Genomic DNA, 144,179 nt, shown 5'->3' with positions numbered 1-144,179 from the left:
TTTCCTTTTCCAAATCTTGAGTTCCCCTCAATTTTGCAATTTTATTTTGCATTGCTTTGTGTGTTGATGCACCCAAAGACTAACGTAGATATGTGCTATGTTTGCTCAATTGAAAGGAATAGTGGAAGCTATTTATTATCTCGTTAATGTTTAACACATGCAACTGGGCAGTTGAAGTGCTATGCCAATGGGGAACTGAAATGTTACGACTGCATGTAGGACCAGAAAGAGCTTAGGCTTGATTTTCCACGCTCTTGTTTTATGGTGTTTTGGATGATAAAATCAGCATGTACTCCCTGCAAATGAGGTTTAATTTTGTCACTTGAATGATGGCATCTAGACACTTATTTGTAAAATTCAAATGGTTTGCTTTTTGTTTGAAACTCTTGTCATTCATCCTATTAAGCAGTTGATTTTTCTTCCACGCGTAGGCAAGGTTTCTGTATGATTAAGATCTCCCTTCCACACATATCTGTATTTGATTCATCCTGTTCTCCATTTTAACCACTCACATGTCAAGTTGACCTTTTTTTTTATCCAAATGCAAACGTGGAAAATTCATTGCATTTCCTGTAGAATCATTGCCTTTGCTTTTTGAATTATTCATGAATTTCAGATCTATACTTGTGATTTTATTGACTATTAGCTTGCAAACAGACAGAAATGGTTATTCCACCACCAGTTAAGTGGCCACCAAGAGTTACAAAATTTCTGAAACCATATGTCCTGAAGCTGCACCTCACAGACAAGTATGTGAGTGCACAAGTTATCCACTCACCCACTGCCACAATAGCATGTTCTGCAAGTTCTCAGGAGAAGGCCTTGAGGTCAAGCATGGAGAATACTCGAGATATAGCAGCTGCTGTCAAAATTGGGAAAATACTAGGGGAACGCCTGCTGCTCAAGGACATCCCTGCTATTTCTGTTTTCCTGAAAAGAGAACAGAAATATCATGGAAAGGTGAAAGCTGTGATAGATTCTGTTAAAGGAGCTGGTGTAAAACTCCTATAACTCTACTTCCAATGAATTCTACCATGTCCCGAACTGATTTCTCGGAGAAATGAAATTTTTTTCTTCTTTTGAGCTTGTTAATTAATAGCAGGAAAAATGATTGTATTTTGATGAATATTTAATTGAAAAAAACACAAAAATAAATATTATATAGTTTCATCAATTTTCACTTTAAATATATAGTTATTTTAGACTTTTGGTATTGTATTATTAGTAAATTGTAGATTTCGTAGAATTTATATTATGAAATATTATTTTAATATAAATTTAAAATAAATCACAGGTTCTGAAATAAAATTATATTATATTTTTTTTAAATAATTTTTTTCATATTTAATTTGTGAATGATTTGGTTAGACAAATAATTTTATATGCTTAATCTTACACCACAAAGCAAGCTTGACCTTGTGCTTTTGTGATGGAGACGAGAAAAAGACTAAATGACAATTGCAAAGTGAGTTAATAATTTCTCCAAACTTCCACCGGCACTAAGGTAAGTGGGGTAACCTTCGACAACAGAGCATACCTCCTTTGGTGAACTCCGAAATTTTGAATATTAATTCCAGTCAATATTAAATAAATCAAATATGCTTAATAGATAAAATAATTATATATTTTTTTATTTTATAATTTTAATATTTAATAAAATTTAATATTTTTAAAATATATAATTAAAAATTAATAAAAAATTATTTTTTTAATATATGTAAAAAAATAAACTGATAAAAAATTATTAAAAAAGGAATATATGATATTATGTTAGTGATATATTAATAAATATATTCAACATAATTATATTATTAAAGAAATAAAATACACTAATATAATACTCTCTCCATTTTATCATTGTTATTCACTTTATTTTTTATATAATTTTTTAATTATATTATTTTAAAAATATTAAATTTTAAAAAAATTTAAAAATAAAATAAAATTATAATTGTTAATTTATATATTATTATAATATAAAAAATAAAAAATTACTAATAATTTTAAAATAATAAATAAATAAATAAAAATTATGATACGAATAATATATTTTCAACAAATATCCTTTCCTTTCCTCTGTCTTTCCGCCTTCCATTTTCTTTATTCTCCATTCTCAAACCAAACAAGATTAACGTCATTATCAACAGGTGGATACATCAATCTTAAATATTATATATACTTTTTATTTAACATAAATATTATATATACTAAAAAATAAAAAAATAAAATTAAATAAGACAATAATTTTGCATTGCGATAATGGACCATACATAATTCTTTAAACTTTATTATTTAAATTTATTAATTCAATTTGCAACAAGTACTTGAACCTGAGGCACTGCTCTCATTTAAATATTGGATTCGGTTAATTTATCCATAATCTCTGATTTTGAGTTTATTTTATTTTTATATTTTAATTTAAATTTATTTAATTTTAATTTAATAAAATTAGCTTCTATATATGTATTATATGATATATGACAAATGCATAATTAATTCAAAATTATATTTTATGCAAATAATAAATGAGTTGTTTCATCATTTATTCAATGAATATTTATTACATATAATGAATATGGTATATATTCCAATTATAATATATATTTATTTTTTAAATATGGTAAAGGATATTTTTATTTTTTCCTAAACTATAAGTAATTTAGAAAATAAAATTACACGGAGGATCAATTTTTATATGCGTGTACCAATACATGAAGGCTAGATTTTTTAATTTCAAAAAAATAAAATTAAATTGTAAGTTTTACTAGAATTCAAAAAATTGTATGTTGTAATTTATTTAAAAAATTTAAATAATTAGTTATAAACGTGATATCTTAAAATTAATTTGAAAAATTTTTAGAAACATACTATTTTGAAATTATAAATTTTTATGATGTATTGATGCCACGTAATAATGTTTTAAAATAAATTAGGGTATGTCGCCCTAAGATTGAGTCACATGGCAAGAATTTACTAAGCTGATAAGTGGTCGTAGAGGTCTCACTTATAGAAAAGAAAATTAGGATTTCGTAATACTCGGTGTTTCACCAAAACCCTCTCTCTTAGCGAATCGAGTGTTCATGGAAAGTTATCATTAGTTGACGTAATTTAGTAGATCCCCACTGCACTTATAAACACGAGATCCTCGATTCACTAGTCGATACCAGTCGGATTTTTTGAAAATTCAATAACTAACTTTATCTCCTTACAATATTAAAGTAAAGCATACACAAAATTTAAGATACGCATTATTACACACTCATTCTATGCTAAAAGCAATTCATTACATTCGCTCATTTCACTAGTTGACTTACTTGAGCATTGAAGTGGTTGCCCATAGACACCAACCACTTTACAGCTTTTCTTTTACAGATTGACCAATTGCAACTAAGTTTTATTTCCAGCCATATCATTTGGTTCCATTGTCGGGATCTATTGAATTCTTCTTGTTCATTTGGATTAAATTTGATTTCCTAATCACCTCCTCTTAAAATATACTTTTTTTCTTTCCTTCTTTTCTCCAAAATGGCTGATAATTTACAAGCTGCTGCTAAATTTACTGCCAACAAGGGATTCATCGTTTCCTCCACCCCTGGTAATGGGCAAAACACACTTTCTATGGTCAATGAGGCAGACCTTAATAATATGAATAACGAGCAAATATTCTAGTATATTAAAAAACTACATGCAACTCTTGAGCAGTATAAGGCTTGGGAGGAGGCCTCCACCGAGACTCCAAAGACCCGTGATCAAGCATAATTTAGCCACATTTTTATTATATTTATTACTGTTTATTTACATATTTTTCTAGCTTAATTTGTGTTTTTGTCATGTTTTTACAGAAAAGGAAGAAATTGGAAAGTTAGAGAAAAAGTGAAGAAAAAGCTGGAAAAGTGATTGGGTCAAAGTGATTTGCCCAAATCACTCGCAGAAACTGGCCAAATCACTCGCAGAGACAAAGACAGAAACTGGACTGAACCCCAGGAAGCGATTGGGGCAAATTGAGCAAGTGATTTGCCCAAATCACTCGCAGAATCTGCCCAAATCACTTTGATAGCAGAAAATACAGCAGAGGCGGGAAAAGAGCAGAAAATCCAAATTCAAAGGAAAGAAGTCCAAACCCACTTCAAACACTACAAGATCAATCCCAAGAGCCACGCCCCTCATTTAGAGAGTTCCATTCTCAATCAAACACAAAATTCAAAGAGGAATCAAAGACTACAAAGAAGACCAAATCAAATTGAGATTACACAACCCTAATCAAATTGGACTTGGGACTCTCCAGCTATAAAAGGGCAGCATCAAAGGCATCTCAGCATCTCTTTCAGCATCTGCCATCCTCGGAAATTCTCCAGCAACACAGCAGAAACTTTCCTTCTTTCTTTTCTTCTTTATTTTTGTATTTTAGTCACCATGAGTGGCTAAATTCATTATTTTCTAGTTGAAGTTGAGAATATTCAGATTTGTGATGAATTGGGAGGTTTAATACTCCATTGTTGAACTCTTGCTTGTTTCAATATTTATGCAATCTGATCTTTTCCATAATTATTACTTTGCTTTTAGAATCAATAAGGGCCCATTGCTTTTAAATTGCTTAAGTGATAAATTGTTTGAATGATTTAGGTCCGTAATTGCTTAAATTGTTTGAACATAAATATAATCAGTTGCATAACCTAGCCTTGACCACGCGGTTGGCAAGGATAGAATTGGGTTTCTCTAAGTCTTAATGCGATCAACGGTTGTTCGATGCTAAATGCCCTAAGGACGTTCCTTGGCAACTTGTTGATCAGTGTTTGATTAGCGAACGTTTCCTAATCAAACTAGAACTAAGGAGGAATTTGGATTGTGAGAAGCGTCTTCCACAACCAAAACTGATTTATTGGAATCAAATAGGAGTCTTTAATAATCAATGATCAATTCTGAACAAACTGAATTAGACTCACACTTCAGCTAGAATCTCTTTCTCATTGAAATACCTTTTCAATTAAATTATTGTTCTCTTTTGCTTTTAGATTTTAACTCATCAAAACAAACCCCCTCTTTTACTTGTTATTACTTGCCTTAGTCATTATTAGGAAGATACTTGGTGTCAATTCCCTGTGGTTCGACCCTATTACCACTATCTGCAAATTTATTTGTTGATTGATAATAGGTTATTTTTGACGGCTTCGACAACCGCCTATCAAAAATTGGCGCCGTTGCCGGGGAATTGATTTAAACTAACGTATTTTCCTTTTGTGACCAGGGCTGATCGTAAAGAAGCTCTTCTTTACGATCCAGAAATTGAACGCACTGCCAAGACCTTACAAGCATGGCTACGGTAAGTATGTCTTTTCTCTCTTCTCAAATTTCTGAACTAACCTCTATGGTGAGAAATTATGGTATAGGTCAAGCCCAACAACTTCAACAAGCACATGCATTTGAAGGATTCTACGGACAGCCAAGACATAATCCCTACCTTGACACATACAATACAGGACGGGGAGACAATCTGAGCTATGGCTATACAAGGACAGACCACTACCATGACTACCAAAGAGATCTGCAATACAATCCATGTTGGGGGGACAATCCGAATTATGGCTATGCAAGGGCTGACTACTACCAAAACTATCAAGCCCAAGCAACACCTCAAAACTCCAATATGGAACTTGAAGAGATGGTAAGGAAATTGGAAATTTCTGGAAAAATTCTCCAACAGCAAGTGGATCAAGCGGTCAACTCAGTGGACGCATACATATTAAGAAGAGAGGAAGAGCTTCAAGATTTATGGGACGATGACGAAGGTTCTCAAGAAACAGACCGAGCTGTTGAGTCTGCTGCACAAATCACCACTACACTTGAATCTGAACCAGCTACTGCCCAAACAACACTTGTTGAAGCTTCTGCCATCCAAGAGACAGCAACTACTGTAAAAAATTTAGACTTTGCTGCTGTCCAACCTACTGCAAATAGAGACAACAGTTGCTGTCCACCTGCTGAAAATTCCACAATTACATCAGCAATTGCTGCACCTGCTGTCCAAAAATCAGCAAGTGCTGAATCTGCCACCATTACATCCCTTGTTGCTGTCCAAACACCAGCAACCTCAGAAATTGACACCACTGAACCAGAAGTTGTTGCACTCGCTGAACCAGCAACATACACCACTCAAACAGCTCCTGAACAGCCAGCAAAGAAGCAACAAGTGGGACAAATGGCTTCATCCTTGAGTAAGCTTGAATCACAAGGAAAGCTACCTTCCCAAACTAAGATAAATCCAAGGCAAAATGCTAATGCCATCACATTGAGGAGTGGAAAAGAGCTGCAAGACAGTAGGGCTGAAAAATTGCAAAAACAGGCCATGGAAAAAAATCTGCCAAAAAGTGATCAGGGTAGTGATTTGCCCAAATCACCCAGACAATTTGCCCAAATCAGTGAGCAGACAAACATGACAGAAGGTGATCTGCCCAAATCACCCAGACAATCTGCCCAAATCAGTGAGCAGACGGACACGATAGAAGGTGATCAACCCAAATCATCAATGCAAGCAGAATTCAATTTGCCCAAATCACCAATGCAGACAGACACGATAGGCAGTCGATCTGCCCAAATCATCAGCGATGATCTGCCCAAATCAATCAGCAGACAGCAGGCAGAGTCCCAGATAGCAGCTGCACCAGATCTGAAGCCCTTGCCCAGCCACCTCAAATATGCCTACTTGGAAGTTGAAAATACACTTCCAGTAATTATTTCCAACCAACTCAGCAAGGAGGAAGAAGAAAAGCTCCTTGATATGTTAAGGAAACACAAGAAAGCAATTGGGTGGACCTTGGAGGACGTAAAAGGCACCTCAAGACCCTTTGGTGGAGGCTCATCTCACCAGAATCAAGGACAGAATGCAGCATATGGAGCACTTGTTGCAGCTGCTGGTGGACCATTTTTCTGCCCACAGACCAGCCACGACAGTGATTTGGCCGAGTGATTTGCCCAAATCACTTGGCCTAATCACCCACATCTCAGGCAGTCCCTTTCCTTCTCCTTATTAATTTTTTCATATTTATGTTTAAACATTGAGGACAATGTTTGGGATAGGTGTGGGGGTATTTACTGCTAGGTTATATTTTTGCATTGTTTACATTATCTTTTTGCTTTCTTTTTTGTTTCATTTTGCATCTTTTTGCCCCATAAACACACCATAAACACACACCAAAATTTTTTCTTTTTTCACACATTTTTTTCACACACACACACAGAATTTTGACTTAGCTTTTGCTCTACTCAGCATAGATAACAAGGTTAAAAGAGCTTCCTATCTCATGACCCCATTGATTATCCAACCCTTTAAACCTAAATTGAACCATGCACAGTGTGTAGCCTTTACTTAGGAAGTTTTTCTTCTTGAATTGAGTTCTTGAAACTGCTGTGGCCAATAGGAAAGGAAAATAAAATACATGCAATAAAAGTTAGTGTAATTCTCTTTGAGTTGATTTGCCCAAATTGATATAAAAAGGAAAAAGAAAAAAGAAAAACTCAGCAAATCAAAAAGCACAACCTGTTCCTATGATCTAAGGCTATGAACTGAGCTAATAGTCACTTGGACAAGTGACCAACTGAGTAACCGGAGGTGTATTACCCATGTGCACTGTCGCGTAAAAAGGTTGGTGACTTTTCAAGCATAAAATAAAGTTTTGATGGTCTAAGATTATGAACAGAGCTAGTAGCCACTTGGACAAGTGACCAACTGAGTAACCGGGGGTGTATCACCCATATGCACCATCGCGTAAAAAGGTTGGTGATTTTTTCAGGCAAGGATAAAAAGTGCTGGTAATTAAAAATGCTTAAAATAGGGCAAGTCACTCTTAAGGGATTGCATTAAACCTAATATAAAAGAATAAGCATGATCAAATCAAAAACTTTCCCTTGGCCATGGTGAGCGATAGGAAACAAGGAAAGAAGGGGACAACCTTAGTACATGCATCCTACACTGTAGTGTTTCAATTTAGGAGTCTAGGGGGGCTGATTAAGTGGTACTTAGGCTCAAAAGAAAAAGGGGCTTGATTTACTAAGTTATTTATTGCTTGAGGACAAGCAAAAAGCTAGGTGTGGGGGTATTTGATCAAGCATAATTTAGCCACATTTTTATTATATTTATTACTGTTTATTTACACATTTTTCTAGCTTAATTTGTGTTTTTGTCATGTTTTTACAGAAAAGGAAGAAATTGGAAAGTTAGAGAAAAAGTGAAGAAAAAGCTGGAAAAGTGATTGGGTCAAAGTGATTTGCCCAAATCACTCGCAGAAACTGGCCAAATCACTCGCAGAGACAAAGACAGAAACTGGACTGAACCCCAGGAAGCGATTGGGGCAAATTGAGCAAGTGATTTGCCCAAATCACTCGCAGAATCTGCCCAAATCACTTTGATAGCAGAAAATACAGCAGAGGCGGGAAAAGAGCAGAAAATCCAAATTCAAAGGAAAGAAGTCCAAACCCACTTCAAACACTACAAGATCAATCCCAAGAGCCACGCCCCTCATTTAGAGAGTTCCATTCTCAATCAAACACAAAATTCAAAGAGGAATCAAAGACTACAAAGAAGACCAAATCAAATTGAGATTACACAACCCTAATCAAATTGGACTTGGGACTCTCCAGCTATAAAAGGGCAGCATCAAAGGCATCTCTTTCAGCATCTGCCATCCTCGAAAATTCTCCAGCAACACAGCAGAAACTTTCCTTCTTTCTTTTCTTCTTTATTTTTGTATTTTAGTCACCATGAGTGGCTAAATTCATTATTTTCTAGTTGAAGTTGAGAATATTCAGATTTGTGATGAATTGGGAGGTTTAATACTCCATTGTTGAACTCTTGCTTGTTTCAATATTTATGCAATCTGATCTTTTCCATAATTATTACTTTGCTTTTAGAATCAATAAGGGCCCATTGCTTTTAAATTGCTTAAGTGATAAATTGTTTGAATGATTTAGGTCCGTAATTGCTTAAATTGTTTGAACATAAATATAATCAGTTGCATAACCTAGCCTTGACCACGCGGTTGGCAAGGATAGAATTGGGTTTCTCTAAGTCTTAATGCGATCAACGGTTGTTCGATGCTAAATGCCCCAAGGACGTTCCTTGGCAACTTGTTGATCAGTGTTTGATTAGCGAACGTTTCCTAATCAAACTAGAACTAAGGAGGAATTTGGATTGTGAGAAGCGTCTTCCACAACCAAAACTGATTTATTGGAATTAAATAGGAGTCTTTAATAATCAATGATCAATTCTGAACAAACTGAATTAGACTCACACTTCAGCTAGAATCTCTTTCTCATTGAAATACCTTTTCAATTAAATTATTGTTCTCTTTTGCTTTTAGATTTTAACTCATCAAAACAAACCCCCTCTTTTACTTACTTGTTATTACTTGCCTTAGTCATTATTAGGAAGATACTTGGTGTCAATTCCCTGTGGTTCGACCCTATTGCCACTATCTGCAAATTTATTTGTTGATTGATAATAGGTTATTTTTTACGGCTTCGACAACCGCTTATCAACCCGAACAAAAGCGGTTCATACATAGTCCAAAGGGAGAGGATAAGGAGTCATCGGATGAGGCTTTAAAAGATATACATTAGAAGTTAGTCTGTACTATGCAAATGTACCAAAAGAAGCAAAAGGAGGATTATGACCTGGACAATACGTCGCCCTTGTCAGAGGAAATCCTAGCAGAAACCTTCCTTACCAAATTCAAGCTGCCAAGTTTGGATAAGTATGACGGAACAGTAGACCTTTGGAGTCACCTGACAATCTTCAAAACAACGATGCGGCTTCAAGACGTCAATGATTTTATGCTGTGTCGAGTGTTTCCGTCCATATTCACAGGTTTGGCTAAAAAATAGTACTAACATCTGAGCCTAAATTCTATTCAAAAAATTTTACCCAATTTGTTATTATGTATAAATCCATATTTATCATCTGTATACCTCCTAAAAAACTCTTCTCTAACTTACAGAAGATTTGCCAAGGAGAGAATGAATATTTAATAAGCTTCATTTCTCATTTCAATGCTGAATCGATACAGGTGCAAGAGCTAAATCATGAAAAAGTGGATGAGGCACTGAAAAAGGAAACTTGCAACATCAAATTCATGGATTCCTTGATAAAAAAAAAATCCTTCTACTACCTATCAGCAGCTGATGGACAAAGCTTAGAAGTATATAAGACTTGATGACAAAGTCCAGGTGCTAAAAGAAGATAAGAGGATGAGTCAAAAGTAAATGCAAGAGCCGGAGAGGCAAGGGTATGAAGGAGACCGCAGGAATTATCCAGTGTCCCAATGAGAGGATGACTAAGATAAGTATAAGAGTTATACTCAATTGAATGACTCAAAGACACACATTTTAATGTGGATCAGAAAAAATGATAAAGAGGTCAGATAGCCCTCCAAGTTCAATACTGAGAAATCCGGTAGACGAAATAGGACAAAATATTATCGTTTTCATAAAGTTCATGGGCATACAATGGAGGAAAGCCGACAACTAAAAGACGAAATTAAGAGATTAATAAGGGACGACATGCTTCAAAAATTTTTTAAAAAAGACAAAAAGGAAAGGAGACTTGAGTCTGAGGTAAGAACTCTTGAAAATACCACTAACAATAAACTCGTGAGGGTTATATACGTGATTGCAGGAGGCCTTAATGATTGAAAGGGAAAGAACAAGTCTGTCGCTAGGGTCGTCTTGTTTGTAGAGTAAGAGTCATGGGCAAAGCAAGAGATAAAATTTAGACTTACAGATAAGGCGACAGGGTTTTTTCACAATGATCTGTTAGTCATCAGTATCCGATTAAACAGGTATGACGTGAGGCGATTCTTAGTCGACACAGGTCGATCTGTCTATTTCATCACCTTATATGTTTTTAACAAGTTAGGATTATGCAAAATAACCTTGCTAAGGTCTCATACCTGTTAGCGAATTTAGAGGACAAAACTGTGGCAATACTAAGCACCATTAATCTCCCTCTTATGCTGGGTGATGAGAAGCACAAGTGGGAGCTCTATATAGAGTTTATGGTGGTGGACATTCCACTCTTCTAAAATGTAATACTTGGTTTCTCAGTCTTAAACTGTCACGGGATAGTTATTAATATGGGTGTTATGTGTCTAAAACTATCAGCTCCAAGAGGATTAGCTGTTATTCGAGGCAGCTAGAAATCAGCACAGGAACGCTACAAGCATTCCACAATGAACCTCAGAAAGGTGATGATTCCCATTAATCTGTTGGAAAAACCAGACTCCCACACGAAGCCAGAGCCAGCAAACCTGATGGAAGAAGTCCAGCTAGAAATCGACAAAAAGATATGATTTGGAACCGCGTTAAGTGATAAAGTAAAACATAATTTAATAGAATTGTTAAAACGCAGAGTGACCACTTTTGCTTGGTCTCCAAAAGATGTAACATGTGTTGACCTGACTCTTATCACCCATAAGTTGTCTATCAATGAAACAATAAAATCGGTACAATAAAAGAAAAGAAATTTTACACCAGAGAGGCAGCAGGTGATTAAGGAGGAGGTCAACAAACTCTTAAGTGCAGGGTTGATAAAGGAGGTCTAGTATCTTACATGACTCGCCAATATAGTATTAGTTAAGAAGGCAAACGGGAAGTGGAGGATGTGTGTGGCTTCACTAACTTAAACAAGGCATGTCCAAAGGACCACTATCCATTCTTGTCCATTAACAGGTTAGTAGACTCTACCTCGGGACACGTAGTGGTTTCTTTCCTTGATGCTATTTCAAGTTACCACCAGATCTTGATGGACAATGAAGATGTAGAAAAAACTGTTTTCACCACCGATGAAGGAGTTTTTTATTACACAGTGATGCTGTTTGGATTAAAGAAAGGCTAGGGCCATTCTAGATTATTATGTCATTTTGACTCAGCCATTCCAGTTTGAGGAGCTACATACTCCAATAACCGATGAAAAGGAGTCTTTTCCCATCGAGGAAGGTGAAACGTGGATGAAGATAGTGTACAAATTTCTAATTAAAGACGAATTACCAGCCGATAAACTATCTGTAACGACCCAAAAATCGGACCGCTACCGGCGCTAGGATCCAAATCGACTTAAGGTCGCCGGGACCCGTAGCAAGCCTGCTATACTCTCTGTATACATGTAAAATCCCATACATGATCATACATTTTTTGTAAAACATAAAACTGATGCTCTGAACCAAGGCTCAATCTGTGCATGCACTATCTCTGTCAACCCCTGACTAGAGCTTGCTCTAGATGGGTTCAACTCATACTCTGTTAAGCCTGGTTTTTCACATACTGATACACACATTCATAAAGAGACCATGTATAGAAAAAGGATTTACAACATGGGTCAAGCACAATACTCTACCCTAGACAATACTAAACCATGTCTTTACAATATTACATGTCCACTTCTTTACTCTTCCTGTACCCTGCTGACTTCCCTCTGACTCTGATCCTGCAAGACTGGGGTTAAAGGAGAGGGATGAGCTATACTAGCCCAGTGAGTAGAACAAATCAAACATGTCAATAAAATATGCTCACATGGAATGCATCACATCACAAGTAAATCACATCATCTCAGACGGACTGATTCAAAATTCCCTCAATCTGTGCCCGGCCTGCGAAGGAGCTCCTCAGGACTTTATTACGCACCCTAGGGTGCCCTGTGCCCGGCCCTCTCAGGGCTTCTCAGGACTTTACTACGAGGGCTAATGAATCCACTATGTCCTATCCGTACAAGCATAGAAGAATGCAATGCGTCACATTAGTGTATTCTAGTGCACTCAACCTAGTACATATCATGATGTATGAAACATGCTCAAAGCAGTTACCTCAATTGAAAACATTAAGTTTAGTTCCACTCACCTCTGGTTGACTCTGAGCTGACTCTGAATACTCTGAAGCAGTGCTCACTGCTGCTCTCTTCGGTTCCTCTGGTCCGTTCCTACACATGTGGACTCAAATGAGGGACCAAACTAGCTCAAGAACAACTCTATTAAACTCCCCAAAACCCCCTTAAAACATCCTAACACAATCACATAAAACATGCAAAAGAAGACTGGACAGGGCACTTTTGGCGGCAGGTTCGGCGGCCGAAAGTCCCTTCCAGAGACGAAACTCAAGCACTTTCGGTGGCACTTCGGCTGCCGAAAGTCCTCTCCAGAGACGAAAGTCCCTAACCTTCGGCGGCCGAAACCCTCCTCCAGAGCCAAAAGTCCAAACTTTCGGGGGCAAGCTTAGGCAGCCGAAACCACCTCCTTAACATGTTCGGTGGCCGAACCCTCTTTCGGCGACCGAAACTGGATTCTCCAGTAAGGCAGAAACATGTTCTGCTTCATGCCAAACACCACTCAAACATGCACCCAACAACTTCACAACCTGCATATACTCAAGTATAGGCACCAGGGGTCCAAAACTCACTTAAAACCCCAACAAACAACACAACTAAACACATAAGCATGCTTTGACCACAAAGTAACCAAAACCTCAACTTACCCTAAACATGCATCTCTACCCATAAACTCCATAAAACTTGCATAAAACATAAAAAGAAGTTCAGGATCTTCACTTACCTCTTCTAAACAAGAAGATAAACGATCCCAACGTGGAGATATGGAGAAACTCTCCCTCAAGTCTCCAACTTCAAACCTTTTGGTTAATTTGCTCAAAAGCTTCAAAATAACATAAAACTCATCAAAACTTTGCAAGATTTGAAGAAAACATGAAAATCACCCAAGAAAGAGCATGGTCTCACCTCTGTCTATGAATGGAAAGAAAATCTTATCCATTCACCGACCTAGGGCCTTTTATAGGTCGCTGGCCAGACCACCTTCGGCGGCCTAACGTGAAATCCAAACTCATGCATGTTCGGCGGCCGAACTTCACCTTCGGCAGCCGAACCTTGCATTTCTTCCTTGGCTCTTTTCTTTCAAAAACTCATTTCCTTTTGTACTTAAAACATTAAAATACACTAAAATCCTTTACAAAAACATCAAGCGTACCCTTCTAGCGGATTCCGACATCCGAGATGCCACTGGAAAGTAGAATTCTGATGCCGGACTCTAGCCGGGTATTACACTATCGGCCAAGCAGGTAATAAGAAAATTCTCTAAATATGCACTAATTAATGATTGATTGTACAAGAGGTCATCAACTCAAACGTGGTTCTGATGTGTATCGAAGGATTACGGTCAGTGTATCCTCAAAGATATCCATGATGGAGACTGTGGAAGCTATGAAGGAGCTCGAACGATTGCCCAGAAAGCATTCAGGTAAGGATATTACTGGCCAACGGTAATGCAAGATGCCAATAAACTCGTCCAAAAGTGTCTATGATGCCAGTTGCATGCAAGCATTCCATGAACCCCCAGTGAGATGCAAGCACCAATTGAAAGCCCTTGGCCTTTCTTTCAGTGGGGACTAGACATCCTTGGCCCATTCTCAAAAGCAATTGGGTAAAGGAAGCTCGTGATCATGGCAATGGATCATTTTAGCAAGTGGGCTGAGGCATACAAAGGTAGTAATCACTGATAACGGAACTCAATTCGCGAGTTCAAAGTTTAAATATTTCTGTAAGAAATGGGAGATTGACTTAAGATTCAGCTCCGCATACTTTCCTCAAACCAATAGCATGAGTGAGGTGATAAATAGGACAATCCTACAAGAGTTAAAGAAAAGACTTGATATAGCCAAGGGCAACTGACCCGAGGAGTTGCCCTACATTTTTTAGGCATATAGAATAACCCCGAGATTAGTCACAGGAAAAATCCCGTCTCCCTTATATATAGGGCCGAGGTAGTAATCTCCGTAGAGGTCCAAGTAAGCAGTTTTAGGACACAACACCCTGAGACTTTAGGAGACCCCGAGTAGATGCAATTCAACCTAGATCAAGCTGAGTTTTTAAGAGAACATGTTTCAATTAGAATGATAGTCTATAGGAACAAGATGGCTTGGATGTTCAACAATAGAATCAAACCATGAGTCTTTAATGTAGGGAATTTAGTCCTTAAAAGAACTGATATAACGGGCGGTAATACCTGGTCTGGTAAGTTGGGTGAAAACTGAAAAGGACCGTTTAGAGTCTCGAAAGTTATTCGCCTCAGGTCTTATAAGTTGGCCAAGTTAGATGGTCAGATTATTTTCCATTCTTAGAATATTTGTAATTTATGAAAATTCTATCAATAACATTTAATGATGTATTTTTTTCATGTACTATATTGTTCAGTTATGAGGAATGATGGTTTTTCGAAGTTAAAGATCGTTGATTAAAGAGTTTTTTCAGTACAAAGGCTACGAGATGGATATCCGCCAGGTCGATTACTGGGTGTTAGTCTTATTAATAAAATTATCCAAGGCATTTTATGCCAAGGCTACGAGGCAGGTATCTACCAGACCAATTATCAGGTATTAGTCTCGTTAACAAAATTATCGAAGGCATTTTGTGCCAAGGCCACAAGGCAGATATCTGTCAGGCCGATTACCGGGTGTTAGTTTTGTTAACAAAATTATCCAAGAAATTTTATGTCAAGGCCACGAGCGGATAACCGCTAGGCCGATTACCAAGTGTTAAGTCCTGCTAATAATTTTGCCAAGTTACTTAAGCTAAGGCTGTGAGGCAGGTGATCGCTAGGCCGTTGACCGAGCTTTAGTCTCGATTAATTATTTTTATTAGGCATTTAAGACCTATACATTAGATTGATGATTAATCTAAGTTCAGTTAGATAAGTATTCTAGTTATTTTGCCACTTGGTCGAGTATTGAGCATAAAAAATACAAAGAAATAGATAACAGAAGTAACTTTTTATTATGAAAGAAAATTACAAAGGAGGAGGAACATTTTTAGTTTTCTCCTCACGGGCCTCTATTACATTCATGTTGTCTACATCTACTATGTTTTCAATAGAGACCCGATCGATAAGGTTGTCTTCCATCTACTCCCCCTCATGCTCATCCTCCTCCTCTAGGAAGATGTCATCAATCCAAGCGAAGTCCTCAATAGGAAGGCGCTTTACTAGCTCTTTCTTGACCGAGTCCTGGCCTTCAACGAACATCTCCCTTCCTCGAGCTACCGTCTCTTGAAGTTCGACTTTTAGCTCAGCAATCCTATCAAAGGTGACCCAATACTCCTCAACTTGAGACTACGGCTCCTGGACTTGGCGTTGAAGGATAACCACTTGGTCTTTGGTGATTTTAGCCTAATCTTCAAAGGCAAGCTTTGAACTATTGGCCTTGCACAAGTCCGCTTGGAGCCTATCGACAGACTCCAAAATCTCTTTCATTGTGGCTTTTACCTCCTCTATCTCTTTTATTATGGTTTTTACCTCCTCTACCCGAGACTTCAGTCTCGAGCACTTCTTCTGCAGAAGGTTTTTGTCCATCTCTTATGCCCCAAACTCTCACCTTTGAGCCTTGTTACACTCCTTGGCCATATAATCACATAGGGCACTCTCCAACGCGGAGTGCATGATGTTGTCATAGAGGTCGTCTATCTCGACCTCGTTCAGGTGGTGGTGATCCCTAGGCCTCAGGCCAGTCTTTGCAATAAGGACCGACAATCGGGGTTGTAACAGCCCGGAAACCGAACTGCCACCGGCACTAGGATCCAGATCGACTTAAGGTCGCCGGGACCCGTAGTAAGCCTGCTATTCTGTCTGTATACCTGTGAAATCCCATACATGATCATACATTTGCTGTAAAAACATAAAACTTTTCTTCATTCCAAGGCTTAACCTGTGCATGCAATCTTTCTATTCTCTACTAATCCCTACTAGAGCTCCTCATGGCCCTAGGCGGATCAAACTCATCATGTTAAGCCTGGTTTTGCTCATAAAACATACAACAATAAAGAAACATACATAAACTGATCATGTGACGCTACAAAGGGATTACAAGTCTTATAAATCAAACACCATTCTATACATATACACTATCTCTATACAATGACATGTCCACGCTAGCTATTACAAAACTCTGTACTCTTCCTGTACCCTGCTGAGTTCTCTCTGACCTCTGAACCTGCACAACTGGAGTTAGGGGAGAGGGATGAGCTACGATAGCCCAGTGAGTAGAATAATAAAATAACAGGTGATAAAACATGCTCTCATGGAATGCAACATATAAGCACATCACCTCGGCCGGACGGATCAAAAATCCCTCTATCTAATCTGGGGTACCTAAGTACCATGTGCCTGGTCCCCGTAGGGCTGTTCCAGGTCTTTCTGTTGTGCCTGGTCCCCGTAGGGCTGTTCCAGGTCTTCCTCTGAGGGCTAATGAATCCTCACGAAGTCCGTGCCGTCTCACATAAGCAATGTACAAGGAGCAATGCCAAGTACAAGGATAAATGCAATGCATCATCTTTGTGTACACTAATGCACTCACCCTATAGCATAGTCATGATGCATGAAGCATGAGAAAATATCAGTTATCATATCATATTAAAACATTACGTTAAATTCCACTCACCTCTGGTTATCTTTGCACTGACACTGCAGGTTCTGACACTGGACTCACTGCTGATTTCCCTGATTCCTCTGGTCCGTACCTACACAGGTGGACTCAAATGAGGGACCAAACTCACTCAAGAACATCTCTAAGAAACGCCCCAAAACCCCTCTAAACAATCCTAAAACCATCACATAAAACATGCAAAAGAAAGCTGGACAGGGCACTTTCGGCGGCAGGTTCGGCGGCCGAAACCCCACTCCAGAGACGAAACTCATGCATGTTCGGCGGCACCTTCGGCGGCCGAAGGTCTCGTCCAGAGACGAAACTCACACACTTTCGGCGGCCGAACTCCCTCTTTCGGCGGCCGAAAGGCTCTTTCTAAACCGAAAGCCTTGCTTTCGGGGGCAACCTTTGGCAGCCGAACTGCCTCCACAAAGGGTTCGGCGGCCGAACCTTCCTTCGGCGGCCGAACCTGGTTTTGCCCGAAGGACAGAACCCTGCTCTGTTTCATGCAAACTTTGCCCAAAAACCTACAAACATGCATAGCAACTACTCCCAACTAGCATATACACATAGATATGCCCAAAGGGGTCTCAAACTACCCTAAAACCCCAAACAAACATAGCACATAACACTTACACATGCTGGAACACCACAAATCACCAAAACCTCACCTAAACCTAAACATGCATACTACCCATACAAACTTTATAAAACCTTGCAAAATCATCAAAGAAGCTCAGGATCTTCACTTACCTCTTACACAACGTAAGGATGAAGGGTCCTAACGTGGAGATATGAAGAAAAGCTCTTCCAAAGCTCCAAGCTTCAAAACTTGTTTCTTTTTCTCAAACCCTTCATAAATCACCAAAACTCTTAAAACTCTTGAAAGATTTGATGAAAATCATGAAAAACATGAAAGTCAACGTGGAGAGGCTGAAACTCACCTCTGGCTGCAAGTGGAGGAGAAAATACCCTCCTCTCACCGACCTTTGGCCCTTTTATAGATGGCTGGCCAGACCACCTTCGGCAGCCGAACGTGAAGCCGCAACCATGCAATGTTCGGCGGCCGAAAGTGACCTTCGGCGGCCGAACCTTTACATTTCTCCCTTGTTGCTTTTCTTTCAAAACTCAATGCTTTTCACACTTCAAAACATGAAAACAAGTGAAAATACCTTGGAAAACATATGCATTACCCTTCTCGAGGGTTCCGACACCCAAGATTCCACCGGACTACAGGAATTCCGATGCCGGACTCGAGCCGGGTATTACATTCTCCCCCCCTTAAGAACATTCGTCCCCGAATGTCCCTACCACAACATAAACACATAGAAAAGGGGAAAAACTAACCTTAAAACAGATATGGGTATTGCTGGAGCATGGACTCCCGAGTCTCCCAAGTGCACTCTTCTAGGTTGTGGTGGTTCCACAGAACTTTCACCATTGGTATCTCCTTGTTTCTCAGCTTTCTGATCTGGGTGTCAAGGATCCGCACTGGCTGCTCTACATAGGTGAGATCACTTAAGATTTCCACCTCAGGTTCACTAAGAACTTTCTCTGGATCTGACACAAACTTTCGCAACAGAGAAACATGGAATACCGGGTGAATTCTTTCCATAGAAGCCGGTAAATCTAGCTTATACGATACAGGCCCGATCCTCTGCAAGATCTCAAAGGGACCAATGTACCGTGGGGCTAGCTTACCCTTCCTTCCAAAGCGAACCACTCCCTTCATCGGAGACACCTTAAGCAATACTATATCCCCCTCCTGGAACTCTATCTGCTTCCTACGGATGTCTGCATAGCTTTTCTGTCTGCTTACAGCTGTTCTGATCCTCTCTCTGATGATAGGCACTAACTTGCTGGTTATCTCAACTAACTCTGGCCCTGCAAGAGTTTTCTCTCCTACCTCTTCCCAGCAAATAGGTGTTCGGCACTTCCTCCCATACAAAGCTTCATAAGGAGCCATCCCTATGCTAGCATGATGGCTGTTGTTGTAGGCAAACTCCACCAGAGGTAGATGCTGCCTCCAAGAACCGCCAAAGTCTAACACACACATTCTCAGCATATCTTCAATGGTCTGGATGGTCCTCTCTGACTGACCGTCTGTCTGTGGATGGAAAGCAGTGCTGAAATCCAACCTTGTGCCCATTTCGTTCTGCAGACTCCGCCAAAACCTGGAGGTGAACTGAGGTCCTCGATCTGATACTATCGACACTGGAACTCCATGCAACCTTACTATCTCGTCTACATACACCTGCGCCAACTTGTTTACAGAGTAGTTACTCCTGACTGGAATGAAGTGAGCAGATTTAGTGAGTCTATCCACAATCACCCATATGGAGTCTAGTCTGTTAGACGTCGCCGGTAACCCCACTACAAAATCCATAGCTATGTTCTCCCATTTCCATTCTGGAATGGCAGTGGGTTAAGCATTCCAGCCGGCTTCTGGTGCTCTAGCTTCACCCTTTGACATGTCTCGCAGGCTGACACAAACTGTGCCACTTCTCTCTTCCTTGCTGGCCACCAATACACCCTTCTCAGATCTTGATACATCTTGGTGGCTCCCGGGTGAATACTATACCGCGTATTATGAGCTTCCCTCATAATGTCGGCTTTCAAACTGCTATCATCTGGTACACATAACCTCTTACCGTGCCGAAGAATCCCCTCTCCGTCAAATCTAAACTCTGCACTGTTGCCTGACTGAACAGTCCTGGCAATCTTTACTAACTCGGGGTCTTCGTGCTGTTTCAGAGCCACTTGCTCTAGAAACACTGGTGTTACTCTCATCTGTGCGATCAACGCACCTGTACCAGATAACTGCAACTGTAACCCTTCTTCCACGAGCTTGTAGAAATCCTTCACCACCGGTCTTCTCTCTACTGTAATGTGGGATAAACTGCCAAGTGACTTTCGGCTTAATGCATCAGCTACAACATTAGCCTTGCCCGGATGATACTGGATTTTACAATCATAATCACTGAGCAATTCTACCCACCGTCTCTGCCTCAAGTTTAACTCTCTCTGACTTAAGATGTGCTGCAGGCTCTTATGATCCGTATAGATCTCACATTTTACCCCATAGAGGTAATGCCTCCACATCTTAAGTGCAAAGATCACAGCTGCCATCTCAAGATCGTGTGTCGGGTAATTCAGCTCGTGCTTCTTCAGCTGTCTAGAAGCATAAGCTATCACTCGGTCATTCTGCATCAACACACAACCTAATCCCACTCGGGATGCATCACAGAACACTGTGAAATCTTCATCACTGATCGGCAGAGCTAACACCGGTGCTGAAGTTAACCGTCGCTTCAACTCCGCAAAACTCTCATCACATTCCTCTGACCACACAAATTTCTGATTCTTTCTGGTCAGTCTGGTCATAGGAGCAGCTATCTTCGAGAAGTCCTGAACGAACCTCCGATAGTAGCCTGCCAAACCCAGAAAACTCTTGATCTCTGTCACTGTAGTGGGTGTAGGCCAGTTGGCTACTGCCTCTACCTTTTTGGGATCTACTGATATACCGTCCTCTGATACAACATGTCCCAAAAAGGAAATGCTCCTTAGCCAGAACTCGCACTTGGAGAACTTGGCATACAAGCCATGCTCTCTCAAGGTTTGCAGCACTATCCGCAGATGCTGGGCATGGTCCTCTGCATTCCTGGAGTACACCAAGATATCATCAATAAAGACGATCACAAAACGATCCAAGTACTCCCTGAAAACTCTGTTCATGAGATCCATGAATGCTGCAGGGGCGTTAGTCAACCCGAACGGCATCACAAGGAACTCATAATGCCCATATCTGGTTCTGAAAGCAGTCTTGGATACATCTCCTTCCCTGATCTTCAACTGGTGGTATCCAGATCTCAGATCTATTTTTGAAAAACAACCTGCTCCTGCCAGCTGGTCGAATAGATCATCGATCCTGGGTAATGGATACTTATTTTTGATAGTGACTTTGTTCAACTGTCTGTAGTCGACACAAAGTCTCAGAGGTCCATCCTTCTTTCTGACAAATAATACTGGAGCACCCCAGGGTGAGGTACTCGGGCGGATGAAACCCTTAGCTACCAAATCCTGTAACTGTTCTTTCAACTCTCGCAACTCTGCTGGTGCCATCCTATAGGGAGGAATAGAGATCGGTCTGGCATTGGGCATCAACTCAATCTCGAACTCTATTTCCCTATCCGGTGGTAGTCCTGGAAGCTCTTCAGGAAACAAATCTGGGAAGTCTCTAACAACTGGTACTGAGGATGGTTCCCTAACCTGACTGTCTAGCTCTCTCACATAAGCTAGGAACCCCTGACACCCCTTCCTTAACATTCTACGAGCCTGGAGGGCTGATATCAAACCCCTAGGTGTCCCTCTCCTGTCTCCTCTGAAGACACACTCTGACCCATCCTGGTCTCTGACACTGACTACCTTATCTCTACAGTTCAGGGTAGCATCATACGTAGATAACCAATCCATCCCTAGAATGACATCAAAATCTGTCAACTCTAGAACCACCAGGTCAGCTGGAAGGTATCTACCCTCTATGCACACGGGACTGAACCGACAGACTGACTCTGCCAAAGATGGATCACATTTGGGTCCACTGACCCATAGAGGACACTCTAACTCAGACACTATCAGACCCAACCTCTCTGCAGCTCTAGAAGAAATGAAAGAGTGAGAAGCACCGGGGTCCATTAAAGCATACACCTCGGAACACCCAATGATGAGATTACCTGACACCACCGTGTTCGACGTGTCTGCCTCCTGCTGAGTCAGGGTGAAAATCCGTGCTGGGGCTGACGGACCTGCACCTCGGGAACCCATCCCTGATGAAGAGGCTGCCCCTCTTCCTCTTCCTCTACCACTGCTTGGTGGTATGGCTGAAACTACGGGCTGGACTACACTGCCCGTACTCATCTGCTGGGATGGTGCAACCAAAGTCGCCTGAGGACATTCTCGTGCATAATGTCCCTCCTGCCCACATCTATAGCAGGCTGTGGATCCCAACTGACAAGCTCCTCTATGCTGTTTGCCACACCTCTTGCATACTGGAAACTCTGCGCCAGAACTGAAACTACTACTCATTCCCAGACCCGACTTAAGCCTGTTCCAGACCTTGCCTCTCTTTCCTCTGAATTTCTCCCATCTCTTCTTACTTGCACTTACTGTACTCTGTGAGGAGGAACCTGGTTTAACACCAGAAGACTGTGCCGTGACTACACCTTGACTTATAGCACTAGCCTCCATCTTTCTAGCAGCATCCACAATAGAGTGGAAACTTTCCTTCTCCGCATGAAGAATCAAAGAGAAATACCTGGGATGAAGCCTTGTGGCATATCTCTTTGCCTTCTTCTGATCTGTCTCATATGCCTGACCGACATATGGCAACAATTCCAGGAACTTATCTGTATATGCATCAACGCTCATCTCCTCCGTCTGTCGCAACTGCTCAAACTCCACAACCTTTAGTTCCCTAGAACTGTCAGGAAAAGCCCATCCAGCAAATTCGTTGGCGAACTCTTCCCATGTCATACTCTCAAGTCTCGGGTCCACATAGTTCTTGAACCATTCTCTTGCTTTCTTACACTTTAACGTGAACCCTGCCATCTCAATGGCTCTACCATCCTCTGCTCCCAACTCACTTGTTATCATTCTCACTGCACTGAGATACTCAAAGGGATCATCTCCTGTATTGAATTTAGGAGCATCCAACTTTAAGTACTCAGTCATCTTCACCTTACTTCCCCCTGAAGAACTGGGTTGCTGTGCTTCCACAACAGTGGCTACTGCTTCAGGAGGTGATGGTGGAGGAACTGGTTCCCTCACTTCAGGCTGTACTGGACTTGGATGAACAGGTGGGGGTGGATACATGTGATATGGTGGATAAAAGGAAGGATAGGGCATATATGGCATGTAGGGTGGATATGGAGCAAAGCTGGAGTAATCCGACGTGCCTCCCATCGGATACTCTGGGCCCTGTGGAAAGGGTGGATAGCCAACTCCTGAGGCCTGCATGCCTCCCTGGGATTCCCCCATACCTTCTTCTGACCTTCCTACACCCATGCTTACATCTCTACTCTGACCCTCTTCCATCACACCTCTTTCTTCTACTGACCTTCCCCCTCTGTTTACTCCTCTCCTGCTCTCGTCAGAAGACCTTCTAGGGTCTCGTGACGTTCCTTCCCTGCTTGACCTGTGAGATCTTGCCAAGGGCAAGGCAGGTGGACGAGCAGCTGTACCCTCACTTACAGGTGGGACTCCAGTCAATCTCGCGGATCGACGAGTTCCTCGCATCTTCACTCTCTGGCAAACAACAAATCACATAACACATCAGCAACACATCAAAAACATGCACATGCATAACTCAGGGCATGGCACATCAGCATATAGACAGGACTAACATCCTATCCTAGTGGACATGTTTTTCCTATGGTGCTTGACCTACTAAACCTCTCTATGAGCCCAACTCTCTCTCTATAGGTCCGACCATGTGAACCTAGGGCTCTGATACCAATCTGTAACAGCCCGGAAACCGAACTGCCACCGGCACTAGGATCCAGATCGACTTAAGGTCGCCGGGACCCGTAGTAAGCCTGCTATTCTGTCTGTATACCTGTGAAATCCCATACATGATCATACATTTGCTGTAAAAACATAAAACTTTTCTTCATTCCAAGGCTTAACCTGTGCATGCAATCTTTCTATTCTCTACTAATCCCTACTAGAGCTCCTCATGGCCCTAGGCGGATCAAACTCATCATGTTAAGCCTGGTTTTGCTCATAAAACATACAACAATAAAGAAACATACATAAACTGATCATGTGACGCTACAAAGGGATTACAAGTCTTATAAATCAAACACCATTCTATACATATACACTATCTCTATACAATGACATGTCCACGCTAGCTATTACAAAACTCTGTACTCTTCCTGTACCCTGCTGAGTTCTCTCTGACCTCTGAACCTGCACAACTGGAGTTAGGGGAGAGGGATGAGCTACGATAGCCCAGTGAGTAGAATAATAAAATAACAGGTGATAAAACATGCTCTCATGGAATGCAACATATAAGCACATCACCTCGGCCAGACGGATCAAAAATCCCTCTATCTAATCTGGGGTACCTAAGTACCATGTGCCTGGTCCCCGTAGGGCTGTTCCAGGTCTTTCTGTTGTGCCTGGTCCCCGTAGGGCTGTTCCAGGTCTTCCTCTGAGGGCTAATGAATCCTCACGAAGTCCGTGCCGTCTCACATAAGCAATGTACAAGGAGCAATGCCAAGTACAAGGATAAATGCAATGCATCATCTTTGTGTACACTAATGCACTCACCCTATAGCATAGTCATGATGCATGAAGCATGAGAAAATATCAGTTATCATATCATATTAAAACATTACGTTAAATTCCACTCACCTCTGGTTATCTTTGCACTGACACTGCAGGTTCTGACACTGGACTCACTGCTGATTTCCCTGATTCCTCTGGTCCGTACCTACACAGGTGGACTCAAATGAGGGACCAAACTCACTCAAGAACATCTCTAAGAAACGCCCCAAAACCCCTCTAAACAATCCTAAAACCATCACATAAAACATGCAAAAGAAAGCTGGACAGGGCACTTTCGGCGGCAGGTTCGGCGGCCGAAACCCCACTCCAGAGACGAAACTCATGCATGTTCGGCGGCACCTTCGGCGGCCGAAGGTCTCGTCCAGAGACGAAACTCACACACTTTCGGCGGCCGAACTCCCTCTTTCGGCGGCCGAAAGGCTCTTTCTAAACCGAAAGCCTTGCTTTCGGGGGCAACCTTTGGCAGCCGAACTGCCTCCACAAAGGGTTCGGCGGCCGAACCTTCCTTCGGCGGCCGAACCTGGTTTTGCCCGAAGGACAGAACCCTGCTCTGTTTCATGCAAACTTTGCCCAAAAACCTACAAACATGCATAGCAACTACTCCCAACTAGCATATACACATAGATATGCCCAAAGGGGTCTCAAACTACCCTAAAACCCCAAACAAACATAGCACATAACACTTACACATGCTGGAACACCACAAATCACCAAAACCTCACCTAAACCTAAACATGCATACTATCCATACAAACTTTATAAAACCTTGCAAAATCATCAAAGAAGCTCAGGATCTTCACTTACCTCTTACACAACGTAAGGATGAAGGGTCCTAACGTGGAGATATGAAGAAAAGCTCTTCCAAAGCTCCAAGCTTCAAAACTTGTTTCTTTTTCTCAAACCCTTCATAAATCACCAAAACTCTTAAAACTCTTGAAAGATTTGATGAAAATCATGAAAAACATGAAAGTCAACGTGGAGAGGCTGAAACTCACCTCTGGCTGCAAGTGGAGGAGAAAATACCCTCCTCTCACCGACCTTTGGCCCTTTTATAGATGGCTGGCCAGACCACCTTCGGCAGCCGAACGTGAAGCCGCAACCATGCAATGTTCGGCGGCCGAAAGTGACCTTCGGCGGCCGAACCTTTACATTTCTCCCTTGTTGCTTTTCTTTCAAAACTCAATGCTTTTCACACTTCAAAACATGAAAACAAGTGAAAATACCTTGGAAAACATATGCATTACCCTTCTCGAGGGTTCCGACACCCAAGATTCCACCGGACTACAGGAATTCCGATGCCGGACTCGAGCCGGGTATTACAGGGGTTCCTTGAGAAGCGAGGTCATCTGAGTCAATGCCAACACCAGATGTTGGATACCCCAAGGCTATAGGGCTCCAATTCTAGCCTCCTCCTGTAACGTTTCAGCTTGGAAGGGGACTGTAGTAGGAGACCTCGAGAAGAAGACTCAGGTTGAGTGGGGGCTAGTTTCTCGATTGCAGGTGGAGGAGGGGGATGAGGAAGCATAATGATCTTCTCTGCTCGACTAGCTCTTTTAGGAGGTGGACCGGTTGCTCCAGCTGTAGCATTACCTTTACAAGCAGCACATGTCGTGTCAACGAATTTATTTTTCTTTCTGGTCATGCCTGCACTGAGCAAAAAGTGAGTAAGGCAGTTTTAAAAACAAAGAAAGTTGGAAAGAAAAAAATACTCTGCTCTGAGGTGTGGAAAGTGTTTGCTTAAAGGCTTTGAAGTCTAGGCAGGTGAGGAGCCTGAACCTATTCCACCTAGAAATGGCTCTGCCAGGAAAAAATGGAGTTCCTCACCACAACATTGATATCTATCCTCTGGGTCGAGGCCATCCTCTGGAGAAAGTCCAAGGCCTCTTCCTCGTCTCGCCGTGGCTGGACCCCATCATTCTTAAGCTCCACATATACGTTCCAGCTTATGTAGAGATGATCGAAACCCCTGGATACCTTGTGGCGGAGAATGAAAAACTTGTTCTTCCAGCGCTTCAATGAGGAGGGTATCCGCTCGAAGAGAGGCTGATATTTTTTCACTCTGAAGAACTAGAACTCTTCATTTTTTTTTGGTACCCAGCTGATACAGCTGTGAGAAGAGGGCTAGGCTCAGCTCAATATTGTTGTTGAAACAGATAAAGGAAAAAGCCACTAGAATCCTCTAGTTGTTCAGGTGAAGCCGGGCAGCTCCAAGTTTTTGGAAATGAAGGACTTCGACAAAAAATAAGTCCATAGGAAATCGAGGACTCGCATTCAGTTATTCTTCATAAACTATGATTATGTCCTTCGCAGGGATTTACTCATCCGCATGAATGTGCGGGTTGGGAGCATAAACCCGAAAGAGTTCTTGGGAGATCTTTGTATAGACAGTCCATATCCTGTTCCATTAACATGGACGGAAGGTTATTCACTAGAATGCTATCGTTGTTATGGACCACCGTTAGTGAAATGATAGGAGCTGGAATATGGATGGTGCTGTTGGAAGAGGAGTCTGAAGCGGAGCTTCCACAAGAAGGAGACAACGAAGAGGGGATATTCATATTAGAAAAAGAAGCAAAAAGATATCTTAAGGAAAAATAGTAGTGAAAGCCTGAGTGGTTGAGTATTTTTCAAAGTGCTGTGATAGTTGAAGGTAAAAATAGTAATAGGAGGAGAAAAAGTGTTTTTATACTGAAATTTTGATAGCAGGTATAAATGTGACTCAAGAAATAAGGTAATTATTATTTAAGGCCAGGAACAGGCAAAACAACGCGAGCATAAAGAGTCAATCCAAATAAGCATGTATCCAAAATCGTAAAAACAACCGTAACTTTCAAATCTGAAGAATCAAAAGCCAGTAGAGAACTTCTGATGCAATATAGTAATAGCATAAGACTGGACCACGTGACAAGTATTTAATAAACTGACACGCGGTCGCAGATATCTCGCCCATATCCCGTAACACTTGGTGCTTCACCAAGACTCGCTCTCTTTTAAGTCGATCGAGTATTCATAAAAAGTTACAGTTAATGAACGTAATCTAGCAAATTTCCACTATACCTTTAAATACGGAATTCCTATCCATTAGCCGGTACCAATCGGATTTGTCGCAGATTTAATAACTAGTTTCATCTTTTTACAATATAAAAGCAACACATACACAAAATTGAAGATACACATTATTACACTCTCATTCTAAACCAAAAGCAATTCATTACATTCACCCATTTTACTAATAGATTAACTTGAGTATCAGAGTAATTATCCATAAACACCAATCGTCTTATAACTTTTATTTTGCAGATCGATCAAGCTCAACTCTATTTTCATTCGCATCCTATATTAAAATTATATTTTATTTAATATTTAATTTATTTGATAACAGTGGGATTAGACTTGTAAAATTTGTAAAGTGTTTTTCTATAAATTAAAATTGAGCTGTAGGAAATAAATTTTGAGATTAATTTTAAAAACCAAAAAGAAAATTTTTTATTTATATTTAAGTTTATTATAAATTTAAGAAAAAATACATAAATATTATTTTTATATAAATTTATCACAACTATTATATTTTGATTTTACACCGAATTTAAATCACTACAAAAATCTGTCGGAATAGTAACCGATATTAGTAATGGATTTAAATCCGTTACAAATTTGTAACGGATTAGTAACAAATTTTATATTCCGTTACTAATTTTTCTTATTTAATAACGGATTAACAAATCCGTTACTAAATCTGTTACTGCATAAATTATTTACAAATTTAATAATTGATTTTGAAATCCGTTATAAATCCGTTATAAATCCGTTACTAAATTAACTAAAAATTAGTAACAGATCTTAATCTGTTACTAAATTTATTACTAAATCGATTACTAAATAAATAAATTAAATGAATAAAATAGTAACAGATTTAATAAGGGAATGTAATCTATTATATAATTAGTAACGGATTAAATCCATTACTATTTTTTTAACAAAAAATTGACTTTTTATTTTTTGAAATTTCATATTTTCTTTTTAAGTTAGTAACTGATATAATATGTTATTAAATACGTTACTGAATCGAAAATTAGTAACGGATTCTATAATCCGTTACTAAATTTTAGAAAATAAAATACCGCGCTTTTATTTTAAAATCCCGCCTTTTTATTTTTAATTTAGTAACGAAACAAATCTATTATTGAATCCGTTACTAATCTAAAAATTAGTAACGGATTAAGAAATTCGTTATTAAAATTTGGAGAATAATACCGCCTTTTATTTTAAGTTACCCGCATTTTTTTTTAAAATTTAGTAACAGATTCAATCCATTACTAATCCGTTACTAAATCCGTTACTAATTCGCGTATTTATACTCACCCATTTTATCTCTCTTTATTTCATTCACTTTCTTTCTCCCCTTCTCTCCTCATTCCTTCATTTTCCCCTTATCTTATTTTCTTCTCTCATCTCCCTTCATTTCTTTCATTTATTCTCTCATCATTCCTTCATTTTTCCCTTATGTTATTTTCTTCTCTCAATTATTTTCTTCCATTTTCTCTTCAATTTTTTTTCAATTTTAATCTTCCTTTTATCTCTTAATTTTTGTTTCATTTTCTTTATTTTCTTTCATATTTTTTTTTTCATTTTCTTCTATTTTCTTTCATTTTCTTCCCTTTTTTTTATTTTCTCTCACTTTCTATCATTTTTCCCTTCCTTCTTCTTTCATTATTCATTCATTTACTTTCTTTTCTCTCATATATATACTCTAACTTTTTTCTTTCATTCTTTTCTATATCTTCATTTTCTATTTATTTTTCTTCATTTTTTCTTCATCTTTCTCTCATTTTCTTTTCTTTTCTCTCTTTTTTTCTTCCTTTTTTCTCATTTTCTTTAATTTCCCCCTTTTCCTTATTCTCTCTTTATTTTTATCACTATTTTCTTCTATTTTCTTTTTTTTTCTTATTTTTTCTTTTATATCTCATTTTTTTTCTATTCTCTCACACTTTTTCATTTTTTAGATTTTTCTCATGTAATTTTGTAAGAATTTTCTTATAAAATTAATAAAATTTAAAATATTAAAGTTAATATTTAATGTAAAATACAATGAAAAAATTAATAGTTTACCATAATTAAATTATTATTTAATGTAAAATATAATGAAATAAATTAATAAATTAATATAATTTTTTAAATATTTTTTAAAAATTAACTACAAATTTAATAATGAAATATAAATTTAATATATTTTTTATTTTTATTTTATTAAATTAGTAACGGATTTTTATCCGTTACTAAATTTAGTAATGGATTTAATTTATATATATTTATATATTTATATATTTTTTAAAATTTTTATTAAATTAGTAACGGATTTTGAATCCGTTACTAAATTTCATTACAAATCTGTTACTAAATCTGTTATAAAATTAGTAACGGATTACTAATCGGTTACTATTGCATTAGCAACGAGATTCAGAGTAACAGAATTTTCATTGATTAATAACGGAAAAAACCATTACTAATCCGGAAAATTCTTGTAGTGAATAATTTTCCTTTCTATAAAAAGTTGCATAATACCTTCTCTTGTAATATGCTCTCACACATTTTCTATATTTCATTCTTTCTTTTACATTGTTTCCATAAAATTATACAATCCATATTTATTTTATGTATAAGTAATATATAATAATAAATTAATATAAATAATTCGTAAGTCTGATCGTAAATGTATTTGAGTAAATCTAAACTTAATATAAGGAGATTTTAAGTTTTACTCTCTCAATTTTCGATTCTCATTTCAAAAAATAAAATAAATAAATAAATAAATAAATAAATGACCAAAAAAAATTACAATATTAAAAGGTAATTTGTGAAAATATTATGAACTTTTTGTAATTATTTTTTTATTTCTTGTATAAATATTTACATAAGTAATCGGATTAACCTATAATTATTTTTTCTTAATTTATATTTAAGAATGATAATGTATAATTGTTTTGTATAAAATAAAAAACTAATTATATAAATATATGTCCAGAAATGGTCCAATAAAATGTCCAGAATACCCCTGTAAAATTATAATTATTAAAATTGATCTTGTAATAATACATTAATTAATGTTATACCAACTTGCCACGTCATTCCAATAGCAACATATTTCGATCAACGGATCAGAAACGCATCAAGCAGGAGACTTGTTCGAAGTTTAACGCCTCAGTCTTCCTTAAATGTCTGCACCGTTTCTTGCTCACTCTTATGCTGGCTATTGAGGTTGATGTACGCTCATTTTCTGCTAAAATAGTTGCAGAATTCTAACGTGCGCCATGGGCCTTCTCGACCAGCTGTGGGACGACACCGTGGCGGGGCCTCGACCAGAGAACGGCCTCGGCAAGCTGCGGAAGCATCCCACCTTCAATTTCCGGTCAAACTCCGGCAAGGGTACGGAAGTGTTTTGCTCACTTAGGCCCATGGCGGAAGATGTATAAAACTTTAAATTTGCTAAACAATATTATTTAGAAGTGTTTATCTAAATCGGGAAACCTGAATTCACCTTAATGGGAGAACGCAGCTTCATATTTCCATTTGAGGAGTTCACTTCCCATATTATCTAGTGATTATCAGACCTTAATGATCCAATCTATTGTCCTGGATGTTTTGTTTTAACCAAGATCACTCGCAGAAGTATACTTAATTAGTTAACTATTTTGAGACTAATTAAATGGATCCTTTTGATTGAACGTCGGGTGATTTGTTTCTGCCGATCGGCAGTTCTAGATTCTAACATCTCCTTTCCTTGTGGATCAGAATCCGATGGTCGAACCACGAGATCGAGCGCTGACGAAGCATCCGAGGAGGTGATGAGAGTTACGCGCAGTATCATGATAGTAAAACCGCCTGGATACCAGAATTCTCCACCGGTTTCACCCGCTGGCTCTACTCCTCCGGTATCCCCTTTCTCTGGTATGGTTTGTCCTCGATCTATAGAATGACAATTAAGTCCCTGGTCTTTTTACCAAATGCCTAAAATGCCCTCTCCTAAGAAACTGGAGCTAGGTGTATCTAGAAATGTCTACAGTCAGTTTTGTCATTTTGGGCTGCTTGGCAATTGGGTAATGACAATTAGGTAAATTATTGCTTTGCTGCTTTGGAATTTGGATAGTGACATTTTAGCTAGGTCGTCGTTGACGTGCACTTATGCTTTGTCTATGCATGGGTTTTGGCCGGCTCAGGATAACCATACCCCTTTTAAACCAAGTATGGTTACTTGAATTGTTAATTAATTTTTTTTTTAATTATTTTTTGAAAAAAGAAAAGATTTAACCCTGTTGAAACTATATGATAATATGAAATTATCTAGATCAAATTACTTTTGAGAGTCAATTAGTTGGTTTATCCCAGTCTTCTGTAGTTTGGTACAAATGTAATCCATGGTGTTCAATGGATGAGATGACAACTTATGATGCTAATTTTTTTTTTAGTCTTAGGTACTATAATCTCGACCTAAATTGATGAAACTTGTTACAAATTGTAACCTTGTTTAAGATGATTTACTCGTCATATAGCTGATGAGCTTTTCTTTTGGTGTTTATAAAAAAAAAAGGAGGCAGAGAGTCATTTCGGTTTCGAAGAAGATCGACATCGGATGCGTACGAGAAGGCAAGCGAGGTTGGACCCAGGAGTCCTCCTCCTCCTTACAACGTGTGAAATATGAGACATCTGGATCTTTATCCGGCTTATGTAAACTTAGTGTTGTCAGTGTAGCTATGCCTGTTAATTTGGATTGTGATATGTTCATTTGCAGTAGTTTAGACTTTCTGCCTTTTTTGGGATGTTTAGCTCTAGTGTTCATGAGATGGACTGTAACTTTGTGAGCATAGATCATGTGATGGTGTGTTAATGTAGTTATTACTATATGTATATAGCTTTCCTTTGAGTATTTTCTGTTCATTGATTTGTCTGGTTTATGGGTCTTCTCCTTTAGGGAGGGCAAATGTGTTATTTGATGGTGAGGGTGGATGAGTGGTGTCTGCTAAAGCCTAAACAAAGGATCTAATTAATGGATTGGATGGGTTTGGTATGATGGAGCTATCAATTTGGTGGGCTCTCAACTGTAACCATGGAAACGGGCGCAAGTTGGATGTATATGCCTGCCTGAATTTTTCCACATTTGTGGTCATTTTCATTACTTCATGCTATATTTCGAATGCTAAAATTTAAAATAAACAATTTTGATTTATTTTTAGTTCTATAATAATTGTTATAAATAGTGAATTAACAAAACATATATGAAAATGTCTTGGAGATTAGAGTTTAATTTTTTTAATAAAACAAAAAACTGAATTGATGGTTCAAATTGTTAAAATTTGGATATTTATTTTAATACTAGAAGTCGAAAAATTGAGATAATAATTTTAAAAATATAATAAAATAAACCAGCGATAAATTTCATAACAAATAAGGATTATATTTTAAAAATAAAGAAATAATTTAAAGAATTCTCATCAAATGTTTCATTATAATCAACATTATATGCCTTAAATTTGGTTAAATATAACTTAAATTTTCAAATTTTTACATAAAAAATCATAAATAAAAAATTATAAAAAGAAATTTAGACAAAACACAATTCTAATCCATAAATTATTAAATGTCCACAGCTATACTGTTATATTAAATATACCAAACAATTTTGCTAACCTCCTGAACTAACTTTGGTCTTGCAAATCTGGGGTTAGGAGAAATAGATAAGTTATAAGAGTCTAGTGAGCATAAATATAAACAAAAGCAGTTTAATAAAACATATGATCTGTGTGAATGTATCACAATACAGACAATTCACATCAAAATGGACTTGTCACCAGTAACCCTCCATAATTCCAATAGTGCTCGGTCCACAATAGATGCTCCTCAGAACTTTCTCTTAAACGTAATATAACATATTCATAATGTTAGGGGTATAGAATGAACAACCCTGGTCTTTCCTTTACATAGTGTCAGGAGCGTAGAATGGGCAAGTCCTGGTTTTTTCATATCCATCATAACATATTATAATATACTCAAAAGCTAGTGGGCCATTCAACATTCATCTACAACAATAATAAATTATGCAATGCATCATAATCGTGTATTCTAATGCAAACAACTTAATCATATATATATGATATTCGTGATGCATGAGCATGCTCAAAATGTTTGATTACTTTAAAATAATAGTTTAGTTCAGTTATACTCACATTTAGCTGACACACGCCTAACTCTGAAGCCGTTATCTCACTGCAAGTCTCTATGCTCTTTCAAGTCCGATCCTACACAAATGGACTTAAATGAAGGTCTAAACATAACTTTATAACACTTAAAACTACCTCAAGAAATCCCTATAAATATACAAGAACACATGTAGAAAACAAGCTGAAAAAGGTTGGATAGGGGACTTATACAAGAACACATGTAGAAAACAAGTTGAAAAAGACTGGATAGAGGACTTTCGGCGGCAAGTTCGACGACCTAAAGTCTCTTTACAGATCCAAAGGTCAAACTTTCGGAGGCAGGTTAGGCGGCCAAAAGGTTGCCTCCACAGGTAGGTTCGGCGGCTGAACCTCCCGATTCTACCTTAAATCCACAGCCATCAAAACACTTCCAAACATACAAGCGGAAGCCTAAAATAACTATATACACTCAACACACATAAGGGACACTTAAAGCTAACCTAATCTCAACATGCATTAACAAAACAAGAAAGATCATCCATCATCAACTAAAAACTTAAGCTCTGAAACTTAAGAACTATCTTGCATGCCTCAACAACCCATAGCAACAACTAACGCCTCTTTTAAAAAACCTCCAACAATAGAAGAGAGGTGAGGACTAGACTTACCTCTGTCTGGAAATACCAACACAACAACAAAGAAGAGATTTCAGGAAGAGGAGGGATGAGATCTGAAGATCCCACAGCTAAAACTTGAAAAGATGACTTTGATTCTTCAAAAAAATGGTAAAGTCATGGATTAACAAAGGATTTTATAAAACTTGAAGCAAAAAATATCAAAAGGTCTCAGACTCACCTCTACCTGAAGAAGAGATGAAAACTTTTCTCAAAAAATCGGGTTCGGACCTTTTATAGTTGGGTCTGCTAGCTCATGTTCAATGGCCGAACATGAGAGGTTCGACAGCCGAATTTTGGTGACTTGAAAAACCCTTTTTTTTTAACACGTCATAAAATGCTTCAAATTCATTTTATAAAAACTATATTTTACCCTTCTAAAAATTTCAGTTTCGAGATTCTGGATTCCAATAGAGATTCATTGAAAAGTTTGAATTCTGACACCAGAGTTTAGCCGGATATTACAGGAGTCTCCATAGGCAGTCGCACAAAAAGCGTCTCTGACACGGTAAGGGGAGGTAAGGGGAGCTTGTCTACTAATGGCAGTATAGAGCTACCTCAAACTCTGCTTCCCCATGAGTCGAGAATTGCTTATACCTTGAATCAAGAGTTGACCCCCACTTCTATTGTGGAGCTTCTCCGTAATCATGTCTTTGGGTCTTCTCCTGATATCGGCGATCCTTGACTCTTGAGGACATTTTTTCATCTGGTGAAGTCCAGTGCATAGTTAGAGGCTAGCAACTCGAAGCCTATTGAGGAGCTTTTTGCTGACTCCAAAAGACAAGTCCTCCTAGTACCTTCTCTCTTTACTTATTTGGCTGACTCATGCCTTTGTTGTCGTGCTAATTGTTTGTTCATGTTTTCAGGTCCTAATGCTCTTATTGAGCTGGAGAGAAGATGAGGGGTGCTTAGGAGGTTGCTCGTGTCGAAACCAAGAGGGTTAGGTAAGAGGAGGCTGCTCGTGTTACTGCCTTACTAAAAGGGGAACACGAGACTGAGGTGAGAAAATTCAATGAGTTACTCAAGTAGAGTCATCTTTAGAATGACTAGGTTGCTCATCTGGAGAGCCAATTGGCCAAAGAGCAGTCTAAGGCGATAGCTCGGTTGTCCTAGGCCCAAGCTGATGTGAAGCTAAAAATTAAGGGTTTGCTCTTATGGACTACCCATCTCAAGGGTAAGCTTGTGAAGATGTCCGAGGATCTGAAGCAGGCTCATCATCATTTGGAAAGGTCTCGGGATGATGCTCGCACCAGTGAAGTTATGAAAAATCAGTATAAGCTGGAGGTGACCGAGCTCTCTACTCATTATAAAGAGTATGAGGTAGCTATAATGGATATGCACAAGAAGACTGAAGGCGTTGTCAGAACTATGTATCGAAAATATCTACAGTTTGATGAGCACAAGTCTAGTATTCTTAATTTTGCCATGTGTTTTTACACTAGTGGCTATAATTTGGGGGCTAAAGGCTGGTCGTGATGAACCAAGCAAATCTCTTAGTGCTCTTCGACTGACTGAGTGCGATTCTGACGGTAAGAGGTACAGTATGGCCCTGACGACTTGTCAATTGAGAAGCCTACTAAAACCCCTGTCTCTAGGGCCTCAACTTTCAAAACTCTTGTTTCCTCTTCTCGAGGTGTCCTAGAGAAAGATAGTGATTTGGCTGGTCAAATGATTGCTAATTCCACTGCTCTAGGGATCATAAATGCCCAAATTTCTCCTTTGAGAGATGTTATTATTGCAGACACGACTGTCATGATTGCTCGTACTCCCTCCTCCATTTTCGGAGTCTAGCCTACCCTCGCCGGTGAACTTACTTCCTCTAAGGAAGTTCAAGAATGATTTATTTGTAAATATGTGACAGGTTTATTTTTGTCTTGCCCTTGTTAGTACAAAAATTTTTAATTTTTTATAGTGCACGTTTTTTCATTTAATGAAATTGTTTTTATTCCTATTCTGTTTTGTCGCTCATAATAATAATAATAATTTTATCTTAAATTCAAATTAATAAGAGTAAATGAGACTAAATATATTTTTATTTTATGAAAAATTTTTCGTTGAGTTAAAATTTTGTGATAATTTGTGATATATTTATAAAATTTAATTCAGATTATATTTTATGTGTATTACATTCTAATATAAATTTATTTTCGCATGTAAAATTGTAATTGCGGACTAACAAATATCCCAACTAACAATCAATTAACTTTGCAATCAAGAATCAAGTGGCCAATTTGATCAAAACAACAAAGCAATCTTAGATTTAAGCACACAATTGCATGAATATTGAACAAATCAAAAGCAAACACTTTATGTTCAGATCTCACAACCCTTTAAACAACCTTAGTTTCAACCAAACTTCAACTAGAATAAGGGTTTCAGCCACTCATGACTGAACCAAAACAGAAAGTAAAAGAAAAGAAGAAGAAAGAGGAACCGATTTGATGGAAAAGCCTTGGAGTGTGGCTGCCCTTGCTTGGCCGAATTTGGAGAGTTGAATTGTCTCTCTTCTTGTATTCTTAAGGCCTTTAAATAAGTGTTGAGAGGCTGCCTAGGGTTTCTTGGGTGTCCATACATCTTTTAGAGATTTACCCAAAGTGCTCTTGGTCTTGTATGTGCCTTGTGTGGAGTTGCAAGGACTTTTTGGTCTTTGTTGTTGCCCAAGGTGTATTCAAAAAGTTCTTCATGCACTAAAGAGGAAGGTGGAGTCTTGTTTTGAATTTTGAATGTGCATGGCATGAAGTGGAAAACATGTGATCTTCAAGATTTGGTTTCTTGAATAAGGAAGAGACTGTTCGGGGGGACTTTCGGCCGCCTAAGCTTAGTTTCGGAGGCTGGACTTTCGGCTCTGGAGCAGACTTTCGGCTTCCGAAAGTACTTCCGAAGGTGGGTGACTTTCGGTTTCCGAAAATGCTTTCAAAAGTGCTTCCGAAGATGCTATATTACTATTATAACTTAAATTAATAAATTATAATATATTTATAAAAATTAATTTACTTTATGTTTTAATAAAAATTAAATAAATTTTCTTTATTATCCTAGGTTTTTTATTAAGTTAATTATTTATAATATTAGCAATAAATTACATTGCTAAAAATTATTAGCCACTAATATATAGTTATAACAATAAATATATTGTGACTAAACTTTATTATTATTGATGTAATTCATATGTTTTCTGAAATTGTTTAAAAAATTATGATTTTATTTTTATTTTTTAAAATCCTATTTTGAATTATAGGAAAATTTTTAATTAAATAGAGTTTAAGTATTTTAATAATTCTTTAACTAATTTAAATTTAAATAAAAATATATTTTTTAACTAATTTAATAATTAGGAATTTGTGTAATCAATTGAATTTAATATTTTTAATTATTTTGAATTATAAAAAAATTTAATTGAATAGAATTTAGGTATTTAAATAATATTTAACTAATTTAAATTTAAATATAAATCTATTTAACCAATAAATTTAATATTTTTAAACAATACTAAATATTTATATTTTTTAATCAATTAAAGAAAAGGATAAATTATAGTTATAACATATAAGTATGGGTATTTTAGGAAATGAACCTGGATCGGGCTTAAGGTTGGGCCTAGGCCCAACAACATTTCGAACGGTTCAACCCGTGGGATCCAATTTGAAGTCAATTGGGGGTCTGTTACGTCTGTAGACCATCTTTGCTTTCGCCGAGTGTGTGACAGTATTAGTAGCGCATGGGATTTCCAGAAAGAAGCTCAAGGAATTACTAAAATGAAGCGAAGGGATTTTGGATTATTGATTCTTCTGCTCCTTTTTAACTTGCATATCTCGTTTTCCTCTGGTGAAGCTTCTCTCTTTCTAATTCTTTGTTAGGGTTCTACTTTCATATGATTTTCAATTTGGTTATCCTGATTATTATTCTTAGCCCGTTTCTACTTTGATGATAGAATTCATGTGCTTAGGATAGCATATGAATGTAAATTTTCTAAAAATGAGAATGAGAAATTTTGTCATGTTTGTGAATTTGTATGTCACATCTTGATCTTGTGTTTTGGTTAACTTTACCTTTTGCCTTTGGTTGGTATTTGGGAAAATTTGGAAAGGATCATGCTTTTTGTCGTTAATTTCCAAAAAGGCAGAATTTCTATGGAGTCGTATAGTTTCACTATGAGGCTCTTATGAGTTTGTATTTTGGTGGTGATTCGGTTTAAAATTTTGGTAACTTTGGGACTTGTTTAGTTATTAAGGAAGGGCATTGGTTGAGAATATGAAGAGGGTGGACATTGCAATGAGATGCAATGTTTTGACAGTAACACTGCTTCAGCTTTATTTAAGCTTCTTCGAGATCACATGCCATATCCCATAAGCCATGTAGTTACTAGAATTGCAACTGTTTTGAAATTTATGTTGTTTATTCTGTGTTCTTTTAGCGTTGGTATTTGTCTGACAGAGTATAGAATCTCAATTGCTGGAATATGCTGAACAACGATGTAGATAACCTTGTGATATTAATTAAACGAGTCTGTAATTTTTTTCTTCATATTTGATGGTTTTCTAGTTGAGTGATTAGGGAGGCCAGAACTAATTGCTAGGTGCAAGATGGTTGTCGTGAAAATCTATGGAGTACCAACTTGTCCCTTTGTACCCATGATATTAAGTCTCTTTATGCTGCCTACGCAGGAAAACTTGATGGACAGTGTATTTCCAAAGGTGGTCGGTTTCCACCATTTTCAACTGAAGGAAAACCTCCAAAAAAGGTAAGCAAGGGCTCCAAAGATTTGACCCTCTGTAGGGTGTTTCGCCAAAAGACTTGCTGTGATGTTGCTCAGACACATCCTGCTTTGCTGTCCATTAGGAGACTGGCTTCAACTGGGGAGGCAAGCCAAGAATGCTTGCAATTATGGGAATTATTGGAATGTTCCATCTGTGACCCCAAGATTGGCGTTCAGCCTGGACTTCCTCTCATATGCACTTCTTTTTGTGATAGAGTTTATCAAGCTTGTGCTGATGCTTACTTCTCCATGGATGCAAAAACACAGGTGGGTCTATGGAAATTCATCTAAGGGCTTGGGAATGGTGCTGTAAGATTCTATCGTATCTTTATATTATGGAGATCTCTTACTTGTTACCAGATTAAATTGCCTTTCACTGTTAGTTGAAATGAAATTGTACCATTCATTTTGCAATGTAAGGTCTGAGTTATCCCAAGTCCCGTTAATGTGAGCCAGCAGCAATATATGTTTTGATAAAATAAATTAAGAAAAGACTGATTTTTTTTTTCTTTATTGCTTGATTTAATTGGTATCCTGAATGGGTTTTATCTGTCAGGTTGTAGCACCATGTGGAGTGAATGACTTTGTTTGTGGTAAAGCTTCTCAATGGGTCTCCAATGGTACAGAGCTCTGCCTTTCTGCTGGTTTCACTGTTAAATCATATGAAGCTGCAGAAGGTGGTACAGAAGAGGCATCTTGCTATGGTGGTAGAGCCAGTCTTGATTCTATTGCTGAGTCATGGAGGCCTTCTCATTCTGAGTTGCCTCAAGAAGCTGGGAACTCATGGAATTTAAAATATTTTCAGCAGCGGATACAGGAAATCTCTTTTAGTGAAAAAGTTTCTTGGGCAGTAGGGGGGATGGTTCTCACTGCAGGGTTGTTGTTTTTAAGGTAAGAAAATACGAATGCTTTCTTGTTGCGTTCTTTCTTTATCAAATTGATGGTTCTCACTTAGAAAAAGTTTTAATTTTGTTTCTTTCTGAAGTCATTAAGTTGGAGAAGTCAGTGCATTAGATTATGTCATAGTAGACCCTTTAACCAGCTTTCTGTTGGGACTAGTTACTCCATTTATCTTCTTATGGATCTTATTGAGTTACTGTAGCATTGGGTTGTCAGGCACCATTGACTTAGTGTTGATAATAAAGTATATGAATGTTGATATTTTTAATGATTATGCAGCAAAAGGAAAAGTTATAGCCAGCGCCAGAGGCTAGCAGCTATTCAACGAACAGCAAGGAAGCTGGAAGGCAAGATGAACAACAAATATTCTGATATTCAAGGGAATAGGAAAGGAAATCGAAGATGAATGCCTTTTTGAATGTAAGTCTGACAATGTTAATTTATAGGTGAATGGTAAAACTACTGTCATGAAGTGAATCAATTTGTTACTTTTCTTTTCTTTTCTTTCATATTGGAAAAAAAAAAAAAAAGCAGATTTAATTAGATTGAGAATTGCTCATCAAGGAATTGGCATCCTCGTCTAATCTTCAACTGAATTTAATCAACAATTGCTAGGATACCATATATGTAATTTTCTTCTGTGTAATAGTTCCTAATACATAGTACACATGCTACATATTTACAGCTCTAGTTCCAGACGAACAGATGTTAGTTCTGGTATCTACCAAGGTCTTCATGGCTACACAACATGTGTTGACTATCGACTCTGCTCGGGACATGGAAAAGAGAAACAAAAGGTGATGTGCATGTGGCATTGTGCAAGAATATGGTGAACATAAGAGTTTTGTATCAAAGATTTTCCTTGATGTGAGATAAAGGAGCTCTTTTCCTACCTTTTTGAAGAATTTGCTTACCTGAGCTTAGGATTTCTGATTATTTATGTTAGAAACTACATTAACTTTTTCAGTACTTTTGTCAATGTTTTATATTTGGATCAACATTGAAGTCCAATCAGTGTCACAATCCTCATCCCTCAATGGTAGGCTGCAGCTTGGTTTCGTAAGGAAATGTTGGTTGGGGTAGTGATGCTGCTGGTGAGAAAATTTGGACAACTGAAGATTTGCATGGTGTTTGCCATTTCATTATAAGTTTTTCAATCTTCAAAAACTATATATAAGGTCAATTAATATACTTTTATTTTTTGCAAAATAAGAAAATATTAATATTATTTTCTTTGAAAGTTCCCAATCATTAAATTCAAATATTTAATGTAAAAGTTGATTAAAAAGAAAAATATATAGCCTCTTTTAGGTTTGAACCACAAACATGGTTGCCCGGTTTTTATGTTATTTACATGTGCAAGAAAACTTAATCAAAAGCAAATTGCTTGAAAAGGTACAATCTGATACAATTCATGCGGCCAACAATGGACTACATATATTTTTTTAATTGGTTTAAAAAGTAAACAAGAGGCCTTGTGTGAGAAAACAACAGCTGGTACTCGTACAAGCTCAATAAAAGTCAATGCAGGCTATTCTCATTCTGCAGATAGCATATGCTAATCGGTGGAAACAGGAAGTTAGCAAATGGATTTCAACGTGAAATTTTCAGCTCCTGCCCAGGATAGCTCTTTTGATATACAGAAATTTTCTCTAGTAATCTGCATTGCAAATTGAGTCCTCTGCTCCTTTTAATAAATGGGTATATGTTTCTCATCTTGTAAGATTGAACTGTAACAGAGTTCAACTGAAGCATGAAGTGAGTTTGCTCTATCTCCTATTCAAAACCAAAAATAATGCCCTTGTCCATGTTAGACACTTCCAGTTTTAGGAGGCTGTTTGAACAGGGACAAGAAAAAGGAGGTCAGAAGGTTTCCACCATGAAAGTCTCACACAGGAAGAAAAACTTGGAAATCACATATTAAACAAGGCATATGAAACGTTAACCAAAAACATGTCAGATTGATAACCTTCCTAAGCGGCTTTGAACTGCTTGCCGGCGCAGCTGGCTTCAATATCTCAAAGGAACACACTAGAGATTCATCAACACTCAATAAAGCACCTGCATTGTCAAACTCACCCCCATAGTTTGGAGCTGAAAATATTGTGACCAATTTGCGGTTGGCAAAAAATTCATATCCATCTTCCACTACCTGCAATTTAACAGCTAAATCTTAATATGGAAATGCTGAATTTCATAGTTATAATGTTTGCAGATCCTGATAAAACAGAACATCTGTTATTTTAGCAATTTAGCTGAAGTCGTGCCATGTGCATATCAATGAAATGATGGCTGCCTATTACCAATCACCGACCGTCACAATCATTTGCTGGTTTGGTAGATTTAAGTGCTATTATAGTACAGTACTTTTTCACTTTCAAACACTCTTTATCATAAGGGAATCTTTCATTAGATTGAAAGATAAGCTTGCCAAATGAGAAAGAAAAGCAATATACAACAAAATCACAGGAGTCCAGTATAGAAAATTTTACCAAAAACATGGCACAATTATAGATTAGCCTTTTGTGACTAACATCCATAAGAGAAATCGCTCATCATGATCGACCACAAATCCACCAACAAGTACTACTTATGGCTCATTTGGCAGTCAAGGGTCCCATCCCATCTCAAATTTGGGGGATTATAACAAGCAATTGAAAGAAAAAATTGCATGGAAGCTAAGAAATTGCAATACAAATACACATCTTTTATTCTTAGTAAGCTTGCTTATGAAAAGAATTGGTCACCTGATGACCTCGGCAGATGAGATCAAGGTCATTCTTATCCAAAAACTCATCAACCCGATCAGCTCCAAAGGTACAGGAAACACCTCGATCACTGTCTGACCAGCCCTCAATCTTAGCATCAGGGTCAGACCAGAGCAGATCACAAAGAAGACCACCATCAGGAATTTCAGTAGGCCTCTGAATTTCCTTTATTTGGTCCACATTCTCCAGTTCTGGAGATAGGCCGCCATGCATACACAGTATCTTCTGTTCAATTAGTGCTGCAACAGGCAAACAATTAAAGCAGTCGGTAAATATTTTCCAAAGCCTAACATTGAATCTCCTTTTACACTCATCATAAAACCCATATATCCGGTTGATCTTTGCATCCTCATGATTTCCCCTCAAGAGAAAAATTTTGTCAGGATGTCTGATTTTGTATGCCAGAAGCAGACATATGGTCTCCAAACTTTGCTTCCCTCGATCAACATAATCTCCAAGAAATATATAATTGCATGATGGAGGATAGCCACCATATTCAAATAACCTCAGGAGGTCTTGATATTGTCCATGTATATCACCTGTAACAGACAAACAATATAAGCATAAAGGCACAGAGTGAGGATTAAGGAGATAAACAATAGATACAATTCTTCTTTCTTCTCACCTATACAAATCAGCATTATTAATCTAAATTATTCAACAAAGGAAATGGATTATTAACATGCAGTGACGAAACTAACACAATATGGCCATTAAAATTCAAAGAAAAACACGTTGCTTTCCCTTAGCATTCTGGATCTCTACATTTATGGCTGAACACAGACTCTGACAGCAACAAAGGAGTAAGAGCCAATCAATTTGATCCAACAAAATCTCAAACCAATACCTTAAATTTTTGGATTTGATTATTCCTGTAGCAGCTCTCTGAAGAGAGAATAAGACTCAAAACAATAGTAGGATACTCTCCAGCACCAAGTTTTGATTCTTCACATTGTCTCCACACAGCCAAATGCAAATGTGGGGAGGCAAAATTGAATATGCAATGACGATTATCAAGAACCACAAGTGGTACTTCCACATCAGTCTTCCCTATCAATAATCAAATAGAATATTGATCCCGACAAAACACCAAGCCACAATTACAATCCCTTCCAGAATTTAAATGCAACAACGAGATCTCAAAATAGCCAACCATGCAAATCAATATTCATTTCCATGTAAAAATCCGAACTAAGATGATTTGCTTCCTCAGTTTCACATCAAGCAAACCAAAAATCCTTAGACAAAAATAAGAATAAAAGGCACAATGGCACATACAACATCAAACTACTGCACAATAATATTAATCAATATCATGCTATTATATTAGGAGGAGGGCGGGAAGCTGACCACAGATGCGAATGGGAGCATTTATCTCAAGGAGATTAGGTTGAGAGAGGAAGATTTGGCGTGCGTTTACACATAATTGACGGATTTCTCCTTCAGATAGCTGCACCTGCTTGCCCCCTCTCCCGTCCAAAAGCCTCCTGATTATATCTTCCAATACTCCCTTATCCATCATCCCCTCCATTGTCATCATCATCATTTCAATCTCCAAATCAAACCCACAGAAAAATATAAAAGCTTATGTTTCGGTGGATAAAAAGGAAAATTCTTCAAACCTGAGGATCGATGAAGAAAACCCAGAATAACTAAAGCAACAAACTGTGAAATAAAAAGGATCAAAAAGCCAAATTTGTACAGAAAGAGAAAAAGGGCAAGTGTAAAATTGAATGAAATAAATCAAGAAAGATATTTTTTTTTCCAAAGAAGTGATAGCAGAAACAGGGAAAGAAAAAACAGAGGAATTTTAGGATTAAAATTTGAGAAAAAAAAGAAAAGGATCAGATGGGCAGCCAGCAGATAAAAATAGAAGAGAAAGGAATGTAAAGAAATAATGGATATGGGTTGTCATTTTCTTTGTGAATCTCTCTCTTTCTCTCCCTAAAAAGGATATTTTCTGTGGTACCAGCTGCCAACGCCAAGAAGATTCAACAGCAAGGTTGAAACCTTCAAATGCAAGGTAGAGAGAGAACAAAAAGAGAAAATTATGGAATGTTTTCTTGCCCTAAAAGCTGCTGTAATTTATATTTTATAAAGTTTATTTTTTTCTTTAATTATATTAAGTTTTCTTTTATTTTATAGAAAATATTTTTTGATATTTAAAAATTAAAAATATTATTAAAGAAAAATTAAATTATTTTTAAAAAAATTATTTAATCTTTTTAAAAGAAAATTTATTTATTAATACTATTTATACAAATCTATTAATTTTTTATTTTTTAAATTATAATTAAAAAATTTTGAAAAATTATTGTTAATAATATTTTTTATAAAAAAAATTGTAAACGAATTATTTTGAACGGAAAAACAGAGGGAATATGGATTCACTGGAACACTGAATAAAAGCTGGCGGTAAAGTGCACAGGCAGTTGAGCGTACAAAACCGCGTATTTTAAAAAGTCTGTTAACACGTGCATTGCACGCCATCGATGATCATTTTTATGGTACCTATCCACATTTTCCGATCAAATAATCTATTTTTCACTATTTAATTTTAATTAAAAAATAAAATTTATTAATATATTTATATATATAAATTAAAAAATAAAATTATTTTTTAGAATAATTTATTTTTTTAATTAAAAATATTTACTATTAATTAAATTTTTCTATATTTTAAACGTTAAAAAATATTTTTTTAAAACAAACATAACTTAAAATTATAATAAAGTTCCATATTAAAATTATAAAATTTTGATATATTCATGTTTTATAATTATATAAATTAAATACAATGATTTTTTTAATAAAATTATGATTTTATTTGCATTTTATAAAATATATTTAGAAAAAATTTTTATGCTTTTTAAATTTGACTCAATAATCAAACAATTATTTTAAAATTTTTTAATAAGTAAATTTTAGAAATGTACTTCCTTTGTTTCTACGGCTGCAGAATTTGAGGACAATATGGCTTTTCTTTTTTATTATTTATTGGAAATTACTCAATTAAAATCCATGGTTTTGCATTCTTAGTATTATTAGAGTTTTATTATTATTTTAAAAACCTAAGTCTTCTTTTAATTCATATTTCTAAATTATAGAAATTTATACAAGAGTGCCCATGATGGAATTCATAACAACTTAATAATAGTTATTCAATGGTTAGACTTGTATCTATCTAATAAGATCCATCAAGAGAAAAGCTGCAACTGCCCTTCTGTCAAGATCATACCCAAGAACTCCCTTGGGGAGTAGCCCTACAGGAAAGTTCTAGTCCCTGAGGATTTCATACGTTGTTGACTGCTGGTCTGCAGAAGATGAGGATAAAGATTGTGAAAAAATGAGAATCAGGCAAAGAGTGGTTGATAGATATGCCTAGATTTTGGCATAAATCTTAAACTTCTGGAGGTGGTAGTAATTTTTTTTTCTGCTTTGTTCTATATATTACAAGACAGGAAAGCAAAAATTGAACTTGAAATCGTTGAAGCGGAGCTGCTAAGGGTGGTGCTTCACTGTTAACATCGCAAGTTGGGGGCCTCATAATAATAAACAATAAAATCTAAATAATTTCTTTATAAATAATAAAATCATTAATTAAAATACATATAAAGCTATCCAATTAATATTTTATTTTATTTTTATTTAATTCGCTCCAGACTGGATTTTGAACTTAAAGCTTCTCAACTATGACTATAGTATCAATAAGTAAGTATTAAAGAAAACAAGGATATTCTCAGGGTTGATCATTATCAGGTTTCCTATTCCCAAGTTCAATATCATGAAGCCAACCAGATTGCAAATCCTGAACATTCAAAGAAAGTGTCTTCAAGATTTTCTTCAAGCTATTTTGTCTATTCACAGTTGGCTTCGGTAAGCTTTTTCCCTTATTCAGACTTCGGTTATTGATGCACATCTTATCATCTTCATCATTGTGTGTGCGCATCTCAATCCCTCCTTTGACCAAGTGAGGTGAGCCTTCTTCTTCCATGGCAGATTTTTCTGAGCCAGACTTTTTCGTATACATCGCATAAAGTATCAGTTGAGCTGAACCTAACACGAACCCTGTCGCATTGGGCACCTAAAAAAGTTAACCACATATGAGAAATACACTCATCTTTCATCAGCTCTGGTGGTTGCTTAGCCCAATATGAAAAGTGAATGATGAAAACTCACTCCAATATAGAAGTCTTTGACGAGCACTGCATAAACAGACCAAACACCTCCATTGAGGAAGAGGAAGAAGGAAAGCAAGAATGGCATATACTCCACACTCTTAGTCTTTATCACTGTTCTCTGTTGCACATGAAAAAACAGAGAAATAAATTACGTCTTGTGATACAATACAAATTACATTACAAAGTTTTTTCAAGCTCTGTTTCTTTTTGGCATTAGATTACCATGGCAGATAGAGGAGCTGCGTACATGCCTATGGTGAATGCAGCACATAGAATTCCAACAAACGTAAGCCTCAGATTCCCATGCATGGCTACGAGAGTTACTGTTATCACTACCCCAAGAAACCCCACATCTAATAAAGCCACCAACTTTGCTGCATTTACCTGGTTAATCATCACCAGAAATTTGATCCATCACTATACATGAATATTTAGGATATTGTTCTTGCAAAAGCAGAGATTTGATAAGCCACCTTCTTATCCTTGGGAGCATAGATGAGAAATAGAGTGACATAGATGAACTGGAAAACTGCACCAGCTCCATTCACTGTGACTACAAGCAAACCATCTGGGTTCAGAAGTCCATAGAAAGTCCATAAACTTGTGCTCAGTAATGTAGTTATATATGGAACCCCTTTGTAATTTTCTGTGGATTTCTTCTTCACCACTGTCCAAAATGTCTTTCTGTAAAACCAAAATAATTTTGCAGTTCAATTGATTATTCCATAGGACCTAAATAGGGCCCATCTTAATTATCTCATAATCAAATCTGAGATATTCATTTTGATTAATTTATACGGATATATCATAATCAACGGATCAAAATAGCTAGCTTTGATAATTGAAAAATTATGCGTAGGATTTCAGTATTGCTTTCAGTTCCTTTATCACAAAAGAAAAAAAAAAAAACTTTTTTAAACAATCGTATAAAGTAAGTGTTACGAAATCCACCAAATCACACAAGCTAAAGTGAGTCTTAGCCAATTTAAATTTATTAAAGGATGAAATTCTGAGAAAACCCATAAAAGAAAACAGGAAAAAATCAATGATATTTCATGGGATACTTACATAGGAGAAGCAAAAACCAGAATAGAAATTATATTACCTGCAGACAACAAATAAAATTGAGATATATCAAACAAACAGACAATGAATCATAAAAAACCCATGAGGCCATGAAGCTCAAATAGAGAGAAGCAACGAGAAGGAAAGAGGAACTGACCAATAATACCAACAATGAAGCTTAAGTCGGCCATGGATAATGGAGTATAGTACTGTGCGTGTCTACTGCAAATATGGTTGAAAGACAGAAAAAAGACACATATAAATGTGCACGTGAACCGCAAAAGCAAACGTGAGCGTGTGTGGTCTATGATTGAGAGGTTAATAATATAGAAGTCGGAAATTTATGATTCGGCTAATTTGAATTTGCTTTTTCTATCAATAGGACAATAATCTCTGGAAGGTTGCCACGTTTTCACTCAAGTGTGATGTGTATGGTTGCTCTAAGGGGCAACTGGACCCTTACCTTTATTTCAGGACATCGGTGCTTTCATATGAAATGATAAAAGGTTGGATTTTAGTTCATATATACCCTCCTGACGTGAATGATTTAGTAGCGAACTTCCGTGTACCTAACTTATTTTGATATATATGAACAATATCTTCAAAAATAATTCACATGGTTAAATTAGTTTTTATATCGTAGTAAAATAAAAGAAAATTTTAATATATATATATCTGTGTAAGTATTTACAGATTTAGTTGAGTGATAAAATTTATTTAAGTGAATTTAAAAGGTTTTAAATTCTATTTTTTAATTCTCAATTTTTATTTTAAAAAAAAATATATATCAGTGTAAATTTTATTTTTTAATTTAAATACAATTTCTAAATTTACACTTTGTTTATTTTTCGGAACAAACGGAGATTTAATTTATTGTTTCATACTTTTTCATTGAATGCAACTGTGGCCTTAATTTTAAAATGAGGATATGGATTTTGAGATTTAACTTGTATACATGGCATGTAATTTATAGGACAGGATAGACATCAATGCAAATGAGGAGGATTAAGCTAGCGACTTTGTGTCCACTTCCAAATTAAAAAGGATAATTGTTTAAAAAGGCCTCGATGTTTATACATTTTGTTTTTTAGCCCAATGGTTTTAGTTTTAGATTTATTGTCCCAACCGGGTATAGTTTTAGCCCAATTCAAAATCAAGACCTCAAGTACTTGAGATTTAGCTTCTACATAACTCATGCTATTTAAAATTGAATTTGAAATTTTTTACTTTTAAATCAAATTATTTGTGTAAATAAACCGAGCTAATTTTGAAAATATATAATTTAATTCTTTAAAATTTTTTCGAATTCAAATCGAATTTCAATTTTACTTCTTTCGAATTCGAATTGAGTTTTTATAAGCTAATTTTCGAGTTCATGTATCATTGCAGATAGAGGTCTGCATATTCAACTGTGGCCATTCCAACACATAGAAGAGTTGCTGTAATCACCGCCACAAGGGATCCAACATTTAAAGCCGCAGCCACCTTCCCCGTCTTCACCTGAATAAACACCCCCGGGAACTTCTTTTTAGAATAACTCAATTGGCAATTAATTAAAGAAAAAACTGATAGTTATATAATTAACCTTCTTATCCATGGGAGTGTACATGAGAAAGAGAGCGACATAGCCGAACTGGAAACCGGCTCCAGTTCCATTGAGTCACCACAAGCATACCGTCTGGCTTCAACAACTAGTTTCTCCGTCGATTTCTTCTTCACCACCTTCGAAAAGGTCTTTCTCTGCAGAGATCGATATTCAAAAAATTATTCTGTAGATTAATAAAAATAATGGAAGCCAAAATGCCTGATCGATTCATTTCATGCATGGTTTTACTCACATGGGAGAAGCAAAAACAAAAAGGAAATGATATTACCTGCGATTTGTATGCGTGATTAAGAGAAAAAAAAGCTAATCAATGATGCCGATGATGAATTCCAACGTAGCCATGACGACTTGATGGATGCGTATGCATGTACAGGACACTGAATTAGAAGAAGAAGATCAGAAAGACAAGCACTGCATGGGAACCAGAGCTTTTTTTTTTTTAAATCATACATTATTAAAAAATATATTTTAGATCATACAAGATCAATCACGCCAAAAATGCATCTGAAGGCGTCCGCATGGCACCTGCATGCACTTCCGTGTATTTTACTCCTCCCTCTCCCTTTCATTTTTCTCCCTCACAGCACCTCCCACTCCCTTTGATTTTCATTTTCTCTTGTCAACAACACCTGTTAAACTTTCCTCTTAAATCTTCTCTTTATTCATTAGAAATTTTCTCTCCATCAACAACAAATCTTCTATTTATTTCCTCTGCATCCATAAAAAAATTTCACTTTAAATCTTAAATTTTTTTTCTAATTTCTCTTTAATATATTCTTCTACATTTATATGGTTCTTTAATTTATTTCATCTAATTATCAGTATGTCTAAAACTCTTTCTTTCTTTCTTTTAGTTTAATATATAAAAATAAAATTTATAGTTGTATTTTGATAAAATGCAATAATAATTTTTTATATGAAAATTTTATATAATTACAATTTTATTGAAGAAATTAATTTAGTATAAATTATAATAATTTTAGGTAGAATGAATTAATAATATTTATAAAAAAAATTTATATAATTACAGAGAACAAGATAGTAATTTTTTAAAATTTATAGAAGAAAAGATAGTATAAATTAAGTTCAACATGGCCGGGCATGCACTTTTAACACATTTGAAAAAAAATTTTCAAATTGCATAATGTGAAAAATATTTTATTAATAATGCATGATTTAAAAAAGGCCGTAGGAACTGTGAGGTTGGAAAGGCCAAGACGGATGAATACTGTGAAGAAAAATGTTGATGTATGCTATAAAATCTACGAATACCTTTTTTGTTTTGTTTTTATAATCACATATATTATTCTATATGCACTCGATTTATTTGCACTCGATCTATTTACTTAGAAATAAAATATTTTCGGTGAATATTTATTTTATAAATAAAAATTTTTTTGATTTTTTGTTTTGTTTTTATATTTATATATATTATCTTATTTACACTCGGTTTGTTTACTTAGAGATAAAATATTTTTAGCGAGTATTTATTTCATGAATAAAAAATTTTTGATTTCATTTAAAAGAAAAGAATATCCTACCACTCATTTCAATATTTATTAGTATATCTTCTATATTTTAAATGCACAGACCGAAAATAAAATACATCGAAATTAAAAAGTTGTCCAATAAACAATAGCTACGCCTACCACTTAGAGTAATATCTAATTATAGGAAAAATTTACCTCCATTCATTAAGTAGATCTCTTCATAATAAAAATTAGACAGAATATATTTATTGTATTTTAAATTTACGGTGAATCGAGTTTAAATAAAAAATTTTTTTTATCTACCATTCTTTTATCTAAACAAATAAAATTCGAATGTATTTTTTTATTAGACTATTTTATATAAAAAAATTTATTAATTTAATTAGTTTGAATCATACTGAATAAGTTTATTAAAAAAAACACTCTGTTTTTAAATTTTAAATATAGTGCAAAGATACCTAAAATAACATTTTAGGTAAAATTATTGTAATATGTAAATATATTACTTTTTTTTTGTTTAATTTGATTTATGGAGATAATTAATCACCTATGCTGACGGAAAAGGATGATGGTGGTATAGTCATGGGACCAGCTTTTTTTATTAAAAAAAAAGAAAGGAAAGTTTTAATGTTTATAATGTGGCTGTAGTAAAAAAAAAAAAAAGAAAAGCTTGAATTATAGTTTGTGGTACTGTAGTTGTTGATTTGGCTAGAATTTTTCATAAAAAAAGTTAGGTTTTATTATATTTTACGTACATTTATCAATTTTTTTTCCCTAATTACATGGTGGTTGCATGATAAAAGGCTGATTTTTATCCATAATCCACTAACTTAATTTTAATTGTGATTTCAATTTAAGTTGCTTTCTTCTCTGTTTCTTTTCTATTACTTCTCTCTCTTTTTCCCTCTTTTTCAGATGTTTATTTTCCATCTTCAGAGCTTTGCATCTCTCTTTCATGGTTCCCAAAACTCCAAAACAAGAAAATATTATTATTTAGGTATTGAAGACCAAATTCTAAAAAAAAAAAAAGATACAAAATGATCTAGATCATTAAATAGATAAGCAACGAGTATAAGAAAGATTAAATGTTGTCTTCAAGTAGCTCCAACGAGTAAAACTAGTGAGAAATTTTCCACTCGAAAAGTCATGCTTTTTTTAAAAGCGTTGGTCTCTCTTTACTCGATGAAGGTCAGTTCTCCTACACTAGGAACGCTCTCGTTTCTCTGGTGAGTAGGTTTCTCTCTCCATTTTCAAATAGTTTTTCTTATTTTAATTTTCTTATTTTGATTTTTTCTTGTCTTTTTTACATATCTATAAATATTTGAAATCTGCATAGATCTAACTTTTACACATATTATTCTCTACTCGAGCGAAAGAAAGTATGTCGGTGATTTGCAAAGCAAAATTCATAAGATGTAATTAGATTATCGAAAAGTATAACCACCTTTACTAATATCACTTGATCCGTAAACATGTGGTTAACCTAAATGATAAAGATATTTGTGGCACTTCCCTTTTGACTGCATGTAGTGGTTTGTATGTGATTTGGACTTAGATTTTCTCCACGACTGCCACAGTACTAGGTACACAATTTTTCAAGCTCCATGTTTTCAAACTTTTCAAACAAACTAATGCATTCGAAAGAGGGAAAATGCATCCGAAAGAGAGAATGATGTAACAAGGGTTTCTTCTACGGATCCTCTAAGTTATTTGATGTTAGGTTTCTAGGCTTTCTCTTTGGAGTCTCATTTATTATTTTCTTGCTCTCAAGTCTAGAGGCGTATGATATTATGTATGTAGATCTTGAACTTTTATAAAGCTTAATTCTATCTTTTATCTATTCAAAAAAAAAAAGGTAAAAAATAGAAAACAACAAAAGTGTTGCACGAGGAATTAGAATTTACCTTAAAGAGCTACAGAAAAAGAAGAGAGATTGAAAAGGAAAGGACTTTATATTAGTTTTCAAGTAAACCAAGGTACAATGACACATCCTACACTGATACATAGGCAAATCACACACACACAAAAGAAAAAGAAGCACTGCCTTTATTGCTTTTCTTTCCAGAAAGCAGCACCCAAAGTACAGGGAAAAGCCCAAAAAAAAACAAAATATATAAGAATGCAACAGTAAATTGAGTAAAGTAGCAGCAGAAAATTATGCAGCATCACCAACTTATAAGCATCTGATTGGCAATCTTCCAAAATAATCTTGATTTCTTGTTCAAGTCATTGTTTAATGATATTTCTTTTTCTTTTTCTTTTCTTTTCTTTTCTTTTGATTAATTGAACTGTACTTGACATTTAAATTCATGATTTTAAAGCAAGACTTGATGTAAGTGTTTATTTTTCTCCACTAATTGGATGCTTTCCCTTTGATTTGGGTTGATGTGATTGTTCTGACTAGGTGCAGTTGATTTATTTTCTTATATCATGTAAAATAGAATAATTTTCATACGTAATTTTATAATTTTGAACATATTTTTAATTTAATCACTCAATTTTAATTTTTTTAATTTTTATAATTATCATAAAATTTTATAGTCATTAGAGATTTTATTTAGGAGATATTTTTAGCTATTACAAGTTTGATATTTCAATGTAATATTAAATTTAATCGTTATAATTTTATTATATTATCTCAACATTTTTATAACCGTTTCCTACTGCCATTCTTTTCATTATAAATAATCTCTATTTTAAAGAAAGGAAATTTCATTTTTTTCTTTATTCTCTTTTCATTGGGTTATAAATTAAAGATAATTAAATTTTTATTGTCCTAATTCTGAAAATTAGATCTCAAAAAAATATGTTTAATTCTAGAGATTACGAAATAAATTTTTAAAAATAGTATCCAATACAGCTCAAGTTTTATTATTTTATCATATTTTTTTAACAATTATATGATAGGTTTTGAAGTTTATATATATATATATATATATATATATATATATATATATATATATATATATATATATATATATATATATATATATATATATATATATATATATATATATATATATATATATATATATATATTTTTTTTTTTCATCAATCTTTTTCTAAATTTTTTTTTTTGGTTTCATAAAAAATACTCAGCACAAAAATTTATAAAAGAAGGCAAAATACATTCTCTGTATTTTAAATGGACTCTATACGTAAATCTCAAATTCGATAATAGTAATTTGATAGTTTTTTTATTTTCGTAATTAATAATAATTTTATTGACAAAATAGAAAATATTAGAACAATGAGGGAGAAAACAAACATAGATGGAACAATTACAGGCTAAGCCTTAGCTCCATTATGATCCAGGAATTACTAATTAATGTCCATTGAAGGATTCTTTTTTTCCATTTAATTAGGGTTGGACTTGCAATCACCACCGTCCTTATTGCATACTTGCATCTCCAAGTCTGTTTTGACCACGTTCTCCAAGGCTTTATCTTGCTTCATCCCATCCGTTGATTTGGTTGACTTTGTATTGTTTCTGTACATTGCATAAAGAGACAACTGGACTATCCCCAACAAAACGCCTAGTAAGCTGGGCACCTGTTATTTTTCAATTTTTGCATCAATATAACTATGCATTAATTAACAATTGGATTTTCAAGTTTAGAATTTTCTAATTATAGTTTGATTTTTTTTTCTTGAAATATATATTGAAAAGTAAAAATTAAAGAGAATATTGAATTTATACCATCATAAAATAGTCTCTGATCACTGCAGCGTAAATCAGCCAAATTCCAGCGTTTAAAAAGAGAGAAAACGAAAGTAAAAATGGCATGTATTCCACACTTTTCGTCTTTATCACTGTTCTCTGTTGCACAAATAATCAATACATGTTATGTTATATTTATCATATAAATTAATTAAACAATTAATTAAGCTATTAATTAATAAGGACTCCAAAATAAAAAAAAACCTATTAATGGAAATTATATAATATTCTCAAAATAATATTTTTTTTATAAAAATGTGAGTCCCTATAAAAAAACATAGTATATATTTTTATAAAAAATAGTGGATATACGCACAGATTTAGTCTGATAATAAATACATTCACAAATTTAGTATGATGATACGGGCATCTGAATAAATTTGAGAGGTTTTATCATTTACTCTTTCGATCTCTATTTCAAAAAAAAAATAAAAAATAGTACATATTTAATAATTTATTAAAAATTATTAATTAAATTATTAAAAAATAATTATTAAATTATTAAAAAATAATTATTAAATTGAATTATTAACTATTTATTGATTATTTAAAATATTTTACAAAGGAGAAAATATAATAATAATGCATGAAAAGAACCGCACTGTGCTTTTTGGTGTACGTGGAAATTAAGAATTTAAAATGAAAGATTCAAGAATATTGTATTCTTGTATAAAGTTGGTGAAGTGATCGTTAACAACCTATCATAATTTTTAAAAATTAAGTTAATTTATAATTATAATTACCATATATAATTATTTTTTTTGGTATTAAATTAAAATGATGAATATGTACCAAGGCTGATAGAGGTGAACCATAGACAATAGTGGCCATTCCGACACATATAAGTCCTACAAAGGTGATCCGTAGTTTTCCATGCATGGCAAGAAGCGTTACTGCAATCACCGCTCCAAGAAATCCAACATTCAAAAGCGCCACCAGCTTCGCCGCCTTCACCTGAAGAAAACACCACCGGAAATTTAATTTTAGTTAAAAAGCAAACCAATTCTTGATCATATTTTGCAGACTAAAAGGTAAAATTAAAGATGAACTTGGTAATTAATAATAATTATTATAATTAACCTTCCTCTTCTTGGGAGCGTAGATGAGAAAAAGAGTGACATAGACGAGCTGGAAACTGGCACCTATACCATTCACAGTCACCACAAGCAAACCACCTGGTTTCAGACATCCATAGAAAGTCCACAAACTTGTCCCAAGTAACGTTGTTATGTAAGGAAAAGCTTCATAATCCTCTGTCGATTTATTCTTCACCACCTCCCAAAAGGTCTTTCTGAAATTCAAATATTAATTTATGACATGAAATTATGATCATCAAAGCTAAATTCTTGACTGAGAATATCAAATAGTTTCCATGGTTTTACTCACATGGGGGATGTGAAAACGAAGAAGGAAATGATGTTGCCTGCAAAAATTAACACATAGAACAGAAGAATCGTTATAGTCAGACATTAATAATTGATGGATAATATCATGCATGCATGGTTAAGAGAAAGCTAACCAATGATGCCAAAGATGAAGCCTGCGCTAGCCATGAAGAATAAGGGAGGGAGAGCTGTGGTTGAAGAAAGAATGAAGAAGATAAGTCAGAGAGACGAGACGAGCCGAGAGAGGAAACTCGAGAGGCTGTGTGGCTAATTATGCATGAAGGGCTTGATACATATATATATACAAATGGCTAATTATCATTTAATTATCATAATTATTATTAACATTTAAAATAACAATAATTTAAAATAATTTTTCTTTATTTTTATTATTATTCAATTTGCAAGTAATTGTTATAAATTAAATAATTAAAATTTTAAATTGCCTAGAAACAATCACTATAAATAATGATAACTTTTTTTTTGACTTCAAAAAAAAATAATGATAACTTTTTTTATAAAAAAAACCCTATTTGTTCAAAATTTGTTTTAGAATTTTTTTTTTCTAATTTTTGAACTTCTCAAGAAATATCTTTTTCCCAAACAAAAATTAAAAAACAAAAACTCTTCTGTCAAATATTACAAAGAAATAAAATTTCTAAAAGCTTATAGAAAAATCATTATTATAAAAAATCTCATAAAAAGAAATTTTCCTAAATTTTATGGAGATTTTTTTTTAAAAAAAATGTTAATAGTAATTTTAAAAATTATTATTATTAAATTCAGATCGACTGCTTAGACTAATGAATTTAATTTTAAAACGATTAAAATTTGTAATTTTACCATACAAATTTGAAATAGTAAAAGTATTTTTATGGACAAAATAATTTATTATTATATTTTAAAAAACATTATTATAAGAATTACTATTAATTTATGTATAAAGTTTGATTTATTGTGTCTTTAATTAAAAACTAGTAATAAATAGGTAAAAATATTAAAATTAGATTATTTAAATTTATTATTTTCTTGATTAATTTAAATTAAAAATTATAATACTATATTGTGTAGAAGATTGAAATTAGGAGATGTATTTATTATTTTTAAATATATTTACATAATTATGGCGATAGCTAGAATGATGATGGTAGGGGTGAGCATTATTCGGTTCAAACCGAAAAAATCGACCGAATCGAATGATTTAAAAATTTGGTTCGGTTTTTTATACATTTCGGTTCGGTTCGGTTTTTAATTTTAAAAATTTTGGTTATTTCGGTTCAGTTGGATTTTGATTCGGAAAAAACTGAAAAAACCAAACCGAACCGATTAGTGATAATAATATGTTTTTTTTAATAATATAGAGAAATTAAATCATATTAAGATTAAAATATTTTAATTAAATTTTAAAATATTAAAAATAAAGTGTAAAAAATAAAAAAATTATTAAAAATCAAAACCGATCAAACCGAATCAAATCGAATCGAATCAGACCGGTTCGGTTCGATTCGGTTTCTGATCAAAATCGGTTCGGTTCGGTTTTCATAAATACTAAAATTTCGGTTTTCGATTCGGTTTTGAACCGAACCGACCGAATGCTCACCCCTAGCATCAATGGTACCAGTTCATCTCTTTTTTTTCTTTTTTTTTTTTTTTTTTTATTATCAGAGTTTTATGTCTTTTTCTTGTATTCACTGTTATGCTTTAATGGAAATTTGTGGTTGAATGCTATAACACAACTTTTTTCAAAGTTCTTTTGGATTATAGTTCAGGAGAGGCAGTGGATTTGCTTTTTCAAATGCTGAATTATTATTGTTTTTTTTTAAAAGAAGCTTTGTTTCCCTTTTCTTAAAAAAAATTTTTTATACAAATAATTGATATATAAACATCACAAAATTCATATTACTTCTAATTTACTGTAATGAATTATACATTATGCTAATAAATATCAAAAATTCAAACGAAAAATCCTTCCTTCTTCTTATATTAATAAATATGAAAAATATAAATTAACTTGATTAATAATTGAATTTCTAATTATTATTTCAACAATATTTATATAATTTTTTATATAAATAATTTTATAGGTCCACGTAGATTCCCCGTATGCAAATAATTGAAGGGTGTCTTTTTCATTACCATCAAGCTTTGCTTGCATCACTTAGCATAGTCACACTGTTGAAAATTAATTTCAGATCACAGAAATGGAATTAAGTGTATTTCATTTGATAGAAGGAAGTAGCTAGAAAGCTTTCATTGGTGGTGAGAATTAGTTATAGTCAGGTGACTCACGTGGTACTAGCTTAGCTATAATTTAATTAGAGTTAAAAAGAGATATGCCAATTGTAATAAATTATTTTTTTGAATCCTCGTTAAAAAAAAATTAGCCTACATTTATGCCTTTCTAATTTTTATTTTTAATTGTGAATACTAAAAACAAATAATTACTTGTGGATTTATGTAAGGGTGTAAATGAGCCTAGCAGAATTGAGTTTTGTTGAGTTTTAAAAAATTTAAATTTGATTTGTTAGAATTGAGTTTTGTTGAGTTTTAAAAAATTTAAATTTGATTTGTTAAAATATTTTCGAACTCGAGTCGAATTCGAGATTTATTCATTTTAAATTCGAATCGAATATTAAAAAATTCAAACTTGATTCGTTTAGTAAATGAATTTAGACGAGTCGAGTTTTTATCGAGATTAGTTTCGAATAGTTCAATTTATTTACATATATAATGAGTTTTAGTTTAAAATTAATAAGTTTAAAATTAAAATAATTTTAGTTAAATAAATATATTTACAAATTAAATCGTAAACTTGTAAAAATAGCTTTTAAATCTTAATGATTCAAATATATATAAGTTTAAGAGTATATCTAAATTATATAGAACTGAATTTTAAAAAATTTAAATTTGACTCATGAAAAGTATGTGTAAGGTTTGAATTTCTTTCTAATTAATAATAATTTCAGTTACTTAACGAAACTGTTCACGAGTCTATTCGCGAGTCTGCTCATGAACTCATAAACGAATCAAACTCACGAGTTTTATCGATTTGAATATTATGAAACTCAAATTTGACTCATTTACCAAACGAGTCTAAAAATTAAACTTGAATTTGACTCGTTTAGAAATCGAGTCGAACTCGATCGAACTTTTATTAAACTAAATCTCGAATAGCTCACGAACGATTTGGTTTATTTACACTCTAGATTTATGGCAAAGATCAATAACCTAATTTAATATGTTTCTATTAAAATTGTAAAATTTCATAGCAAATGAAGAATGCATAACTCTGATTGTGAGTTATAAAAAAAGACCAAATATAAAAGGATGATATGAAAAAGTGTAAAACATTGTGCAAAAGGACCACTTGATTTGGGGACATACTATTGTGTAGATCTGGTGGTGGACAACAATTGTACTTTGTCAAAATCTGGAAGGGAAAACCTCCAAATCAGGAAATTTTACCAAACGAGTCGGTTGAAACAGTGGGCTCCACTTTAATTTCACGTGGACTTTCAACCATCGTGGTTATGCTTCAAGCTTATTGTAAGCAAATCTAGTGGACAGTGACTCTTCAAGAACTAATATACGGCAAAAATATTTAATTTATAGCCTTTTTATATAATAAAATTAAAAATATTAAATTTTATCTCCAACAAAAACATGTTTATCAAAATTTAATATTTTTAAAATAAATATAATTAATAAGTTAATAAAAAATTATTTTTTAATATATAAAAAATAATAAAAATTAAAAAATAAAAATTAGCTAAATGTTAAAATAAATAGATTTTCATAATCTATTTATTTACAATTTAAATATTGATATAGTGATTTAGTTAAAATATTAAATACTGTTTTAAAAATTATTATAAAATAAATTAATAATTATAATTAAATACATGAGAAAAAAAAATTTTTTCGTCTTATAATTTTTATTAATTTTACTTTTTAATATATATTAAGCAAGATAATTTCTTTATTAATTTTTTAATTATATTTATCTTAAAAATATTAAATTTTATTAAATATTAAGAGTTATTTTGAATATTTATTTTAAAAAATAATAATTAATAAAAAATTATATTAAAATAAAATAAAATAAAATAGAGTTATAATAACTTAGTATAATCGAAAAAAAAAATAAAAATTATTCGAGTGGTAGGATTCGTTTTGAGATTAAAAAATTTAAATTGTTTTAAATTAAAAAATTTAAAATTTTTTATTTTAAATAAAAAACCATAAAATAAAAATTAAATTAAATTTTTATAAAATTTTTAATTTAAATCGATTGGCAACAATTTTTATGTCTTATGATAAGATTGATTATATTATATACACTCCTTTTCTTTAAAAAAGATTTTTAGAGAAACTTAAGCTCCCGAGTGAATGAATAGTGTTAATGATCTAACGGATAAAATGGTAATAAAATTCGTATCAAAATCAATCAAGCACATATGAGTAAAAACAAAAAAAAAAAGAAAAAAAAAAAAAAAAAAGGAGAAAGTGCCCCCAAATGCCTAATCATCCATGCTTCCCTTTACCCAAAAACCATGAAGCTATTTTTTTAATGTGCTTTTTTTTTTTTTTAATTTTTGCCTTTTCTTTTTCATCTTTTAATTTCGTAATTTTTAATTTAGAGCTTATACATGGGTCATCATCTACACATATACTATTGGAGAGATTTTGTTGCTTACCATGCACCACTATGCTAGTTGTGGATGATGAGTAAGTACCACATCAAGATTTCTTTCTTCATTCCATATCTTTTTTATTCTTTTTGAACGTACTTTTAATGTTTTAACTTTAATTTTTCTGTCATTTATATATAGGTGTCATATTCGTGGATACGTGATTCTGATTTTTGACATGTGACTATTTAATTTTTGTTTTACCTTTAAAAATACATATCCGTCTTTTTAAATTTTACTCTCATACGAACCTTATCTATTAGTCGGGTTTAATTGAGTTTAATTTTCTTTAAACTTTATTAGGTCCATAGAATCAGATTGTGGTTGGATCTGATCCCCTCTAAAAAATATGTTATAGACTTTCATTATAATTATTTCTGACTCCATTATAATTACTCATTGAGCTGTTTATCCATGTTACCAGAGCCGAAATCATAGCTGAAAATTCAAATCAAATTTCCCACCACCAAAGCTCAACAGTCTTTCTCTGTTAAACTCAAACATAACAATTATTTAGCTCGAAAAACCAAATTTCAACCTCTTCTAAACTATCATAACCTTAATAATTTCATTGATGATTCTTTCATACCTCCAAAAACTATAAAATTTACCTCTAATCCAGCCCTTGATACTCTCAATCCCCAATACACAACCTGGTTCAAACAGGATCAGCTTTTACATTCTTGACTAGTCTCCCCTTCCTGAAGAAGTGTTTTCTTATATTGTTGGGTTAAACTCTAGATGGAGAACAAAATTCTTTCAGGTGCGTACGTACATAGAGCAGTCAACAAGCAGAAAAATTTTTCACCATGTTAGACAGAAAAAAACAAAAGGATATAGTTATTATTTCATTTAAATAGATAATTATATTATAATATAAAAAAGTGGATAATGACGGCTCATCAAAAGAACTCCATTCCAGTAGTAGCTAGTGAAGTGATAGTAAAAAAATCAAGCATGATAATTATATTTATATAAAATGCATAATAACAAAATAAAATTTATTTTGCATGCAAACAAATTAAAATTGAAAAACAAACGTCTGCTTTCAAAAAGGTGGCTGTACCATCGCATACCCTTTTCTCAATAAAATTATTAAAGCATCTCCTTTCTGCTGCTCTCACGTCCTTCTTATATATTCTTTCCTATCTTTTTATTTTTTAATAATGAAGAATCACTTATTCCATGGTGGCCTATTACTTCCTTTAGAGCAAAGTTTGATTATTAAATAGAGTAAATTTCGACTCGAAAAATCTCCTATCAAATAAGTAAGAGAATAAATTTCGACTCAAAAATCTCCCATTAAACACTTGAATAAATAATTCGGTACACATACACAGAAATATAAATATCCTCTATATGTTTTTATTTTGGTATTTAGGTCTTGAAGGTTGAATTTTTAGCACTTAGCAAGCAGCATAAGTGCCTTTAAGCTGTAGCACACCATGCGTGACTCTTATTTCTTTTTTAAAGTTTCTTTAACTATCAATCTTAACTCTTTATTCTAAGTTTTCAGAATTAAGTGTTCTGAATTTTTCTGTAACATCTATCTAATATTATTTGAATTCGTTAAAGGTATCTTCTAATAAATAGTTTACGGTGAAAGATCTTTTAAATATAATTAATTTTATAGATAAATTATTTGAGTTTTTTTGTAAATTTTCATCACTTTTTACTATTAAAATATTTAAAAAAATCTAAAATATTTTTAAAAAATTAATTAATAATTTTTTTTTAATTCGAAAGATTAACTGATAAATATTTTAAAATTATAGAAATTAAATAGTAAAATATTTAATAATAAAATTAATGAAAAAATTAATTAATAAATTTTTTAAAATGTAAAAAATATTTTAATGTGTTTTTCAAAATTAAAAAGCTAATGGGTGATCGGATTTTTTATATAGTAAGTGATTAAATAATAATTTCTCATTATATTATTATAAATATTTTTTTATTGTTTATATATAAATGGTGTCCAGCATTTGCGGGATATAAACAATAGATGCATGGAGTTTTGATCTCAGTGATGATCGTGCGTAGTTAGGCGAAACATCTATGGACGATGAGTAAGTACCCACATAAATAATTCAATTATAATATTTAAAGCAGATATAAACTATTTTAAAATTATACTGTGGACCATAAAGTTTACATTTTTCGTCACTTGGCTCCAGAAATATTCTGTTTCAGTCTAATTACTGTCTTGGTTGGAACTTCTGCTAATTAACTAATTTACATCAGATTCTTCGAAGAACCTATGAGGCTGTTCTTAATTTACATTTACATTTAAGCCGGCCAGGCCAGTATTTTCAAGGGATCTGCATCTTCTGTGTGCATCGCTTTATATATATATATGATTGATGAGAACTACTGATCAGCTGTAAGAATCTGAACTACCCATATGCTTGCCTTTATAAATGAAATACATTGGTGGGCACTGATGAATCAGGTTCCACTGAATCTTTCCCTTTAAAACCGATATTCATGGTAGATTTTGATGTTCCCTAAATCCTTGGCTATGGTGAGTAGATAGTGTATATGTATAGTTAGATGTACTTTTAAATTGGGTGAGCATTGGTCGTTCAGTTGAAAACCAAATTGAATTGAATAAACTGAAAATCAAAATTTTAGTATTTATAAAAGTTGAAATAAATCAATTTTGATTAGAAACTGAATTAAATCAAATCAGTATGATTCGATTCGATTCAGTTCAATTTAATCCATTTGAATTTTTAATAATTTTTTTTATTTTTATACTTTATTTTTAGTATTTTAAAATTTAATTAGAATATTTTAATTTTTAACATTATCTAATCTCTTTATTTTATTGAAAATAATATATTATTATTACTAATCCATTTGATTTGATTTTTAAATTTTTTTTTGATTAAAACTGAATCGAACTGAAATAACTGAAATTAAAAATAAAAATGAATCGAAATGAATAAAAAATTAAATCGAAATTTTAAATTAATTTAGTTCCATTGATTTTTTCAATTTGAATCGAATACTAATCACCTCCGCTTTTAAATCCTGTGATATGTGAGCTTAATATTCGTAGTTAGGTTTCATGATATATAAATCCACAAAGAAGATTCAGTTTCTTGGTATAGTATTTTCAATGTTAAATTCCCATATTATTAGAGAATACGAAGATGAATATATTATTTGACCAATAAGCTAATGAAAGATTGAAGTTCAGAAGTTTGTTTGGATTCCAATTAGAAACTAATAGAATTAATACTTTTAATTATTTTTAGTAGAATTGTATTCAACACTGTAAACTTTCGAGTTTAACCCTTTATTTTTTACGGAAAATATTCATACATATTTTTTTATTTACGGAGCATTTAAAAAATTTAATCAATAACAAATATTTTTATGATCATTTTTTTTAAAAAAGAAAATTATTTTAAATACTAAGATTTTAAATTAAAATTAAATAATAAAAAATAAATTATTTTGTTAAAAAATATTTCTCATAAAAATATTTTCTAAATATAATTTTTTTTTCCATAAACAAATAGAGGTTAAGTTTCTATTAGATCCCATTCTTGAAAAAATATGAAGGATAAAATTTCCATTCTACTTGGGTTTTCTAGTTTTTTTAGGAAAAATAAGTTTTTTTTTTTAAAATAATAAGGATATAATTTAAATTTGAGCTTCTTTATTTATATTTACAAAAAAAATTTATTATTTAGTTTTCTTTAAAGTATATAGACAATCAAATGTGGACTTGTATAATAAAAAGTAGAGATATTAAATTAACATATATAAGTGAATTATTTAGTATGTTTTCCCTTTATAATACAAAAAGATGGAAAAAGTTAAAAAAAAAATTAAATAATAAAAAAGTACAAAAATTTATTATATATAACTAAATAAAAAATTAATAAAGTATACAATTAACACTTTCAATAACCAAAAGTGAAAAAAAAAAAAGGATGGATCAGTAATAGTCTAATAGAAATCCTTTACGTACAGATATCCCACTAATTAATCATAGTAAAAAAAAAATTCTGCATAATGCACAATAAAGCTAACTTTTTTTATTATATTAAAATGCAACATATATTAAAAGTAAAATTAAATAAATCCATTATTTAAATTATTTAATAATAATCATTCTTTTTATAGGAAAAACTTATGCATCTTCTCTTTTGAATTTTCAAACATTGTCATTACTAGGTATTAATAAATAAATGATATAAGTCTAACTTCTTGTTGTAGTAGTAATAATAATAATAATAATAATAATAATAATAATAATAATAATAATAATTAATATTCATTATTCTTACATTCTTAAGAAATTTATTAATTTGTATCTATTTTAAAATAAAAAATGTATTTATATTTTATAAAATTTAACTTTTTAATTATTTTATTAACAACCCTTTAGTGATTTTCATTTTTAAATATTTATATTATTTAATTTTTATAATTTTAATTATATATAATATTTAGTGACTATAATTTTAAATATATATATATATATATATTATTTAATCTATTTAATTAAAATTAAAATAAACTAATTAATAATTTTTAGAAAAAATTAAAGAATTTAATTTTAAAAAATATAATAACATTTAATTGAGATATTTTAAAATAAACAATAAATTAGTGTATTTATTTAAAATCAAAAGAGTTTATTGTAAGCTATAAAGCTGAAAGTAAAAAATATTATATAATACTTTTAGTATTGGAGCAGAGATTGTACTCTAGAGAAAGAAATAGGCCAAAACTCGAATAGTTGGATCCATTATCTCGATATCCAACTTAAGATTAAAGTAGACCGGACTGATGCTATACAGTTTAGGATTAAAATAGGCCGGATTGACCCTATACTTGAATTTATCAGAAAAAAGTCTAGTTCAGTAATGTGATAGGAGGTAGGAGAGCAGGTCCAGCTACTTCACAGCCTTATCAGCATACACGCCAGAGGAAAATTAAATGGCCGCTCGATAGAGATAAATACACTGGTATATCCATACGTACGGATCTGTTTGACAAAAACAAATGATATTGTATCATGATAACGGTTATGCATCACTAAAAAATAAAAAAAAAAGAATAAAGGGAAATATCTAATCTCTCTAGGCCAAGTTTACACACAAGAATAAACTCTATTCTCTATGGATCTCAGAACATCATAATATATTAATCACAAAGTCAATTATTACTAAAGACATAAATTTAAATTAATTTTGATAATTTATTAAAAAGAACCTTAAAATAAAATATCCTCTAAAAAACTTTTTTTTTTGACCATTCCATTATGTGCATGGGAAGATAAATTACTTTAGAAGTGGCTTTTGTTAAAGCCTTATTATTAAAAGGCGTTGTGGCATTATATGTATATTTAATGTGCAAAAACACATACACATAGCAAAATCTTTGCCTTGAGTTGCGTAATATGTAGCTTTAAATCTTTATCATCAAATCAGCTTCTCCCCACAAATCAAAGAACCAACATTTTAATTATCTTCTTTTAGTTATATCCTTTAATTCAAAGCTCAAAACTAGGGGTGGAGAGAAGGTACGGCAAGGGGCACGTGCCGTACCGGCGACCAAAAAATGCTTTGAAGGGGGATGAAGGTGCCGCAGCGGCGCATCCGGTGGTGACGCGCGCAACCGGTACCCTACCAAAGGGAAGCTCCTGGCTCCGACACTGTCAAAACACACAATCATTTCCCCTATACATGTCCATTGGTGAACTCCAAAAGGTAATCAATCCTCAATTATAGGATAATTTAATAGTTGATATTTCATAGGGTTGATATGATTGATAGTTTATTTTTTTTTAAATAAATTAACTTTTTTCAGATGAAAATATTTTTGCTGCCAAGATTCCCTTAGCATTTCCAGCCCCACTAATCCTAACTAATCCTATAGCTAATGGAAATTTCTTTCAAGGGAAAGAAAAGAAAGAAAGAAAGAAAGAAAGAAAGAAACCGACATTTCAATGTCTATATTAATCATGCATGCTTTCTTCGTCATGCATGGCTATTACCTTTCTTTTCTCCTAATTTTCTTAAAATATCCGAACACTTCAAAGTGATTAATCCAAATCCCAAAACCGTAATCATACAAAGATTTACTTCTGTAAAAACCTTATCTTTTTAGGTGGGTTGCCATTCTTCCAAGAGCAGATAATGGCAACGGCCAATGGCATGAGAAAGGCTAGATTTTGCAATCCCGCCCCTGTCAGGCTGTCTCATTAAGGATTCAATGTCAGAGATAGAACAAGCTCATCAGACGACTGGAGATTCGTCATCTCTATTTCAAAGTTGTATGATCTTTCCAAGAGTGGCACTTTACAGTTAAAAGTAAGCAGAGGCATAAATGAATAGAATAGAAAAGAATGGAATTTATTGTACTACTTTTAAGGAAAAGTCGAAGGTCAAATTGACTAGAAAGGGAACTCGCATGGTGGAGTGTACATGCATGCAAATCCATGCACTGTGGTCCAAAGGAGAGTGGCAAATTGTAGGTTAAATGATTCACGAGTCACCTTCAAAATGCTTCAACCTTTATTACACAGTTACAGTCACAGCACTATCTCTTGTCTCGCTCATGATATGTCTCCCAACTTTGTATTACTTCTACATTGTTGTACGAAGGAAATTATTCGCGCGATATCATATAGTAATGAAATTAACGTTTTGCTAATTGGGTATTTGGACATCTTAATATTGACAAGAATTTTCTGTCCCATTTCTCTGCATTTCTTTTCAGGGTCTACTTTCAAAAAGGGATCACTTACTGTTCTATCATGTATCAACTTTAGCCATATATACTTTTTTCAAGCTGTGCAGCCATATCTATGAGATCAACCCCAGATATTAATGAGTAAATTTCTGTTGGAGCCAAGAACTTGGGTGTAGTACCGACAATTCAAGCTCCCAAATTAGAGAACTGAAAAAGAAAAAAGAAACATGCTTTGTCTGTTTGTTATGCTTCACGGCCACGTAAAATTTTACAATTAGCATTCAGTCCCACTTGGAATTCGTCCTCATCGAACGCAACATAACGTGTGGGAAGCCATTGTTATTATTGAACACAGTAGTTTGCCCGAGAGCCATAGAGAAAGTCTTAAAGCTAGTGACCACACCTCTGACCACACCCGAGAGCCATAGAGCCGTAAAATAATTTTTTCTTTAAATAGGCATAAAGTGCAAAACTATTAATTGAGTGTTAAATTAATTAAATTGACAAATTTTAATAAGTCAGCTCAAAAAATAAAAATAAAAATAAAAAGGGAAAGCAAATTAAGAAATTAAACAATTGAATTTGAAATAACCAATGTTGACCCAATATTTAACGGGCCGAAATCCCCCGAAACATCCCATATAACAAATAAAACTATGGGACCCGGCCCATTTTAGAGTATAGGCCCAAAATTCAGCCCAAACTGTGTTCGGCTTAATCTGTACGCAGGGCTAACGTGCGCCTACAAGCCAATTTCTGCAGAAAGAGCTCAAAGCTACGAAATTGGAACATAAGGTTTATAGATCGATCCAAACCCTCAGTCCGCTTATTCTTCTTCACTTCCAAAATGTTCAAAAAGTAAGTAATCTCTGAACAATTTAGGCTTCTGATTTACGATTTTGAATTGCTGTACCCTAGACATGGGCATGCTTTTAACTATTTAAAGCTTGTTAGGTTTTCATATGAAGATGTATCCTCACAGAACCAAGTGAAAGCGTCTGTGCAGCGAAAAATTCGACAGAGTATTGCAGATGAGGTTAGGATTTCTTACTCTAATTTCTTTCATCTTGGGTACATTTAATTTGATGCAAAAAATTTCACTTCTAGTGCAGTACCCAGGATTGGAACCTGTTTTGGATGATTTGCTTCCAAAGAAGTCCCCTTTGATTGTTGCTAAATGGTCTGGTTAATACTCTTTTTCTTTTTGTGCAATTGATTTGTTAATCTCCTGATTTTTTATTCATTATTTCGTTTCTGTGCAGTCAGAATCATCTGAATCTGGTGATGGTAAACAGTGTCCCCCTGTTTTTCAATGTTCGTGATGGGCCTTACATGCCTACCCTACGACTTCTTCATCAATGTAATATACATCGTTGCCAAAATTATAACTTTATCGCATGCATTTTGTTAACAGTTCCAGTTGGATGATAAGGGAAAACTATTAGACAATTGTCCTGTGGTGTATAGTTTTTATAATGTTCCGGGATAGGGCAGAAAATTTTTGTTCAAGATTTGAGTAATAAATTGCACCTGCAAAGCATGGATCACTTTTCTTACTTGACATGGTGATGTGTGCCTTTCTCAATTATACTTCTCTACTGGTAGGAGTTTGGTGCTGATGAACTTCTCTTTTGTACACTATCATCCAGGATTAGTGATATAAAAGAGTAAATATATGGTGGCATATTATTGTTGTAGTCATGCATTTCTTCTTCAGTTGAGTGTCAGACTACACTGTTAGTCTCTATACTTTGGGTTTATGGGATTTTAAGATACAAAACACTTACAGGTTCATCACTTTTATGTTCTTCAATCTATTATTATTTATTCTAAAGAACTTTTTAATGTTGTTCTCTTTAGGTAGTTAATATTCTTCTGAATTTTAGCGCCCACAATATCTATTGTTATAAACTGCTGGTTTTGCAGATCCAAACATAATGAAAAAGTTACAAGTAGACAGGGGTGCAATAAGATTTGTCCTTGCTGGTGCAAACATAATGTGTCCTGGACTTACATCGCCAGGTGGTGCTTTGGATGAAGAAGTGGAGGCAGAAACTCCTGTGGTATGAAATGTGAATTGTATTATGTTGTGCTTAGGATATTTATTCATTGATGAATTATTTTCATATTTTGAGGGGTTTCATTTTTTCCTTTTGATTTGTTGCCCAAGTAGTTTTTGCAGTTTTCTCTTTTCCTTAAACCATAAATATTTATATTTATTTCTGATTTGTAATTTGAAATTTGGATACTCTTAGGCCATAATGGCTGAAGGAAAAGAACATGCGCTTGCAATTGGCTTCACAAAAATGTCAGCAAAAGACATGTAAGTTATTACCCAACTTATTGGATCTAAAATGGGTTGCTCAGTGAATGAAGCATCCTACACTTGTGGGTTCCGGGAGGGTTGATGTATATATTGCATAGCATTATTCTTGCTTTGCAGAATGTCTATTTCCGTGGCTTGAACTGTGATCTCTAGGTCACAAATGAAGTAACTTTGTTGTTACACTAAATACATCCTCTTATTGGATCATGATATTCGAAATTGACAATGTTGCCTAACTTTGTGTGTACATAATTATTTTGCTAAATGGCTGTGGGATGTTGGCAAAAACAAATAACTGTAGGAGTGGCATTTCATCAAAATGTATCTCTAATATGGTAACGCCATTAGATCTTTGCCATCTGAATGTTGAGCGTTAGTTATCCCCAGTAAAATTTAACTGGTAATTATGTTGATCATGCTGTGAACAATTGCAATGCAGTTGGTCATTATTGCATCTCATATGACGTAATAGAATAGGAGGGGAAGCTCGGTTTGAGCATTGTGTTCTTCATATGTCAGAGCTGTATTTTGAGTTTCTTGTTGCTAATGTTCACAAAATAAAACATGGAGAAGGGACAAGTAGTTATGAGTTCATTATTTTTCCCCTTAATGTTTTGATTGACTGATGTGATGAAGTAGCATAATTCTCTGTTTACAGAAAAGCAATTAACAAAGGGATTGGGGTGGACAACATGCATTATCTCAATGATGGTCTTTGGAAGGTAGGTCCTTGTCAAATCTTGTATTACAATGTTATCAACTTACCGTTTTTATGTTATTCAATTCATTAGTGCTACCTATCGCACTCGCTGCTAAAATAGGCATTCTTGTAGTTAACATTTTATCCTTCATTAATTTAAATAGTTAAGTAGTAATGGTATCCCATGAGGAAGCACATTAAACATCCGTATCCTGTTGCTTGGTTTGATGTGTTGTAGATCTTCATGTCACACTTTAGTTCTTTTTCTGATGTAGCTGCCTTTTAGGGGCGTTCACTTTTGATTTGACATGATGGGACTGGTAGTAGTGGGAAATGCCAAATTATTGATTAAGTTGTTGCATCATGCAGATGGAGCGTCTAGATTGAGGATTCGCAAGAGCAACTGTGGTAACATCTACTTTCAAGAACAGAGTGAGTTTATTGGCATCATGCTTGCAATGCAGCTGTGTCTTTTAGATGTTGGAAAAAGGATTGTAAATTTTTGCCCGGTTGTTTATCTTTTTTGTTTCCATGTAAACATTACAGATATTGTTTTTACCTCAAAGATGTTCCATTAATCAGGTTATTATTTATGCCTCTTCCTGTAATTCAGTTAACTCCCTTTCTTGTGGATGTTGTGCTAATATTTGGTGAAATGCTGGATGTCTATCCCGTTAACATATGTATGTGATTGGCTTAGATTGATGAAGAGATTTGATTTGGTTATGATTTAACTTCACTTTTTAGTAGTGATTATTCTTCATGCTGCCAAATCAAAGAGCTTTTTGTTTTTTTGTCCCTTTTTAGGAGGTGCTAGTGTGACATGAATATTAATATTTAATTATTATTATTGTAGATGTGGCTAAAGGTTTCATGATAAAAAATAAATAAATAAATAAATTTTTAATATTTCTCAATTATAACTTAATTTCAAAATTTTATTTAAAATGTAGCCAATTGACTAATTTTGTAAAAATTAATATTTTATTATTTAATAAAATAAAAAGTTAATATATTTATTTATATTAGTAAGCTGAAAATGTCATTACATACCTTTTATAATTACAAATTTCCTTACTTTTTTCTTAAAAATCTTTAATTATATTAGTCAACTATATTGGTTGTCTATCTAAAATTTAAATTATTTTAACATTTAAATTCTATTATAATATAAAATTTTATATTAAAAAACAAATTAAAATAAAAAATTTGTATATAAAAAGGTATTATTTTTAGTCCAGATATTTAGATTTTTTGCCAATAACTCTAATGTTAACAGATATTAGTTCATCGCTAAAATATTTATTGACAAATAGTCGGTTGTTTAATTATTTTTTTTGTATCTTCTTGACTTTTGATACCCTTCAACCATCATCACAAACCATGCAGGCCTTCTTGTTTTAAATACAACATAACCCATTGTAATACCAAATAAAACTCCACATCCATACCCTAATAATACTTGCTTCCATCCAAATCCATTCTCAGACTCAGATTCTGATGTTGTTGGCTGTTGTTGCCTCTCCCCATTGTCACATTTTTCTAATGGAAATCCACACAATCCCAAGTTTCCTTCATATGAACTGCTATCAAATGTGTTGAACTGATTTCCTTGAGGTATGGGTCCTTCAAGTTTGTTGTCTGAAACTCGAAATACTTGTAGAAATGTCAAATCTGCTAATTGTACAGGAATCCTTCCAGTAAGAAGATTTGAAGAGAGGTCTAGTGACTCCAAATTGGATAATTCCCCCAGTGATGGTTGAATATTGCCTGTGAGTTGATTGTGTGATAAGTTGAGTAGCTTAAGTGATTTAAGCCCTCCAATTGTTTGTGGGATTATCCCTGAGAATTCATTGCTTGACAAATCAATGGTTGTCAGAAGTGTTTGGATTTTCACCAAAACAATCTCTAATCCTTTGACTGTCAGACTCACAGAATAATCATAAGCAATGTTTGGCTCTCCCATGTATCCCATTTTCACATCAAAATTCATCATTGCTTTGAAACTGTTGAAATACTCTGCAGGCAAAGGTCCACTGAACATGTTATTGGAAAGGTCAAAAATTCTTAGCATTGAGAACGAATAATTGGCAGAGGAATCATTCACCAAACCGTGGAGCTTATTAGATTGCAGCACTAGAACTTGCAACTTTGGAAGAGTGCCCAAAAAATGGGGGAATGTGTCATTTATGACATTGTTGCCAAGATCTAAAATTTGCAGATCCTTGCAATTAGAGATGGATGATGGGATTGTCTTCTGCAATTGGTTGCCATTGAAGTTCAAATACCTCAAGCTGTTGCCAACTGAAAACACTTCAGGGATGGTTCCGTGGAAATTGTTCATGCCCAAATGCAATACTGAAAGGCTGTTGGTGAAATTTCCCAAGCATTGTGGAATGAAGCCATTCAAACTATTGTTTGACAAGTCAATAATTTGGAGAACCTTGAGATTGCAAATTGTAGAAGGGACTTCTCCGATCAGATTGTTGGATGAAAAGATAAGAACACTTAAATTTGCACGTTTGAAAACAGAATTTGGAATTGGACCTTCAAATTTGTTATTTCTCAAATCAATGTAAGTCAATTGATTATATTCAAAAAGTGAACCTGGAATTTGACCGTTGAGATTGTTGTTTCCCATTCTCAAATAATAAATCCGTGTAAGATTTGCAAATGAGGAAGGAATCTGGCCATTGAAATTGTTGAAGGAGACGTCCAATGCTGATAGTCGCATTAGGCTTCCAAGTGATGATGGAATTTGACCATTGAAATTGTTATTATTGAGATACAAGGAAGTGAGTTGCTTAAGGTTTTCAAGAGAAGATGGAATCTGACTGCTGAAATTATTATAAGAGAGGTCCAATTTACGGAGTTGCGAAAGGCTTCCAAGTGACGGCGGAATTTGATCACTGAAATTGTTATAATTGAGGTACAATGAGGTGAGATTCTTAAGATTTACAAGAAAAGATGGATTTAGATCACTCAAATTATTATGAGAGAGATCCAACATGGAGAGTTCCGTAAGATTTTCAAGTGAAGATGGAATTTGCCCAATGAAATTATTAAAATTTAGGTATAAAGAAGAGAGATCCCGAAGATTTCCAAGAGAAGATGGAATTTGACCACTAAAATTGTTATCAGAGAGGTCTAACACGGTGAGATTCTTAAGATTTCCAAATGAATATGGGACTTGACCATTGAAATTATTGGTGGAAAGGTACAATGAAGAGAGCTCTTGAAGATTTCCAAATGAAGATGGAATTTCATCATTAAAATTGTTATGAGAGAGGTCCAACATAGTGAGTTTGCTAAGATTTCCAAGAAAATATGGAACTTGACCACTGAAATTGTTATTAGAAAGGTATAATGAAGAAAGCTCTTGAAGATTTTCAAATGAAGATGGAATTTGACCACTGAAATTGTTATGAGAAAGATCTAATACAGTAAGTTTCTTAAGATTTCCGAGTGAAAATGGAACTTGACCATTAAAATTACTATTAGAGAGATACAATGAAGAGAGCTCCTGAAGATTTTCAATTGAAGATGGAAATTGATCACTAAAATTATTGAAAGAGAGTTGAGAGTTGTTAAAATCATTGTAAGAAAGATCAAGGCTAATTACATTACCAGTTGTGTTATCACAAGAGACACCATCCCACTTGCAGCAATCTGTGCCTTGTTTCCAGGAATCTGTCTTGGGAGAAAGAGAATTGCTGGAAGAGGGTGCACTTATCATGTATAAGGCATCCTTCAATTGGAGCAAGGCAAGACTCTGGCCTTGTTGGCACAACATTGCTGAAGAAGAAGAATTGAGAGACAAACATATACAAGGAGAAGCTTGAAAATGAAAGTGAAACAAGAAGAAGCATAGAAAGTGAGCAAGCCATAACAGAAACCCCATTTTGTTGAAGAAATTTTGAAGTGGAAATGGAAGAGGAATGCTAGATTTGAAAGTTAGAGATAAGAAAATTATGTATGAGTGTTGCTATTTATAATCTGGTGAGTGAATTTTCATGTTATGACTTGTTTGTTTCTTATGAATTTCCACACTTAATTTAGTTTATATCTTTACATTCTATTTTATTCCACTCCCGTAAATTATACAAACAGATTGTTAAAGACAAAATAATGAGTTGACTTGTCTATTTCAACACTTCAATAAAATTGAGCAACTCATTCATTATTATGGCATTTAGCAATTTACAAAATCAAAGTCCTCTCAAACCCTTTTTTTTTTTTAAATAAAGTCTATGTTAAGGTTTTTTTTTTTTTTAAAGAGTAGTTTATATTTAAATTATACCTTCCACAAGTTGATCAAGAATGGAGGCAGATCTCAGGTGGAATTAATAATTTTGATATAATTAATAAAAGTATAATATGTTACATATTCTTTTGGAATTATATATGCAATTATGCAACCTTGACTTAGCATGGAGTTCTATCTACTGGTGGATAAAAGGAATACTAAATTTGCAATTTGTCTCAAGTTTTTTTTTTAATATATATATATATATGAGTTGCTTTCTATCATTTCCCTAGAATAGGTTGGTAGTCAAGCCGACATGACTATCTTATCTTATTTTTCAAGCGACTCGTTTTTATGATAGCTACTCATTAATTTGATCTCTAATTTGTACCGTTCAAACCCTTTATAATGGTGAACACCACCACAGTTTTTATCAAATTAAATATTGATATTGCTACGAAGAATTGTAGAGTTATTATTGCTATTGTTCATGATCATAAGGCAAACTCCTTCGCTAGTGCTATCGTTTGTAAAATCTCATTATAGATCTCTTACTTTTACAAAATATAATATGTTGGGAGATTTTGATGTTAACAAAAGTTGAAGGCTTTTCTTAGTTGTGGTGAAAAATGACTCGATTTTAGTTATTAATACTTGCAAGAGTGCTCCAACAATATTGAGTATTCAAAACCTAATTGCAAATATATGAAAACTTGCTAAGGGTTTCCTTTGATTTCTTTCTCCAAGATATAAAGGAAGGCCAATAATACTGCTCACTCTCTAGGCAAGGAGCTCATTAAATATTGTCTTTTAGATGTAATATTTTTAACCAAATAAACTTCATATTTTCTTTACCACTTTGATAGTTGTAAATTAAGTTTATCTTTTGAGAGCAAAAACTGCTTATACCTTGTAATATGGTCCTGTTTGCAAACTGAGTTCCATTATCGATGATTACTATTTTAGGTATTTTGAATTGGGTGAATATATTTTTATTGACAAACGAGATTGCTTGTTAGGTAGTGATGGACTATACAACCTCAGTTTTCACCCATTTTCTAAAGTGATCTACTGCTACGATAACAAACTTCCTTGACTTGAATAACTTGGGGAATGAGCCAAGGATGTTTATCCCCACTGAAAGAAAGGCTAGGGACTTCCAATGGCCGCTTGCATTTCTTCTGAGGTCTTTGGGATGTTTGCATGTACTTGGTATCTCCGACACTTCTGAACAAGTTGTTTCGCATCCTGCATTATCATTGGCAAATAGTACACTTATCTGAATGCTTTCCAGGTGATTATTCATGCTCCTTCATGGCTCCCGCAATCACCTTCATGGATATCTTTTAGGATTTCCTAACCTTCCTCCTCTATAACACATCGCAACATAGCTGTATCAAGGACCTTCTGTATACTAACCATCAATTAGTGCGTATTCAGAAGACTTTCTTATTACATGTTTAGCTGATAACTCATTGGCTGGAAAGTCATCTTGTGTTAAGAATTTGTATAAGGGCGTCATCCACGATTCCACCTCTTCTATGAGGAAAGAATCTTCCATCTCCGTTGCTGAAGTGTGTAACTCCTCGAACTGAAATTGTTGAATCAAGTGTTGTTCTCCTACTACTGTCATCTTGGCTAGAAGATCTGCCTCTTCATTTTGCCTCTGGCTACCTAGCGAATTTCGCAGCTGCCTTGCTCACCTTTAACCTTTTCTATTAAAGACCAGACCTTTTCTTCATATTTGATGCGATTCGATTTTCGGACTTTGAATTGTCCTTAGCACTTATTGACAACTGATTGTAGTCACCGAAAACAATTGATTTTTGGATACTTAACTCCTTGATGATTATTAAGGCCATTATTACTCCCTCATACTCAGCTATATTGTTGGTGGCTTTGAATGCGAGCTTTGCTACATACTGATTGATGGTATCCAAAAATCAATTGTTTTCATTTGCCCAAACCTTCCATTCTTCTATGGTTGCCTCAGAGGATTCTAAAGGTTCTAATAGTGGAGTCATCTATGTGACAAAGTCGACTAGTACCTGGGCTTTCATGGTCTTCCTTGGAACATACCTGATATCATCGGCCAATAAAATTACTGCCCAAGTGGATAACTATCCTAATAACTCTGGCCTATGCAAAACCTTTTGCAGATGGGTAATCAGTTCTGACTTCTATGGTGTGTGACTCGAAGTATGATTGTAACTTTGTGGCCGACATGAGTACTGCAAACGCTAATTTTGCAAAAGGAAGATAATTTAATGTAACGACCCGAAATTGGACCGCTACTGGCGCTAGAGTCCATATCGACTTAAGGTCGCCGGGACCCGTAGCAAGCCTAACATACAACCTGTCATACCTGATAAATCCCATACACGATCATACATTTACATAAAAACTTTAAACTTTTCGTCAACCAAGCTTGACCTGTGCATGCACTAAAACTGAATACATAAAAACCCCACCCTAGAGCCCTCATCAAATGCTCTAGCTGGGTCTACGTTACATACATCAAGCTTGGTTTACATCACATTAATAAAACATTACGTATAGGTCATGTATCAAAAGGGAATTAACATAACATTAGGGCCAGACACAATACTAAACCTCATAACATTAAAATACAATACTTTACATTACATTATCTTTCATTATTTTCTCATGTCCACATCTAACTATTACATCCATAGAACCTTTACTCTTGCTGACCTCCTGGTCTATCCCGGACCTGCAAGCCTGGGGGTTAAGGGAAAGGGGTGAGCTACTAAAGCCCAGTGAGCAGAATAGTAAAACAATATATATTAAAACACATGCTTTCATGGAATGCATCACATCACAAACAATCCACATCAAGGATGGACTTGTCACCAATAGCCCTCTACACATTCCAATGGTGCCAGTGGCGTAGAATGGGCCTCACTGGACTTCCGTACCGTATCATCGTCATCATATCATATCGAGAACTAATGGGTCATCCAACATCCATCCACATTAATCATCATAATATGCAATGCAACATATTCGTGATTTCTAATGCAAACAACCTAGTATATATCATGGCATTCGTGATGCATGAACATGCTCAAAATTTATTTGCTTTGAAATATAAAGATCCATTCTACTCACCTCAGGCTGACTTTGAAGCAGCTATCTCACTGCGGGGGTCCTCGGTTCCTTGGGTCCGAACCTACACAGGTGGACTCAAATGAGAGACCAAACATACACTAACACGACTCTAAACATCTCCCCAAAAATCCCCTAAAACAACACAAAACAATCATAGAAAGCATGCAAAGGAAGGCTGAACAGGGCACTTTCGGCGGCAGGTTCAGCGGCCGAAAGTCCCTCCAGAGCCGAAACTCAGTCACCTTCGGCGGCAGGTTCGGCGGCCGAAAGTCTCCTCCAGAGCCGAAAGTCCAAAATTTCGGGGGCAGGGTTCGGCAGCCAAAACTGCCTCCTCAGGCAGGTTCGGCGGCCGAACATGGTTTCGGCTGCCGAACCTGAGTTCTTCCAGAATGGCAGAACTCGAGCTTCTCTCCCTCATTCAGCTAACCAAACCTTCCAATCAAACCAACTTATGCAAGAAATATGCAAAAACACATCCTCAAGCATTTAGGGGATTAAAATTAACCTATACCCCAACAACATTACATTATAACAAACAATAAACATACATTTCATCAATAACTCACATAAACCCTAACCTTTTACAACTAAGCTAATCATGCATTAAAACTCTCTAAAACCCCTCAAAACTTACATAAAACATAAAAGAAAGGTAGGATCTCCACTTACCTCTTGAAAATCGAGAGGAGAGGCGATCCAAACTCGGAGATGGGAGAAATCGAGCTCCGGGGTCTCCAAGCTTCAAAACTTTATTCTTTGCTCAAAATCTTCAAAACCAAGTTAAAACTCATAAAAAACATGAACGATTTGAAGGAAAACATCAAAACTAACCATGGAAGGGCATGGACTCACCTTTGCCCAAAAATGGGGAAGAAAACTCGCCCATTTTCGGACATGAGGCTTTTTATAGGTGGCTGGCCAGACCACCTTCAGGGGCCAAAGGTGCTCCCTAAACTGCACCATGTTCGGCGGCCGAACCTGAATTTCCTTCCAAGGTACTTTTCTTTTAAAAACTCAATTTCTTTCTTACTTAAAACCTTAAAACACATGAAAACATTTTAGAAAAATATGATTTTACCCTTCTAGAGGTTTCCGACATCCGAAATTCCACCGGAAAATAGGAATTCCGATGCCAGGGTTTAGCCGGGTATTACATTTAACTCTGCTCCTTTCAAAACTTGGCTTGTATAATATACTGAGCTTTGTTCCCTATTCTTTTCACGAATGACCATCAAGTAAATTGTTTCCTACATCACAGATAAATATAGAAACAAAACTTCGCTTTCAATAGGCTGGCTTAGCAACGGAAGAGATGATAAAAAGGTTTTTAGACTTTTAAATGTCTCTGCACACTCTTCCCTCCACTCAAACTTACCTTTGCCTTTTAAGGTTTTAAAGAACGGAAGACACCTTCTGATCGAGCATGATATGAATCGGTCCAGAGCAGTGACTCACCCATTTAACCTCTGTATTTCATTGATGGTTTTGGGCACTTCCATATTTTGGATAGCATTGATCATCTCATGATTCACCTTTATGCCTCTTTCTAAGATGATATATCCTAGAAACTTTCCAGCCTTTACTCCGAAGGTATACTTTTCTTAGTTCAGCTTTATGCCTGCATTGTTCAGGACATCAAATACTCTCTGGATATCCTTCGAGTGTTATTCCAATGATCAGCTTTTTACCACCATGTCGTCTACTTATACTTCGACGGTTGATCCCACCATGTCCTTAAAGATTCTTGACACCAACCTTTGGTATGTGGCTCTTTCATTTTTTAAATAAAAAGGGATTACATTGTAGGGGTAAACTTCTTCATCTGTTATGAACACGATCTTCTCTACTTCCTCAGTATTCATCATGATTTGGTGGTATCCTGAGATGGCATCAAGGAAGGAGACCACCGCATGACCTGAGGTCGAGTTCACTAATCTGTCAATGAACGAAAATGAGTAATGATCTTTTGAGCATGTTTTATTTAGGTCAGTGAAGTCCACGCACATTCTCCACTTTTCGCTATCTTTCTTTACTAAGACCGCATTGGCCAGCCATGTGGAATATTGTACTTCCTTTATCAATCCTATGCTAAAAAACTTATCAACCTCCTCTTTGATCACTTGTTGTCTTTTTGGTACGAACTTTCTTTTTTTTTGCTGGACTGGTTTGATGTTCTTATCGATAGATAGCTTGTGGGTGATAAGAGTCAGGTCTACCCCCATTACATCCTTCAGGGACCAAGTGAAGGTTGATACTAGGCTCTTCAACAACTCTTCTAGATGAGTCCTTGTTTCGCCAGTTACTTCAATGCTGAACTGTTCTTTTTACTCCTTCCCTATCTGGATCTCCTTTATCGGGTCTACTGGTTTTGGTTTTACGTGAAATTCTAGCTTTTTAGCAAGTCGATGGGCATGATTATTTTTCCGAGACTTTTTGCTGAGTGTCTGTAACCTTCTTTGGCTAATTTAAGATTGCCTCAGACCACTGCTATTCTCCATGGAGCTGGAAGCTTAAGACACATAGTACCCATGCTAATACGATACCGTGGTAGTTTAGGACTAGGCGGCTGAGTATCACATTATACGCAAATGAGATATCTACCATTACAAACTTCACGTACAACTCTCGTCTATATTTCTCATCACCCAATACCAGAGGAAGGTTGATGGTACCCAGTACTGTCACGATCTTATCTCCTAATCCCACTAAAGGATAGAAAACTCTGACAAGACTAATTTTATCTAAACCTAACTTATTAAAAACATTTAATATGAGGAGATTAACAGAACTACATGTATTTACAAGTACCCACCTTACCTCGTACCGATTCAGGAGGATCTTAACGACCAGCAGGTCATTTTGAAATAATTTGACCACTTTGTCCGTAGGACCAAACCTTACCTCTTACTTGGTTCATGGTTTATCTAAAACTAACTTGTTAAAAATATTTAAAATGAGGAGATTAATAGAACTACATGTATCTATAAGTACCCACCTTACCTCGTACCAGTTCAGAAGGATTTTAACGATCAATGGGTCATTTTAAAAGAATCCAATCACTTTATCGCAGGACCGAACCTTACCTCTTGCTTGATTCATAGTTCCTGATGGACAGACAGGACATCCTCTGCTATGCGTTTATTTTCCCCTTTGCCCTTATCAGACCCTCCCGTAATGACATATGTACGATTTCAACCATTTTGAGAGATTAGAGAGGAAAAAAATTCCTTTTATAGAAGGAAAAAAAAACAAGAGACCAGTTTAATCCAAATGACTAGATAAAGTTCAATGGATTCCTGACAACGGAATCAAATGATGTTGCTGAGATTATATTGATGACGTAGCCGGTATGTGGCTATGCAGTGACTGGTTAGAATCTGCAAGAAAGAGAATGTGAGGCGGTGGTGAGTGTCTACGGCAACCACTTTGACAGTCAAGTCAGTATCTTAAAAAATAGAGAGAATGTAATGAATTATAGAGTTTGAATAGTATTAGAGAATACCGTACCTTTACCTCTATTATCCTTCTCTTTTTATACTGTAAGAAGGTGGTGATAAATATAGAATTTTTTGATAATTCAGCGATAATGTGACTGACTGTTTGATAAGTAATATTGCCAGCTAATAAATTAGCAATTCCGCGATTATATGTATAATGAATATATGCTGAATTGTATCTGTTAATAGTAATTTCGTACTGAAATTCGCCTGTTTGAGAGAATGGCGAGTCTCGATGATATACTAAGTGTTATGGTGTTTGAATCTTTTTTTTTTCGAGATGGACTGTATTTTCTACTCACCTAATCCTTATGATGTGAACCTATCTCGTGAGAACAATTCGTAATTTATTTTGATCGATTTGTTATGTAATATAAAAAATCCTTCAACCTTTCAACCAAAATTATATGGTCTGAAGCATAGAAGTGATTATAAATTTCAAATTGCCTTACTAAATTTGAATTTTCTCTTTCAGATAATTTTTCTAACAAATATTGTAGTTGATTTTATTTTATTTAAACACTTGAATTTTTTTAGTTATTCAGAATAAAAAATATTAGTATAATATAATAAAAAATGTTTATCAAAAATAAAAAGTAAATTGAAAAAAAACCAAACTTGCACAACCTTACTGAGTTAAAATAAATATAATCTATAGGTTTGTTTTAATTTAGTTTGCTTGCCACTTCAACGAATAAATATTCCCACGTACAATTTTTTTATTAACTTTTTAATTATATCTATTTAAAATATATTAAATTTTATTAAATATTAAATAATATTTTAAAAAAATTTTAAAAATAAAATCAAAATAAATAAAATTACAATAATCAATTTATATATTATTATTTTTAAAAAATAAATAATAATTTTAAAATAATTAAAATAAATAAATAAAAATTATAAATGAAAGAAATATATGATAAAAGATTCCTATGGCACCGTGTTTGGGTGAGTCAAGATTTTTTTTATTTTTAAATTTTTAATTTAATTTGACCATGATAGAGAAACAACCATGCCAAAACGACATATTAATTAATATATAGCAGCAGCGAAATTGTTTATAAGTTTGGCGATATCCATACACTTCTTAAGTAAAGCAGCCATAGGAAAAAAAAAAATATGGGCACGTCAGCGCTGTTGGCGGCTTTATTAGTCAAAATAAAGCTGAAATAAAGCTGAATATGAAACATTTGTTTTTTTTACAAAGAATATGAAACATTTATTTAGAGATTGAATTCATCAAATTTAAATACTAAAACTCCCTTAATTTTACGTCAACTATTTTTCAATAAAATATTTTTTTAAAAGTACTTTTATTTTAAGGCACTTAAAAAAATTAGTAAATAAAAAATATTTTTTCATAAAAAAATTAATTATTTTATTATTTTTAAAAGTAAAATCTTTTTTTACACTTTTAAAAATTTTATTAACACATTATTTATATAAATTTGTTGCTATATTTTATTTTTAAATTTAAATTAAATAAATAAAAAAATTTAATTTTAATTTAAAAAATAAGTATTTTTTTAAAAATATATTTTGAAACAAATAGAATCTAAATAAGATATATAATATTATATAAAAAATGAAATATCATATAAAAATATAACATGAAAATACTTTTTTTTATTTAAAAATCTCAAAATATATAATATTGCGCTCATTAAAAAAAAAAACAGCTCCGATTAGTATTTGAAATAATTCCTTAATGCTAATATATTCTAGGGCTAGCCTGGCTTGCGGAGGAAATCAGAGGCCCATTAGGGTGAAAGAAAAAACGATCCATCATCCTTTGGGGCTGAACCTGAAAGTCTGAGTTGGAAGCCCATCACTTGAGAAACGTGGGCTTATTTTCGGGCCTCCGATTAGGCCCAATCACATTTAAAATTTATAGATTCATGCGTATCCATGAAGAGCATAGACATTCGCGATTCCACTTATAAAAGCCCTTCAAAACCCTAGCCTCATTTTTGTCAACATATACTCCCCCAGCAGCAGCGGCAGCAGCGACTAGGAGCTCCACCAGACTTTAGCAGCAATGGTACCATTCTCTTCTTATTCTTCCTCTCGACAGTTATCTATGTATTGAATTTGTTGCTTTCTCGTGCTCTGCATTGAAATTTGATGTGAATTTTTTTTTTCTCAGGGGATCGATCTGAAAGCAGGAGGTAAGAGCAAGAAGACCAAGCGGACAGCCCCCAAATCCGATGATATCTACCTCAAGCTTCTCGTCAAGGTACACATTTAACACTTCTTTGTACGGGAATAATGATTTTTTAAATCCTGTTTGTGATTGATTGGTTGCGCGTTTATTGATCAGCTCTACCGCTTTCTGGTAAGGAGAACCGGAAGTAAGTTCAACGCGGTGATCTTGAAGAGGCTCTTCATGAGCAAAGTGAACAAACCCCCACTTTCTCTGTCTAGGCTTATCACCTTCATGAAAGGAAAGGTTAGCTTTTTGTCTTCGTTCAATATTAGTCTATAAATCCATGTACACTTCACTTTAGGATCTGATTGCGTTTTAGATGTGACACTTAAATTGTTTGGTTTCCTTTTATAATATATAGGAGAATAAGATTGCAGTGGTTGTTGGGACAGTGACTGACGATATCAGGGTTTATGAGGTTCCAGCATTGAAGGTTACTGCTTTGAGGTTTACAGAGACAGCCAGAGCTAGGATTGAGAAGGCTGGCGGAGAGTGCCTGACATTTGACCAGCTTGCTTTGAGAGCTCCTTTGGGACAGAACACGGTATGCGCTCCTTTTCTTTCTTCTTATATGCTTTTGGAAACATATGTATTTTTTTATTGTTAGATTTGTTGGGTTTATTTTAGATCTTTGAATGCTATTTGAATTTTGTTGGTCTTGTTTGCGTTGCCTGGAAACACCTATATTATATCACATAAACACAGTTTTCTGAAAAAATAAAAACTAAAAATTGGGTGGTTCTTCTGGATGGAAGACTATTGAGCAATGATGAGTATACAGTCCTGTAATGATTTGTGGTGATGATCGCAATTTTTTATGAACATCTAAGGGACTGTGCCCTCAATAGTAATTCGACTATCAGTGTTCATGTATGTTACTGTACTGGTGCCGTGGCTGATGATCTGGTGTCAAGCTGATCATGTTGTATGATATGGTTACCAATAATCATTCTTAAATTTTTTTTGTTGGCTTCCTGATCCTTGGGAAGCTGTATAGTAATTTGTCCCATGTTTCTTCTTTAGAGAAATGGTGATTGAAGTTTCCTTGAAATGGCTTTTAGATTATTGAGAATTCTATAAATTGAGGGTTGCAAATTTTTTCTCTCCCGCATTGTGAAAAATATGATAGGGTGTCATATTTTGCATATACCTACATGACAATGAATTTTTGCTTTTATTTTTCTCTTTATTATCATCCTCTTCTGTTAGCAACTAAGCATCTTATTGCCTCCATTTTGACTACCTTTGTATTTCTGCTGGATGAATTATGACAATGAACCTTTGTTATAGGTTCTCCTTAGAGGTCCAAAGAATGCTCGTGAAGCTGTGAAACATTTTGGCCCAGCTCCTGGTGTGCCACACAGCCATACCAAACCATATGTACGATCAAAGGGAAGGAAGTATGAGAGAGCTAGAGGAAGGAGGAACAGCAGGGGATTTAGGGTTTGAGTCGTTTTTAATCCTAAATTGTGAGACAGTTGTTTTATTTCTGACTATTGTGTCCAAATTTTGTTAGACTTTAGTTTCCTCTGGAACTTGCTTGTTTTATTTCCCTTTGAATTATCAGTTACCAGCATGAATTGTTTTACGCTTGGCAATCATACTTAACTTTCACATCTTGGTGTTTAATGTTTGAGATATAAAATCTTGTTTATTAGATACTTATCTGGAATTCAGTGACAATGTGGCCAGAAATTTGTGCTTGTTTTTTAAGACCTGGAATTAGTAGACTTGTATCTCCGCTTAGTTCAATCTCACCGGAATGAATCCAATCAATATTTCCCAATAAATTCTTAAAAGTTAGGAGTTGTCTTCTACTCTGCCTCGTTAATAAAGCGGCCAACTCCTTCCGCGACGACAAACATCCACCCACAAAAAATAATGCCTGAATCAACTTGTGCACATATTTCTTCGTCCCAGGGGCTGGGGTGGTATGTTAACAGCTGGACATAATCCTTCGTCCCTGGAGTCGTATACACCGTCTCAGCATCCCTAATATAAAAAGGAAGGGCTAAGTAAAAAATTTACTAATTCACTTCTTTAACTCTTATTAATTTAAAATGTAATCAATTAGTGATTCTGTTATTATTTTTATCGTCACAAAACTAAATAATTTATAATAATGAAATATGAAACACTTCATAGCAATTTGTTTAAAATATTAAGGATTCTATTTAAAAGGAAAGCCATGATGTGTATTTGATGCTTAATGAAATCTAAGCAGGGATGAATCAGTAAATTTTCAAAAACCTTTGAAAAAAAAAAAAAATTTTCAAAAACCTGAAAATTTGGGGACTAAGTGATTATCGGTAAATTAAGTCATAATGTACTTATAATCGCATATGTTACCTGGGGGAACTGGGTTCAACTCCTCGTAGCGATCATTATCAACCGTAAATAATTACTTGACTTTCTTGATTTTGGGATTCTGATATTGGAAATAAAACCTTTTTCTTTGGGTTTCTATGCTTCCCTAGGTGCGTACGGTAGATGAAAGGTTATCTTGCTGGCAGTCCAATTGTTACTCCATGCCGTTTGATAAAAGCATTAAACAATTACTGTTAAGCTGATAAGACTCAAATTACTGCTGTTATTTTAAGATAAAAATATCATTTTTTTTCTTTTAATATATATATAGCTATAGCCATAAAAAATTTGATAGAAATAAGTATAAATTGGCCTACCAATTATTAATTGTATTAAATAATTAAACTAAAACAAGTACCCTTAGTTTATAATTAGATTTTTTTTTTCTTTTAGTATAGACGAGAGCTCAAGCCATAAGAAGAGACATTTATTCAAGAGATAAAATCATTTCATTATTCTCCAGCAAACTAAGTCAAGAACTAACTTGGCTATAAATGCTTCTTCTTAGAGCCGTTAAACAAGCATTTACTTAGGCTAAATGTTAGGACTAAAAAATCATGTTACCATTTTGTGGCTAATTTTACACACAGATTTCATTGGTCAAGATCTTCTCTCATAGATGAGAAGTCTTCTATATAAACCCATTCCAAAACCTAAAACAACAGGCCATCTTATTACTTTTATAACAAAAGTAATAAAAACAAGGAAGAAAAAGGAGAAGAAACATTTGTAACCCATTATGTCTTACTCTATCTTCTTCTTTTTCATCCTTGTTCTCGCCAATCCTTCTCACCAAGCCCCAGATTTGGTAACCACAACTTGTGATCAAACCTTGTACAAAGACCTCTGCAAATCTGCTCTAGCCACAGCTCCAAAAACTGATGTAAAAGATGCGCAGAGCTTAGCCAAATTTGCACTAAAAATGACATCATTAAATGGAGGTGAAATACACAAGCGCATTACCCAGTTGCTTACTACAAATTCAGATGAATTCGTGAAGCAATGCCTCACAGATTGCTCAACTGTGTACCAAGATGCCATTGATCAGCTTGAGGACTCCATGGTTGCATTGGATACTAAAGCTTTCAATGATGTTAATACATGGGTGTCTGCTGCTATGACTGTTGCACAGTCATGTGAGGATGGATTCAAGGGCAAGCAAGGGGCTGTGTCTCCATTAACAGATATGAACAAAAGGTTTGGCCAGCTTTGCAGTGTGTCTTTAGCAATAACCAATCAGGCAGCTAAAAATTAACCAATTTTCTAATCTATGCATATGTATATCAAGATCTTTATATGTAAGAGAAGGATAGCATCAAGAGGAAATAAAATGGCAAATTCTTTATAATTTCTTGTTTAGTTTAGATGGAACAAGTTCTTATGCATCTTATTTTCCCCTTCTCTGATGAGATTCATGTCTAAAAAGAAATTAATAAAAAAAAAACAAACAAACATGGTCGGAACATGTGTGATCCAAAAACATTGGAGCACATCTCCATGAAGAAAAATGGACAAAGGTTCAAGTAGAAAGGATATCAGATAGCAAGGGACCGAATATTTTCAGGTCCCCAACTCAACCGACCCCGTAATTGGTTCAGGTTCAAATTTTTTTATATAGGGTACTCATTATCTAAAATCGTTTATACAAATTATTAAGTTAATATAAAATATATTTTTTATAATAATATTTAAATAAAAAGCTTGTTGAAATAAAAAGCTGGTATACTCCGTTCTGTTGATCTGAAAATAGAAAAAAAAAAAAAAATCAATATGGCATGTGAAAGAAGGATGAATGCCACAATTGGTGGACAAGGACTTACCGGGTTAATGTTAGTGAATAGTATTGCACTAAGATAAGTTTTTCCAACTTTCCTGTCTGAAGACCAAAAACACATTAGTGTTAGGAGACAAAAACCATCCATGTATACGAGCAAAATAACGTAGGTGAAGCCATCAGATTTTGTGCAGCAAGTGCCCAGCAGCAACAAGTGCAGCAGTGCACTTGCTGCACAGCAAGTGCAACACTGCACTTGCTGACTGCAGTGCAGCACTCGTGCAGGCACTTGCTGACTGCAGTGGTGCACTCGTGCAGTTGTACTTGCTGCACAGCAAGTGCAGTGCCATGCAGTGCTGCACTTATGCACTTACTGGCATTGCACTTGGCTTTGAAATGTTCTCAGCATTTAATTCCCTTCCAAATGTAACTTCACTTGGATTTACATTTTCCTCTACCATTTGCGAAAAGCGAGACAATACTCTGTCGCTCATTTTATTCGCAATAAGACCAGATAATACCTTATGCCAAGTAATCATACTTCTAGTAGGCATATCATCAAAAACCTGAACTACACAATCTAAATCGCCTTCCGCAAGATAAAAATCAATAAGCTCATCGCACAAAACTCTTTCTCTATTGAAGCTCGCCTTCACAATCTTTCCGTGAAGCTTTTTGCATTCTTCAAAAGACCCAGAATTCAAACAGAAATTCAAAATGAAAGGTTTTGGTTAAACATATATTTTATATAAAGATTTTAATGACAAAAGCATGAAAAGAATTACAAACAATCCTATACAAAATATACTTATTCCTCTTTACAAAAGCCACAGATATGTTTGAGAATTCGTCCATCAAATGCAGGAGTTCAGTTCCTCTAAAGTGACCTTCATTTTCCCGGTCGTAACTTTTGTCAAATGCATTATAAGCTATTCTCCGTCCACTTAAATTCCTGCGGAAACAACCAAAACGATAATTCATATATATGAATACCCATTTGTTGGTCCGTAAATAAATAACACCGTGATACTTGATTCTATAAGATATAATTCCTATGAACTCACTGTATAAAAAGAAAATCAACCTACAAAGAGGAAACAAGAGGTGCATATAATTTTGAAACAAAGGCTCTGCGGAAGGTAAATGAAATGAATGAACGGCGAATTGGGTATTACCTCGCGGGGGGTTTTGCATGGGCTTCAGAGTGAGTGGTGGTCTGAATTTACGCAAGACGTGAAAAGGGAATTTGGATGTTGAGGACCTTTAAGGGACATTGGGCATAAATGGCTAATACTCATAGTGCAGTGCACTTGCTTAGAACACTTCAAAGGCAACTCAACCAATATTAAAGCTAAAGCAATTATTCAAAAATTGCATTGAAATAACGAGGGAATTAAGACTTCACCAATTTAAAGACAACGCTTGCAATGTGTTCTAGAGATGCCTCAATGGGCTCTTCAATAACAAATAACAAGATTTGGAAAGGAGGGTGGCAACTAACTTGAAACTAAATGACCAGCTTGGAATTCCACCGTAAATGCTACTCTTAGAATATCTGGCTTTTTGGTTTTGATTTGAAGGAGCATTCGGCTACGAAGTAAGCTAAGGCCGGAGAGATCGGCAGATGAGACAGTATAGCCTGATTTTCGCGTATCAGGCTAGCATTCATCCTGAGGTCTCGAGTCTGCATGGTTTTCTTACCTTGTTGACATAGAAAATAGGTTTTTGGACCCCTCTTCATCCCTTACTAATATAGCACACACAGTTTGTTCAGACGCGGAAGTTCCTGTTCAACTAAAGGATTAGGTTTTATTTAAATTTATTTTTCAAAGGGAGATTTAGCGGGTTAGATGACGCTTTAAATATTTAAAAAAATTTTAAACCTAGCGAGTGGCATGAGGAATAGATTTTTTTAATTATTAATATATTATAATAATATATTTATATCATATTAATTTGATAATATTGTTTATTATATAATCTTTTATAATAATAAATATTTTTAATTATTTTTATAAATATATTTTTTATTTGAATATGTTAGTATAATAACACTATAATTAAATAGTAACGATTAAAAGTTCATTGATATGGAATTATTATATTTTATATATTTTTAATATATAATATTATTAAAAAGTTAATAAAAAAATTATATAAAAAATATTTTGAATTATAATATTATTTTGGTATTAAGTGTGTACAAGATTTTATTTAAATTCATTAAAGAGAAATAAATTACTTAATTAATTAATTAATATAAATATTTAAAATTATAAAATTAAATTTATATTTTATTTTATTGAGTTGCTCTCATATATTAATATACGTCTAATTATAAAATAATATTAATTTTATGACAATAAAATTATATAGTATAATAATATTTATTATTTAAATATTAATAATAAAATATATTAAATATTAATATATAAAATATTTTAATATTTAAGATTATGAGATAATATTATATTGTAATTAGATGTATATGTAACTATTAATTATTTATAATTTTTAAATAAATAAATATATTAATTAATATAAATATTTAAAATTATAAAATTAAATTTATATTTCATTAAATTAGTCTCAATACAGTTCTATATATTTAATTGTAACTAATCATAATATAATATTAATTTTATAATATTAAAATTATATAATACTAATAATTTTTTTAGTTAAATATTAATAATAAAATATATTAAATATTAATATATTAAAATTATGAAAAATATTTATTATTATAAAATTATAATATAAATAATATTATTAAATTAATATGATATAAATATATTATTATATTATATTAATAATTAAAAAATAAAAAAGTAGATGTTTTGGCCTTACGCCACTCATACAGACGCCAAGATTTATAATTAAAAAAAAAAAATTTAAATGCTGGTTGGCAGAGGTTGGTTTGCCCGCCGACATTTTTTTTGTTTTTAAAATTTTCATCATACATTTTACGAACACATTAGGAGTGGATCTGATCCCCACGTACAAGGTCAACCTCCTTTTTGACAAATAAATTTATTATAAATTTAAATTGTCAAATAATTTTTTTTAATTCAAAGCAAAAAGCCCTAAAATAACTAAATTGCGAAAGAACTTGAAATTGTGTCTACATGTTTAACAAAATTACTATCCATCATATGTAGAGGTGTAAATGACCTAAACCGTTCGTAAGCTATTCGAGTTGCGATTCGATAAAAACTCGACCGAGCTCGACTTGATTTCTAAACGAGCCAAGTTCGAGCTTAATTTTTAGGCTCGTTTGGTAAACGAGCCAAGTTTGAGTTCCATAGTATTCGACTCGTTAAGTCTCGTGAGTTCGGCTCATTTTTGAGTTCATGAACAGGCTCGCGAATAGGCTCGTGAACAATCTCGTTAAGCAAACTGAAATTACTATCATAAGAGAAATAAACTCAAACCCTGCATATACTTTAATGAGCCAAATCTAAATTTTTTAAAATTCAGCTCTATATAGTTTAGTTACACTCTTAAACTTGCATATATTTGGATCATTGAGATTTAAAAACTCATCTTTATAAGTTTACATACTAATTTGTAGATATACTTATTTAACTAAAATTATTTTAGTTTTAAACTTATTAGTTTTAAACTAAAACTCATTATACATGTAAATAAATTAAATTACTCGTGAACTATTCGAGACTCAGCTCGATTAAAGCTCGACTCAGCTCGATAAAAACTCGACTCGTCTAAGCTTGTTTGCTAAACGAGCCAAGCTTGAGCTTCTTAATACTCGGCTCGAGTTCGATATGAGTAAAGCTCGAATTCGGCTCGAGCTTGAAAAAATTTTAACGAACCAAGCTTGAGCTCTTCAAAACTCGGCTCGGCTCGGTTCGGTTCGTTTACACCCCTAATTATATGCTATATTAATAGTAAAAAAAAGATAATAATATAGTACAGTAATAGTTCAAAATAAGTCATGAGCTGACACTTGAAAATCAAATGGCAAGAGTTTGATCAGATAATATTCGGTTCCATTGACGGAAAAGAAAATCTAAACACCGTAGATCCTAATTTTTCATCAAAACTCGCCTTCTCAACTATACGGTGAGACTCCATGAAAAGTTATCATTAGTGAACGTAATCTAATAGATCCTCATTATACCTATAATCATAGGATTCTAGATCAATTAGTCGGTACCCGTAGATCCTAATTTTTCATCAAAACTCGCATTCTCAACTATACGGTGAGACTCCATGGAAAGTTACCATTAGAGAACGTAATCTAATAGATCCTCATTATACCTATAATCATAGGATTCTCGATCAATTAGTCGGTACCAACTGAATTTTTAGGAGATACGATAATTAACTCATAATTAACTCTATTTTCTTACAATATAAAAGTTAATGATCATAGAGACCAAGGTACACAATTCTTGAACAACTACTCTTGAGTTCTAAGCAATTTTTTACATTTGTCCTTTTTCTAGTTTACTGACTTGAGCGTTGGAGTGGCTGCCGTAGGCGCCAACCATCTCACTTTTTTTTTCTTGCAGATTGGCCAATTGCGGCATAGTTTCATTTCAACCACATCATTTGGTTCCGTTGCTGAAAAATCCATTGAATTTTCTTTGTTCATTTAGAATAAAAACTGAAATCTTATTCCCTTTTCTATTCTCTAAAATTGCTGACAATTCATGAGCTGCTATTAATAATGGTGTAATCATTTTCTCCACTATGGGTTGTGGACAAAATACCCCATCAATGATGTAACGACCCGAAAATCGGACCGCTACCGGCGCTAGGATCCAGGTCGGCTTAAGGCCGCCGGGACCCGTAGCAAGCCTGACATATAACCTGTAAACCTGTTTAATCCTATACATGATCCACACCATACATAAAAATTTTAAAACTTTAGCTTTCATACATTCATCCTTTCATTCTTTTACCAAACTCAACCTGTACATGCACTATACTTAGTTATAATCATAAACATTGACCCCTCTGTGGGATCTCATAAGTGCCCCAAAGGGCGATATAACATACGTTGAGTTGGTTTACATGAACATCACAAAACATCTAAGATCATGTATAAAAGGGGATACCTTACACATTGGGTCAAGCACAATCTCTAATCCTCAATATCATTACATACATTACTATTCATAACTTTACATCATTTTACAATTTATCATGTCCACACTCTATCTATTACATACACATGACTTCATTACTCTTGCTGACCTCCTGGTCTACCCTGTACTTGCAAACCTGGGGGATTAGGGAGAGGGGTGAGCTACTAGAGCCTAGTGAGCATAATAATAAAACATTTAAAACATATGATAACATGAAATGCATCACATCACAGCTAATCACATCAAGGATGAACTTGTCACCAATAGCCCTCTACACATCCAATAGTGCCAGAACGTAGAATGGGTCCTGGTCTTTCTCTTACATAGCATAACATAATCATTCCAATGTACCAGAACGTAGAATGGGTCCTGGTCTTTCTCTTACATAGTGCCAGCGAACGTAGAATGGGTCTCACTGGTCTTACATTCCATACCGTACGTATCATATCGTCACATCATAGGTAGAGGGCTATGGATCATCCAACGTTCATCCACATCAACAATAAAATATGCAATGCAACATATTCGTGAATTCTAATGCAAACAACCTAGTATATCTCATGGCATAATGATGCGTGAATCATGCTAAAATGTCCATTATTTACTTTTAGAAACGTAATGAGTTATTCCACTCACCTCTGGATAGCTCTGACCAGACACTGGAGCAGCTGACTCACTGCTGGGGTCCTCGGTTCCTCGGGTCCGAACCTACACAGGTGGACTCAAATGAGGGACCAAATATACATGAACATAACTCTAAACTACTCCCCAAAAACCCCCTAGAACATCATGAAACAACCATAGAAAAACATGCAAAGGAGGGCTGGACAGGACACTTTCGGCGGCAGGTTCGGCGGCCGAAAGTCCCTCCAGAGCCGAAAGTCAGGCAGGTTCGGCTGCACCTTCGGCGGCCGAAACTCCCAAATAGAGACGAAACTCATGCATGTTCGGCGGCACTTTCGGCGGCCGAAACTGCCCTCCAAAGACGAAAGTCCTCTTTCGGGGGCAAGCTTCGGCAGCCGAAAGGCTTGCCTTCCAGGCAGGTTCGGCGGCCGAAAGTCCTTCGGCTGCCGAACCTGGTTTCTGCCAAAGGGCAGAAACTTGGTTCCTCATGCACATTTGCCTCCCAACCTTTTAGATCAAGCATACAACTTACTCAAAACATACACAATCAAGCATACAAGCTCATAGGGGTCTCAAACTAGCCTAACCCCAACTACAACACATCAAACGCACCCACATTGCTAAAAAACATACATTAAACCCATAAACTCAAAACAACCTAAACATGCATTTCTACTTCATGAAACAACTTATAACTTGTTTAAAACATAAAGTGAGCTCAAGATCGGCCCTTACCTCTTGAAGATCGAGAGGAAAACGACCCTAGCTCGGAGATGGGAGAGATTTGAGTTTCTTGAACCTCAAAGCTCCAAAACTTGCTTTATACTCGAAAATCTTCAAAACAAGGTGAAAACTTGTGAAAATCGTGAAAGATTTGAAGAAAGGAACTCAAGATCGGTGAGGGGCGGCGGAGAGCTTACCTTGGCCGAAAATGGGAAAAAAGCTCGCCCGTTTTCGGCTAAGGGACCCCTTTATAGGTGGCTGGCCAGGCCACATTCGGGAGCCGAACGTGCCTCCGCATGCATGCCATGTTCGGCGGCCGAACCTGGACTTCCCTCACTTATGCTTTCGGGAGCCTAAAAGCGCTCCCGAAGGCATGCATGTTCGGCGGTCGAACCTGAGTCTTCCTCCAAGATTATTTTCATACAAAAACTCATTTCCTTTTTACTTAAAACCATGAAATACATCAAAACATTTTATGAAAACATGTTTCTACCCTACTAGAGGCTTCCGAAATCCGAGATTCCACTGGACGGTAGGAATTTCGATACCGGAGTCTAGCCGAGTATTACAAATGATCAATGAGACTATCTAAGCAATCCAAATAATGAGCAAATGCTTTAATACATAAAAAGGTTGTAGGCCACTCTCAGGCAGTATAAGACTGGGGAGGAGACCTCATTTATGGCTCCCAGGGGAAGGGAGGATGCCTCCATTGATAAACTCGGACAGAAGCGATCCAAGCGCACTCCAAAGGGAAGGCCAAGCTAAAGGATGAAGAATAGTCGGATGAGACTCCGAAGCACGCCGATTGGAAGCTGATACAGGCCATATAATGATACTAGAAGGAGTAGGGGAAGGATTATAGGTTAGATGATGTCTTGCCCCTTTTAGAAGAGATCTTGGTGCATTTCCTACTAAGTTCAAACTTTATGTTTGGACAAATATGACGGAACAACAGATCTCAGAAGTCACCTGGTGATCTTTAGGACAACAATGCAGCTTCAGGATGTCAACGATTTCGTATTGTGCCGAGTGTTTCCGTCAATACTCACAGATTTGGCTCAAAAATAGTACTGACATTTGAGTCCATATTCAATTCAGAACTTTACACAATTTGCTATATTATTTAAATCTAGGTTTATTACTCTTATACCTCTTAAAAAACTCTTTTTTGACTGGTGAAAGATCCTCCAAGGAGAGAGCAAGTCTTTAAGGAGCTTTATCTCACAATTTAATATAGAAGCAATATAGGTAGAGAAATTAAATTATGAGATAGCATGTGAAGTGTTAAAGAAAGGAACACGCAATATCAAGTTCATAGATTCCCTAATCAAAGAATCCGGCCACTACGTACTAACAGCTAATGGATAAAGTCTAGAAGTACATTAGGCTGGATGACAAAGAACTAAGCGTTGAGAGAGGACAACAGGATGAGTCAAAAGCAAAATTAAAAGCTAAAGAGGCGAGGATATGAAGAAGACCACAAAAGTTACCCAGTCTCCTGAATAAGGGATGACTAAAGTAAGTATAAAAATTATACTCTATTGAATAACTCACGAACATGTATTTTAATGTGGATTAGAAAAAATGACAAGGAGGTCAGGTGACCTCCCAAGCTCAACCTTAAGAAAGTAGAAAGGTAAGACAGGACCAAGTATTGCCACTTTCATGAAGACCACAGACATACAATGGAGGAGTGCAGACATTTAAAAGATGAGATTGAGAGGTTAAGAAGGGACGACACGCTTTGAAAGTTTGCCAAAAAGAGTAGAGAAGGGAGGAGACCTGAATGCGAGGTAACAACTCCTAAAACCACCCTTGACAGTGAACCTATAAGAGTTATTCATGTAATTGCAGAAGGACCCAGTGATGGCAAGGGAAAAAATAAGTGCGCCACAGAAGACGTCATATCAGTAGAGCAAGAACCATAGGCAAAGCAGGAAGTAGAGTAAGCAATAGGCTTCTTTTAAAATGACCTGATGGTTATCAGCATCCGTTTGAATAGGCATGAGGTCAGGCGAGTCTTGGTGGATACAGGTAATTCTGTTAATCTCCTCACTTTAGATATTTTTAATAAGCTAGGCTTAGCTAAAAATAATCTTATCAAGGTCTCTTATCTATTAATGGGATTAGGAGACAAAACCGTGGTAGTACTAGATACCATCAATCTCCCTCTTGTGCTGGATGGTGAAAAGCACAAGCAGGAGCTATATGCAGAGTTCGCGGTGGTAGATATCCCGCTCACATACAATGCAATATTAGGTCGCGCAGTCCTAAACTGCCATGATATAGTTATTAATATGGGTACTATGTGTCTTAAGCTACCAGTGTAACGACTCGGAATCCAGACCGCTACCGGTGCTAGGGTTTATATCGACTTAAGATCGCCGGAATCCGTAGCAAGCCTACTGTACATCCTGTTATATCTAATAAAATCTCATACATGATCACACGATATAACAAAAACATAACATTCCATGAACCAAGGCTCGACTTGTGCATGTATCAAAACTGAAAACATAAAACCCATACTAGAGCCCTCATCAAATGCTCAAGCTTAGTTCGAACATAACTCATAATTAAAACTTTTACATAAGGATCATGTTAACAAGGATTACAAGAACAAACACTAGAGCAAAGTATAATTCTACAACCATAAAACAATATATGTCCACATCTATGTTATTACAAAAGGCTATACCAGCAATTCAGCCTACTTCCCCGAGCTAACTTTGACCCTGCAAACCTGGGATTAGGGAAAAATGATAAGCTACAAGAGTCTAGTGAGCAGAACATAAAAACACTTCAATAAACATATGATCAAATGAAATGCGTCACAACACAAACAATTCACATCAAGATGGATTTGTCACCAGTAACCCTCTACAAATTCCAATAGTGCCCGGCTCACGACGGGTGCTCCTCAGGACTTCCTCTTAAATATAAGATAACATAATAAATCTATAGTGCCAAGGGTGTAGAATGGGCCTCGACCTGGACTTTCTCTTACATATTGCCAAGGGTGTAGAATGAGCCTCGACTTGGACTTCCGTATACATCATAATATATCATATTCGAGGGCTAGTGGGTCATCCAACATCCATCCACAACAACAGTAAATTATGCAATGCATCATATTCGTGAATTCTAATGCAAACAACTTAATACATATACATGGCACTCGTGATGCATGAGCATGCTTAAAAGGCTTGATTGCTTTAAAATAATAGATTAGTTCAGTTCTACTCACCTCTGGCTGATGCTCGTCTAAAACTGACGCAGTTATCTCACTGCAGGCCTCTATGGTCTTCCAAGTCCGATCCTACACAAATGGACTTAAATGAGAGACAAAATATAACTTTTACAAGACTCTAAACAACTCCCCAAGAACCCCCTAAAACATACCAAAACATGCATATAAAACAAGCAGGGGAAGGCTGGGCAGGGGACTTTCGGCGGCAGATTCGGCGGCCAAAAGTCCCTCACAGATCCGAAAGTCAGTAACTTTCGAGGGTAGGTTCAGTGGCCTAAACCCTTCACAGATCCAAAAGTCAATACTTTCGGGGGCAGTTTAGGCGGCCAAAAGGCTGCCTCTGCCTACAGGTTCGGTGGCTGAACCTGGGTTCTCTAGTTTAGACAGAACCCGATTCTGCCCTAGCATTCAGCCTCTAAAACACAACTAAACTCGCATGCAACAACTATCAGCTACCATAACCACCTAACACACAACTGGGACCTTAAAACCAGCTCTAAACTCAACATGCAAATCACAAATTTTCAAGAGAAAATATTTCACACAAAAACTAACATAAACCTTAAACTTTTTGGATAAACACCCATGCATGTCCCAACAACTTGTAAAAACTTGATTTAAAACTTCAGAATACATAGAAGAAGCAAGGATCAACTTACCTCTTGAAGAAGATGGGATACACTCAACAAAAACCACTTGAAGGAAGAGGGAAAAAAAGCTTTCTGAAGGTCTCTAAAGCCAAGAAATGGAAGTTCCAATTCGAATCTTCAACAACAAGGTGGAAGCTTGAGAATTCTTCAAAAATTGGAAGCACAAAACAGCAAGAGCATCAAGAACAAAGAAAAGGCTTACCCCTACCCGAAGATGGAGAAACTCTCTCGATTTTCGGGCTTGAGGCCTTTTATAGGTGGCTGGAGGAACCAACTTTGGCGACCGAACCTTAAGGTTCGGTGGCCGAACATTTAAGCCTAGCCAAAACTCAAAATTCACTTTATAAAAACCCTATTTTACCCTTCTAAACATTCCAGCTTCGAGATTCCGGATTTCGATGGAGATTTTCGTCAGAAAGTGGGAATTTCGACGCCGGAGATTAGCCGGGTATTACAACCAGCTTCAAGAGGATTGGCGATCATTCGAGGTAACCAGAGGTTAGCCTAAAAATGCTATAGGCACTCTACAAAAAGTCTCGATGTAATACCCGGCTAGACTCCGGTATCGGAATTCCTACCGTCCGGTGGAATCTCGAATGTCAGAAACCTCTAGAAGGGGTAAGACCATGTTTTTATGAAATGTTTTAATGTTTTTGATGATTTTAAGTAAAAAGGAAATTAGTTTTTGAATAAAAACAACCTTGGAGGAAAGCTCAGGTTCGGCCGCCGAAACTCAAAGTTCGGCCGCCGAACATGCATGCGTTTCGGGTGAGCCTTAGGCCCCCGAAGGCATAAGTGAGGGAAGTCCAGGTTCGGCCGCCGAACATGGCATGCATGCGGAGGCACATTCAGCCCCCGAACATGGCCTGGACAGCCACTATAAAAGGGTCCCTTAGCCGAAAACGGGTGAGCTTTTCCCCATTTTCGGCCAAGGTGAGCTCTCCGCCGCCCCTCACCGATCTTTGATGTTTTTCCTCTAGATCTTTCAAGTTTTTCACTTGTTTTAACTTTGTTTTGAAGATTTGAGCTTTTGAGCAAAGTTTTGGAGCTTTGAGGTTCAAGAACTCAAATCTCTCCCAACCCCAAGTTTGGTCGCCTCTACTCTCGATCTTCAAGAGGTAAGAGTCGATCTCTAGCTTACATTATGTTTTAAGTAAATTTTATGAAGTTCATGGGGGTAGAATGCATGTTTAGGTTAAAGTTATGTTTATGGGTATAAATGTATGTTCATGAACAATGTGGCTTGCAAATGCTTGTGTATGTGTGTTGTAGTTGGGGTTTAAGATAGTTTGAGACCCCTAGGAGCTTGTATGCATGTTTTGGTTGAGCTAAATGCATGTTGGTTGGAGTTTGGAGGCATTTGTGCATGTTTGAACCAAGTTTCTGCCCTTTGGGAGAAACCAGGTTCGGCAGCCGAAGGGACTTTCGGCCGCCGAACCCCCTTGTGGAGGCAGCCTTCGGCTGCCGAAGCTTGCCCTCGAAAAGAGACTTTCGTCTCTGTCTGGGAGTTTCGGCCGCCGAAAGTGCCGCCGAACATGCATGAGTTTCGCCTCTGTCTGGGAGTTTCGGCCGCCGAAGGTGCCGCCGAACCTGCCTGACTTTCGGCTCTGGAGGGACTTTCGGCCGCCGAACCTGCCGCCGAAAGTGCCCTGTCCAGCCTTCCTTTGCATGTTCTTGCATGGATGTTTTGAGATGTTTTAGGGGGTTTTGGGGGGATGTTTTTAGAGTTATGTTCTAGTTGTTTGGTCCCTCATTTGAGTCCATCTGTGTAGGTTCGGATCCGAGGAACCGAGGACCCCAGCAGTGAGTCAGCTGCTTCAGTCAGTGTCAGAGCTAGCCAAAGGTGAGTGGAATGACTCTTATGCTTTTAAATAAATAAATAAATCAGTTTTGAGCATGTTCATGCATCACGGATGCCATGTGATATTCTAGGATGCTTGCATTAGAAATCACGAATATGTTGCATTGCATAATATGTTGTTGATGTGGATGAATGTTGAATGATCCATTAGCCCTCATATGTTATGACATGATGATATGATATGGAAGTCCAGGTGTGGCCTGCACTACGCCCCTGGCACTATGTAAGAGAAAGACCGGATGTGGCCTGCACTACGCCCCCGGCATCATGGATTATGTATGTTATGTTATGTTATGTATAAGAGAAAGACCAGGTGTGGCCTGCACTACGCCCCTGGCATGATTGGATTATGTAGAGGGATAAATGGTGACAAGTTCATCCTTGATATGATTAGTTGTGATGTGATGCATTTCATGTTATCATATGTTTTAAATGCTTTACTATTCTGCTCACTGGGCTCTAGTAGCTCACCCCTCTCCCAAATTCCCCAGGTTTGCAGGTACGGGTTAGACAGAGAAGTCAAGAAGAGTAAAAAAGTCTTATGTATGTAATAGTTAGAAAGTGGACATGACAGATTGTATAATGATGTATAGATATGTAATGTAATGATATTGAGGTTAGAAGGGTGCTTGACCATAGTTTAATGTAATCCCTTTTGAAACATGATCTTAATGTTATTGATGTCCATGTTTAGCCAACTCAACTCTTGTTATGCCACCCATTGGGGGCTTTGATGAGATCCCACAGAGGGGTCAAGTTTATGATTATGTATATGTTCAGTGCATGCACAGGTTGAGTTTGGTGATTGATAGAATGTATGAAAGAAAAGTTTTAAATTTTTATGTATAATTGTTGATCATGTATGGGATTAAACAGGTTTACAGGTTGCATGTCAGGCTTGCTACGGGTCCCGGCGGCCTTAAGCCGATCTGGATTCTAGCGCTGGTAGTGGTCCGATTTTCGGGTCGTTACAGAATGGTATCAGAGCCCTAGGTTCATATGATCGGACCTAGAGTGTCGGGCTCATAGATGTTATAGAAGGTCAAGCACAGTAGGAAAGATCATGTCCACTAGGATGGGATGTGTAGTCCTGTCTTACATGATGATGTGAAATGCTATGAAATGAATGATATGCTATGATGTGTGATGCGGGTTCATGTGTGTCCACATGAACCATATGATGCTAATGTTTATGTGATGTGTACTGTTTTTCAGAAAACAGGATGAGAGGAACTCGTCGATCAGCAAGATTGACTGGAGTACCACCTGAGGATGAGGGCACGAGCGCCCGTCCTCTAGTGTAACGACCCGAAAACCGGACCGCTACCGGCGCTAGGATCCAGGTCGGCTTAAGGCCGCCGGAACCCGTAGCAAGCCAAACATACATCCTGTGAACCTGTTTAATCCCATACATGATTAACAATGTACATAAAAATTAAAACTTTTCTTTACCAAGCCTAACCTGTGCATGCACATCATAACATAAACCCCTCATTTGGAGTCCTCACCAAATACTCCAATGGGGTACATAACATATGGCAGGCTTGGGTTACATGAACAACATAAAAACATTACATCTCATATCGAAAACCATGTATACAAGGGATTAAAACAACACTAGTCAAGCACATTTCTAATCTTTCATTACATTACATACAATACTTTACATTACAAATAAACCATGTCCACCACTAGGCTATTACATAAACTTCTCTTACTCTTCTTGACTTCTCTATCTACTCCGCACCTGCAAGACTGGGGTTAGGGGAGAGGGGGTGAGCTAAAAAGCCCAGTGAGCAGAAAGTAAAAACATTTGCTTTAGTTCCTCCATTTTTAGGTATATTATTATTCATTTTATTATTATTATTTTAGTTCCTCCCTTTTTAGGTATATTATTATTCATTTTATTTTATTCTAGTCATCAAATTATTTAACTTTTTCTTTCTTTTTTTTCTTATTCATGCTTTCATGAAATGCATCACATCACAGCTAATCACATAAAGGATGGTATTGTCACCATTAGTCCTCAACATCTCCAAATACCAGGGGCGTAGAATGGGCCTCACTGGTCTTTCTCTTACATACATAACATAACATTCCAAGTGCCAGGGGCGTAGAATGGGCCTCACTGGACTTTCTCTTACATAGTACCAGGGGCGTAGAATGGGCCTCGCTGGTCGTCCATAACATATCATCATAACATAACATCAGAGGACTATGGATCACCCAATAACCATCCACATCAACATCAAATTATGCAATGCAGCATATTCGTGAATTCTAATGCAAACATCCTGAAATATTGCATGGCATAATGATGCATGAGTATGCTTTCAGATTCATTCATTTGTTCAATTATGCAATTACTTTACTTAGAAACTTAGGGAGTTATCCCACTCACCTGGTGACTGAAGCTTGACAACGTACTCTGAACGACTATCTCACAACCGGGGGTCTCGGTTCCTCGGGTCCGAACCTACACAGGTGGACTCAAATGAGGCACCAACAACAAGAACAAAACTCTAAACATACCCCCTAAAACCTCCTAAAAGCACCTCAAAACATCCCTAGAAAACATGCAAGAAAAGGCTGGCAAGGGCACTTTCGGCGGCACCTTCGGCGGCCGAAAGTCCTTCCAGAGCCGAAAGTCAGGCAGGTTCGGCGGCACCTTCGGCGGCCGAAACTCCCAGACAGAGACGAAACTCATGCATGTTCGGCAGCACCTTCGGCGGCCGAAAGTCTCGGACAGAGCCGAAACTCCAACTTTCGGGGGCAGGCTTCGGCAGCCTAAAGCTGCCTCCCAAGCTGGTTCGGCGGCCGAAAGTACCTTCGGCTGCCGAACCTGGTTTCTGCCAAAGGGCAGAAACTTGGTTCTTCATGCCCATTACAACCCCCTACACAACCAATCATGCATAACCCTATTCTACAACATGCATACTCAAGCATACAAGCTCCTAGGGGCCTCAAACTAACTTAAACCCCAACTACAACACACAAGCAAGCCACATTGCCCAAGAACATGCACATCAAACCCATAAACATAACATAAACTTCCAAAAGCTTACTCATGCATTTCTACCCCATAGATCTACTTAAAACTCACTTAAAACATGCAAGAGAGGTTGGATCTAAGCTTACCTCTTGAAGATCGAGAGGAAGAACGATCCTAGCTTGGAGGTAGGGAGAAATCCACTCTTTGATTTCCAAGCTTCCAAACTTGCTCAAACTTCAAAACTCTTCAAAAACAAGATGTAACTTGTTAACATCTGAAAGATTTGAGGGAAAACACTTAAAATGACCATAGGAGGGCTAAAGCTTACCGTCGGCCGAAATGGGAGAGAAAACCTCGCCTGTTTCGGTCACGGGGTCCTTTATAGGGCTGGTTCTGTCACCTTTCGGCGGCCTAACGTGCCCCCACATCTCATGCATGTTCGGCGGCCGAACATGAGGTTCGGCGGCCGAACCTTGACTCACTCAAACAAGGCTTTCGGAGGCCTAAAGCGCTCCTAAAACCTTACCATGTTCGGCGGCCGAACTTAACTTTCGGCGGCCGAACCTGGCAAAGCCTCCTTTGGTCTTTTTCCTTAAAACTCAATTCCTTTTCACTTAAAAACATAAAATACATTAAAAACATTTCATAAATCATGGTTTTCCCCTTCTAGAGACTTCCGACATCCGAGATTCCACCGGACGGTAGGAATTCCGATACCGGAGTCTAGCCGGGTATTACATTCTCCCCCCCTTAAGAACATTCGTCCCCGAATGTTCACCAAACAACACCTAACAAACATACTAAGCACATAAAACACTTCACACTTACCTTAAAAGAGATGAGGATATTGCTGGAGCATGGACTCCCGTGTCTCCCACGTGCACTCTTCCAAGTTGTGGTAGTTCCATAGGACTTTCACCATCGGGATTTCCTTGTTTCTTAACTTTCTGATCTGGGTGTCTATGATCCGTACTGGCTGTTCAACATAGGTGAGATCCTCTTGGACCTCCACATCAGGCTCATTAAGAACCTTGCTCGGATCTGACACAAACTTCCTCAACATCGAAACATGGAAAACCGGATGGATTCTTGCCATTGAAGCAGGTAAATCCAGCTTGTACGACACATTCCCAATCTTTTGCAAGATTTCAAAGGGTCCGATGTATCGTGGGGCTAGTTTACCTTTCTTCCCGAAGCGAACCACTCCCTTCATTGGAGACACCTTGAGCAATACTAGATCTCCCTTCTGAAACTCTAACTGTCTCCTGCGGACGTCTGCATAACTCTTCTGTCTGCTTGTAGCAGTCTTGATTCTCTCTCTGATTATGGGTACCACCCTGCTGGTAATTTCTACTAGCTCAGGCCCTGCCAAGGCCTTCTCTCCAACTTCCTCCCAGCAAACAGGTGATCTGCACTTCCTTCCGTACAAAGCTTCATATGGAGCCATCCCGATGCTAGCATGATGGCTGTTATTGTAGGCAAACTCCACCAAAGGTAGATGCTGCCTCCAAGAACCGCCAAAGTCCAGCACACACATCCTGAGCATATCCTCTATAGTCTGGATGGTCCTTTCTGACTGTCCATCAGTCTGGGGGTGGAAGGCAGTACTGAAATCCAACCTAGTACCCATGGCATTCTGCAGACTCCGCCAAAACCTGGAGGTGAACTGGGGCCCTCTATCTGACACTATCGAAACAGGAACCCCATGCAGCCTGACAATCTCATCCACATACACCTGCGCCAACTTGTCCACAGAGTAGCCACTCCTGACAGGGATGAAGTGAGCAGATTTGGTGAGTCTGTCCACAATCACCCATATGGAGTCCACTCTGTTGGACGTCGCCGGTAACCCTACTACGAAGTCCATAGCTATATTTTCCCATTTCCATTTTGGAATCGGTAGCGGGTTAAGCATTCCGGCCGGCTTCTGATGTTCCAGCTTCACCCTCTGACACACTTCGCAGGCTGACACGAACTGTGCCACTTCTTTCTTCATTGCCGGCCACCAATAAACTTTCTTCAAATCTTGATACATCTTGGTGGCTCCGGGGTGAATGCTGTATCTTGCATTATGAGCCTCTCTCATAATGTCTCCTTTTAGCCCTATGTCATCTGGTACGCATAATCGACTCCCATAGCGGAGGATCCCCTTACTGTCGAATCTGAACTCACTATCATTGCCTGACTGAACAGTCCTGGCAATCTTCACTAACTCGGGGTCCTCATGCTGTTTCTGAGCGACTTGCTCAAGGAACACGGGTGTCACTTTCATCTGAGCCAACAAGGCACCTGTACCCGACAACTCTAACTGTAGCCCTTCTTCGATGAGCTTGTAGAACTCCTTTACTACTGGTCTTCGTTCTGCTGTGAGGTGGGATAGACTGCCGAGTGATTTCCGGCTTAAGGCATCAGCTACAACATTAGCCTTACCCGGATGATACTGGATTTTGCAATCGTAGTCACTGAGCAGTTCTACCCATCTCCTCTGTCTCAAATTTAAATCTCTCTGACTCAGGATGTACTGCAGGCTCTTATGATCTGTAAAGATCTCACATTTTACCCCATAGAGGTAGTGCCTCCACATCTTGAGTGCAAAGATTACTGCTGCCATCTCCAGGTCGTGTGTGGGGTAATTCAACTCATGCTTCTTCAGCTGCCTAGAAGCATAAGCAATCACCTTCTCGTTCTGCATCAGTACACAACCCAGTCCCACACGGGACGCATCACAAAAGACTGTAAAGTCCTCATCGCTAGATGGCAGAGCTAAAACTGGTGCTGAAGTCAACCTCTTCTTAAGCTCTTCAAAACTCTCTTCGCACTGGTCGGTCCACAGAAATTTCTGATTCTTCCTGGTTAACCTGGTCAGAGGAGCTGTTATCTTTGAGAAGTCCTGAACGAACCTCCTGTAGTAACCAGCCAAACCCAAGAAACTTCTAATCTCTGTCACTGAGGTGGGTCTAGGCCAGTTAGCCACAGTTTCTGTCTTCTTGGGGTCCACCTCAATACCATTCTCTGACACTACATGCCCCAAGAACGAAATGCTCCTCAGCCAGAACTCACATTTAGAGAACTTAGCATACAAGCCATGTTCCCTCAAAGTCTGCAAGACCAACCGCAGATGATGGGCATGCTCTTCTGCATTTCTGGAATACACTAAGATATCATCTATGAAGACAATAACGAAGTGATCCAGGTATTGGCTAAATACTCTGTTCATGAGATCCATGAATGCTGCAGGGGCGTTTGTTAACCCGAACGGCATCACTAGGAACTCAAAATGCCCATATCTGGTCCTGAATGCTGTCTTCGGCACGTCTTCATCTCTGATCCTCAGCTGATGGTACCCAGATCTCAGATCTATTTTGGAGAAACAACCTGCTCCTGCTAGCTGGTCGAATAGATCATCGATCCTAGGCAACGGGTACTTGTTCTTGGTAGTGACCTTGTTCAACTGCCTATAGTCGATACAAAGTCTAAGGGATCCATCCTTCTTTTTCACGAACAACACTGGAGCACCCCAAGGTGAAGTACTCGGTCGGATGAAACCCTTATCTACCAACTCTTGTAACTGTTCCTTAAGCTCCTTCAGCTCTGCTGGCGCCATCCTGTAGGGAGGGATAGAGATCGGTCTGGTTCCTGGCATCAATTCTATCTCGAACTCTATCTCCCTCGGAGGCGGTAAACCTGGCAGTTCGTCTGGGAAAACATCTAAAAACTCTCTAACCACAGGCACCGAGGCGGACTCTCTGACATCTCTGTCTAGCTCTCTCACATGAGCTAGATAACCCTGACAACCCCTCCTGAGCAGCCTACGAGCCTGTAGGGCTGATATCAAACCTCTAGGTATACTCCCCCTGTCTCCTCTAAAGACAATCTCTGACCCATCCTGACATCTGAACTTAACTACCTTGTCTCTGCAATCCAAGGTAGCACCATGGGTAGATAGCCAATCCATCCCTAGGATGACGTCAAAATCTGTCAAGTCTAGAACCACAAGGTCGGCGGATAGGCATCTTCCCTCTATGAAAACTGGACTGTACTGGCAGACTGACTCTGCCACTGATGGGTCACACTTGGGTCCACTAACCCATAGGGGACACTCTAGCCCAGAGACCATCAAACCTAACCTCTCGACCGCTCTCGGAGAAACAAAAGAATGGGATGCACCCGGGTCCATTAAGGCATAAGCATCTGAACAACCAATGATGATATTACCTGACACCACGGTGTTGGATGCGTTTGCCTCCTGCTGCGTCATTGTGAAGATCCGTGCTGGAGCTGACGGACCTTCCCCTCTGTAAACTGATGAAGAAGAGGCTGACCCTCTCCCTCGGCCTCTGCCACTAGCCTGTGTTGCGGCTGAAGCTGCTGGCTGTGCCACACTATCTGAAGTTGTCTGCTGGGGCCGTGCCATAGGAACTGCTCTAGGACACTCCATGGACATGTGTCCCTCCTGCCCACACCTGTAGCAGGCTGTCGTCCCAAAACGGCATACCCCTCTGTGTAGTTTACCACACCTTGCACACACTGCATTATCAGCACCAGAGCTTGAGCCACTTCCTAATCCCAGACCTGATTTGATCTTGCTCCAGAACTTATTCTTCTTTGGTTTCTTAGTGGTACTGCCCCACTTCTTACTAGCTGAACTCAAGGATGAAGGGTCAATCCTTCCCCCACCTGGGGTCTTGGAACCAGAAGGTTGTGCCACTGACTGCTTGACTTTTCCCTCTATTACGGCACTAGCCTCCATTCTCCTGGCCATGTCTATAATGGCATGAAAACTTTCTCTATCAGCTGACTGAATCAAAGAGGAATACCTGGAATTGAGCCTCATGATATACCTCCTCGACTTCTTCGAATCTGTGTCCAGATGTTGCCCGGCAAACGACAACAACTCTAAGAATCTATCGGTGTACTCATCGACACCCATTTCATCTGTCTGCTTCAGCTGTTCAAACTCATTCATCTTCAGCTCCCTGGAACTGTCAGGGAAAGCCCATCCTGCGAACTCATTCGCAAACTCCTCCCATGAAAGACTGTCCACCCTCGGTTTCACATAGCCCTTGTACCACTCACGGGCCTTCTTGCATTTCAGGGTGAAACCAGCCATCTGAATGGCTCTGCTGTCATCAGCACCTATCTCATCTGTGATTGTTTTGACCTTCTCCAGGTACACAAACGGATCATCACCGATATCAAACTGGGGAGCACCCAACTTCATATAGTCGGTCATCTTGGCCTTGCTCCCTCCAGATGAGGTAGGCTGAGGTCTTTGGGTTTCTGTAACCGCGGTTTCTGCTGGTGGTGGAGGTGCGGCATCCCCTGGAATAGGGTTTGCTGTGCCTGGATGGAAGGATGGAGGTGGGTACATAGGGTACTGTGGATACTGTGGGTAGAAAGGTGGGTATGGCATGTGAGAAGGGTAAGGATTAAAACTGGGGTAATCCGATGTACTTCCCATCGAATACCCGGGGTATGGTGAAAAAGGTGGGTACTGGGGTAGTGGAACAAACCCCGAGGCCTGAGTGCCTCCCTGAGACTCACCCATGCCCTCTTCTGGCATGTTTACACCAAGGCTACCGTCCCTCCTCTGCTCCACATCCATCTCTTCTTCTCCATCAACTGACATTCTTTCCTGAACTGTACCCCTTACTGATCTGCTTCTACCCAGATCCAAAGACCTTCTAGGGTCCCTCACTGCTCTGTCCCTGTTGGACCTGCTTGACATTGCCCTTGGCAATGCTGGAGGACGGGCGCTCATGCCCTCATCCTCCGGTGGTACTCTAGTCAATCTAGCCGATCGACGAGTTCCTCGCATTCTGTTTACTGAAAAACAGCACAGATAACAAAACATTAGCATCAAACGGTTCATGTGGAAACACATGAACTCACATCATATACATATCACATAACATGGCATATCAGACTTTCATGCAAGACAGGACTCTACATCCTATCCTAGTGGACATGATTTCCTATTGTGCTTGACCTTTCTATCACATCTATGAGCCCGACACTCTAGGTCCGACCATATGAACCTAGGGCTCTGATACCATTCTGTAACGACCCGAAAACCGGACCGCTACCGGCGCTAGGATCCAGGTCGGCTTAAGGCCGCCGGAACCCGTAGCAAGCCAAACATACATCCTGTGAACCTGTTTAATCCCATACATGATTAACAATGTACATAAAAATTAAAACTTTTCTTTACCAAGCCTAACCTGTGCATGCACATCATAACATAAACCCCTCATTTGGAGTCCTCACCAAATACTCCAATGGGGTACATAACATATGGCAGGCTTGGGTTACATGAACAACATAAAAACATTACATCTCATATCGAAAACCATGTATACAAGGGATTAAAACAACACTAGTCAAGCACATTTCTAATCTTTCATTACATTACATACAATACTTTACATTACAAATAAACCATGTCCACCACTAGGCTATTACATAAACTTCTCTTACTCTTCTTGACTTCTCTATCTACTCCGCACCTGCAAGACTGGGGTTAGGGGAGAGGGGGTGAGCTAAAAAGCCCAGTGAGCAGAAAGTAAAAACATTTGCTTTAGTTCCTCCATTTTTAGGTATATTATTATTCATTTTATTATTATTATTTTAGTTCCTCCCTTTTTAGGTATATTATTATTCATTTTATTTTATTCTAGTCATCAAATTATTTAACTTTTTCTTTCTTTTTTTTCTTATTCATGCTTTCATGAAATGCATCACATCACAGCTAATCACATAAAGGATGGTATTGTCACCATTAGTCCTCAACATCTCCAAATACCAGGGGCGTAGAATGGGCCTCACTGGTCTTTCTCTTACATACATAACATAACATTCCAAGTGCCAGGGGCGTAGAATGGGCCTCACTGGACTTTCTCTTACATAGTACCAGGGGCGTAGAATGGGCCTCGCTGGTCGTCCATAACATATCATCATAACATAACATCAGAGGACTATGGATCACCCAATAACCATCCACATCAACATCAAATTATGCAATGCAGCATATTCGTGAATTCTAATGCAAACATCCTGAAATATTGCATGGCATAATGATGCATGAGTATGCTTTCAGATTCATTCATTTGTTCAATTATGCAATTACTTTACTTAGAAACTTAGGGAGTTATCCCACTCACCTGGTGACTGAAGCTTGACAACGTACTCTGAACGACTATCTCACAACCGGGGGTCTCGGTTCCTCGGGTCCGAACCTACACAGGTGGACTCAAATGAGGCACCAACAACAAGAACAAAACTCTAAACATACCCCCTAAAACCTCCTAAAAGCACCTCAAAACATCCCTAGAAAACATGCAAGAAAAGGCTGGCAAGGGCACTTTCGGCGGCACCTTCGGCGGCCGAAAGTCCTTCCAGAGCCGAAAGTCAGGCAGGTTCGGCGGCCGAAACTCCCAGACAGAGACGAAACTCATGCATGTTCGGCGGCACCTTCGGCGGCCGAAAGTCTCGGACAGAGCCGAAACTCCAACTTTCGGGGGCAGGCTTCGGCAGCCTAAAGCTGCCTCCCAAGCTGGTTCGGCGGCCGAAAGTACCTTCGGCTGCCGAACCTGGTTTCTGTCAAAGGGCAGAAACTTGGTTCTTCATGCCCATTATAACCCCCTACACAACCAATCATGCATAACCCTATTCTACAACATGCATACTCAAGCATACAAGCTCCTAGGGGCCTCAAACTAACTTAAACCCCAACTACAACACACAAGCAAGCCACATTGCCCAAGAACATGCACATCAAACCCATAAACATAACATAAACTTCCAAAAGCTTACTCATGCATTTCTACCCCATAGATCTACTTAAAACTCACTTAAAACATGCAAGAGAGGTTGGATCTAAGCTTACCTCTTGAAGATCGAGAGGAAGAACGATCCTAGCTTGGAGGTAGGGAGAAATCCACTCTTTGATTTCCAAGCTTCCAAACTTGCTCAAACTTCAAAACTCTTCAAAAACAAGATGTAACTTGTTAACATCTGAAAGATTTGAGGGAAAACACTTAAAATGACCATAGGAGGGCTAAAGCTTACCGTCGGCCGAAATGGGAGAGAAAACCTCGCCTGTTTCGGTCACGGGGTCCTTTATAGGGCTGGTTCTGTCACCTTTCGGCGGCCTAACGTGCCCCCACATCTCATGCATGTTCGGCGGCCGAACATGAGGTTCGGCGGCCGAACCTTGACTCACTCAAACAAGGCTTTCGGAGGCCTAAAGCGCTCCTAAAACCTTACCATGTTCGGCGGCCGAACTTAACTTTCGGCGGCCGAACCTGGCAAAGCCTCCTTTGGTCTTTTTCCTTAAAACTCAATTCCTTTTCACTTAAAAACATAAAATACATTAAAAACATTTCATAAATCATGGTTTTCCCCTTCTAGAGACTTTCGACATCCGAGATTCCACCGGACGGTAGGAATTCCGATACCGGAGTCTAGCCGGGTATTACATCCAGCATTGCCTAGGGCAATGTCTAGTAGGTCTAGCAGAGAAAGAGCGGTAAGGGACCCTAGAAGGTCTTTGGATCAGGGTAGAAGCAGATCAGTCAGAGGAACAGTTCAGGGAGGAGCGTCAGAGGATATGGAGGATGATATGGATGTAGAGCAGAGGAGGGATGGCAGTCTGGGAGTCAGTATGTCAGAAGAAGGAATGGGAGAATCCCAAGGAGGCACTCAGGCCTCGGAATTTGTTCAGCCACCTTACTACCCACCCTTCTCACAAAACCCTGGGTATTCGATGGGAGGCACATCGGACTACCACAGCTTTAGCCCTTATCCCACACAGATGCCATACCCACCCTACTACCCACCATATTCACAGTACCCAATGTATCCACCTCCACCTTACTATCCAAATCCAGCAAACCCTACCTCAGGAGATGCTGCACCTCCTCCCCCAGCAGAACCAGCAGCCCCAGTTACCCAACCTCCTAGACCTAGCTCAGCCAGTGGGAGCAAGTTCAAGATGATCGACTACATGAAGTTGGGTGCTCCCCAGTATGAAAAAGGGGATGACCCGTTTGTGTATCTGGAGAGGGTTAAGGTGATCACAGATGAGATTGGGGATGATGATAGTAGAGCCATTCAGATGGCTGGGTTCACACTTAAGTGCAAGAAGGCACGAGAGTGGTTCAAGAATTATGTGAACCCGAAAGTGGATAGCATGTCTTGGGAAGAGTTTGCAAACGAGTTTGCAGGATGGGCTTTCCCAGATAGTTCAAGGGAGCTGAAGATGATAGAGTTTGAGCAGTTGAGGCAGACTGATGAGATGGGTGTAGAGGAGTTCACAGACAGATTTTTGGAGCTGTTGCCTTTTGCAGGGCAAAGCCTTGACTCAGATCAGAAAAGGTCAAGGAGGTATATCATGAAACTCCACTCCAGATATTCCTCCTTGATCCAGTTAGCAGATAGGGAGAGCTTCCATGCCATAGTGGATATGGCTCGGAAAATGGAGGCCAGTGCCATCGTTCAAGGGTCAGTTAAACAGTCAGTGGCACAGCCTTCTGGTTCTAAGACCCCAGGCTCTTCTTCAATGAGTGCAGCAACCTCAGGTAGCAAGAGGTGGGACAGAGGTCCCAGGAAGTCTAAGAAGAACAAGTTTTGGAACAAGGTTAAGTCCAGTCTGGGACTAGGGAGTGGCTCAAGCTCTGGTGCGGATAATGCAGTTTGTGCAAGGTGTGGTAAGCCACACAGAGGAGTATGTCGGTTTGGGACGACGGCCTGTTACAGATGTGGTCAGGAGGGGCATATGTCTCGAGAATGTCCAAGAGCAGCCCCGATGGCACAGTCCCAGCAGACAGCTTCAGGTAGTGTAGCGCAGCCAGCAGCTCCAGCCATGACTCAGGCCAGTGGCAGAGGCAGAGGGAGAGGGGCAGCCTCTTCTTCAGCAGGTTTCAGAGGTGAAGGTCCATCAGCTCCAGCACGGATCTTCACGATGACTCAGCAGGAGGCAGATGCATCTAACACTGTGGTGGCAGGTAATTTAGTCATTGGTTGTTCAGATGTGTATGCCTTGATGGACCATAGTGCATCTCATTCTTTTATTGCTCCGAGAGCCGTCCAGAGGTTAGGGTTGATGATCTCTGAGTTAGAGTGTCCTCTCTGGGTCAGTGGACCCAAGTGTGATCCATCAGTGGCAAAGTCAGTCTGCCAGTGTAGTCCTGTATTTGTTGAGGGGAGATGCTTGTCCGCCGACCTTGTGGTTCTAGACTTGACAGATTTTGACGTCATTCTAGGGATGGACTGGTTATCTACCCATGGTGCTACCTTGGACTGCAGGGACAAGGTAGTCAGGTTCAGAGGTCTGGATGGGTCAGAGGTTGTCTTCAGAGGAGACAGGAGGGGTACACCTAGAGGTCTGATATCAGCTCTTCAGGCTCGTAGGTTGCTTGGGAGGGGATGTCAGGGGTATTTGGCTCATGTGAGAGATCTTAGCAGTCAGGTTAGAGAGCCCGCCTCGGTGCCAGTGGTTAGAGAGTTTCTAGACGTCTTCCCAGATGAGTTGTTAGGTTTACCATCTGCTAGGGAGATAGAGTTCGAGATAGAATTAATGCTTGGAACCCGACCAATCTCTATCCCTCCCTACAGGATGGCTCCAGCCGAGTTGAAGGAATTGAAAGAGCAGTTGCAAGAGCTGGTAGACAAGGGCTTCATCCGACCGAGTACCTCACCCTGGGGTGCTCCAGTTTTGTTTGTCAGAAAGAAGGATGGATCCCTTAGACTTTGTATCGACTACAGACAGTTGAATAAAGTCACTACCAAGAACAAGTACCCTTTGCCAAGGATCGACGATCTATTCGACCAGCTAGCAGGAGCGGGTTGTTTCTCCAAAATAGATCTGAGATCTGGGTACCATCAGCTGAGGATCAGAGATGAGGATGTGCCAAAGACAGCTTTCAGGACCAGATATGGGCATTTTGAGTTCCTTGTAATGCCGTTCGGGTTAACCAATGCCCCTGCAGCATTCATGGATCTCATGAACAGAGTGTTTAGCCAATACCTGGATCACTTTATTATTGTCTTCATAGATGATATCTTGGTGTATTCCAGGAATGCAGAGGAGCATGCCCATCATCTGCGGTTGGTTTTGCAGACCTTGAGGGAACATGGCTTGTATGCCAAGTTCTCTAAGTGTGAGTTCTGGCTGAGGAGCATTTCGTTCTTGGGGCATGTAGTGTCAGAGAATGGGATAGAGGTGGACCCCAAGAAGACAGAAACTGTGGCTAACTGGCCTAGACCCACTTCAGTGACGGAGATCAGGAGTTTCTTGGGTTTGGCAGGTTATTACAGGAGGTTCGTTCAGGACTTCTCGAAAATAGCAGCTCCTCTGACCAGACTAACCAGGAAGAATCAGAAGTTTCTATGGACCGACCAGTGCGAAGAGAGTTTCGAAGAGCTTAAGAAGAGGTTGACTTCAGCACCGGTTTTAGCTCTGCCATCTAGTGATGAGGACTTTATAGTCTTTTGTGATGCGTCCCGTGTGGGACTGGGTTGTGTGCTGATGCAGAATGAGAGGGTGATTGCTTATGCTTCTAGGCAGCTAAAGAAGCATGAGTTGAATTACCCCACACATGACCTTGAGATGGCAGCAGTAATCTTTGCACTCAAGATGTGGAGGCACTACCTCTATGGGGTAAAATGTGAGATCTTCACAGATCATAAAAGCCTGCAGTACATCCTGAGTCAAAGAGATTTGAACTTGAGACAGAGGAGATGGGTGGAGCTGCTGAGTGACTATGATTGCAAGATTCAGTATCATCCGGGTAAGGCGAATGTCGTGGCAGACGCCCTAAGCCGAAAGTCACTAGGCAGTCTATCCCACATCACGGTAGAGAGGAGACCAGTGGTGAAGGAGTTTTACAAGCTCATTGATGAAGGTCTACAGTTAGAGTTATCTGGTACCGGTGCTTTAGTGGCACAGATGAGAGTGACACCTGTGTTTCTGGAGCAAGTGGCTCAGAAACAGCATGAGGACCCAGAGTTAGTGAAGATTGCCAGGACTGTTCAGTCAGGCAAGGACAGTGAGTTCAGATTTGACAGTAAGGGGATCCTCCGCTATGGGAGTCGATTGTGTGTACCAGATGACATAGGGCTAAAAGGAGACATTATGAGGGAGGCTCATAATGCAAGATACAGCGTTCACCCCGGAGCCACCAAGATGTATCAAGATTTGAAGAAAGTTTATTGGTGGCCAGCGATGAAGAAAGAAGTGGCACAGTTTGTGTCAGCCTGCGAAGTGTGTCAGAGGGTGAAGCTGGAACATCAGAAGCTGGAACATCAGAAGCCGGAACATCAGAAGCCGGCTGGAATGCTTAACCCGCTACCTATTCCAGAGTGGAAATGGGAGAATATAGCTATGGACTTCGTAGTGGGGTTATCAGCAGCGTCCAACAGATTGGACTCCATATGGGTGATTGTGGACAGACTCACCAAATCTGCTCACTTCATCCCTGTCAGGAGTGGCTACTCTGTGGACAAGTTGGCGCAGGTATATGTGGATGAGATCGTCAGGCTGCATGGGGTTCCGGTTTCGATAGTGTCGGATAGAGGGCCCCAGTTCACCTCTAGATTTTGGCGGAGTCTGCAGAATGCCATGGGTACTAGATTGGATTTCAGTACTGCCTTCCACCCCCAGACGGACGGACAGTCCGAAAGGACCATCCAGACTATCGAGGATATGCTTAGAATGTGTGTGCTGGACTTTGGCGGTTCTTGGAGGCAGCATCTACCTTTGGTGGAGTTTGCCTACAATAACAGCCATCATGCTAGCATCGGGATGGCTCCATATGAAGCTTTATATGGGAGGAAGTGCAGGTCACCTGTTTGCTGAGAGGAAGTTGGAGAAAAGGCCTTGGCAGGGCCTGAGCTTGTAGAGATCACCAGCAGGGTGGTACCCATAATCAGAGAGAGAATCAAGACTGCTGCAAGCAGACAGAAGAGTTATGCAGACATCCGCAGAAGACAGGTAGAGTTTCAGGAGGGGGATCTGGTATTGCTCAAGGTGTCTCCAATGAAAGGAGTGGTTCGCTTTGGGAAGAAAGGTAAACTAGCCCCACGATACATCGGACCCTTCAAAATCTTGCAGAAGATTGGGAATGTGTCGTACAAGCTAGATTTGCCTGCTTCAATGGCAAGAATCCATTCGGTTTTCCATGTTTCAATGTTGAGGAAATTTGTGTCAGATCCGGGCAAGGTTCTTAGTGAGCCTGATGTGGAGATCCAAGAGGATCTCACCTATGTTGAGCAGCCAGTGCGGATCATAGACACCCAGATCAGAAAGCTAAGAAACAAGGAAATCCCTATGGTGAAAGTCCTATGGAACCACCACAATATGGAAGAGTGCACTTGGGAGACACGGGAGTCCATACTCCAGCAATACCCTTATCTTTTCTAAGGTTAGTTTCTTGTTTGTTTCATGTGTTTTATGTGTATGATGTGTGTATGCCATGCTATGTGTTAGTTGAGGAACATTCGGGGACGAATGTTCTTAAGGGGGGGAGAATGTAATACCCGGCTAGACTCCGGTATCGGAATTCCTACCGTCCGGTGGAATCTCGAATGTCGGAAACCTCTAGAAGGGGTAAGACCATGTTTTTATGAAATGTTTTAATGTTTTTGATGATTTTAAGTAAAAAGGAAATGAGTTTTTGAATAAAAACAACCTTGGAGGAAAGCTCAGGTTCGGCCGCCGAAACTCAAAGTTCGGCCGCCGAACATGCATGCGTTTCGGGTGAGCCTTAGGCCCCCGAAGGCATAAGTGAGGGAAGTCCAGGTTTGGCCGCCGAACCTCAAGTTCGGCCGCCGAACATGGCATGCATGCGGAGGCACATTCGGCCCCCGAACGTGGCCTGGACAGCCACTATAAAAGGGTTCCTTAGCCGAAAACGGGTGAGCTTTTCCCCATTTTCGGCCAAGGTGAGCTCTCCGCCGCCCCTCACCGATCTTTGATGTTTTTCCTCTAGATCTTTCAAGTTTTTCACTTGTTTTAACTTTGTTTTGAAGATTTGAGCTTTTGAGCAAAGTTTTGGAGCTTTGAGGTTCAAGAACTCAAATCTCTCCCAACCCCAAGTTTGGTCGCCTCTACTCTCGATCTACAAGAGGTAAGAGTCGATCTCTAACTTACATTATGTTTTAAGTAAGTTTTATGAAGTTCATGGGGGTAGAATGCATGTTTAGGTTAAAGTTATGTTTATGGGTATAAATGTATGTTCATGAACAATGTGGCTTGCAAATGCTTGTGTATGTGTGTTGTAGTTGGGGTTTAAGGTAGTTTGAGACCCCTAGGAGCTTGTATGCATGTTTTGGTTGAGCTAAATGCATGTTGGTTGGAGTTTGGAGGCATTTGTGCATGTTTGAACCAAGTTTCTGCCCTTTGGGAGAAACCAGGTTCGGCAGCCGAAGGGACTTTCGGCCGCCGAACCCCCTTGTGGAGGCAGCCTTCGGCTGCCGAAGCTTGCCCCCGAAAGGAGACTTTCGTCTCTGTCTGGGAGTTTCGGCCGCCGAAAGTGCCGCCGAACATGCATGAGTTTCGCCTCTGTCTGGGAGTTTCGGCCGCCGAAGGTGCCGCCGAACCTGCCTGACTTTCGGCTCTGGAGGGACTTTCGGCCGCCGAACCTGCCGCCGAAAGTGCCCTGTCCAGCCTTCCTTTGCATGTTCTTGCATGGATGTTTTGAGATGTTTTAGGGGGTTTTGGGGGGATGTTTTTAGAGTTATGTTCTAGTTGTTTGGTCCCTCATTTGAGTCCACCTGTATAGGTTCGGACCCGAGGAACCGAGGACCCCAGCAGTGAGTCAGCTACTTCAGTCAGTGTCAGAGCTAGCCAAAGGTGAGTGGAATGACTCTTATGCTTTTAAATAAATAAATAAATCAGTTTTGAGCATGTTCATGCATCACGGATGCCATGTGATATTCTAGGATGCTTGCATTAGAAATCACGAATATGTTGCATTGCATAATATGTTGTTGATGTGGATGAATGTTGAATGATCCATTAGCCCTCATATGTTATGACATGATGATATGATATGGAAGTCCAGGTGTGGCCTGCACTACGCCCCTGGCACTATGTAAGAGAAAGACCGGATGTGGCCTGCACTACGTCCCCGGCATCATGGATTATGTATGTTATGTTATGTTATGTATAAGAGAAAGACCAGGTGTGGCCTGCACTACGCCCCTGGCATGATTGGATTATGTAGAGGGCTAAATGGTGACAAGTTCATCCTTGATATGATTAGTTGTGATGTGATGCATTTCATGTTATCATATGTTTTAAATGCTTTACTATTCTGCTCACTGGGCTCTAGTAGCTCACCCCTCTCCCAAATTCCCCAGGTTTGCAGGTACGGGTTAGACAGAGAAATCAAGAAGAGTAAAGAAGTCTTATGTATGTAATAGTTAGAAAGTGGACATGACAGATTGTATAATGATGTATAGATATGTAATGTAATGATATTGAGGTTAGAAGGGTGCTTGACCATAGTTTAATGTAATCCCTTTTGAAACATGATCTTAATGTTATTGATGTCCATGTTTAGCCAACTCAACTCTTGTTATGCCACCCATTGGGGGCTTTGATGAGATCCCACAGAGGGGTCAAGTTTATGATTATGTATATGTTCAGTGCATGCACAGGTTGAGTTTGGTGATTGATAGAATATATGAAAGAAAAGTTTTAAATTTTTATGTATAATTGTTGATCATGTATGGGATTAAACAGGTTTACAGGTTGCATGTCAGGCTTGCTACGGGTCCCGGCGGCCTTAAGCCGATCTGGATCCTAGCGCCGGTAGCGGTCCGATTTTCGGGTCGTTACACTCGAGAAAGCGACGATACCCATCGACTTGTTGGAGAAACCTGATTCTCACATAAAAGCAGAATTGGCACCCCGAAATCTCAAGAAACCTTGAAGAAATGCTGTTCAAACTGGATCAAGTGGAGTTTTTATGTGAACAAGCTACAATCAAGATGGCGATTTACAGAGATAAGATGTCTAGAATGTTCAAACAATAGAGTCAGATCATGTCTTTAATGTAAGAGACCTAGTCCTTAAAAGAATAGATGTAACAGGTGGTAATGTCAGGTCTAGTAAGTTGGGCAAAAACTGAAAAGGGCTATTTAGGGTCACGAAGATTATTCATCTAGGGTCTTATAAGCTGGCAAAATTAGATGTTGAGTCATTCTCCACTCTTGGAATATTTGTAATATGATAAAATTTTATCAACAGTTAACGATGTATTTTTTCATCACAAGACGGGTTTCACCAGGCCATAATCTGGGTGTTAGTTCCGCTAAATAAAGCATCTCGTGCCACGGCCACAAGGCAAGTTCCGCCAAACCATAATCCAGGTGTTAGTCCTGGTAAACAAGGCATTCTATGCCAAGGCCACAAGATGAGTTTCGCCAGGCCATAATCCAGGTGTTAGTCCCACTAACTAAGACATCTTATGCCATAACCACAAGGCAGATTTCACCAGGCCATAATCTAGGTGTTAGTCCCGCTAAACAAGACATTCTATGCCAAATCCACAAGGTGGATTTCACCAGGCCATAATCCGAGTGTTGGTCCCGCTAAACAAGGCATTCTATGCCAAGGCCACAGGGTGGATTTTGCCAGGCCATAATTCGAGTGTTGGTTCCACTAAATAAGGCATTCTATGCCATAGCCACAAGGCCGATATCTGCCAAACCATATAATCCGAGTGTTAGTCCCTCTAACCAAGGCATTTTATGCCTGGCTACAATGTGGTTATCAGTTAGGCTACATGATCAGTTGATTAGCCCCGTTAACTAAGGTAAGCTTTTGAACCGCTAGGCAAGTCTTTGGGCGATAGTCCCAAAAGACAAAGGCAAGTTCCTGCCAAAAATCACCACAAGGCAGATATCTGTTAGGCCATGCAGCGGGGTGTTAGTCCCATTACACAAAAACTTTCTAAAGTATTTTATGCCACGACCAAAAGGTGGGTACTCGCCAAGCCACATGACCAAGTGTTTTCCCTACTTATAATTTTCCAAGATATTTTATACCTAGGCCACAAGGCGGGTATTCGACAGGCCACATGTCTGGATGTTGGTCCCATGTTGCGAATTTTCCAAGTTATTTATTTTATAGCTACTAGTTAGGCCAGTGACTGGATGTTATAGTCGAGTGTTAGGTCCTTAATAATCTTTTAAAGAGATTATTTAAGTCTTGTTTGACGATGGTTGGATGAGGGTTATGAATGAGTGCAGAGCACATAAACACTCAGGGAAAATAATGACAAGATTTTTTCATTAAAATCATGGAAGATTAAATAGGAGGAGGATCTTCAGGTTCCTCCTTCCAAGTCTCAATTACATCAGTATTTTCTTCATCTATCACATTTTCTACAAAGACTCGTCCTGTGTTCTTCAATCCCTTCCCCCTCTTGCTCGTCCTCATCTCCCTCCTCCTCTAAAAATATGTCATCTATCTAGGAAAAGTCTTCAAAAGGGAATTGTTTCACCAGCCCCTTCTTAACCGAATCTTGGCTCTCCACGAATATCTCCCCTCCTCGGACCACCGGTTCTTGAAGTTCTTCTTCTAATTCAGCATCCTAGTGGAGGCAGCCTGGTTCTCCTCAACCTGAGATTGCAGCTCCTAGGCTTGTTGCTAGAGGATAGCCACTTGATCCTCACCATTTTTAGCTCGATTCTCAAGGGCAAGCTTTGAAGCGTTGGTCTCGTCTAGGTCTGCCTGGAGCTTGTCCACAGACTCTAGTGTCTCTTTCATAGTACCCTCCACTTCTTCAACTCGAGCCTTCAGCCTCGAACATTCCTCTTGCAGGAGACCTTTGTCTATCTCCTGGGCCCTGGATTCTCACCTTAGAGCCTTGTTTCGCTCCTTGGCCATGTATGTGTAGAGGACACTCTCTATGGTAGAGTGCATGAAGTTTTTAAAGAGGTCATCTATCTCGACTGCGTTCAGGCAATGATGGTTCCGGGGCCTTAAAGCATTCTTAGCTATGAGGATTGACAGACGAGATTCCTCAAAAAGAGAGGTCATCCGAGTCAGCACCAATGCCAGGTGTTGGATGCTACGAGGCCACAAGGATTCAACAATAACATTCTCGGTTGACAGCTTAACTGAGATAGAGACTGCTGCAGATGTGCCCCTTATAGAAGACTCGGGCTGAATAGGAGTTGATTCTTCTGTTACAGGAGGAGGAAGCATGATAATCTCCTTGGTATGACGAATCCGTTTAGGAGTTGGACCGGTCATTCCCGCAACTGCTTTGCCCTTAGGAGTGATGCATGTTGCCTTAGCAACCTTGTTTCATGACCCGACCATATCTGCATAAAACACAAGGTGAGTAAGTAAGGCAATTTGAAATACAAAAAAAGTTGAAAAGAGAAATACCCTTCTCGCTAGCTAGGGAGGTGCTTTATTCAAGGTAGGGAAGGCTGGGCGGGTGAGGAGCCCGTGCCTGGCTCACTTGCAGATGACTTTGCCAAGATAACACACCGTTCCTCACTACCATGGTGATGTTTATCTTTTGGGACGTGGTCATCATCTAGAGGAAGTCTAAAGCCTCTTCCTCACTCCTCCGTGGTTGGACCACATCCTTTTTCAACTCCACATTTACATTTCAGCTCGTTCCAAGGGGAACAAAACCTCAGGCACCTAGTGGCGGAGAATGAAAATTTTATTTTTCCAGCGTTTCAAAGATGAGGAGATCCAGTCAAAGAGCGTTTAATGTTTTCTCCCGTTGAAGAACCAAAATTCCTCATTCTTTCGTGTACCTAACTAGTGTAGTTGAGAGAAAAGCACAACGTTCGACTCTATGTTATTGTTAAAATAAACGAACTGAAGGCCACCAAGATCCTCTAGCTATTGGGGTGTAGTTAGGTGATTGACAACTTGTAGAATCAAAAGACCTCAGTAAAAAATAGGCCCATGAGAAACCAAAAATCTGCCTTCAGCTGTTCTTCGTAGACCATGATGGTATCCTCTGCAGGGATCTGATCATCTATGCGAATGCTCAGAAATGGAGCGAAAAACACAGAAGATATCTCGAGAGACGTGGTATTGATCGTGTAAGCGGTTTACATCCTTCTCGGTCTATCAATTTCAATAATTCATTTCTTTTATTTTCTACCTCCTTTGATTTCTCTAAGATCTACAAACTGAAAAAGAAAATTGATACAAACCTTAGTTTGAAATAAGCATATATTAATTATTTAATTATTCGTTATATTAAATAATTAAATTAAAATAAGTACCCATAATTTATAAATAGATTTTTTTCCTTTTAATATAGACTAGAGTTCAAGTTATAAAACATGAAAGAAAAACCTATTTTTTTTAGAAATTGCGCGGGATACACACCACCATCTAAAATTGTTAAATTCAAGTTGTAATAGGTCGGTTCAAAGTAAGTCAAATAATTTTTAAACTCATTTTTTCATTTGATTCAAAAGAGTTAACCCTAAATTATTGTAATAGTTTTCTAACCCGATCATTATATACCCCACTCATTTTCCAGAGATGACATGGGACGTCCTTAATTTATAATTAGATTTTGTTTTCTTTTAGTATAGACTGAGAGATCAAGCCATAAGAAGAGAGATAAAATCATATCATTATTTTCCAGCAAACTAAGTCAAAGAACTAACGTGGCTATAAATGCTTCTTCTTAGAGCTGTTAAACGAGCATTTTCTTAGGCTAAATTTTAGGAATTGCTAAAAAAATCAGGTTACCATTTTGTGGCTAATTTTCCACACAAAGATTTCATTGGTCAAGTTCTTCTCTCATAGATGAGAAGTTTCCTATATAAATCCATTCCAAAACCTAAAACAACAAGCCATCTTATTACTTTTATAACAAAAAAGTAATAAAAACAAGGAAGAAAAAGAAGAAGAAACATTAGTAACCCATTATGTCTTACTCTATCTTCTTCTTTTTCATCCTTGTTCTTGCCAATCCTTCTCACCAAGCCCCAGATTTGGTAACCACAACTTGTGATAAAACCTTGTACAAAGACCTCTGCAAATCTGCCCTAGCCACAGCTCCAAAAACTGATGTAAAAGATGTGCAGAGCTTAGCCAAATTTGCACTAGAAATGACATCATTAAATGGAGGTGAAATACACAAGCGCATTACCCAGTTGCTTACTACAAATTCAGATGAATTCGTGAAGCAATGCCTCACAGATTGCTCAACTGTGTACCAAGATGCCATTGATCAGCTTAACGACTCCATGGTTGCATTGGATACTAAAGCTTTCAATGATGTTAATACATGGGTGTCTGCTGCTATGACTGTTGCACAGTCATGTGAGGATGGATTCAAGGGCAAGCAAGGGATTGTGTCTCCATTAACGGATATGAACAAAAGGTTTGGCCAGCTTTGCAGTTTGTCTTTAGCAATAACAAATCAGGCGGCTAAAAATTAACTTTTTTCTAATCTATGCATATGTACATCAAGATCTTTATATGTAAGAGAAGGATGGCATATAAAATGGAAAATTCTTTATAATTACTTGTCCTCTTTTGATTTCACATTGAAAAAGCTTCCAATAACCTTACCTAACACTCATATGGAAGTAAAATTTGGACAAAATTACAGAATTTTAAATTTTTTCTTAATTACTATAATTCCATTTTCAAATACTCTAATTTTTATTTAATTAATTCAAATATCAGCATAAAAAAAAATTACCACACAATATTTATTTCAAAGAAAATTAACCCATTAGCCAATATAGAGAAAATTAGATATTAACTATGCAAACTCCATCTCTAACCTATATGGAGGAACGTGACAAGACAAACTAATAAGATTCTTTGAAATATGTTAATTCACATTATAACCTCTTGAATTTTAGAAGATGTAAATATATGTAAAAAATAATTCCATGCCAAACATTTATAATGTTGTCATAAAAATATTTATATTCTCTATGTGAGGATAAAAAATAATATGCATTTTGCTGCTCAAAAAAATATTATTAGAAGTCTAGAAAAGTATAGATACATATACATTGATTGTAAAATAATTAAAGTTTACTAGATGAATTCCAGTTGGTCCAACCTCCACTAGACTATGTAGCTGGTGAAGTGGATGTATGGATAAAATTTAAAAATAAGACTGTTAGACTATATCACTAAAAAGAATATGAAATTTTAAAATATAAACGGTGAGTACAATTACAGGGTGAGTACAATTACTCAGTGAGTGAATAAATAAAAAAGGAATAGATAATATTTTGATACTTAATAGTACCACATAATATACTAAAATAAGTTGGCTGAATAAATATAATCATTTAAAATAACAATATCAAGCTTAAATACAATATGATATAAAATTTTACAAAAGGTCCAATAAACTCCTAACATGTCTTTTATAGATAATACTGACACCTCTTGTGCAATAAATAGAAATGTTGACAGCGTGAAAGCAATACTGGCATCTTGAACTCTATAATGGCAATATTGGCCATGAGCAAATAAAATTATGCTGGTCATACATATGTGCAGAACTACCCAAAGAGCGACCACTCAATATACACTCCAAAGACTATATATATATCAAGCGTTGTTTCAAAGACAATATAAATATAAGCTGAACTGAGATTGAATCACTTGTTATCAAGGTGTTATTTAATCGATCTATATATAGAGTGTAGTTGGCTATTTATTTAATTATAATATATATTTTTTTATTTGAAAAGTATAAATTTATCATTATCTATTCCCATTTTTCTACAATAAAATATCACATATAAATATACATTTAATAAAAATATCAGTATTATAAATTTATCCATTTATCTATACTGAAAATAAAATAAAATCTAGATAGCCAAAGCACTCTTAAAATTTAGAATAAGAGTTAAGTTCTCTCCTATAAATATAAAATATAATATATCAAGAGAAAGAAATTTAAATCCTAAAATACAAACATAAAATGTGAAATGTATGATTAATTTTTTATTTAGCCTAAACACAGAATGGTAAAATTTGAAAGAATCTAAAAGGAATGATTTTTTTTTTAATTTTTGTATTTAATAGAACTAAAAATATAAGAATTTAATTTAATTGTTTTTAAATTCTTGTGAAAATTGATTTTCCAGTTTCACTTGAAGCCATTTGTATCAAACTTAATTATTTCTCGAGCACTCCAATTTTCTTTTTTATTCCTTGTTTTAAGATTAAATTTGTTTGCATTTTTTTAATTAGTAATTATTTTCTTTAAAATTTAATTTAATATTAAGTATTAATATTTAATAGATTTATAATTGATATTAAAAAATTTATTATATTGTTTTGTTCACTTTTAAAAAAAACTTAATTTATACTTTTTAATAGTAAAAAAATTTATGCAAACTTTAAATTTTAAATACTGTAAAAATATTAATAATAGTATTAAAAAATATTTTCAATGTGAAAAATTAATTTTTATTTATATTTAGCTTAGAAATAATAAAGATGAAATAAATTAATTTGAACTTATTATTAATTTATTTAAAATAAATTTGTATTTTAAAATTTATTTTAAATAAAAAAAATTCCATAAATTAAATTTTATTAATAAAATTTAATTGTTTTCAAGAGAATATTACAAACTAAGAGCTTTGAGACTTATGTATAAATAAAATATTGACGCATGTGAGTGCGTCTATGTATACATATATAGGATTATGTATGAAATATATATACTAAACAAAAATAATATGAAATATCAAATTATAGAAATTTAGTATTGGCTAAAAAAATCATAACAGAATCACTATAATAAATGCAAGTACTATAATATCAGTATACAATTTCATAATATAAATTACTTAAAAATAGAATTCTTACTTAATTTAAAAGTTAAAAAAATAAATATAAACTCTAAATAACTATATTATATGGTATGGTTGTAAAAGATTTTTAAAATTATTAAATTAAATCGACATAAAAAATTAAATATTAATAACATAATAAAGTAAATATATCATTAAAAAAAAACTATTGATTTCAAATATATATAAATAAATTTTTTTTTTTTGATTTTTCATAAAATAAAGGAGTAGCAAAATAGGAGAGAAAATGACCCTTAGTTCCACTTCCCCGCCCCTGGTTGATCTACTGTGTTTGAATGGCCGATGTCTCAGAGGCACAAATGATTATCAAGCCATTAGAATAAATCAATTAGACTCAAGCCTAAGAATTAGAAGACAAAATAACATAGCAACATGGATTTTAAGGTTCAAATAAATAAAAAATGATTTGAAAGATAAATTTTAAAAATCTAAACTTGAAATAAGCTCAAATTTAATTCGAAAAGACAGTGAAAAATATATCATTCTTTATCTCTGCAAACTTTAAATAAACATTGCCCACATTCTAGGTAAGCAAATCTACAATAATGGCCAAAAGTTGTTCTATCATACTGAAAAGTAGAAAAATAAAAATTCATCCACTAAAAACAAACTCCATAAAAGTTAGAGGGATAAAAAAAAAATCGCCACAAAAAAACAGCATACATCTTAGATTAAAGCAAGTATAAAGAAAATAAAAAATCAACTAGAAAAAAAAAAAAAAGAAACTTTTCACATTTGAAATTTATTTTGTCCGGATTGAAAACAGTCTGCATACATTCTGGATTAAAACAAGTATAAAGAAAATAAAAAACCAACTAAAAAGGAAAAGAAACTTTCCACATTTGAAATTTATTTTGTCTACTAAGACTCAAAAGGATCAACCTCTAGAAAAGATAAAGTTTTCCGGGGAGGAAATGACTTTCTTGCGGATTGAAAACAGCCTAAGCAAGATCATTTTTCCTTGGCTCACCACTTGAAAATAAAAATAAGAGAAAGTGTCACCATCCAAAAGACGAATCGTCGAGAGGTTCAAAGATTAAAACTCACCAATATATAATTGTTTGGATATGTGAGAAAACAATACGGTAAAAAAAAACTCAAAATATTTTGAGAAAAGCTAGAGATACCCAACAAATAATCATATTAAATTCCTCAAAACCACCAAAAAATCCACAATAAAGGATTGCCCAAAGATACTTCCAGCAGGACAAATTTATTATTTCCGTCAAAACTCCAGCACTACAAAAACAACCCTACATGCAAGAGAAAAACTATAAAAATACAAACCAGAAGTCACATAAGATAGATTAAAAGAAAAGCCTCTAAATAAGCATAAGATCTACAAGAAAACAAAAGGAAAACTAAACTTATTTATCCATAACCCACACAGATGTGAGAAGGATAAACCCACTCCTGGGACAGGTCAAAGGAAGCTGACAAAAGCAACACTAAGGAAAGAAACCAAAAACAGAGAGAATAAAGCGCTTACCTTTTTCAATTTTATATGTTGGGGCGAGAAATGAGCTCTACCCAACGTCTCTCTCCCACAGCTTTGATGATATGCTCTGGGTTTTGTTTGTTTTTCTTATGGCCACTGGACATTTCTCTAATGGTTTTGTGTTTGGGTTGACATTATTGATTGGGGTGTTTCAATACACATTTCCTTTACCCTGCAAGGCTAGACTTCTTTCACGTTTGCACTTTCCTTTACCCTGCAAAGCTAGACTTCGTTTGCACTTTCCTTTACCCAGCAAAGCTAGACTTCTTTCGCATTTACGCCATGGCTCTTTCAATTGATACTTGTTTCTTTTACCATTAAAACATCAATTGATACGGAAGTCCACATTGTTTATTGTCAAACCTCTGTTTGACAGATTTTATTTTAAAAAAAATAACAAATTTTTGTAAAATAATAGATAATTTCTCCATTTTTAGAAGCTGAAAAGGAAATTAATTATTTCATTACAAATCAGGAAATTAATGAAAAAGAAAAGAAAAGAATTGGGTTAAATACGGGATAATCAATTTCACTTTTTATAAATTTGGTTCACGCAAATGATGACGCTACCCTTATAGTATATTTGATACGGCATAATGCAATATAATATAATCAATCTATGTAATGTAATGTTATAAATGATGTGATGTACTTCGAAAAAATACATGGAATACAATGGAAGTTTTTATTTTAGTATTAAATTTATGGAAACAATAATTAGCAGTAATTATATGATGAATAGTGATGGCAATAATTAGGTGATAATAGTCATGAGACAAAGGAGGTAAGTAATTGTGGTAAGAACATCGATGGTGATGGTAATAATGGTGACACAATAATAATAATAGCTAAATGGTGGTAATAGTAATTAACAATAAAACAACTAAATTAAAACAACTAATCCTGTAAGTACAACCACTTGTGCATATAACACTCATTTTAAAACGTAATTAATTACATTATGTTACATAAAATTTTTTTGTATTATCAAAACCGCGGCATATAACAACCAGCCAAGACCAGTGGCCAAGTATTTCTCACTCCAGCAAGACTACAAAGTCAATATCCGTACATGCCAGTGCAAAATCAAGGAGACAAACTCCCCTTGTTACGACACAAATTAGGGCTCAAACAAGGATGCAAAATCACAAATACAAGCAAAATATAGCAAAGAAATTAAAAATTTTCATATAAAAAGGCTACCGTTCGTGAACACCAAGGTTCACAATTCACAATTCACAGCGAGTAATTTTAAATAAAGCATTCAATTGATACAATGTCAAACAAATAGCGAGTCCTTCTAATTCTCACATGTCACAACAGTTCCAACGGAAACTCAACAGTGCTTACATTTTCGTGATAGATATGACTCCATACAAGATAACCTTGTGAAATGAATCTTCCTGAAGATCTTCTCTCATAACAAACATTGGATCTTTCAGCTGAGATGCAGGAGATGATTCTGTTCATTCACCAGTTGATCCTAGAAATTTGTTTTTGAGTCCTCTAAATCAATCAAAACTAGCATTCAAGAATTTCAGCAATTCATTTCTTTTATTTTCTGCCTCCTTATCCTCCTTTGATTTCTCAAGTTTCAATAAGATCTACCAAGTAAAAAAGAAAATGGATAATAAACTGCTGGCTACATACCTTAAACATTGTTGAAGTCCAAGTTCTACATAAAACATTAAAGAATAACCTCACCTTTTTTCCAGAAACTGCGCTGCGACGCACACCATCATCCTTGTCACGACCTAAAAACTATAAAAACCAAAATAATAAATGTCATTCAAATGCGAAAGAAAAGAAAAGCAGAAAGCACAGATGAAAATTTATGAATAGATGTACCTTAGAAAGCTGCACAGGGCTGCTACTTCTCTCATCCTGCTGCTTCTGTATATGGCTCCCATTGCGAGGACAAACCCGAGCCAGAAACAAATCCAGGCAAGTCAACCCAGCAACCACCCAGACATCATGTCACAGACCCCAGCTCCAATTTTCAAAGAGCCAACCATAAAATAGGCAGAATGTATCATAAGTACCTCAGACATTAATAAATCTTTTATGTAATTATTGTCAAAAGCATTAAAATAAAATCTAGACAACAAAGTGCCTAAATAACTCAAAACATTTCGCTACTTTCAAAAACATGGAGAATAACAGCAATTTTTTAACATAAAGTTACTCTTCAATAGCTGAGAGTATATTAAATGAAGTCAGATGGTTTGACAGTTGTAAAAATAAATGAAAAATGACCAGAAATTCATGGGAAATTTTTAATCAAACAATCATGAGCAAACAAGGATATATGGGAAGCAGTGGCCTACCTCCCTAACTTTGTGCTTTTGACGTTTGTGGCGATGTCTCTTACTTTGGTCCTTTTCTTTGGTCTAGTGAGCAAATGAACAATATGAGACTAATAAATAAGAAAAGAATGTAAAAAGCTTAAAACCCTATTATTAAACCACCTTCTTTGGTCTGACATTTTTCTTGTGCCTCTTTGAATGATTTGATGTTTCATGCTCACTGTCAGATGAACTCCCACTCCTACAGAAACTCAATAATACAAGATGTCAAGCAGGAATTCATCCTCAATTTTAAATTAGTATCAATTGGGGAAAAGACATCCTTAATAAATATTGATGCTTATAATAATTTGCGTCTTTATGACATTTCTCACCAAATCTCTACGACAAATTCAATTGAAGAACACAGCTAACTCAGTAAATGCATAATATGTATATAAAACTAAACTTCTGCAAAAATCTTAATGCCAATTTTTCTGTGTCCCATAATTTTAAAATATTCTAGCTACAGGAAGCACCATTCTCAGCTTACTCCATAAGTATGTTCAGACAAGACTGAGGCCCGTCTATGCTGTTACACTCAGAGTAAATAAAAAGGATAGTATTCTTAAAATAAATAGTAATCACAAGAAAATATAGGAATTCTCAAAATAAATTTAGTTGAGAGATCTAAGAGAATATACAAATAAATAGTAAAAAATTAAAGCTTGGAAAAAGAGTTTGGCAGAGAAAATTAGTTTCAATTCAGAATTTGTACAATTTCTTTAATCATGGAACCAAACGGATTTAACTCAAATAAACACAATTATTACCTCAAAAAAAATTGCATAAAATTGCACCTATTAAAAATTAGAAATAACCAGAGGATGCCTAAATTGTTGTAACAAGAAAATTAGGTATTGCAAAAATCCATAAGCCACGTGAAACATAAAATATCTAAATGGTAGAATATGAATACAAGAAATAATAAGAGAGCTAAGAGACTTAGGGTTTGCAGGAGGAACCTTGAGTAGTAAGAATCAGAGGAGGAATCATAAGAATCCGAGGAGTGGTGGTGGCTTCTGCGGCGTCGTTTGGAGTTGGACTTATTGCTCTTCTTCCGGATCTTGAGGGCCTCTTTGTTTCTGTCCTTATCTCCTCGCTTGCGGTGACGGCGACGGTGCCTAGACGAAGATGAGTCCGACGATGAGGAGGAATCAGATGTGTGGGAGGAAATAGAAGACGATGAGACCGCCATTAATCAGAGGATGGGAGAGAGACGACGAGAGGGTTTTGGTAAAGCTTTGTGACTTTTGACAACCCAAATCTCTAAATTGGTCGGTCTCTCCCCCACCGGGCTAAACTAGTAAATTACTATTAGGTTATTCTACTAAATTTAACTTTTTATTTTTTTATTTTTTAACGCACAATTAAAATCTCTTGTAAGTCTTGGTCTAATTAATATAAATATATTTTAAATAAAAATCCATAATATATATAAAAAATATAAAATTTAATTAACTAGAGAAATCAATTTAATTTAAATTTTTATTATTTAAACTAATTATAAAATTTATCTAAGTATAAAATTATTTATTTTTTTGCAACTAAATGCTTATTATTTAAATTTTTTTTAGATCCAATTAAAAAATGTCAATTTTTTAAAGAAAAGAGTGAGTTTCAACCTTTTCCAAATTAAAAAATAAAAACGCTTTTCTTAAAAGAAAAAAAAAACTAAACTAGAGTACCTTTATTATAAAAAAATTACTAAAAATAATTTTATAAAATATAAAACTTTAACACTATGTAATACAATGGGAATTAAATTAAAAGGCAAATATAAATATATTTACCTATACAATTTTCAAAACAATAAAATATTTTTATATTATAATAATAAAATTAAAAGGCAAATATAAAATACATTTAAATTAAAAATAATTTTTAAAGCTCAATTTTTTAAAAATAATATTAAAAAAATAAAATGATAAGTGATTAAGGAGCTAACTAACTTTTATCTTCTCAATATCATAATAGATTATAAAGTTAACAAAATAACATTGTGTAATATTTTTTTTTTAAATATAATACTTACAATAATTGAATATTATTTAACATATTGGGAACTATAATTTTTATAAAAAAAAAAAAAAAACTTTCTTAATGCCCAATTTAATACCAAAAAGAATTTTAAAATGTAGAATAACGATATTTTTTTATTTTCTTACCATAATAACATTTTTTGGAATAACTTTTAAAGAACTTTATAACACAATATTTTAGCATTATTTAATATACTGGGAATTATATTTTAAAGTTTTAATCCTGAGTATATATTAAAGCTTTATTTTGCGAATCTTTTTGTAAAATTTAGAGTGAAGATCTCCGCTCTTTAGTTTTTTTCTTTTTTTTTTCTTGCCTTTTGGGTGGTCTTTGCCAAGGTTCGAACCAGCAGTTTTATTTGATTTTTTTTAAGTAAATCTAAATATTATATTAATAAAATTTTATTAAATAAAGAGATATTATTCTAAATAGAAACACGATTATACTTAATAGATTTTTTAATTAAAATATAAGCAGTTAGAGTAGTATTACGATGAACCATCTAACTGAAATATTAGTTCTAGAATCTAACAAAAATTTATAATCATTCAAAATCAAACCCTTACATAAGATAATTTGACAAAAATACTCTTCAAATATCTGTTTAAACCCCTATATAAGATAATTTGATAAAAATATTCTTCCTTCTTTCTTATATCTCGAGCATAAATCATTAAAATCTTCCGAACAAAGCCACGGAAGAGAGTTTCTACGAGATAAAATTCGAATAAGGTTTCAAGACTAATATCGACGTTGCGATTCTAGAAACCCATAATAACTAGTAAACCTCCATTGAATATTACCTTTTACAACAACTAAATCAAAAAAATTTGAAAAAAAAATCCAATCACATAAACAGACCCATACTTTTCCACATTAACGAAAGGCCTCCTCCCAATCCTTATCTATTGCCTGAGAAGCAACTATCAAAATGTAAAAAATTACGAAAAAATTTTATACGAGAACTAAAAACTTTTATTTCTATAAAAAATAAAATGTTCGGCTTGTAATTAGGAATCAAATCCTTCAATGCAATAATTGTCCGAAGATTGCCGCCATAAATCTGCAAAAAAAGTTTGTATATTCTGAAAATTAATTGGATTGTATGTGAGAAACATTTCCACCATATGATCAGAATATCTCTGAAACTCTTAATAGGGACAACAACATTTTATTTATTGATAGTCAATTGACGCAAATCGTCTTCCATGGAGAAAGGGAAAGAAGAAATTAGGTTTAAGAAAAACTTGTATGGAAAGTGATTTTATTTGATTTATAAATTGAATTAGAATCAATTTTATTTATGGTTGTTCAATAACAGTTTAATTTTTTATGGTTTCAGTTTGGTTTTGATTTTGCTCTAATTTTATTTATATTTAATTCTAATTATGTCTAAATTATAAATGATCAATTTAATTTTAATTTAAAAATTTTAAATAAAATATAAAAATAAATATTCTTAACTATTATTAAATATATATTTAATTAAATAAGTAAATTGTATAAAATATATCCATTTGCATAATATAAAAAATAAAATAATATTATATATAATATAAAAATAAAATAAACATTTAAATAGAAATAATATTTTTTATAAGTAAAGAACTTGACTTAATTATTTTATAATTTAATTTATTTATGTATCAATTTTAAATAATATAATTTTATAAAATGATTTATTTTAAAAAATCAAAATTAAATCGAAATCAAACCAAATCACTGATTTTAACTAGTCAATTTTGATTCTAAATCACATAAAAATGACTAATTTAAAATTTTAATTCAATTTAAAAATTAAAAATGAATAATCGGTCCAGTCCATGATTCAAACCGGACTAGTCTTAGCTCTACTTTAAGGTAGGGATAATTAAATTTTGTTGTTCACGGGAGGCCGTTTCCAATTTTAGCTCTCTGTTTGGTTTATTTAAAATTTTATGTTGAGTATACATGTATGAGGAAATTGTTTCATTTAGATATTGAGATTTTGGTGAGGTTGGGTGGTCAGGTTTCCTGTTTTATAGTTTTAATAAATTAAAAATTGTAATTTTGATATTTATGAAAATCGAAGTGAATTAATTTTAATCAAAAATTAAATTAAATTGAATTAATCTCATTCAATTCAGTTTAATTTGATTTGATGATTTTAAATTTTTAATAAATTTTTATTTTTTATATTTTATTTTTAATATTTTAAAATTTAATTAAAATATTTTAATTTTATTTATAATCTAGTATTTATATTATTAAAAATAATATATTATTATCACTAATCAATTCAATTTAATTTTTTTAATTTTTTTTAATTAAAATTGAACTAATTAAAATTTTTAAAATTAAAAATTAAATCAAATCAAAATAAATAAAAAATTAAATTAAAATTTTAAATTAATTCAATTCAATCAAATTTTTCATTTAAATCAATTACTCGACGCTTCTTGATCTGGTTGAATGGTTGAAGAAACAAAAATTTCTAAACTGATAGCTGTTAAATTTCTGTGAAGACCGGCGGAATAGGCACCCGAGTATTGGAAGCTTAGAAATAGTCCTGTGCTTTTGATGTTGAGCTTGTGAGATTGGAGCTCTGTGCTTTTACGTTGCTCGCTCATTCGGTTTGTACTGAGTGGGAGTTTTTGTGGAATCGCCTCATGTGCTTGACGTTGGAGCTTTCTCCTTTGTATTATTCTGCTACTAGTATCTGGGGATGTTTTAGCAGAGATGCGTAGAGACTTCAAGCTTTAGTTTTCCATGTTATCCATCGTTTAAAGTCTTCGGAGATTGTGGCAATGACAGAAATGATTCCAAAATACTCTAGGTGGAAGTTGAGCCTCTGGGGTTTTTAGTGGAGTGAGTTGATTTTCTATGTAAGCCTTGTAAATGCAATTTATTTTATGTTAAAAAATATTTTATTATAATTGAAAACAATATTTTATTAAAGAAAAACAGAAAATGTTGCTAAAACTTATTTATTTGAAAAAAAATCTTTACCATATAAACAAAAATTCAATAATTTTTGTAAAAATAACAAAAAAAAAGAAAAATTATATCTCTTTAGAGTTTATATAAGTTTAAAATTCTTAATAAAAAGCAACTACAGATTTAGTGAGATAATAAATGTATCTCAATAAATTTGAGAAATTTTAGATTTTACTCCCCATCTCATTTTTAAAAAAAAATTCTTAATAAATTCTATACTTTAATAATATTTAATTAAATTTTTATAATTTAAAATAAAAGTTTACAAAAAATTAACTCAAATTGGTATTAATTCATAATTAATTTATTTTAAATTTTATTACTTCAATTATTTGGAGTTTATATAAATTTAAAATTTTAGTTCCTATCTATATTTTTATTTACTTAATTAGATATATTATTAATTATAAATTCAAGATATTTAGTTATTTACAATTATAAACCTAATTAATAATATAAATATAAATACGTTACTTGATATTAAAATAATACGTACATTACAACATTTGTTAGGATTATATTGTTAGGAAACTATATTATAGCGTTTTTTAGGATTATAATAAAGGTAGCATTTTAGTTGAATTAGATTAAAAATATAAAATATTTTCGTTAAATTTATCTATTTAATTAAACACAATGTATTTAACGTTATAAAATTAAACATAAATATAAAATTTTGTAAATCTAATAACTAATTATTTGTAAATTATTTTTTTATAATTATTAAAAATTATATTTTAATTATTTTAGTTAAAAAGTGATGTAATACGATTATCGTGCCAAGTAAGTCATAAGTTATTATCTTAAAAAAGAATCACATGGTAAAAATCTGATTAGACGACACACAGTTCAACCTGTGAAAAAAAATATTCGGGCACTATGGCTTTCGATTTTTTGTTAAGACTCACCCTTTCAAAATAGAATGAGACTTCACAGAAAGTTACTAACTGTGCGGTTGTCGAAACCGGTCAAAAATAATATTTTTGGTTATCCATAATTTTACAATTGTAGACAGTGGTAAAAATAATATTTTTTATTATCCACAATTTTACAATTGTAGATAGTGGTAAAAGGATCGAATTCACATAAAATTGATACTTACTTATCTTCCTATCAATAACCAAGTAAATAAATAGACAATAAAAGTAAATTAGGAGATTTTGAAGTTTGATGACTAAACTAAAATTAAAAGCAAATAATAAAGTAAAGAGAATTCAATAATGAGAAAAGCCTAGCTGAAGAATTGGATTTATTTCAGTTGTTGGGATTGATCATTGACACTTATATTCTTTTATTTGACTCAATAAATTAGTTATGGGGGTGGAAGACGCTTCTCACCACCATATCCCTCCTTAATCATAGATTAACAAGGGAACGTCCTCTAATTAATCACTAATCAATAAGTTGTCAAGGAACGTCCTTAGGGCTTTTAGTATCTTACAACTGTCAATTGCATTAAGAGATAAAGAGACCTAATTCTAGCTACCCAAATGTATGGTGATCTTACTAGATTATACAATTTCTTTGGTTTTTACACCAAGAGTTACTAGTGTTTGAATAATTCAAGCAATTACGGACTTTAAACTATCCAAACTACCAAATTATTACTTTGCAATCAAGAATCAATGGGCCCTATTGATCTAAATAACAAAGCAACAATGGAATTAAGCATGAAATTGCATAAATATTGATAAATAAAAGATAAACAATGTATGTTCAGATCTCCCAATCCATAAACAACTTGAAGTTTCACCTAATCTTCAACTAGAAAAAGGGGTGTCAGCCACTCATGGCTGAAACTAACAAGAAAACAAAGGAAGAAAACATGAAAGAAGAGAGGAAGGGCCGGCGGCTAGAGCGCGCGGTTGCTGGAGGAGTTTTTATCGAAGATGGATGATGATCCGAAGATGATTCTTTACTGGTTTGTTTGTCCTTTTATAGCTGAAGAGGTTGCCCTAAGTTTTCTTGTTGAGATGGAACTCCTTTTCCTATTTGGACTTGAATTCTTGGAAGACAAGTGTATCTTCTTGAGATTTGGCTTCTTAAATATGTAGGATAGAGTGATAAGGTGTACCATTGACTTGCTGAGTTGTCCTCATGTGTTTGGTGTGGAGAAGACTTCTTGAAGATTCAAAATTCAAATTTTTTGCAACTGTTGTCTTGCTGTCATAAGTGCCTGTTTGCCCGGGTTGTGTGGGCAAACAGTATGTCTTGCCTGCTGTCTGTGCACTACTTCTATCTTGCGGGGGCTGTTTGCCCAGTTTGTTTGGGCAAACAACCTGGTCTAACAGCAAGTCTGTATTTTCCTCATTCCTTTCCATTTCAGCTGCAACTTGGCTTGGGCAAACAACTTGGGCAAACTAGACTTGTTCTCCTTTGCTCTCTTTTGGGCAGATTTAAGGTCATTTTTACCAAATTACCCTTTTACTCCATTTTCTGCAAAATAAGATCAAAACCACAAAATTAGGTAGAAAATGTGTAAATTAACATAAATAACAACATGGAAAATGGGTCAAAATTTGGCTCTATCAGTTACCGTTAGAGAGCATAATCTAGTAAAATCTCATTATATCTATAATCACAGGATTTCATATCCACTAGCCAGTGCTAGTCGGATTTTCAAGAGATCTGATAACTAATTTCATCTTCTTATAGTATATATAAAGGCTGATGAACATAGAGATAAAGGTACACATTCTTACACAACTACTCTTAAACACAAAGCAATTCATTACACTCGACCTTTTTTAGTTTACTGACTTGAGCATCAGAGTGGTTGCCGTAGGAACCAACCACCTCACATTCTCTTTCTTGCTGATTGACTAATCGCAGCATAGTTTTGTTCCAGCCACATTATTTGGTTCCGCTGTCAAAACATTTCCAGTGAATTATCTCCGTTCATTTAGATTAATACTAGTCTCTTATTTCTTTGAATCTTTTCTTTCTTCATCTTTTCTAAATGACTGATAATTTACGAGCTACTACTAAGACTGCTACTAATAAGGGCGATATCATTTCATTCACTGCTGGCAGTGGACAAAACACACCATCAATGGTCAATAAGATTGATTTGAATAATTTAAATAATGAGAAAATGCTCTAATATATAAAAAGATTGCAGGCCACTCTCGAGCAGTATAAAGTGTAATACCCGGCTAGACTCCGGTATCGAAATTCCTATCGTCCGGTAGAATTCGGATGTCGGAAGCCTCTAGTAGGGTAGAAACATGTCTTCATAAAATGTTTTAATGTTTTTGATGATTTTAAGTAAAATGGAAATGAGTTTTTGCATAAAAACAACCTTGGAGGAAAACTCAGGTTCGGCCGCCGAACCTCAAGTTCGGCCGCCGAACATGCGTGCCTTCGGGAGCGCCTTTAGGCCCCCGAAAGCATAAGTGAGGAAGTCCAGGTTCGGCCGCCGAACCTCAAGTTCGGCCGCCGAACATGGCATGCATGCGGAGGCACATTCGGCCCCCGAATGTGGCCTGGCCAGCCACTATAAAAGGGTCCCTTAGCCGAAAACGGACGAGCTTTTTCCCATTTTCGGCCAAGGTGAGCTTTCCGCCGCCCCTCACCGATCTTTGATGTTTTTCCTCTAGATCTTTCAAGTTTTTCATTTGTTTTAACTTCGTTTTGAAGATTTGAGCTTTTGAGCAAAGTTTTGGAGCTTTGAGGTTCAAGAACTCAAATCTCTCCCAACTCCAAGTTTGGTCGCCTCTACTCTCGATCTTCAAGAGGTAAGAGTCGATCTCTAGCTTATATTATGTTTTAAGTAAGTTTTATGAAGTTCATGGGGATAGAATGCATGTTTAGGTCATAGTTATGTTTATGGGTATATATGTATGTTCTTGAGCAATGTGGCTTGTAATGTGTGTTTGATGTGTTGTAGTTGGGGTTTAAGGTAGTTTGAGACCCCTAGGAGCTTGAATGCATGTTTTGGTTGAGCTAAATGCATGTTGCTTTGAGTTTAGAGGTATTTGTGCATGTTTGAACCGAGTTTCTGCCCTTTGGGAGAAACCAGGTTCGGCAGCCGAAGGGACTTTCGGCCGCCGAACCCTCTTGTGGAGGCAGCCTTCGGCTGCCGAAGCTTGCCCCCGAAAGGAGACTTTCGTCTCTGTCTGGGAGTTTCGGCCGCCGAAAGTGCCGCCGAACATGCATGAGTTTCGCCTCTGTCTGGGAGTTTCGGCCGCCGAAGGTGCCGCCGAACCTGCCTGACTTTCGGCTCTGGAGGGACTTTCGGCCGCCGAACCTGCCGCCGAAAGTGCCCTGTTCAGCCATTTCTTGCATGTTTTTCTATGATTATTCCATGATATTTTAGGGGGTTTTTGGGGAATAGTTTAGAGTTATGTTCAGGTATGTTTGGTCCCTCATTTGAGTCCACCTGTGTAGGTTCGGACCCGAGGAACCGAGGACCCCCGCAGTGAGTCTGTTGCCCCAGTGTCTGGTCAGAGCTATCCAGAGGTGAGTGGAATAAACCTTTACGTTTAAAGTAAATAAATTTCAAAGTTTTGAGCATTGTTCATGCATCATGAATGCCATGTGATGAATTAGGTTGCTTGCATTAGAATTCACGAATATGTTGCATTGCACATTTTGATGTTGATGTGGATGAATGTTGAATGATCCATAGCCCTCGATCTATGATATGACGATATGATATGTACGGTACGGAAAGTAAGACCAGTGGGACCCATTCTACGTTCGCTGGCACTATGTAAGGGAAAGTCCAGGACCCATTCTACGTTCTGGCACAGTTGGACACTGTTATGTTATGATATGTAAGGGAAAGACCAGGACCCATTCTACGTTCTGGCACAGTTGGACCATGTAGAGGGCTATTGGTGACAAGTTCATCCTTGATGTGATTAGCTGTGATGTGATGCATTTCATGTTATCATATGTTTTAAGTGTTTTATTATTCTGCTCACTGGGCTCTAGTAGCTCACCCCTCTCCCAATTTCCCCAGGATTGCAGGTACAGGGTAGACCAGGAGGTTTACAAGAGTAATGAAGTCACGTGTATGTAATAGTTAGTGTGGACATGATAGATGTATTAATGTTATGTAAAAGTACAGTTTCAGTCATGTAATGATATTGAGGATTAGATATTATGCTTGACATTGTGTATGAGGTATCCCTTTTATTACATGATCAAAAATGTTTTATTATGTTCATGAAAGCCAACTCATCTTATGATGTATCGCCCTTTGGGGCATTGATGAGATCCCACAGAGGGATCATATTTATGATTATGGCTATGTGCAGTGCATGTTCAGGTTGAGTTGGATGTATGAAAGAAAAGTTTTAAATTTTTTTATGTATGTTGTGATCATGTATGGGATCAAACAGGTTTTCAGGTTGCAAGTCAGGCTTGTTACGGGTCTTGACGGCCTTAAGCCGACCCGGATCCTAGCGCCGGTAGCGGTCCGATTTTCGGGTCGTTACAGAATGGTATCAGAGCCCTAGGTTCATAGGATCGGACCTAGAGTGTCGGGCTCATAGATGTTCTAGAAGGTCAAGCACAATAGGAAGATCATGTCCACTAGGATAGGATGTGGAGTCCTGTCTTGTATGATGATGTGAAATGCCATGATTTTGTACATGTGCATTGATGCTATGATATGAATGATATGTTTATGTGATGAGGGTTCATGTGTGCCCACATGAACCATATGATGCTGATGTTTGTGTGATGTGTACTGTTTTTCAGAAAACAGGATGAGAGGAACCCGTCGATCGGCAAGATTGACTGGAGTGCCACCTGAGGATGAGGGCACGAGCGCCCGTCCTCCTACATTGCCTAGGGCAATGTCTTGTAGAGCAAACAGAGAAAGAGTGTCAAGGGACCCTAGAAGGTCTTTTGATGCTAGCAGAAGGGGGACAGATAGAGGAGGAAGTTCTTCAGATGTGAGGGAGGTTATGGAAGAGGATCAGAGGAGGGATGGGAACCTGGATGTGAGCATGGAGGAAGAGGGGACAGGGGAGTCTCAGGGAGGCGTTCAGGCCTCGGGGTATGGTTTTCCACCCCATTATCCACCCTTTCCACAGGGATCAGGGTATCCGATGGGAGGCACATCGGATTTTTCCAGCTTTAACCCCTATCCTACCTACATGCCTTATCCACCTTTCTATCCACCTTACACACAGTACCCAACTTATCCACCCTCACCCTTCTATCCTAACCCGGCAAACCCCACCTCGGGGAATGCTGCACCCCCACCTCCACCACCTACAGAACCAGCAGCCCCAGTTACTCAACTTCCTAGACCTAGCTCAGCCGATGGGAGCAAAGTAAAGATGACAGATTACCTTAAGCTGGATGCTCCCAAATACAAGTCAGGGGATGACCCCTTTGAGTATCTGAGAGTAGTAAAGACAATAACTGATGAGCTAGGGGCGAATGATAGCAGGGCCATTCAGATGGCAGGGTTCACTTTAAAGTGCAAGAAGGCACGGGAATGGTTCAAGTGTTATGTGGACCCGAGACTAGACGGTATGACATGGGAGGAATTTGCGAATGAGTTCGCTGGATGGGCTTTTCCAGACAGTTCCAGAGAACTGAAAATGATCGAGTTTGAGCAACTGAGGCAGACAGAAAACATGAGTGTAAAGGAGTTCACGGATAAATTCTTGGAGCTATTGCCTTTTTCAGGGCAAGCTCTAGATTCAGATACGAAGAAAGCTAAGAGATATGTGATGAAGCTGCATTCTAGGTACTCCTCGTTGATTCAGTCAGTTGAGAGGGAAAGTTTCCACACTGTGGTGGATATGGCTCGAAGGATGGAGGCGAGTGCTATAGTTGAGGGGTCAGTGAAGCAGTCAGTGACCCAGTCTTCAGGGGTTAAGACCCCAGGTAGAGAGGGCCAGGTCTCTCTTCTCAGAACTCAAGTAAGAAGAGGTGGGATAACACCACCAAGAAGCCGAAGAAGAATAAGTTTTGGAATAAGTTGAAATCCGGTCTGGGTTTTGGCGGTGGCTCGAGTTCAGGCTCAGATGGTACAGAATGCCAGAGATGTGGAAGGCCGCACAGGGGAGTGTGTCGAGCTGGGACTAATACATGTTTCAGATGCGGACAGGAGGGACACATAGCTCGGGACACATAGCTCGGGAGTGTCCTAGAGCACCTTTTATGGGCCAGCCCCAGCAGACAGCTTCTGGTAGTGTGGCACAGCCAGCAGCTCCAGCCACAACTCAGGGCACTGGCAGAGGTAGAGGGAGAGGGGCAGCCTCTTCTTCTGGTTCCCGAGGTGAAGGTCCATCAGCTCCAGCTAGGATCTTCACCATGACTCAGCAGGAGGCTAACACATCCAACACCGTGGTGTCAGGTAATCTCATCATTGGGTGTTCTGATGTGTATGCATTAATGGACCCGGGTGCATCTCATTCATTTATTGCTCCGAGAGCCGTTGAGAGGTTGGGTCTGATATTCTCTGGGTTAGAGTGTCCCCTATGGGTCAGTGGACCCAAGTGTGACCCGTCAGTGGCAGTGTCAGTCTGCCAGTACAGTCCAGTTTTTGTTGAGGGAAGATGCCTCTCCGCCGACCTTGTGGTTCTAGATTTGACAGACTTTGACGTCATTCTAGGGATGGATTGGCTATCTACCCATGGTGCTACCTTGGACTGCAGAGACAAGGTAGTCAAGTTCAGAGATCAGAATGGGTCAGAGGTCATCTTCAGAGGAGACAAGAGGGGCACACCTAGAGGTCTGATATCAGCTCTACAGGCTCGTAGGTTGCTTAGGAAGGGATGTCAAGGGTACTTAGCTCATGTGAGAGAGTTAGACAGTCAGGTCAGGGAGCCAGCCTCGGTGCCAGTTGTCAGAGAGTTTCAGGATGTCTTTCCAGACGAGCTTCCAGGTTTACCACCTGCTAGGGAGATAGAGTTCGAAATAGAGTTGGTGCCTGGAGCTAGACCGATCTCTATCCCTCCCTACAGGATGGCCCCAGCCGAGTTGAAGGAATTGAAAGAGCAGTTGCAAGAGCTGGTAGAAAAGGGCTTCATCTGACAGAGTACCTCACCTTGGGGTGCTCTGGTCTTGTTTGTGAGAAAGAAGGATGGATCCCTCAGACTTTGTATCGACTATAGGCAGTTGAACAAAGTCATTACCAAAAATAGGTACCCTCTGCCAAGGATCGATGATCTATTCGATCAGCTAGCAGGAGCGGGTTGTTTCTCCAAAATAGATCTAAGATCGGGGTACCATCAGCTAAGGATAAGGGATGAAGATGTGCCAAAGACAGCTTTCAGGACCAGATATGGGCATTTTGAGTTCCTTGTGATGCCGTTTGGGTTAACCAACGCCCCTGCAGCATTCATGGATCTCATGAACAGAGTATTTAGTCAATACCTGGACCACTTTGTTATTGTCTTCATAGATGATATCTTAGTGTATTCCAGGAACACAGAGGAGCATGCCCATCATCTGAGGTTGGTTCTGCAGACCTTGAGGGAACATGGCTTGTATGCCAAGTTCTCCAAGTGTGAGTTCTGGCTGAGGAGCATTTCGTTCTTGGGGCATGTGGTGTCAGAAAATGGTATTGAGGTGGACCCCAAGAAGACAGAAACTGTGGCTAACTAGCCTAGACCCACTTTAGTGACAGAGATTAGAAGTTTCTTGGGTTTGGCAGGTTACTACAGGAGGTTCGTTCAGGATTTCTCGAAGATAGCAGCTCCTCTGACCAGACTAACCAGGAAGAATCAGAAGTTTGTGTGGACCGACCAGTGCGAAGAGAGTTTTGAAGAGCTTAAGAAGAGGTTGACTTCAGCACCAGTTTTAGCTCTGCCATCTAGTGATGAGGACTTTACAGTCTTTTGCGATGCGTCCCGTGTGGGACTGGGTTGTGTACTAATGCAGAATGAGAGGGTGATCGCTTATGCTTCTAGGCAGCTGAAGAAGCATGAGTTGAATTACCCCACACATGACCTGGAGATGGCAGCAGTAATCTTTGCACTCAAGATGTGGAGGCACTACCTCTACGGGATTAAATGTGAGATCTTCACGGATCATAAAAGCCTGCAGTACATCCTGAGTCAAA

General features: G+C 36.3%; 12 protein-coding genes and 1 non-coding gene across 14 annotated transcripts in view; 8 read left to right on the top strand and 5 right to left on the bottom strand.

Annotated features, from left to right (window-relative positions):
• LOC110620677 (50S ribosomal protein L18) overlaps nt 1–1,174 on the top strand; it is a 3,183-nt gene extending 2,009 nt beyond the window's left edge. Inside the window, exon 2 of the mRNA XM_021764491.2 lies at nt 658–1,174. Within this exon, the coding sequence (XP_021620183.1) occupies nt 664–1,011 (348 nt within the window). The 5' untranslated portion in view covers nt 658–663 and the 3' untranslated portion in view covers nt 1,012–1,174. The remainder of the gene's footprint in view (nt 1–657) is intronic.
• Nucleotides 1,175–31,034: 29,860 nt separating this feature from the next.
• On the top strand, nt 31,035–32,734 carry LOC110619925 (dormancy-associated protein homolog 3). 2 transcript variants are annotated; one of them, XM_021763443.2, is made up of 3 exons: nt 31,035–31,236; nt 31,603–31,742; nt 32,399–32,734. In XM_021763443.2, the coding sequence occupies exons 1-3, from the start codon at nt 31,122–31,124 to the stop codon at nt 32,507–32,509; spliced, it is 366 nt and encodes a 121-aa protein (XP_021619135.1). In that variant the 5' UTR covers nt 31,035–31,121; the 3' UTR covers nt 32,510–32,734. The 2 variants fall into 2 exon arrangements, with proteins under 2 accessions (XP_021619135.1, XP_021619134.1); XM_021763442.2 differs by having other exon boundaries at nt 31,038–31,236; nt 31,603–31,758.
• Nucleotides 32,735–38,346: 5,612 nt separating this feature from the next.
• LOC110620066 lies at nt 38,347–41,396 on the top strand. The gene is made up of 5 exons (XM_021763644.2): nt 38,347–38,503; nt 39,343–39,701; nt 39,991–40,325; nt 40,614–40,754; nt 41,020–41,396. The coding sequence occupies exons 1-4, from the start codon at nt 38,434–38,436 to the stop codon at nt 40,738–40,740; spliced, it is 891 nt and encodes a 296-aa protein (XP_021619336.1). The 5' UTR covers nt 38,347–38,433; the 3' UTR covers nt 40,741–40,754; nt 41,020–41,396.
• A 217-nt stretch (nt 41,397–41,613) lies between these two features.
• LOC110620019 (serine/threonine-protein phosphatase PP1 isozyme 9) lies at nt 41,614–45,165 on the bottom strand. Its single transcript, XM_021763569.2, has 4 exons — nt 44,453–45,165; nt 43,082–43,641; nt 42,304–42,486; nt 41,614–42,168 (listed from the first exon to the last, which is right to left on the bottom strand). Exons 1-4 carry the CDS (start codon nt 44,646–44,648, stop codon nt 42,145–42,147), a joined length of 963 nt encoding a protein of 320 aa, XP_021619261.1. The 5' UTR covers nt 44,649–45,165; the 3' UTR covers nt 41,614–42,144.
• A 1,489-nt stretch (nt 45,166–46,654) lies between these two features.
• On the bottom strand, nt 46,655–48,634 carry LOC110621369 (bidirectional sugar transporter SWEET16). The gene is made up of 6 exons (XM_021765629.2): nt 48,506–48,634; nt 48,352–48,388; nt 47,757–47,967; nt 47,506–47,667; nt 47,282–47,401; nt 46,655–47,186 (listed from the first exon to the last, which is right to left on the bottom strand). The coding sequence occupies exons 1-6, from the start codon at nt 48,537–48,539 to the stop codon at nt 46,842–46,844; spliced, it is 909 nt and encodes a 302-aa protein (XP_021621321.1). The 5' UTR covers nt 48,540–48,634; the 3' UTR covers nt 46,655–46,841.
• A 6,011-nt stretch (nt 48,635–54,645) lies between these two features.
• LOC110621421 (bidirectional sugar transporter SWEET16) lies at nt 54,646–56,814 on the bottom strand. The gene is made up of 6 exons (XM_021765701.2): nt 56,685–56,814; nt 56,552–56,588; nt 56,246–56,456; nt 55,958–56,119; nt 55,145–55,264; nt 54,646–54,996 (listed from the first exon to the last, which is right to left on the bottom strand). Exons 1-6 carry the CDS (start codon nt 56,716–56,718, stop codon nt 54,802–54,804), a joined length of 759 nt encoding a protein of 252 aa, XP_021621393.1. The 5' UTR covers nt 56,719–56,814; the 3' UTR covers nt 54,646–54,801.
• Nucleotides 56,815–68,701: 11,887 nt separating this feature from the next.
• LOC110621112 (malignant T-cell-amplified sequence 1 homolog) lies at nt 68,702–71,581 on the top strand. The gene is made up of 8 exons (XM_021765187.2): nt 68,702–68,816; nt 68,913–68,994; nt 69,071–69,138; nt 69,221–69,318; nt 69,885–70,021; nt 70,214–70,281; nt 70,943–71,006; nt 71,354–71,581. Exons 1-8 carry the CDS (start codon nt 68,806–68,808, stop codon nt 71,369–71,371), a joined length of 546 nt encoding a protein of 181 aa, XP_021620879.1. The 5' UTR covers nt 68,702–68,805; the 3' UTR covers nt 71,372–71,581.
• Nucleotides 71,582–72,277: 696 nt separating this feature from the next.
• Nucleotides 72,278–75,195, bottom strand: LOC110621570 (receptor-like protein 9DC3). Its single transcript, XM_021765841.2, has one exon. The coding sequence runs from the start codon at nt 74,883–74,885 to the stop codon at nt 72,309–72,311; it is 2,577 nt and encodes an 858-aa protein (XP_021621533.1). The 5' UTR covers nt 74,886–75,195; the 3' UTR covers nt 72,278–72,308.
• An 8,591-nt stretch (nt 75,196–83,786) lies between these two features.
• On the top strand, nt 83,787–85,684 carry LOC110621111 (60S ribosomal protein L18-2). The gene is made up of 5 exons (XM_021765186.2): nt 83,787–83,903; nt 84,009–84,098; nt 84,183–84,311; nt 84,430–84,612; nt 85,359–85,684. Exons 1-5 carry the CDS (start codon nt 83,901–83,903, stop codon nt 85,515–85,517), a joined length of 564 nt encoding a protein of 187 aa, XP_021620878.1. The 5' UTR covers nt 83,787–83,900; the 3' UTR covers nt 85,518–85,684.
• On the top strand, nt 84,828–84,911 carry LOC122724479. The gene has a single exon (XR_006351852.1). It is a non-coding gene; the product is annotated as a small nucleolar RNA SNORD25 (small nucleolar RNA).
• A 656-nt stretch (nt 85,685–86,340) lies between the features above and the next one.
• LOC110621691 (putative invertase inhibitor) lies at nt 86,341–87,801 on the top strand. Its single transcript, XM_021765970.2, has one exon. It carries the CDS (start codon nt 87,175–87,177, stop codon nt 87,688–87,690), a length of 516 nt encoding a protein of 171 aa, XP_021621662.1. The 5' UTR covers nt 86,341–87,174; the 3' UTR covers nt 87,691–87,801.
• A 35,478-nt stretch (nt 87,802–123,279) lies between these two features.
• LOC110621569 (putative invertase inhibitor) lies at nt 123,280–123,895 on the top strand. The gene has a single exon (XM_021765840.2). It carries the CDS (start codon nt 123,350–123,352, stop codon nt 123,863–123,865), a length of 516 nt encoding a protein of 171 aa, XP_021621532.1. The 5' UTR covers nt 123,280–123,349; the 3' UTR covers nt 123,866–123,895.
• A 5,051-nt stretch (nt 123,896–128,946) lies between these two features.
• Nucleotides 128,947–131,424, bottom strand: LOC110621670 (ADP-ribosylation factor-like protein 6-interacting protein 4). Its single transcript, XM_021765946.1, has 6 exons — nt 131,092–131,424; nt 130,250–130,328; nt 130,109–130,171; nt 129,630–129,674; nt 129,486–129,542; nt 128,947–129,385 (listed from the first exon to the last, which is right to left on the bottom strand). Exons 1-6 carry the CDS (start codon nt 131,322–131,324, stop codon nt 129,293–129,295), a joined length of 570 nt encoding a protein of 189 aa, XP_021621638.1. The 5' UTR covers nt 131,325–131,424; the 3' UTR covers nt 128,947–129,292.
• Between the last annotated feature and the right edge of the window lie 12,755 nt (nt 131,425–144,179).

The sequence above is a fragment of the Manihot esculenta genome, chromosome 8 (assembly GCF_001659605.2).
Source record: "Manihot esculenta cultivar AM560-2 chromosome 8, M.esculenta_v8, whole genome shotgun sequence".
NCBI lineage: Eukaryota > Viridiplantae > Streptophyta > Magnoliopsida > Malpighiales > Euphorbiaceae > Manihot > Manihot esculenta.
This window is presented reverse-complemented; position numbering and strand designations above follow the sequence as displayed.

Bases quoted from the DNA above. Each gene is read 5' to 3' on its own strand.
- LOC110619925 (XM_021763442.2), top strand. From the start codon at position 31,122: ATGGGCCTTCTCGACCAGCTGTGGGACGACACCGTGGCGGGGCCTCGA. The intron at 31,237-31,602 runs GTACGGAAGTGT...CTTGTGGATCAG, and splicing joins CCGGTCAAACTCCGGCAAGG to AATCCGATGGTCGAACCACG. The intron at 31,759-32,398 runs GTATGGTTTGTC...TAAAAAAAAAAG, and splicing joins TCCGGTATCCCCTTTCTCTG to GAGGCAGAGAGTCATTTCGG.
- LOC110621421 (XM_021765701.2), bottom strand. From the start codon at position 56,718: ATGGCTAGCGCAGGCTTCATCTTTGGCATCATTG. The intron at 56,120-56,245 runs GTTAATTATAAT...TGTTTTCTTCAG, and splicing joins ACGCTCCCAAGAAGAGGAAG to GTGAAGGCGGCGAAGCTGGT. The intron at 55,265-55,957 runs GTACATATTCAT...TTTGTGCAACAG, and splicing joins GTTCACCTCTATCAGCCTTG to AGAACAGTGATAAAGACGAA.
- LOC110620019 (XM_021763569.2), bottom strand. From the start codon at position 44,648: ATGATGATGATGACAATGGAGGGGATGATGGATAAGGGAGTATTGGAA. The intron at 43,642-44,452 runs GTCAGCTTCCCG...TGTCTGTTACAG, and splicing joins TGCTCCCATTCGCATCTGTG to GTGATATACATGGACAATAT. The intron at 42,169-42,303 runs GTTATCAATCTG...CTGTTCAAACAG, and splicing joins GTTCAAAGCCGCTTAGGAAG to CCTCCTAAAACTGGAAGTGT.
- LOC110621691 (XM_021765970.2), top strand. From the start codon at position 87,175: ATGTCTTACTCTATCTTCTTCTTTTTCATCCTTGTTCTCGCCAATCCT.
- LOC110621569 (XM_021765840.2), top strand. From the start codon at position 123,350: ATGTCTTACTCTATCTTCTTCTTTTTCATCCTTGTTCTTGCCAATCCT.
- LOC110621670 (XM_021765946.1), bottom strand. From the start codon at position 131,324: ATGGCGGTCTCATCGTCTTCTATTTCCTCCCACACATCTGATTCCTCC. The intron at 130,329-131,091 runs GTTCCTCCTGCA...GAGTTTCTGTAG, and splicing joins TCTGATTCTTACTACTCAAG to GAGTGGGAGTTCATCTGACA. The intron at 130,172-130,249 runs GTGGTTTAATAA...TTTGCTCACTAG, and splicing joins AAAATGTCAGACCAAAGAAG to ACCAAAGAAAAGGACCAAAG.
- LOC110621112 (XM_021765187.2), top strand. The intron at 68,995-69,070 runs GTTAGGATTTCT...CTTCTAGTGCAG, and splicing joins GACAGAGTATTGCAGATGAG to TACCCAGGATTGGAACCTGT. The intron at 70,022-70,213 runs GTATGAAATGTG...GGATACTCTTAG, and splicing joins TGGAGGCAGAAACTCCTGTG to GCCATAATGGCTGAAGGAAA.
- LOC110621111 (XM_021765186.2), top strand. The intron at 84,099-84,182 runs GTACACATTTAA...TTTATTGATCAG, and splicing joins ACCTCAAGCTTCTCGTCAAG to CTCTACCGCTTTCTGGTAAG. The intron at 84,312-84,429 runs GTTAGCTTTTTG...TATAATATATAG, and splicing joins TCACCTTCATGAAAGGAAAG to GAGAATAAGATTGCAGTGGT.
- LOC110620066 (XM_021763644.2), top strand. From the start codon at position 38,434: ATGAAGCGAAGGGATTTTGGATTATTGATTCTTCTGCTCCTTTTTAAC. The intron at 38,504-39,342 runs GTGAAGCTTCTC...CTGCCTACGCAG, and splicing joins GCATATCTCGTTTTCCTCTG to GAAAACTTGATGGACAGTGT. The intron at 40,326-40,613 runs GTAAGAAAATAC...ATGATTATGCAG, and splicing joins GCAGGGTTGTTGTTTTTAAG to CAAAAGGAAAAGTTATAGCC.
- LOC110621570 (XM_021765841.2), bottom strand. From the start codon at position 74,885: ATGGGGTTTCTGTTATGGCTTGCTCACTTTCTATGCTTCTTCTTGTTT.
- LOC110621369 (XM_021765629.2), bottom strand. From the start codon at position 48,539: ATGGCCGACTTAAGCTTCATTGTTGGTATTATTG. The intron at 47,402-47,505 runs GTAATCTAATGC...CATGTGCAACAG, and splicing joins CAGCTCCTCTATCTGCCATG to AGAACAGTGATAAAGACTAA. The intron at 47,187-47,281 runs GTGAGTTTTCAT...TAACTTTTTTAG, and splicing joins TCAAAGACTTCTATATTGGA to GTGCCCAATGCGACAGGGTT.